At 50.0% G+C, this 140667-nt stretch overlaps 4 protein-coding genes across 9 annotated transcripts; 1 reads left to right on the top strand and 3 right to left on the bottom strand.

The window, feature by feature from the left end:
- Positions 1–8121: 8121 nt before the first annotated feature.
- Cd40 (CD40 molecule) lies at positions 8122–20195 on the bottom strand. 2 transcript variants are annotated; one of them, XM_090352452.1, is made up of 9 exons: positions 20118–20195; positions 17022–17100; positions 16592–16717; positions 16147–16293; positions 15693–15786; positions 12783–12844; positions 11119–11205; positions 10992–11020; positions 8122–10494 (listed from the first exon to the last, which is right to left on the bottom strand). In XM_090352452.1, exons 1-9 carry the CDS (start codon positions 20184–20186, stop codon positions 10336–10338), a joined length of 852 nt encoding a protein of 283 aa, XP_090208578.1. In that variant the 5' UTR covers positions 20187–20195; the 3' UTR covers positions 8122–10335. The 2 variants fall into 2 exon arrangements, with proteins under 2 accessions (XP_090208578.1, XP_090208579.1); XM_090352453.1 differs by lacking the exon at positions 11119–11205.
- Positions 20196–33320: 13125 nt separating this feature from the next.
- On the top strand, positions 33321–64564 carry Ncoa5 (nuclear receptor coactivator 5). 4 transcript variants are annotated; one of them, XM_090352450.1, is made up of 8 exons: positions 33321–33461; positions 44936–45002; positions 55204–55518; positions 57721–57857; positions 59764–59890; positions 61685–61884; positions 63145–63465; positions 63945–64564. In XM_090352450.1, exons 2-8 carry the CDS (start codon positions 44965–44967, stop codon positions 64532–64534), a joined length of 1728 nt encoding a protein of 575 aa, XP_090208576.1. In that variant the 5' UTR covers positions 33321–33461; positions 44936–44964; the 3' UTR covers positions 64535–64564. The 4 variants fall into 4 exon arrangements, with proteins under 4 accessions (XP_090208576.1, XP_090208574.1, XP_090208577.1 ...); XM_090352448.1 differs by lacking the exon at positions 33321–33461 and adding an exon at positions 41625–41716; XM_090352451.1 differs by lacking the exon at positions 33321–33461 and adding an exon at positions 41627–41716 and having other exon boundaries at positions 63145–63488; positions 63945–64082.
- A 1786-nt stretch (positions 64565–66350) lies between these two features.
- Slc12a5 (solute carrier family 12 member 5) lies at positions 66351–107173 on the bottom strand. Of its 2 annotated transcripts, none has more exons than XM_090352447.1 (26): positions 107021–107173; positions 93429–93523; positions 93000–93131; positions 92619–92765; positions 91744–91798; positions 90921–91051; positions 87016–87257; positions 85402–85613; positions 83288–83458; positions 82961–83059; positions 82741–82798; positions 80220–80394; positions 79387–79505; positions 78743–78841; positions 77808–77927; positions 77566–77670; positions 76349–76517; positions 73976–74171; positions 72988–73157; positions 72270–72401; positions 70844–70951; positions 69581–69703; positions 69265–69464; positions 69092–69106; positions 68797–68930; positions 66351–68682 (listed from the first exon to the last, which is right to left on the bottom strand). In XM_090352447.1, the coding sequence occupies exons 1-26, from the start codon at positions 107139–107141 to the stop codon at positions 68591–68593; spliced, it is 3420 nt and encodes a 1139-aa protein (XP_090208573.1). In that variant the 5' UTR covers positions 107142–107173; the 3' UTR covers positions 66351–68590. The 2 variants fall into 2 exon arrangements, with proteins under 2 accessions (XP_090208573.1, XP_090208572.1); XM_090352446.1 differs by lacking the exon at positions 107021–107173 and adding an exon at positions 99576–99642.
- Positions 107174–113413: 6240 nt separating this feature from the next.
- On the bottom strand, positions 113414–121895 carry Mmp9 (matrix metallopeptidase 9). The gene is made up of 13 exons (XM_090352726.1): positions 121713–121895; positions 121130–121362; positions 120508–120656; positions 120293–120421; positions 119863–120036; positions 119498–119671; positions 118714–118890; positions 118438–118593; positions 116477–116750; positions 116256–116395; positions 116027–116177; positions 115834–115937; positions 113414–113723 (listed from the first exon to the last, which is right to left on the bottom strand). Exons 1-13 carry the CDS (start codon positions 121893–121895, stop codon positions 113605–113607), a joined length of 2163 nt encoding a protein of 720 aa, XP_090208852.1. The 3' UTR covers positions 113414–113604.
- Positions 121896–140667: the final 18772 nt, after the last annotated feature.

Raw genomic sequence — 140667 nt, 5'->3', positions numbered from 1 at the left:
TCTCAGTTCCCACAGTGAGAGCCAGATGCCATTTCCTGTTTGCACAGCATTCCCAGTTCTGGAGAAAAGGAAAGCCAAAGGGAAAAGAATTATGCTCCACAGAGAGCTAGAAAGAGGAGATGGGGGCCAGCACACTACCAGGCAATTAGGGAGGACATCTCAGTAAAGGTGGCCTTTTAGGTGGCCTTCAAACCACATCTAGAGGAACACCAAGCTTGCCAAGGAATAAGGTGGGGCTGAGTCTATGCTCCAGCATAAAGGGGACAAGGTGACAAGAATGTTGTGGACTAGGGAGTCACACAAGACAGAATAGAAAAGTCCCAACAAGGCCTTATAAACCAGAGCAAAGGGCCAGGATCGGTGGTAAACGCCAGTGAGGGTTTGAAGTGGTGGAGTGACAGAACCTAAGGAATGCTTTTAAAGCCCCTGGGGAGAAGAAGGTGGGACAGAAGACAGCAGGGCAGCTGCACTGGCAGAGAGAAGGTGCTGCCTCTGCTTCTTCATGAAGAAATGAGGGGACAGGTCTGAGATTCAAACCTAGGGGCTCTGACCCAAGCCCCTATGACAAGGATGAAGACCATGCCTTCAAACCTCCCAGCAGGCAAGACCCCTGTATCAGGGAGCTACGGTGGCTGCCTGCCTCCCTCCAGGTAGGCGTTTCCCCTTCTGCCAGGTTCAGGCTGGGTTTGTTTTCTTTCTGTACCAGCAATCAGGTAACTTCTCACTGGCCATGCAATAGGCCTGAGAAGTCAAGTGACCTGGATTCCTAGAGATGTGACCTTGATCAAGTCGCCTCTTCTCTGGACCCTCCCTTGAGAGCCAGGCAGAGGACACAATGGATCAGAGTCCACCTCCAGATCACAGCAGGCATTGGGCCCATGGGATGTGTAAACAGCCTGAACTCCGCACCCCCTTTCCAGCAGCCTGCCCGCCTCCCTCCCTGTTCCATCATTCCTGGGCTTCCTCCCTCAGCCCTCCCCAGCTCCCCGCCCTCTTGTAACCCAGGTAAGCCCACTGCACCTGCTCAGCTCCAATCAGAACACCAGCCCCCACCCCCTGCAGGGCCCCATGAGGCTCCGCTCTAATTCCTCTTCCTCAATCAGATGCTCTTGTGGCCTCTCCACTGATTACCCTTTGTTCCCTGCCAGGCTGTGCCTCTAGAACATGCTCAGACCCACCTACTGCCAGGGCTTGGCCCCACCTAGACCATCCTGGGCCTGTGCCCAGCTTGCCCACCCCTCCCTGCCCATCTGGCCCAAGCCATCAGATGTTCAGATGGGTCCAGACCCACAAACCCATCAGGAGCATATGGGTACGCACACACACACACACACACACACACACACACACACACAAGTTCAGATGGTGCTAATTCTAGCCACTCACATGCACAGGAGAGAAATATCAGCCAGCTTTGAGCAAAAAAGCCAAGAGAGAGCTGAAAGCCCTGAGTTTAAGCCCCAGTATTGGTGCAAGTGCATGTGTACATACACACACACACACACACACACACACAGCCAAGGTGGTTCATAGGGTGGCCTACCAGCTTATTGTGTGATAAGTGATCTTTCAGGAAGTTTCTTTCCCCGGATAGACTGAAAGCCATACTGTGGGTATTAGAGGGGTCCAGACAGATGAACAGAAGCAAGGTTTTCAGGAAGGACTGGTACACTGCCCAGGAGACACCACATGTACACACATGTACACACATGTACACACATGCACACACATGTACACACATGCACATGCACACGCACATGCACACGTTCAGCAGGAGCTCAACCCGGCCAGCATGGGCTCCGTTCCCAACGCCCTCTCCCCACTCCCAGCTCCTTGGATACACTGGGCCTGAACAAGATAACAAGGCAAATCTCATTTCCAGAGCCTCCTTGCCTGATGTCTGGCTCCCACCCCACCCCACTTGCTCACTGCCCCTTCCCAGGCCCACAGCAGCAGTGGGTGCTGATGGCCTGACTGTCAGGTCTCTTCAGTCCCTGAAGCTACCATGCCCTTCCTAGGAAGGGAGGAGAGGAGGAGTCAGTCCTCCCTCCAAGCTCCCACTGCCCTGGCCGCCTCACCTCCCCTATGGCTAAAGCTGGCCTTGCAGGGAAAGCCTTAAGATCCCATCCCATCAAGCTGGCTATGTCCACTCCCAATGCAGTGCCCAGGGTGGGTGGAGGGGCCCCTGGAGGAGAAGCAGGCATGGTCTGGACTCCGGATCCTTCAGTTCCCACATCTCTACAGGAGTCACCCTCGGAGGTTGTCAGAGTCCCTGAGCTTGGAGAGGAGTCAGAAAGACTGTTGCCCAGCCTTTACCATCCACAAGACTGGCATCCATGTGCCAGCCCTGGCCCTCAGAGGCCCTTAAAATGCCCAACTGCCTCCTGACCTGAGGGTAAGCAGGGTGCCACCTCCAGGCCCTCTGAGCAGCCCCATCCTGGTCCAGTCCTGGAGATTAGTGAGTTAATACTTTGCACAGCAGGGATTCTTCGAGGACCCTGGCCTCTGAGGCACATTGATTGGTTGCTGGCCTTGATTAGAAGCCAGTAATTAAAGACAAAAGCCTCACTCTTGGTCCTGAATCCTCCCCCACCCCATCACATACTTGTTTCCCTGGATCAGCCTCACCCATGCCCTCCCCTGGCCTGGTACTCTCTAACCTGGGAGCCTGGAGTCCTTCCTCCAGTTGTGGAGATAAGTGGTCCTGTTTGAACCAGGGGCTCTGAGAGCCTCCCATCACCCCAGCCCTGGGAGAGAGAAAGCAGTCCAGCCGCACCTTTGGCCTCAGTGTGGGTTGGGGAAGGGCTGGCAGCGGCTTTCTCACCCTCAGTCATCCATACAAACTTATCCCACTATGATTTCACTTCAACCCTGGCTCCAGGAAGATGCATAGGCCAGTGAGAAGGCTGTGGGGTCAGCAAGGGCTCAGGCACCTGCTGCTTCCCATGATACTCCCATGTTTCTACACTGGAGGGGTCAGCAGCGGAGCAGGGAGGTGACTGGACCCCTGTCTGTCTCTCCCCACTACTTCTACTGGGGAAGGGGGTAGATTGAAAGCTTAGAAAAGGGAGGGTCTGCTCCAGAGGTGGGGGCTCCCATCACCTTGGTTACAAACAACACTACTTTATCACTTGGCCAGTTGACTGGCAAGGATGACCCACCATTTCTCCCCACCTCACCCCATCTCAGCCCCCAGCCTCAAGGCTAACCAGCCATCCACTGAGTGGTCACTGGAGAGGGCTGAGGGGACAGGGGCAGGAGGAAAGGCCCTCCTCCCTGCTCTGATTGGTCAGCAGGGGATTTACGGACAGCGAACTCCTCCAATAAGGAGAACACACATATGCATATGCACACACAAGCCAACTAGTAGCCTGAAACCCCTGCTAGGGAAGAGATCACAAATACAACAGGGGAAGAAAAACAATATAGCAAAAAGGAGCATAGGGTTTGGAATGGAAGCAAGCCAGAAATTGGATTTGAGCTCTGCAGTGTGGCTTTGGACCACTCATTCGGCTTCTCTGAGCCAACTTTGCTCAGCTGGCAGGTTAACCATACTCTCCACGAAGGCTCAACAGACATGGATGTTCCTGGCATGGACATGGCATCTCGAATCAGACTGTAACTACACCTGCCATACCTACCCCTGCACCCTCCATTATCCTTCCACTATACTCGTGTGAGCACGCACGCACGCACACACACCTGGTTCACCCCTCTTTTTGTATCCCCACAATCTCTCACTGACCTCTCACTTCTGACCTGGTTCACAGAATGGTGAACCAGCTCAGAGGCCCCTGCTCTGCCCCCACACAGTCTGTTTGGACATCCTCGCTTCCCTTACCCGGTCCCTTCCCTCAGGCTGTTCCTGAGGGGAAGGCCTTAGGTAGGATCAGAGCTTCCATCACAAGGGGTGTCTTGAATGTCACTGGAACAGACAACACAAACCAGTATAGGGCACCAAAGTCTTGAGCTGGTGATTCCTGGTCCTGAGGGATATCAGAAGCACAAGGGAGCCCATGAGAACACGCCAACGCCTATAGCCCCATCCTCACACCCTGCTCCCAGGGAAATGGTAGTTCCAGGGCTTGGGGTAAGGTCCTGGCGTGGGTCTGGATCATAGCTCTGTCTAGACAGGAGGCAGCCCTGGAGGTACTGCCTCCCTGACTCCTCTGCGCCTCACTTTCAGGCTTAAGCTAAGTGGTGGGGTGTCCATGTGGTCTTTAGTGCAGGACCCAGCCCCAGCCTTAGGGGCTTAGAACAAGAGAGGCTTCCTCCTAAGCTGAGCCAGCTCCCCTGCTCCTTGGTTGGCTCCTCCCCCTGTCCCTCCCACCTCTGTCCCCAGAGAACATCAACCCAGGCTGGCCTCCAGCTCCAGCTGCAGGCCCAGCAAGCTATTCCCTACCCCCACCCCCTCCTTATTACCACGTCCAGAGATCCTCCAGTTAGGTTTACACACACACACACACACACACACACACACACACACACACACACACACCCCAGGAACCCCAACATTCAGGATGAGGCCAGGCCAGGAGAGGCTGTCCTGCCTGACTGTATCCCTTCACTTCAGCCCTAATTAGTATTCCAAAGAGAGCTGTCTCCAGCAGGCCCCAGGATTTGTTTGCCAGCCGGCCAGTTCTTGGTCTCCCCAGCTCAGAGTGAGTAATTCTGTCCCTCCCAGGCCCATTTAAGGGAGTGAATAATTAGTTACATTCAATTAGGCCTCTTGCTGCTACTGTGGTTCCTGCCTGCCTCACTTGGGGGGACAGGCTGGCTAATGAGACAGCACGTCTGATACAGAGGGGAGCAAGTTAAACACAGCCAACCCTCACCCCTCTACAGGGTACCGGCTTGAAGGGGAGCAGAGAGGGCCCCGGAGGGCCTTGCCTTTCCATAAGGGCCTTTAAAAAGAGAAACAAGGTGGGGGGTGAAGGTAGAAGAGGATGGAAGACAAGGAGAGGAAACAGGGTAGGCCCAGTGACTCATGCCTGTAATCTTAGCTACTCAGGAGACTGAGACCCAGAGGGTCACCATTCAAAGCCACCCCAGGCAGGGGGAAAAACAATCCATGAGACTCCATGTCCAAAATAAGCATGGCTCAAGTGGTAGAGCATTAGCTGAGGAAGCAAAGTGAGTGAATACAAAGCCTTAAGTTCAAACCCAGTACAGGCAGGAAGGAGAGAAATGTGGTCGCAGGAGGAAAAGCAGAGACAGCATCCAAGAAAAGCTCTGAAAGAAAAAACGGAGAAACGGCCTGCAAGTCCAGCAATATGGGAGTCCTCACATAAATCAAAATCCTGCCATACAAAGGAATCTATGCAGCGATTAAGAAACATGTTGTCGATCTATATTTATTGGCAAGGAGAGACAGAGATGTCTGCTGTACACTGCTAAGCGAAGAAGGCTGCTTACCAAACAGTGAATGTAATAATATCCTAAGTTAAAAAAAATATTTTTTTGGCACCAACAGCAAGTCTGAACGGACCATAACTTGTGATTGGCACGATTGTGGGAGGCCTGGGGGAGGGTCTTATTTTCCTGTTCCTGTTTATTGCTTTTGATGGGGAGTGTCTGATGCATGAGTCTGACTTTTGTAATTAGCCAAAACAATAACACTTGTTCCAAAGAGAACACAAGTGAGGTGGAGGAGCTGGAGAGAGGAAGGAGGTGGGCACAAGGCTAGAAGCAGGGGGGGAGAAGAGGAAGAAAAGGAGGGAGGGAGGGAGGAAGGGGGATGAAGACCAGGCTGCCAATGAAGGGTGGAGTGTTGGGGCCTGGAGAAGGCTGGGAAATAGCTGGGTACCAAGGCCCAGTGGGATGTGCCAGTCAACCCAAAGAGAAAGAGGGCACCAGAATAAAGGATAGATCCGTCAAATCTACAGCTAACCTTGTTGAACCCTAACCTGGACACACACACACACACACACACACACACACACACACACACACACGCACGCACGCACGCACGGGTTGTCTGCTAATCTCAGAGGGCCCCTTCTGAAATCCCCCACCCCCAACCACAACATGGGATTTTCTAGCTTTTCTTTTCTTCTTCTTTTTTTTTTCTTTAAACAAATTAAAACTGCATGGCCGCACCCGTGCAGCTGGTTTGTAATTTCCTGAGAGTCACCCTGGGGGACAGAGGTCCTAGGGGCATTGTCTCTAATAACTTCTGCTGCCCAAGGAATCCGAGGAGCTGCCGCCAGGACCTGCAGGATGCAGGAGAGCGGGTTGCCTGGGCGCACATGGGGCTGCAGCTTCAGGCAGTGGCTATGGAATTAGGGATGCAAGTGCACCCAGCTGGTCACCCTGTATGGGGTGCAGGCTGCGTTCCCAGAGCAATCTGCTGCCTCCTGAATGGTTGTGGAGGAAAGAAATAACCTGCCTAGGACAGTGTCTGAGCTGGCTGCAGACCCACTGAGGGCTTCCATTTCCCCAGATCTAAAATGAAAGGGCTGCACATAATGAAATTCCAAGTCTTCTGAGCTCAACCATCTCTCAGGTGCTCACGGAGAGGCTTTCATTTTTGTTTTGTTTTGTTAACTGTGGGATTAATGGTGTTTGTGTTGGAAGATTTCACAGGAAAAAAAAAAATCTGAATTCCCAGCCACATCTTTCTTCTTCTGGGAAATCACGGAACAGAGCTGATAGATGTTCACCCCCAAAGCCAGCCGAAGCCTCTGCTGTCAGGACTCTGGACCCTGCTGGCCTCCCTCTCCACGCCCTGGGCCAGTGTGGGTCCCTGATCTCCACCTCCTCTCGAGGCTAGCTGCCTCCCTCCAATCGTGAGAAGCTACGCTTTCTTTCAAATGTCTTGGTTTTGGAGTACTGGTGGTGGAGCCACAGACTGCAAATGCTCGACCATGGAAACCATCCCCCCAGCCTTTTTGATTTGGGCTTTGAGATAGGATCTTACTAACTTTGCCTGGAGTCCACCTCCAACTTGACCTCCACCTCCAGAGTAGCTCGGATTACTATCATGTGCCTCCGACCTGGCCTAGTCACATGGCCTTGATAGCCTATCAGGCTACTGGGTGAATCTCACTGGGTCCACAGCCCAGCTCTGCTTCCTGAGACCTGTGCCAAGTCACTCAACCTCAGAGCCTTATCTGTGACGTGAAACCACACCTCCTGTGGGTTGTCGTGGCAACTAAAGCATCACCCAGAAAGTTCTTGGGGCTGTGTCTGGCACACAGTAAGCTTTTAGCTTGTCAGACGGGACATACAGTTCAGGTGTGCTAAGGAATGTCGTTCAGAAAGGCTGCGGGAGGCTCCACTGAAAAGGTGGGAAGGCCTTATCTCCAGGGAGGCAGCTCAGCAATGCCAACCTCACACACGACTGCCAAATTGGTCCAGTCAGGGTCTTTGGATGCAACTTTGGTGCCACCTCCTGGCAGCTCTATGCCTCACACTACTTCCCAATCAGCATCAGGCAAAACAATCAGATTCCCTCTATTTTCAGGCCCATAGGATGCATAGGGCACTGCCCCTTCGTGGCCCATCTGGGACCAAAGTCCAACCCAGAAAATAACCTTCCCGAGTCTATAGAAAGCTCCTGGCCCAGCTGCATTAGAATCAGAATTTGCTCTGAGTTACCAATATCCCCTTCTTCCCCGTGAGACACACTAAGAGACACAAAATGATGCCATCTTGGACACAGGCTCCGCAAAACCCAAAAGGAAGAGGAGGGACTGGAGAGACAGGAAAGGACATGAACTGAAGATAGGCAGTGGACTGGGAAGTTGAACCCAGGAAGTAGCAATGGAGATAAATCAGAGCAGAAGGCCCATGGTGGCAGGGCAGGGGGTGGGCTTCCAAGGGCTTCTCCCTGCCCTTGGGTACTGAGGGCATATCGTTACCAGATCGTTACAAAAAGAAAGTCGAGAGGCCAGGAGTTTGGCCTAGTCGTAAAGTGCTTGCCTAGCATGCATGAAGACCCGGGTTCGATTCCTCAGTACCACATATATATAAAAAAGCTGGAAGTGGTACAGAGGCTCAAATGGTAGAGCTCTAGCCTTGAGAAAGTCCAAGGACAGTGCTCAGGCCCTGAGCTCAAGCCCAGAACTGGCAAAAAAAAAAAAAAACAAATAAACAAATAAAGTCGAGGACACATGGAGGTAGAAGCCAGGAGAATTTACTAGTAAAACGAATATAAAAAGGTACAACATACAGGTGGGCCCAGAAATGCCCCCCATACACATACACACACCCCAATTTGTCCCTCCAGCAGACACAGAGCCTGGGGTGTTTATCCTGCACCCCTGGTTGGCTAAGAACATGTTCCCAGGACCATACCAGGCCTACATCCTCACCAAGCATGTCTTTCAGACCAGGGCAGCTCCAAGCCCAGCCAGCAACAGACGTAATAATGCTGCTGACACCTGGAAGCTCCAAGTGTGATCCCAGCAGCTTCAGTCACACTCAGGGAACTCGCTAGCAATGCCATCCTTCATCCCTGTCCCACACTTACTGAGCTAAAGCACTGGAGGTGGGGCCAGCAAGCCAACCCCTAAGCTGATTCTGCTCCTGTTTAAGGCCATGCACCCCCGGAGGAGGAAACACAGCAGTGGCCGACAACATCCACAAGACTAGCAGCCATTTGCCAGCTAAGGAAACTGGGAAGCAGAGTGGCAGTGATTACAGGATCTACGATGTTGGGGATGAGGCGCCTGGGACCTGGGCAGACAAGGGTCCGGTGCCTCTCACAGATCTTGAGCTCCCCTGGCCTGGGGTCTAGGTGGCAGAAGGTGGCTGTGTCCCAAAGTTGCCCTCCCCGTTCTTCTACCTTGCACCTGCTGTCTCCACACGGCCCTCAAAGCTCTTCTGGGAAGCCTGCCAAGTGGGTGCCCATCTCTCAGCTCCCAGCTGCTCTTACCCTCCCCACTGGGAAAGTTCTCCTCACCCCCTGTCTCCAGTTAGCATGGCCCGGGGAGCAATCTAAAGCATCAAGGCACTGGGAAAGGCTGGGAGCACTGCGCGAACGCCCCCTTCCCCACCTTTGTGTCTGGCCAGTGGATGGCACTTTCCATGGCTCCCCCTCCAGCCCTTGTCCTCTGGCCCTCCTCCCCTCCCCTCTGCTCCCACTCCATCTGCCGCTCCTCTTGACTAGGCTCCCCCTCAGTTGGCACAGTGGGAAGAGAGAACAGGACGGTCTATTTTTATCCCCGGGTATTGCTGGGGGGTGGGGAAGGGGCACCATCTGACAAAGCAGCAGCGGCTGGAGGAGCAGGGGGAGGCTGGAAGGCACTGGAAGTCCCAGCATCTTCCTGTAAGGAGCTAGACACATGGGCTCCCGAGGGTCAGCCCAGGTCCTGGGGCTCGAACGCGGGGACTAGGTGCTGTCCTTCAGCTTTTTCTCTGACAAGCCACAACTCTACTTCAGGTGTTTTGAGAAGTCAATTAGGGATAAAAGTCTCAAGGACTTTCCTGCCCTGGCTGCCTTGGAATGGTGATTCTCAGATCTCAGCTCCGGAGGACGGGAGTCAAATGGAGAGAAGGCCATTTTTTTTTTTTTTTAAGCTGATAGGAGATGTGAGCACACAAAAAAACTACCCCCATTCTGAGAAGCTGACAACAAATTAAACAGCTCATGTCACCCAGCACGTCCACCCCCAGTTTGCTTTATACATGTTTGATGATTTTTTAATTACACAAGCGTTATGCCAATTTACTCTCCTTTGGAAAAATATATATACATATGGGAAAGCTATGTCTTCCCTGGCCTAGACACTACCACCCTCAAGTTGGGAGTTTTCAGTGCATCCTTCCACAGCCCTTGTTTTGCCTACATAAATTATATATAAATATATAGAATATCCATACCTATACACACAGCTATCCTTCCATACCTATGCAGCAGTGTACACATAACACGTTTTATTGCATACGCTTTGTGGTAACACTACATATACCCTAATATAGTGTATATATGGTGTCTTTAAGCTTCTGTACTTACAACCTGCCTTATTGACAATGGGTTTAACCCATATCCTGACTTCCGGTGCCACATCCAGTGCTGCAGTGACACTGGGACCTTGTCTCTGGGCACTGAATGGCTGGGCTGGGTTGGAAGGTTTGGTGGGTATTACTCTGTGCCCCCTCCCCACATCCTTCAAGTTTCTCCTCCACCTTCAAGAGCAAGGGACGAGATGGGACGGCTCCAGGACAGGTTTGAAAGTTCTAAAAGGGGTTGCTGTAGTCTCCTTTTAAACCTTAGGGGTTCAGGCAGGGGCGTGGCCCCAGCAGTGCCAGCCCCTCATGCTCAGTAGTCCTGAGCTCTCCAGGCACGTGCTCTGTGCCTGCGTGGATGTCCTGTCCATGGCACACACAGCCTCACTGTCTCTCCTGCACGGAGATGCGGCTTTCTTTGCCTTCCTCCTGGGTAATGGGCTGGCATCCATGCAAGGTCTCCTGCACAGGGGTTGCGGGGTTGTGGCCGGAGAAGTCTTCCATCTCCACGGGGTCCTGCCATACGTCCTGAGGAGGGAGGGCCTGGGGAGCGCAGGAGTGAGGTTAGCCCACACCCGGGAAGTGGATCCCACCACCTACATGGCAGGGTGAATTCCTTAGGTGCTTCCTGCCCCCTGCTGGCCACAGAGAAGGTAAGAAGAAGCTTCTAGAATAGGAGCCAATGGCTCTGCCTCTCTGGTCCCCCACACTGGACCCCAAATCCAAGATCCAACCCCTGCCCCTCCCCCCTACACACACACCGCCGCCACCACCACCACCACCATGGCAAACGCCAGGGAAAGAATAAAGAAGCGCTAGTGCTAGACTTGGCCAGTGGTGACAAGGTTAGCTCCATGGGGATGTGTGTGAGTGGCGTGAAGGTTGCCAGGCTGGACCACGGGGGAGGGGGAGCAGTAGCCTGTTTTGTTGCCATCCCACTGGCCACAGGGACAGACCCTGAACCAATTCTCCTGTTCTGCAGACAAAAAGTATCTTCCCAGGCTGTCAACATCCCACCCAGGGTACCAGAGCTGACCTACCTTAGCCTTGGGCTTTCTGGCTGCCTTGCCTAGAGGGTAAAGGAAGAGACGAAGCATTAGGAAGGCCCAACTGGCCTCTAAAGTACACCCTCCTCCCTCCTCATCTTCTCCCCACGGGAAGACTCACTGATACAGATAGAGGCCACAAAGACGGCGCCCAGGATAACTATCATGACGGGAATTGCCACCAGGACTCTCCTCCGCGACTGGGGACCTGGAGAAATGGAGACCTGAGTACAACCCACCCCTAACTGCTCCGGCCTCCACTGCAACGCTGTGCTCCCTTGTCGACCTCAAACACCCTCCAGGGAATGAGCTCATCTATGCCATCTCCCTCCCTCATCTACGTCATCTGGCCCTTGGGCAGGTAAGTATTGGTTGACACCATTTCGAGACAGCTTTGAGGTAGCTACCCATATTTTTAGCTGGGGGGATAGGAAAGTTCATATTTTAAGAATCTGGACATTAGTTTCTTTTCACTTCGGGAGAAGCCAGCATCCATAGTTAGAACGAAGCAGTGGTGGTTGACTTGCACACTTCCTAGCATTCCCCTCTCTGACATAGGAGAGAGCTTCCTTTGTGTCTGCTCTGTTCCATTTGTTATGGAACAATTGAGGTGGGCAGAGAGCATTTTTTTCCATCCAAGCAATAAACAATCGTTCACAGGTGCCCCCTCCTCGTTTTTTAAATAAAATTTTACTGGATCAGGATGGAGTGAATGAGGCAGAGTCATGCAAATGCAAGGTAGGAACTATTTCAAATTCTGTTGTTTATTATGATTATTTTACTTCTTTGGGTTTTTTTTTAAACACTGCATCAAAATCTTAGTTATCACATTTTTAAAGCACGATCTTAAAGATCGTACCCCAACTGCCTCTCACATCTCACCCCAGCCCCAGCTCTACAGAAGAATGTCCATCCCAATAAGAAGCAAAAAGAACATTCTGTCTCACCCATGACCTTTCCCACTCACTAAATGACTTGTCCAGCCACCTGTAATGAATAGTTCGTGATCTGTACTCAAGCCAACGTTCCTCATTCTCCATTCAAAATTGACTAGCTACTTCTGGAGGCTAAGATCTGAGGATTGTGATTTCAAAGCCAGCCCAGGCACAAAAGTCTGTGAGACTCATCTCCAATTTGCTACCAGAAAACCAGAAGTAGTGCTATGCCTCAAGTGGTAGAGCATTAGCCTTGAGCTGAAGAGCTCAGGGAAAGCACCCAGGCCCAGAGTTCAAGCCCCTGACTGCCAAAAAAAGAAAACTGAATCCAGGCTGGGTGGCTCACGCCTGTAATCCTAGCTACTCAGGATGCTGAGATCTGAGGATTGCAGTTCAACACCAGCCCCAGCACTAAAGTCTGCGACACTCTTATCTCCAGTTAACCACTAGAAAACCAAAAGTGGTACTGTGGCTTACGAGGTAGGGCGATAGCCTAGAGCTGAAGAGCTAAGGCACGACACCCAGAGTTCAAGCCCCACAACCCACGGGCCTGCTAGAGACAATGTCACAGCCTACTGCTATCTACTGAAGCTTGGTTAGCAGGTGGCAGCCGTGGAAGGCCTCCAGACTGCAAGAATCCACACTAGACATCTGCATCACCAACCTGCCGGAGACACTGCACTCATCCCATTTCATCGATGAAGAAATGAAGCTCAACACAGGAGTGAGTTGTCCAGACTCTCAAGTAACAGAGCAGAGCTGGCATGCCCCGCCACAACCTGCTTCCTCTTTCCACTTTGCTGACAACCCCCAATCTGTGTGTCTCAGTCTCCCCTTCTCCCAGACTTACCACAGACAACATCGGACTGCTTAGTTCCATGCTGCAGCATCACCAGGTCTTCAGCTTCACAGCTGGGCATAAACATACGTGTTACATATGTTTGCACACGTATACACACACGTATACACACACACACACACACACACACACACGCACACACGCACACACACACAGAAATAGTACAGCTTCTAACCATAAGAGAGAGGCAGCTAAGCTGGGCTCAGTGGCTCACACCCGTAATCCTAGCTACTCAGGAAGCTGAGATCTGAGGATCAAGGGTTAAAGCCAACCTCAGACACAAAAGGACCTGAGACTCATCTCCAATTAATCACTAGAAAGCAGGAAGTGGAGTTTGGCTCAAGGGTAGGGCAGTAGCCCTGAGAGAGAGAGGCAGCAAATTATCAGCAAGTCCAGGTCCACAGAGCAAATGTGCATTTTAGGCAGCATCCCATGCTGGTTATTAAGGGAATGCCAGGAACTCATAAGTACAAAAGAAAGGTTAGTACGCATCTTAAAGAACAGTAAATAGGAGAGTGGATAATGAATGCTAGCTTCGGAATGCAGGCTGAAATTCACCTGACAAAGGCTGGAAGGGGGAGGCCATGAGCTATGGCAGCAGTGGGCAATTCTGTGTCTAGGGCAAGGGGAGGCTCTTCAGAGCTTGGTGGGATGCATTCCTGGCCTCCTCCCCAGTGGAGAACTGAAATGGCCACAGCTGGAAATATTCCTCAGGGAGCAAGAGTTGATTTAGGGATCTTCGGGGAAGATTTGTTTGGGAAGCTGAGCACAGAGTCCCACAGAATGTCAAGTGGGACAGCAGTGCACTACAGCTAAGCAGGACAGCATGTGGAGAGGGAGGGCATGCACGTGGTATTAAGAATCTACGGGAAACCAGGGCCCATCTCCAGCCAGATGACCTATCTAGGGAGTCAGTGGCCAGCAAGCTCAAGGAAGGAGAAATTGAAGAATGCCCAGCTAGGAGCTGCCACATGAAATGAGGGGACTTGGAAGGATGAGGGGACAGAGACAATTCTAGCAAAGGAATTTGAAGCTTTGAAGTACAAACTTCAGCCTTACGTAAGGGCCTATAAAAGTTTATAAAACATGCTGTGCATACAATAGTGGTGCTTGAACTAAGGGCTTTACATGCTTGCTTAGCTTTTTTTTGGTTTGGTTTTGTTTTTAGCAGTCCTAGAGCTTGAACTCAGCGCCTGGGCACTGTCCTTGGGCTTTCTCAAGGCTAGAGCCCTTCCACTTGTGTGCCACAGCAGCATTTCTGGCCTTTTCTATGTATGTGGTAATGGAGAATTGAACCCTGGGTCTTCGTGCATACTAGGAAAGCACTCCTGGTCCCTTGCTTGGCTTTTTTTTTTTTTTTTTTTGCTCAAAGCTGGCACACTACTACTGAAGCCATAGCTCTTTAGGTGATTAATTGAAGGTAAGAGTCTCATGGACTTTTCTGCCTGGGCTGGCTTCAAACCATGACCTTCAGATCCCAGCCTCCTGAGTAACTAGGATTACAGGTGTGGGCTGCAGCACCCAGCTCACACACTTTGATATGTCTTCATTGTCAAGCTGTGTGAGAAATCCATTCTCACCTTCCAGATAAGGATGTCCGGGCTCAGAGGGCAATGGTTGCTGCCAGAGCCTGAAGGTCAGTGCACATGGATCTGACTTGGGTACAGGAGCCTCCAGTTACCAAGTGACTCTCCCCAGTAAAGACTCACCATGTACTTGCCATACATGGCACTGGTGCAGATAGAGGGGATGGATCAGAGGAAGAAAAGAAAAGGCTCTATCTCAGACCAGGTACAATTCTAGCTACTCAAAAGGTAGAGATGGGAGGATCCAGGTTCAAGTTAACATGGCCTGTCTCAGAGTTAGTAAGAGTCACAGCCAGGTGTTGGTGACTCACACCTGAAATCCTAGCTCCTCAGGAAGCTGAGATCTGAGGATCATGATTTAAGCCAGCCCGAGCAAGAAAGTTCATGAGACTCTTATCTCCAAATAAGCACCCAAAAAAGCCAGAAGTGGAGCTGTGGCTCAGTGGTAGGAGCACTAGCCTTGCGTACAACAGCTCAGGGACAGCACCCAGACTCTGAGTTCAAACCCCAGGGCAGGCACAGGCATACACACGCACACACGCACACACGCACACACACACACAGGCCCGGCTGCTGTGGCTCAGGCCTGTAATCCTAATTACTCAAGAGGCTGAGATCTGAGGATCACAGTTCAAAGCCAGTCCAGGCATTAAAGTCCAATTAACCACTAGAAAAAAAATAGGAAGTGGTGGCGCTGAGGGTCAGTGGGCAGGGAGGTAACCTTGAGCTGAAGAGCTCAGGGACAACGCCCAGGCCCAGAGTCCAAAGTCCAAGCTCCACAACCTATCCCCTTCCCCCCCAAAAACCCCAAGTCATGTGGTAGTGACTGTAATCTTAACTATGAGAGAATTGGCAATAGGAGAATCATAATATAAAGCTGGATGGGTTCATGGGAAGCACGAGACGCTATCTAAAAGATAAAACAAAACCGCCTCAATGTGTGGCTGGATGGTAGGGTGCCCGAGATGGAGGAGGTAGATAGGGACCATGCCAGGGAAATGTGACCAGAGAGGTGGGTGACCTGGTCCAGGGAGAGTGAGCAAAGTGATCAGAGAGGAAAGCACAGAAGGAAGTGGAAGACTGGGGAAGGGAAGCAGGAGCAGGAGAGTAGTCATGCTACCTGAGAACAGAAGCTGCAAGAAGAATGGGAGATCAGCAATGTCAACTACACCAAGAGTAGACAAAGGGTCGCACACAAGGTCACCCTGCAGACAGTTCACAAGTGGGTGAGTGTGTGCAGCCACGGAGGAACAGGGCAGGAGGCTGGAGAGGTTAAGGCAGGACCCACGCCAGTCTCAGGAGCCAGTACCCGTACCTTGTCCAGGGGCGACACGCTTCAGAAGCAGATGAGTCATTGGAGAAGAAGCCAAAGGGACAGGGTTCACAGACAGTGTCCTCAGTCTCTGTAGCTGGGAACAGGGTGGGAGAGGACATCAACCATGTGGACCACAGGAAGCTCTCAAGAGAACCAGTGGACAGGTAGGGCAGGAAGAGCTCCTGCCTGGAGCTCCAGACCCCCTCAGGGTTATAGCTCCACAGGAATTCTCCCCTCCCCTCGGCAGGCACAAACCCCTGGCTGGAGGCAGAAGGCAGAAGATCCCATTTTCTGCTCACACTAGCTAGGATGCCAACCCAGGAAGGAGCCTCCAACCCCTCCCCCACCTCTGGGGCCATATGCCAACTGTGCCAACTACCCAGATCACCTTCAGGTAAGATCCCCTGGCTCTCATCCTCCACCACTACAGCTGATTCCTAGATGGGCCACTTACCCATCTGCTTGACTCCGAAGCCAGGGCCACACAGGTTGTTCAGGGCACAGCTCTCACAAGGACGGCCTATACAGTGCCAGCCCTCCGCACATGTACAGACTGTGTCTGTCTCTGCTGTGCCGGTTTTCAGGATCTCGAGCCCTAAATCTGAGTAGAAAGGAAAGGATGGAAACCCCCTTGCTGGGCTAGGCTCGTTTAGCTCTTCACCAATGCCTTAGATCCCTTTCAAGTACAGATACCAAGTAAAGAAAAGTCCTGCCGAGCAAGTACTAGGTCCTGCGTTCAAACTCTAGTGTGAAAAAAAAGGAAGTCAATCAAGCCAAACTCCCATTGACCAATCAGAACAGACTGGCTACTATGATCTGAATGGCTATGCAGTCAGGAGTATTAGCTGAAATCCTCCCCTAGTTGCCCTCCCCAGGAGCCCAGCCCACAGCCCACGTACGGGGGTCGCAGTATCTGTGCTGGTGACAGTGGGTCTCTCTGCTCCAGGCATCTGAGAATTCACCTTTGCCGCATTGTAGGCATTGTGTCTGGGTGAATTCAGTGCAGTCACTGGCCAACTTCTTTCCTGGAAAACATCAGGAATGATAGCATCTCCGGCCAACAGTGAATCAGATCTTCCATGGAGAAGAGGGGACTCAGATGAATGACTCGGACTCTTTGTGGTTTGGTTAGGGAAGATAGAAGAGATAATATTCCAGAGGAGAGAAGGCAGAGGTTTACCTGGCAGGGAGGGAGCCTCGAACATTATGCCAGCTGGGCAGAAGTGGGGGAAGAAAATAGGTTATCTCAGACCTGAGTTCACAGTGTGTCTTCATCTGCCAGCAAACCAAGAGGGATCCCATTGTGGGACTAGAGAGTTGGCATCTCACCTGGCGGGCATAAGTCACAACACTGACTCCTCAGTGGGTACTGATTCTCTCTGCATTCAGTGGTTGGTTCTGCATAGACCTGGAAACACAATTGTGCAGGTGGTAAGGATTTTGAAGTCTCTGCCGTTGCCTCCTTGGCAGGTCAATCAGGAGAAGTGCCACCACCAATGTAAAATGTCCAAAGCTAAAAATGGAGCCTCGCAGAGCACTGGGTTTGTTTGCTGTTATCTAAACTGGAATCTTTAGTATCTCTGGTGGAGTCTTCTTCACTTCCTTCCCTCTCCAAGCTTGTCTACATCTCCACATCATCCGTTCACTCAGCCCCTCCCTTAAAATGCTAAGTAAGATTGTAAAGCAACAAAGATGAACCCACAGCTCTTTTGTTTTACCCGAGAGGGCCAAGAGTTCCCCAGGAACAGAAGGCAAAGATTTTAACATCCCCTCTTTTCTCCATCAACTTAGTTTAGACATCATTTCAATGACAGCTGGGTAGTAACCATGCTATTAGTTGATTCTTGCTAATTTAATTACATTTCTTCATAATGAAAACCTTATATCTCTGCTAGCATCAATTCCCATAAATAAAAGGAAACTCTAACAATAAATCCAGCAGAAACAAAACACTGACATTAAACCCCAGTTGGTTGTTTGGCTGGTTGAAAGCTGGCCCTCCCTCCACCTCAGCCCACTCTTTATTTTTGTTTTAAAAAGGATTCACAAGCCTTTGAGAGGCATTAACTCTATTCTAGTTCCAGACTTCCTACTTTAAAAAATAAGAAGGAACTAGGCACCAGTGGCCCATGCCTTAATACTAGCTACTAAGGAGGCTAGATCTGAGAATCGAGGTTTGAAGCCTGCTTGGAAGGAAAATCCGTTGAGACTCTTGTCTTCAATTAACCAGCAAAAGCAAGAGGTGGGGGTGTGTAGAAAGGATCAACCTTGAGAGCAGGCATAGTGGCTCACGCCTGTAATCAATCCTAGCTACTCAGGAGGCTAAAATCTGAGGATCAAGGTTCACAGCCAGCCCAGGCACAAAAGAACCTGAGACTCTTATCTCCAATTAATAGCTAGGAAACAGGAGGTGGGGCTTGGCTCAAGGGTAGGGTGGTAGTCTTGAGCTGAAGAGCTCAGGGACAGTGCCCAAGCTGAGTTCAAGCACCAAGACCCACAAATAAATAAATAAATAAATAAATGCACCAACATCAACCTGGAGAACAGCCAAGAGACAACACTTCACCTCAGTTCAAGCCCCAGTACCAGTACACATGTGCATGCACACAAAGAAGGATTTTTAGAAAGAACTACACAATGAGTTTTGTGTTTTAGTTCTATATCCATGTCTGTCTAAGATCATCCTACACTCTGAGAACAGTCAAGGAAAAGAGCAGAGAATCAGGCATTAGGTTCCAAACTTTGTAATACATACTAATTGCTTTTATGTCTCTTATCCTCACTTTCTATCTGCTCTGCAGGGAGGCCTGGCACAGAGCCTAGCCATAGTGTGTGCTCATTCACTGGCAGTTTGACTTACACCTACACTAATATCTGCTGGGATGCCCAGCATCCTGGTTAACTAGCTGACCACTAAGAATCCAGCTAATTGGTAGCTCTCACTCAAGTTAGGTTTCTGAGCACATTACTCCATGAAAGGCATCTCACCCCAAATAGGGAAAGTGCCTTGGAGGGGACATCCCAAGGTACCATCCTACGAACCAGAACTTGCCAACACACCCTCAATCTCAACACACCCTCAGAGCAATCAAGTGTTTGGTGCTAGCTTCGATCACATGAGAAAAAAAACAGCAAGTTCCCCAGCAGCTTGTCATTTTCCACTCCTTATAGTTGCCCCACTGTTACAAAAGGTCTCAGGAGCAGGGCTTTTGCTGTGGGACAGGAAGAGTCAGGAACCAGACAGACTCAGGTTCAGTCAGGCTGACCACTACCTAGCTAGAATATCTTGGACAAAGCAACTCCCTTTTCTCAGGTTGCTCAGATTGCTCATCTGTATGCAGGAGTTGGGAGAAATCAGATAAATCAGAAAATATATGTAGTGTTTTGCTCAGTCAGATGTACAGGGAGACCTCAATAAATAACACCTGTTACTGCTAACGCAGCAAGCTGGGCTCTCCTGCAGCCTAAATTGGAGGGAGTGAGGTGAGACTCCCCACTTAAGGAGTCCGGACTACCCTTCACCACACCTCCTCCCACAAGCCCCTTGCTGTTTCTCCCCAGCTCCACTTTCTTCCTGCCTCCCTTCTCCCTGAGAGCCACTGCCTGGAGTGAAAATGAAAGTTTGGGACCTTACTTTTGGCTTGCTACCAAACTGACACACCCAGGGTCATTTCTGTCCAGGCCCCAGGCCAGAATCCACAGTCCCTAAAAGCAAGATGAGGCTGGAGGGGGTGGGGGGAGGAATGGGTGGTAGGGCCTGGGATAAGGAGGCCAGGTATATGGGGGATTCCCAGTTCTCAGAATGAGGAACTACAAAAATACATTTAAGCCAAAAGTGAGTCAACTGTGGGCTTCTACAACACCCGGAGACATGCTTGGTTGGAGCCCAGCCACTCTGGTGTGTGGAAAGACCCCTGCGTGTCTCCTAACCAACTTCCTTGGGTCCCAAGGATTCCTGAATCATCCTAAATTCAAGAGTCAGGGGCCTCACCTGAGAGGAGAGGAGGGCAGGTGTGCAAACCACCTGCGGTGTCCGCACCCATTCCTCGTCCTCAGTGCCTGCTCCAGGCCGCCCCAGCTGGCCAGCAAAGAGAGCCAGGGGAGCCCGGCTCCGCGCCCCACGGGGAGCGCGCTGGAAAGGCGCAGGAAACAGGCCGACCCGCCCCTTCCCTTGGTCAGCCTCCCTCCTGCGCTCGGAGACCGCTTCCACGCCGGGCCCCCCGCACGGCCGCGGAGGCCGCCCCAGAACGGGCTGCGGACGGCGCCCGGGCGAAGGCCCCGCGGACACCGAGGAGGCGGCGTCCCGGGGACCCGGCTCCGCTCCCGGACACCTCCAGACCCCCTCCAAAACCACGACGTCCTCGGCCCCGAGCCTCGCTCCTCCTTCCGTCCCACTCCCGACCTCAGCCGCTCCCTGGGACTCACCACAGTCAGCAGGCAGCCCCAGAGGACGGCCAGCAGGGGCGGCGGCGGCGGCGGCGGCCACGGCGGCATCGCGGGGCGGCGGGGCGGCGGGGCGGCGGGAGGGAGCGGCGGCCGGGGCGGGGCCTCTAGTAGCCTGGGAGCCCAGCCCGCGGCCCCGCCCAGGGAAGGGGCGTGGCTCGCGGGGGCCAATCCCGGCCGGCCCCCAGGGACTCACCGCGCCGGGGTTTCCCTGGGACGTTCCTGGGAATCTGATTCCCCCAGCCGGGGAACTCAGGGACGCGCTCCGCCCCGCCCGCTACCGGCCTCGGCCCGGCGAAGGTCAAGTGCAGGCCGGCCGGGAGGCGCAGAGACGGCCGACCTTTCCCAGGGGGCGGGTGGAGGAGAGAGGGGTCCTGTGGGTAACCGGGAGCCACCCGGGGACCCCCCCCCAGCGGCTCCCCCAGCTGCGGGAATCCCTGCAGAACCGAAAGCGTCCTGGCTGGGATTCGAGGGCCCGAGGAAGTCCCCGCCGTACCCCCAGAAGACGGGAAGGCCGCAGCTGGAGCGTGGGGAGGCGTTTCAAGGAAACCTCTGCCCAACTTAGTTTTGTTCTCTTGCAAAGGAAGTCCCCTGGCCAGGACCGAGGACGTAGCTCCAGGCCTCCCGTCCAGCTTCTTCCGTGCCTCTTCCCAGCCCGTGCCTGACCAGCCTCTCCCGGCACCTTGAGAGCCTTGGGAAGTGTTAGAAGACTCGAGCCCCTGCGCGGGCCTCCGTTTCCCCAGGCCCCTGCCCCCTAGGACCCCCAAACCATTCTGTTATTTGCATGCCTGTACGGGGAACTTAACCCTGGCTTTAACCCAGGGCTCTGTCCCTGAGCGTTGTCACGCAAGGCTGGTGTTCTACCCCCTGAGCCACAGCTGCACTTCATTCTGGTGAGGAGTCCTGGGACCGGGAGTTTGGCCTAGTGGTAGAGTGCTTGCCTAGCATGCACGAAGACCCGGGTTCGATTCCTTGGTACCACATACATAGAACAAGCCAGAAGTGATGTATGCTATGGCTCAAGTGGGAGAGCTCTAGCCTTGAGAAAGCCCAAGGATAGTGCTCAGGCCCCGAGTCCAAGCCCCAGGACTGGCCAAAAAAAAAGAAAGATGAGCCAGGCGAGGTGACTCACAGCCTGTAATCCTAGCTACTCAGGAGGCTGAGATCTGAGGATCATGGTTCAAAGTCAGCCGGTGCAGCAAAGTCCCTGAGACTCTTATCTCCATTAACCACTATAAAACTGGAAGTGGTGCAGAGGCTCAAGGGTTAGGGTGGTAGCCTTGAGGTGAAGTGCTCAGGGACAGAGCCCAGGCCCAGAGTCCAAGCCTCATGACACCCCCCCCCCAAAAAAAAAAACGAAGACAAGAGAAGAGGTAGGAAGGAGGGATGGGGGGAGGGAGATGGGGACAAAAACATGAAAAGGGGTATCAGTGTGTGAGATGTACTGTAACCGCAACAATAAAAAATATATGTTAAAAAGAAAAAAGAATAGTCTCACAGACTTTGCTGCCCAGGGGTTTCAAACTGCAATTCTCAGATTTCAGCCTCCTGAGTAGCTGGGATTACAGGCATAAGCACCCAGCCCAAACCATTCATGAACCAGTGCAGCACAGATCACATGGGTCTCGGGTCCTGGCTCTGCCACTGATGGACTGAGCATGAGCAGTTAGTCCTATCCCATCCTCTCCAGAAACCCAAGGAGTCCAAACTAAACAACACATGGGATGCTGATCCTGAACTTCTAGGCCAAGTCAAGAGGCCAGTCTGCACAAACCAGGACATGGGAGAAGGGAAAGGTCCCAAGGAAAGAACCCTTCTCCTTGGAACCTTTGCTGGAAAGGCTATGTTGGTAGCTCTTGTGGAGTCCAGCCCTATCATCTGTCCTAATTCAGGACATCATCTTTCATCTTAATTCGAGACAGCATCTCTCCTGCAGCCTCAGCAGCCTCACTCATTCAGTGAGGAATTGGGTGGATTTATTAATAGCTTCCATCACACAAAGGAATTGGAGGCAGGAGACACAAAGCTCGTGGTTTAATCCAGACTTCAGTGGCCCCTGGATAGAAAGGATATTAAAGGGCCAGAAAAACTTAAATCAGCACCCAGAAACCCTTGTGAAAGCCATCCAGCTAGGCCCAAGATGAAGAGAGAAAAAAAAAAGAAATAAAACAGCACACTTTTCATCCCTTTGGGAGAATTATTATAATCACTTCAGCTATTACTTATTCCTTATTTGCTTGATTCCAAAATTGGGCCCTTCACCAAAATGCCTGGGGAAGCAAGTACACAGAATTAAAACATTAATTATATTATATAAAACATATCATAGCAGCAATTAAGGCATCTTAAATTAATGTGTGAAAGAATAAATAGTAGCCTTCGGGTTGCCCCATGGGGCGCAGACCAGAGAAGATAAAGGAAAGATATTTCTGTACTTGCAGTTCCCCAGGAGACACGCTAGGGGCAAGGCCCAGGAAAACACAAAATCCTGTTGGGCTAAATGTGAGGGAGGAAGGCAGATGAGTTAGGGGGAAATGGAAATAGTCAAGAATCCCATCAAACATCTCCATCAGGGATTCCCCTGAAGGATTAAGCAATATGAGTAGAGCAGAGGATCCAGGATTTTGAGGTCAAATATCCAGAGTCTGGTAACCAAGGATCCTAGCTAATATGCAAACCCCATGTGTTCCCTCCCCTCCCTCTAGTTTGAAGTGGCTTGCAGACTCCTCAGTCTTAATTGCACATGGCTTCCTGGTCTGCATCTCTACCCAGCCATTCGATGCTCCAGCCCTAATCCCTAGAAACATACCATGCCATCACCTCTGACCCATGAGCCTGTCTCCTTACACCTCATCCTTCAAGGCTGCTCAGATACCCCTGCCCTGGGGACTGCTTTCAGCAGGCAATGGGGTGGGCATGCCTAGGCTCTCTCCAAACCCCCATGACTGCCCATCAGAGTGAGACTCCAATTCCACCACACCGTACTTCAATTATTCTGTTTATTTGTGGAACCAGTGTATTGAAGCGACTCAACTCCGTGGGGCATAATAATGAGGCTTTTTCTCGTAATCCCTGCCTTTAGTCTTGCTGTGCTGCATTTCCCGTTTCCAGCCCTTAATGACATGTTGGCAGATTGCATTACTTTTGGATCACTTTCTGTTGTTAAACCTCCATCCTTCCAAACTTTATTCTCAAACTCAATTTAAATCTCATTTTCCCTTCTTCCCCATTCATCTAAGGATTGACTTGACCTGCAGTCTTGTCTTCTAAGAGTAAAATGCAGGGGAGAGGGAGAAGGGCCTGGAGGAAAACTCATGGTAACACACACATCCTCTTTTGTGAATATGGGGGGGTGGGGAGAAAGAAAAGGCAAATAACCCTGCCTGTGTCCAAAGTCCTCCACAAGAATGCTAATTCCCTCTCTCTCTCTCTCTCTCTCTCTCTCTCTCTCTCTCTCTCTCTCTCTCTCTCTCTCTCTCTCTCTCTCTCTCCCCCCCCACCATCTATCTCTCTGTTTCTCTGTCTCCTGTCTCTGTCCCTCTCTGTCTCTCTCCGTTTCTCTCTCCCCACAACCTATCTCTGTTTCTGTATCTCTGTCTCTGTCTGTCTGTCTCTGTCTGTCTGTCTCTCTCTCTGTGACCTTTCTTGTGTGGAGCGGTAAGTGTTCACTTGTGGTTTCTCATGGGGCTGCATGAGTGATTTTCATGGGACTGTCCCACACCCCAGGCCATCAATGCAGGCCTGAGTCCTCCTGCCTTGCCAGCCCATCCCCTGGGCCCTGTCACTGGGGGTCAGCCTCAGGGGTGGAACATCAGAAGGGCGTTCCAGCCTGACTGATGACTGGAGTGTCCTCTGCACAAGCGTCCTCGCTGCTCCAGAACATCCCCATCTTCCCTCCCCTCTTCTCTCCTGCTCAGACAGGCACAGTACATTATCCAGTAGACCCTGTGGGGACCTGCATTCCAGATCCTCTCCCTGCAGTCACTCAGTCTCAGATTTCCCTCAGGAAATCCCCCTTTAATTGGGGAAGGGGATTGCCCCCCACTATACATACTTCTCAATAAATCAAAGACCTCCGTATCCAAAGAATGAAATCAGGATTTAGCTAGCTGATGTTGGGCCAATTCTGCCTCCTTTAGAAAGCCCTGGAGAGACAGGATCTGGTGAGATAGACTACAAGGTACCAGGGCCTCTTGGCTTTAGCTACAGGCCATAGTGCCAATTCCTAAGTAACAGGCAATGCTCGCTCTATATCTTTTGGACTGGCCACTCCTTGTATCTCATTTAATTTATGGAAAGAAGGAATAGTATTGTCTTGATGCCTGCCCAGAGTCCTGGCACATGCCAGAACTACCTACATGTTTGCTGAGAGAATGCAGAATTATAAAGAGCTGGGCACAGTGGCTCACACCTGTAATCCTAGCTACTCTGGAGGCTGAGATGTGAGGATCGTGGTTCAAAGCCAGCTTGGGCACTGCAAAGCCCAGAAACTCTTATCTACAATTAATCACTAGAAAATGGGAAGTGAGGCTGTGGCTCTAGGATAGGACAGTAGCCTTGAGCTGAAGAGCTCAGGGACAGGACCCAAGCCAAGAGTTCAAGCCCTGTGACCCACAAAAAAAAAAAAAAAAAAAAAAAGAAAGAAAGAAAAAGTGATAGAGAAGGGGCCCAACAGGACCTGCCTGCATGCTTCCCCACTGTCCTGGGCTGCTGCCCTTTCTCCCAAATGACCAGGATCTCTAGCTGGAATTCCCAGGCCTAATTGTCAGCAAAAATATTTCCCATTAAGGGCTAGGGATTTAGCTCAGTGGAAGAGCCCTTGCCTGGCAAGTGCAAGGCCCTGAGTTCAGTCATCAGCTCTGTGGGGGGTGGGAGGGGAGCTATAAAAGTGTTGGGCAGGGGGGGGGGAGTTTGGCCTAGCGGTTAAAGTGTTTGCCTAGCATGCATGAAGACCCGGGTTCGATTCCTCGGTACCACATACATAGAAAAAAGCCGGAAGTGGTGCTGAGGCTCAAGTGGTAGAGATCTAGCCTTGAGAAAGTCCAAGGACAGGGCTCAGACCCTGAGCTCAAGCCCAGGACTGGCAAAAAAAAAAAAAAGAGTTGGGCGGGGTGACTCACTCTTGTAATCCTAGCTACTCAGGAGGCTGGGATCTGAAGATTAAGGTTCAAAGCCAGCTCAGGCACAAAAGGACCTGAGACTCTTATCTCCAGTTAACCTCTAGAAAATAGAAAGTGGGGCTTGGGAGGGCTGGGAGTTTGGCCTAGTAGTACAGTGTTTGCCTAGCATGCACAAAGACCCAGGTTCAATTCCTTGGTACCACATACATAGAAAAAAAGCTGGAAGTGGTGCTGAGGCTCAAGTGGTAGAGATCTAACCTTGAGAAAGTCCAAGGACAGTGCTCAGGCCCTGAGCTCAAGCCCAGGACTGGCAAAAAACAAACAAACAAAAAAGTGGGGCTTGGCTCAGAGGTAGGACGGTAGCCTTGAGCTGAAGACCTCAAAGACAGCATCCAGTTCAGCCCCATGACCCAACCCCCCAAAAAAATTCCCTTTAGCTCAGCAGAAGTAGGCTGGGATTTATCAAAAGGAACTAAGAAATTTACAAAAGAACCCAACCAGAAATTTGAAAATCCCAGGAGTCAACAAAATAGATGGGTAAGTATAGAATTCATTTGTAGTAGTCTGGCTAAAACTAGTTAATCCAGGTGCCAGGAGCTCACACCTGTAATCAATCCTACATACTCAGGAGGCTGAGATCTAAGGATTGTGATTCAAAGTCATCCTGGGCAAGCATGTCTTAACCAGTTAACAGCAAGAAGTAGAGCTTTGGGGTAAGGGGTAGAGGGACACCATTGAGAAGAAAAAAAAAAAGGAACAGCACATAGGCCTTAAGTGTAAGTCCCAGTACTGGCATATTCACACTCTCTCTCTCTCTCTCTCTCTCTCTCTCTCTCTCTCTCTCTCTCTCTCTCTCTCTCTCTCTCTCTCTCTCCATATGCTGACATACTTGGCTGATTCTGTTTCCCACACAGGATTCTTAGAACTTGGGTCTCCCCAATTCTGATTTCTAGAAGAGATGGCTTGAGTTGTAAGGGAGAGGACCCAAACTCCTTACTGCGCTTCAGAGTCCTCCATGATTCGCCTTCTGCTGACCTGTCCCTCCACTGCCCATGCCTTTGCTACCTCCAGCCATTCAAACACCCCCAGTTCATACCTCAGAGCTTTGTGCACCCCCTCCCAACTCTTCATCCATTCTCCTCCTCCCCCGTCAGATGTGGGGCAAATGACACCTTCTCGAGGAAGTCTTCCCTGACTATTTCCCATGAAAAAGGACTCCTCCCTTCCACCACGGCCCTACCTTGAGAAAAGACAAAGCTCGTGAACTTATATGGAAGAGACTTATTATTGGGAGGACACTGGGCAGTTCATGGGATTGACAAGAAAGCTAAAGAGCCAAACTCAGGCCAGGACCTCCGGAGGTAAGACATACAACCATCTCTGTGCTGTTTGGCCGCCAAGATCTCTCTCTCTCTCTCACTCTCTCTCTCTCATACACACACACACACACACACACACACGATCCTTACCTCCTTAGTCCCCTCCCTCATTGTACCAGGGTTGGTTTTATAAAACCACAGAAGCGTGCAGGAGTTATGGTAGATCACTCTGAGCTCAGGTATTAAAATCCCAAGTCTCCTTGCTCCTCTTTCTCCCAGCTGCCTACAGCTGTCATAAAGATAGCAGGAAGCTGATGAAGAAGCCCATGTGACAAGATCTGAAGCTGCCAGCCATGAGCCACATTGGAGACCTTGGAAGTGTACCCTCCTCCCTAGGCAACCCCCATGTGACTTCAGTCCCAGCCAGGACCTTTGTTAAGGGGAGCAGGGATTGGCGCCATCCTGAATGTCTAAGAGTTCCTCGCCTCATTGTGGAAGGTCAATGGTAAAGCAGCCCAGCCACTTTTGCCCTTCTAAGGAGGGGCAACCTTATCCCCGCCCCCCATGAGGTGGAATGGGGTATCCGCTTGAAGGGAGAGGGCCTGCTTTGTGTGGAGACCTGCCCAACTCATGGGCCAACTCTAACTAAGGTGACAGGTAAATTCAAGCACTAGGCTGTAACCCTATTGGCTACCTGCGTGTGGGTGGAGCTGGCACCCCACCCTAAGGCCCTCACAATGGCCATTGGGTTCCCTATTTTGAGCCCCAGAGATCTTTTGCCCCGGACCCTTTTATAGTTTAAAGAGTGTGTGTTTAGTCCTCCATAGAGACAGGCCAGGAGTGCCAGAGAAACACCCCTGGCACAGCCTTCTTTCATACCAATAACAAAGGAGGAATTGGTGGATAAACGTCCCAATTCTGCTCTCCTGGGGTGGCTAGGTGTGTACAGTATCCTCTCCCCAGTCAAGAGGAACAAGCAGTTGCCCCCTGTGGGACTCATGAGCCCACCCTGAGTACTCGCTTTGTTTCACTTCCCCCTGCTTCCTTTACAGTTTCCTGGGGTCACCTCACCACAGATTACTGGCACTCAAGTCTTTGTCTCAGTTTCCCTTTCTGGGAAACTGCCGCTAGGACACCTTGATTTGCTGATGGGGAACTAGAAGCCCGAGGCCACGTGGTAAGTCACCGTGTGACCTCTGACTTCAGAGAGTTGGGTCCAAAACCTTGTGCCACTAGCCGAGTGTCCTTGAGCATGCTCCTACCCTCTGGCTGTTGTCTGTGAATCCAAGTATAAGAGCATACATATGGATATTAGGACTAAATGATGTCATTTTCTCATCATGGTTTCTAGTGAAAAAAAATAAGCACTGATGCTAAAAAACTAGTTTCTCTGGGAAATGCACTTATGTTTTCACCATTCCAAGCAGACTCTCCTGTCTCCCACGGGCTAGGGGCTTTCCCTTGTCCTGCACTTTGAGCACTCCTAGACATATTGATGGATTGGGTGTTTTTCAGTGCTGTCCGGTAGAACTTTCTGGGATAATGGAAGTATTCCATATTTACACCATTTAATATGGAAGCCATCAGATTTACATGTGCCTGGAGCGTGGCTAGCACAATCAAAGATGTGGGTTTGTGTTTACTTTTACTTTTAACAAGAAAAAAGAGCCCCAGGAAGCTACTGGACAGCTCAGGGCTAGAGAATGGGAGTTGAGTCATAAGAGAAAGAATCTCCCTTAGTTCTTTTCTTCTTTCCCTATTCATTCTTGCCTCCTATCTCCTCACTCCCTTCCTGCAAGTTCCCTGCCTCCTCTTCCTTTGTATGTGGCTAGGTTTCACCGGAGAAAGCCGTAGGGATGGTGACAACCCGTTGTATTTTCACGCATGCAGCAAGGTGAAACAAGTTCCTTTATAATCCCTGAGCTGAAAGACGAGTACCTGCTATAAATACAGCTGAATAAAGATCTTTCTCCAGATGGCTTCCATTGTTCTCCTCTTCCCTCATAGTATTCATGCTGAGATAATTCCAAGCTTCTCAGCTCCTCCATAGTTATAAAACATACCATTACCTCATTTTCATTTCATTAGATTTACAGGTCACAAGACTACTTTGATTCTTACCAAGTTCATCATTAACAGTTTCAAAATAATGGTTCTGTTTCAGTATGAGCCCCCACACACAACTTCCTACTTATGAATTCTTTTATCTCCTGCTTCCTACTTTTGATTCTGTAGTCTAGACAATGGGGGCTAATGGAGCTTCCCATGCTAGCATGAGTCCCACACCCACAAAGATGCACCCTGCTTCCTTTTCTAACTTCACAGCGAATGCAGTAAGTGTAGTCATTTCTTTCCAAACCAGCTCATCCCAATGGATGGCAGAGAAACAGTTGCCTGAGTCATATATATAATCAACCACTGGCTCCCGCAGAATGTATTTTCATGGTACCTTTATTAACTCTGTAGGGTACAAACGAGTACATGGGTTTGGAGTCCCACAGACATGGCTTCAGATTCTGTACCACTTAACAATAGGGAAACTGAGTCTCAGATTCCTCATCTGTGAGATAAGAGGCCCCTACCTTTGCAGGATAGTACCTTTAAGAAGGCACTCATTAAGAACAAGGAACCTAGCCAGGTGCTAGTGGCTCAGGCCTGTCATCCTCTTACTCAAGGATCTTCAAAGCCAGCTCAGGCAAGAAAGTCTATGAGACTCTTCTTTTCAATTAACCAGCAAAAAGCCAGAAATGGAGTTGTAGTTCAAGAGGTAGTGTGCCAGCCTTGGGCAAACAAGCTAAGGGACAGTGCCCAAGCCTGAATTCAAGCCTTAGTAATAGTCTCCCCTTCCCCTCCAATAAAAAAGAACAAGTTTACCTTGGGTAGACTACCTATGTTTCTGAACTGCAATGTTCTCATATATAAAGTGGGATAACAGTACCTGTGCTTTAGGATATTGGAAGAATTAAGGATATCAAGAAAGTTCGCATCCATTTGCCAGACTCAAAGAATTCACCCTTTCATATGGGCTGAGTGGGCTTCTTACCCTAGCCATCGACTATTTCTTTAGAGCAGTTTAAGTGGTTTATGTGAGGTGGATTCCTCTGATTGTCTGGGGAATTCTATGGACTCTTTAAAAAAAAAAGGGTCTGTAAATGTATGAAATATGATAGTGTTACAAAAGAAACCAAACATATATACATATAATATAAACACACACACTCACACACACACACACACACATATATATATATATATATATATATATATATATATATATATTTCCATGGCCATACTGCCTCTCTTCTTTTGAATGCCAGATCAAACTAAATCATCACCAGTACCATGATTTGGACTGGTTCTTTTAGGTAAGGTCTCTTCTCTCAGAAATCTAAGGCTCTCAGTAAGAATGGCTGCTAAGCTCGGAGTGTAGAGAGATCTCCCAGAGAGACCCTGGAGCTGTGTGGGGAGAGACCCAGCCCCCCCACCCCAAACCTGGCTTCTCCAGCTCCTTACCCATCCCATTGACAGTATTTTCTAGCTTTGAAGTGGAACCAAACCAAACCCTTCCTGAAGTCCTGATTCCCAGAAATTGGGAAAAGAAAAAGAACGGTGGATTTAAATCACTAAGGATAAATCAGAAACACTCGTTCTTCAGATTCAGACTTTTTCTAGCTGTCCAGGTTCCCAATCATAAACTGTACAAGAGAGACATCTTCAGCTTTAGTTCCTGTGAAGGACTCTGAAAATTAGTTACACCTGGGAAATGGCTTTTTGCTGTTATCTCTGCAATTTTAATTACCCAGTCCAGTGGTTTGCAAACCTTAGAGGGCTCTATGGGGAAAAGAAATAGATTATCGTGGTGGTTCATATTTCTAGTACTCAAAAGGCAAAAGCATAAGGATGGTGAGTTGGAGGCTAGTCTGAACTACATAGTAGGATCCCATCTCAAACAAAACAAGCAACAACAGCAAAACCCATTTTCTCCAATTCTGCCGAGGATTCACAGAATCCCAGTCTCCTGAAAATCTACAGCAAACACCAACTTGCTGAGCTGTGTTGCTCTCTAAGGCTATCATTTATTTCTCTGTGTGATTATTTGCTGAAATTCTACTCAGAACACAGAAACAAATTAGAAAATAGATTTGGGGAGAATTTCAAAGGAAAGGGGGCATTGATCAATTTGATCTGGTCATCTGAACAGCATAAACACAAGATAATTTTCTTTATCCTATAATAATAGACCCTTAGAATCCCAGCTTCTCAGGAGGCTGAGGTTTGAGGATCATGTTCAAAGACAGCCAGGTAGATAAATCCAAGTGATTATTCTCTCCAATGAGCCAATAAAAAGCTGGAAGTGAAAGTGTGCCTCAAGTGGTAGAGTACCAGCTATGAATGAAAAAGCCAAGCAAGCTTTCAAGGCCCTGCATTCAAGCCCCAGCATTAGCACACAGAAAAGATAATTTTAAATATTTTCCCAAGTATATTTTACACGATTGTAGAAACAGAATGATAAATATGATATACCAAATGTAATGATTATCAAAGCCCAATGAATTACTTCAAAAAGTGGATGATAGGGGCTGGGAGTTTGGCCTAGTGGTAGAGTGTTTGCCTAACATGCATGGAGACCCAGGTTAGATTCCTCCATACCACATACCTAGAAAAAAAGCCGGAAGTGTTGCTGTGGTTCAAGTGTTAGAGCAGTAGTCTTGAGAAAGTCCAAGGATAGTGCTCAGGCCCTGAGTTCAAGGCAAAAAAAAATATTTGTGAGGATGCAAAGAAAGGGGAGCTTTAATATACTGTTGGTAAGAATATAAAATAGAAAACCTATTATAGAAAACAGTATTTTTAGCTTTTAATTCCTCAAAAGCTAGAAATAGAACTACCGTTATCAGACATAGAAATCCCATTATTAGGCATAATTCAGGAAACTGTAATCAAAGATCCATCTGAAAAGCCATGTTTGAGCACAGAGCTGCAAAGTTTTCATTCTGGGCAGGCAGCATGCTCTCCTTAGGACCAGGAACAAACTAAATGATCTCAGCTTCCACATCTGTAAAATTGGCATCCAATACACAGGACTATTTTGAGACTCAAATGAAATCTGTAAGAGATTTAGTGTAGGGTAGGCATACAATCAGTGTCACCTATTATGTAAGGCAAACGTTTAAATGGAAAAGCACCAAGTCTGAATGATTGTTTCTGTGCAAGACTCTCTCCTTATAGACTTAACTAGCTCCTCTATCATCAAAGATTCATCACATGTTGTGTTATTATGACTTGCTTAGCACTTGTATTCTCTAATGGACGGTGAGCTCTCTGAGGACAAGAATTTATCTGCACAACCAGGCACACAGTAAACACTTTAAATGCTTATCAAGCGGATCAATGGATACATGTTTTAGCTTAAATTCATTATGCAAGTCAAGTGCAAGAAACCAATTACATTTTGAATTAGGCTTGATTATCTTGATAACCTTGTGTGATCTTTCTTAAATTGTCATATTTTAGGACCTATTTTAGAGAGGAAAGAATGAAAACGAATGTATTTGGGGCACTTATTATTTGTCTTTGTAATTTCACAGAATAAACCCCGTAATCTCAATAACCATTTCACCTGTGAGGAAGCTAAGGTTCCATGTCATAGGCTCTGTGGGTTCCTATTCTTTCCATGACAGCACGTCGTTACAATCGGCAGTTAGACACTCGCAGTACTAAAGTTTGAACTCCGTGCTTGCTAGAGAAGCTCTCTATCACTCAGTCTTTTTTTTTGCTTTGGCTGTTTTCAGATAGTCTCCAGTGCACCCCTACAAGCCTTGGACAGCAATCCTCCTCCTTAAGCCTCGCCTGTGGCAAAGATTAGAGGCAGGGTCATCACACGAGGCTGGGTTTTGCTTCCTAAGTTCTCTCTTTCCACTAGACGAATCTCCCAGACAGTAGGGTACAAGGCCTATCGACTGGGTATATGACAGTAAAGTTGTTCAGTGAGTAAACGAGTGAGTCTATGAGCCTCCTGCCGGGTGTCAGGGAAGCTGAGCTCCTGGTCGTTCAGCTCCACCGCCACCGTTCTCGCTCAGCAAGCGCCAGACCCGCCGGGGTCCGAGGGGTTTCCAGGCCCGATCCAGACGGCGGTGGCTGTGGTCCGCAGAGCGCAGGTGGGATGGGCGAGCCAAGGCCGCTCCCGGAGACGCACGGACTCGGCAGGTTTCTGACCCCGAACGACGCTTCCACCCATCGATTAATACCAAGACCACCCTGGGACGTTTCTCCAGCCCCGTGCTGCGTCTCGCCGGGAAGCGAGCGGGGCTCACGACCTACTGAAATGTACATTGAAGCCGAGTCTGGACGCCCCCCGCCCCGCGCCTTGGTTCCTGGGCTTCCCCGCGGCTGCAGGACTGTAAATCCTGTTCTCCAATGCGCCCTTGCCCCGGAGCTTGGGGGTTTGTTTTGCGTTTGTCGCGACCTAAGGATTCTATCTCCAAATTGGAGGAGGGGGAACGCTCAGTGCCCACAGCAGGCTCGGGTCCCTGCAGCGGCGCGCGGGCCCCCGCGACCCACCCGCCACCTGGGACGCCGTTGCCAGGCAACGCCCAGCTTGCCCAACCGCCGCCTGGACCGCCCTCCCCCGCCTTCGTCGCCAAGGAGACCGACGCCTCAACTCCGTCCTGCCGTAAACGCGCGCGCTCTTGCGACACCACCGCGCCGACCGCTGCGTGCGCGCCCTCTGCGCCCCCCCCCCCCCACCGCCACTCTCCGCCTCGGCCGCCATTGCCTCGTGCCCGCGCCGGTCGGTTGGTGGAGCCTTTGTCCTACGGCGGACTGAGGCGCAGGCGACAGCGGCGGGCCTGAGGCGACGGAGCGTCCAGGAGCCCGCCGCGCTGGTAGCGGTGAGTGCCGGGAAGCGGTGGCCGTGCGCCGAGGCGTAGGGTTGACGGACCGGCGGTTGAGGGGAGGCTGAGGCGGGAGGGCCGCTGGACGCGCGGCCGCGGCCTCTCTCCTCCCGGGTGCGCGCGGGGCTGCGCATGCCCGGAGCGGGGCGCGGCCGCCGCCGGCTCCCGTCCGGCCCAGGCCCCGGGCCGCGTCGGGCCTGCGCCGGCAGCCCGCGGTGGGCGGAGGTCGGAGGCCGGCGGTGAAGGGTCGGCGGGACGCCGGCTCTCAGGGTGGAGCCGGGCCGCTGCCCTCCTCGGGGCCCTGCGGACTCGCGCCCGCGGGGCCTCGGCGCGGCCCCGCGGCGCAGGCGGAGCGGAACCCGCGCCGGAGGCTTGCGGGGCTCGGGGGTGTGCGGGGGCACCGTGCGGCGTCCTGGGAGAGCCGTCCCCGACGTGGCCGCCGCGGGGACTCCCCGACCGCCTCCTGGAGCTGCTGGTCGTGCGACGCCCTGCCCACCCCTGCTGGTCGCGGACGCGGGTCGGAGCCGCCGGCTCTCCGGGGCGTCCGCGGCGTCGGCCCTCGCGTCGCCCCTGACGGTGTGCCTCGACACCACTTGGCACGTGTTACCGGGGTTACCTCGGGACGGACGCCCCGTGGCCTTCCTGTTGTCTGGTAGCTCGTAAATAACAAATAAACGCCTCTCCATGAACATGAGCCTCGCGTCCTCGTTCCTCTTGAAGTCCTTCTGCATCCCACACTTTGGGAAGCGCCGCCCTTAGGAGCACCGGGCCCGGTCATTCTCACTCCCCTCTGTGCACCGAGTCCCCACCCCCTGCGGCATAGCGGCCCCGGGCAAGGTCCCGGGATCTTCAGCCAGGGCACTTCGTAGGGTCCGCTTTCTCGCTGTAAACCCGTGATTGCCGACGTGGAAATCTAGTCCGGGGAACTGCAGGAACCATCCAGCACTGGATGTATGGGAGTTGAGCCGATGGTTGATATTTCCGCCAATCTTGACAATTCTAGATTTAATATTCTCTATGTGAGTCTGTCTGGATGTGAAAACTAACTTTGTGTCACTTCTTCCTACCCAGAAAAGGCCCAACCTTGCATTGTGGAAATTGTGAAGATCACTTGACAATTTGTTAGGGTCCGTTTTTTTCCTTCGTTCTGGTTTGTTTGCTTTTCCTTCAGCTCATCTAGATTTTTTTAATGTCTTCTACATGATCTTAACATAAAACATAGAAACGCCAATTTTCCTTTTCATGTGTGCTTGTAAGGCTTGGTTAAGTCTTTCTAGATGCATGCTTCTCAGTGCTTGTGAACACATTTAAAGGAGGCATCGATAATTTGTAAATTAAGTATATGTTCTTAAGCTCTGTTTTTGTGTGGGAGCCTGGACAATGCCCAGGCCCAGGGGTAGGGTAGTAGCCTTGAGCTGAAGAGATCAGGGACAACACCCAGGCCAAGTTCAAGTCCCATGACCCCCCCAAAAAAGAAGGCAAAGGGGAGGGTTGTGTCTCAAGTGGTAGAGTACCTGCCTAACAAGTGTCAGACCCTGAGTTCAAACCCATATACTACCTCCTCTCCCCAAGAAGAATCATATTCTTAAGTTGCTACCTTGGTATGATAACAGAGTAAAATAGAACTTACATAAGAATAAGGTAGGCTGGGAGTTTGGCCTAGTGGTTGAGTGCTTGCCAAGCATGCACGAAGACCTGGGTTCGATTCCTCAGTACCACATTCATAGAAAAAAACCAGAAGTGGTGCTGAGGCTCAAGTCATAGAGCTCTAGCCTTGAGAAAGTCCAAGGACAGTGCTCAGGCCCTGAGCTCAAGCCCAGGACTGGCAAAAAAAAAAAAAAAAAAAGAATAAGGTAGAGGCCAGGAGCATAAGCTAGTGGTAGAGTACTTTCCTGGCATACATGAAACCCTGGATTCGATTCCTGTATATGTACCACATATTCAGAAAAGGCTGGAAATAGCACTGTAGGTCAAGTGGCAGAGTGCTAGCCTTGAGCAAAACGTAACCAGGAACAGTGACCAGGCCCTGAGTTCATGCCCCAGAGCTGGCAAAAAAAAAAAAAGAATAAGATATTTTTCTCCCAAAATTTTAACGGTAGTCTTTGTGTACAGGAGGATTTGATTTTACTGTTAGTCCAGTTCTAAATTTTAACACATGGAGCTTTATCAGTGCTCAAAGGTAAAAAAAATAGAAAGGTTTTAGAAATCTCAGGAAAAAAGGTTTGAGATGAAACTTCATTTTAAATAACCATTGCAAGCATAACATGTCTGTGGCCTGCAGATGGCAGTGCCTTTGTAAGCTTGTTGCTAGAGAAAGGTTGGAATTGAGAGGTGTGTGTGTGTGTGTGTGTGTGTGTGTATGTGTGTGTTTTCTAGTCCTGGGGGCTTGAACTCAGTCAGGGTCTGAGCACTGTCCTTGGGCTTTCTCAAGGCTAGAGCTCTTCTGCTTGAGCCACAGCACCACTTCTGTTTTTTTGTTTTTTGTTTTTTACGAGGTACTGAGGAATTGAACCCTGGTCTTTGTGCATGCTAGGCAAACACTCTACCATTAGGCCAAACTCCCGACCTCTTGAGGAGGAGTTGTTGTTTTGGTGGGTCATGGAGCTTGAACTCGGCCTGGCACTGTTCCTGAGCTCTTCAGCTCAAGGCCATCATCCTACCCTGGACAAGCCCTATTTCCCAGTTTTCTAGAGGTTAATTGGAGGCACAAAAGGACCTGAGACTCTTCTCTCCAATTAACTCTAGAAAATGGGAAGTGGGGCTTGATTGAAGGGTAGGGCATTAATCCTTCTGTACATCACCTCTATAATAACAATAAAGTTAATAATAACAGTAGAGTAAATTAATTAAAATAAGTTTCCCTTCTAAGAACCAAAACTTTTCCTAATCGTAAGATTGAACTCTTGAGCCAGGAGTATGACTTGGTGGTAGTGTGCTCGCCTAGCATGCACGAAGCCCTGGGTTTGACTCCCCGGAACCACATACGTAGAAAAAGCTGGAACTGGTGCTGTGGCTCAAGTAGTAGAGTCTTAGCCTTGAACAACAAAAAAAAAAGATTGAACTCTTGTCATTTAAAAAACACTGTTGGAATGGTTGCTAACGTCTTACATCTTTAGTTTTAGTGGTTCCTAGTTTGCTTCTGGAATAGTTAGTGAAAAGTTGGTACTGCAGCTAGTGAGCAAAATACTAGGAATTTTGAATTACAGGTAATTTTACTTATTTGCATATGCTTAGTTATGCAAATAGACATGGTGATACTAAAAAACACAATTTTATAACATTTGTTTAGGGTGAGAGATGATATAAGAACCTGATTTCCAAAATTTTCATACCAAAAGAAAAAAAAATACATTAGGAATATGGGATCTTAATAAAAACTTTTAAACATATAACTATAAATACATAATCAAATCTCTTGTAGCTTTTGATTTAAACTAACCTTAGAACAAAACTTATCAAAATCTGACCAGTCCCTAGGTTTGGGAATATAACTCAGTGGTAGTGCACGCCTGAGTCCCTAGGTTCATTCTCCAACACTATAGGGAAAAAAGGAGGGAGGGAGAGAGGGGAAGAAGTTGGGGGCTGTGACTATGGGGTAAATGTTTCCAAAAAGATGGGAACTTTTTCCTTCCTGCATGTATTACCTCACCTCACACAACCTGGTCAGGTGCTCTACCACTTGAGTTCTACCTCCAGTTTTCATGATAGTCTTCCTCAGGCCAGCCTAGACTGGGATCTTCTTTTTTTTTTTTTTTTTTTTTTTTTTGCCAGTCCTGGGCTTGAGCTCAGGGCCTGAGCACTGTCCTTGGACTTTCTCAAGGCTAGAGCTCTACCACTTGAGCCTCAGCACCACTTCCGGCTTTTTTCTATGTATGTGGTATGGAGGAATCGAACCTGGGTCTTCATGCATGCTAAGCAAGCACTTTAACCACTAGGCCAAACTCCCGGCCCTAGACTGGAATCTTCTTATTTGTGCTTCCTTCCTGTGTTGCTAGGATGACAGTTATGCCCCATAGTGCCCAGCCATTGTGCTTCCCAGGTAGCTAGGACAACAGGCTGGTTCTACACCACCCAGCCATTGGGTCTGGTGGTAGCTTACACATTTTTTGCTTAGCTGGTCTTGAGCCATGTCCCTCCCAATTTTCACCTCCCAAATAGAAGGATTAAAGGCCACCGTCACCCTCAAGAAGCAAGACTTCAAGCCCAATGAGCTAGACAGTGTTGACAACTAAGCCAGAAGTGGTGCTGTGGCTTAAGCTCTAGCCTTGAAAAAAAACCACGGACAGTGCTCAGTCCCTGAGCCCTAGTTGAGCACTGGCCCAAGAGAGGGGAGGGGAGGGAGGGAGACAAACTCAGAGTTAGTATTATTTCTTCCTTTTTGCAGTTAGGTATTTGGAAGAAGCAGTTAACAAATTGTGTGTGTGTGTGTGTGTGTGTGTGTGTGTGTGTGTGTGTGTGTGTGTCCATCCATCCCCGTATCCTAGGGCTTAAATTCAGAGTCTGGGTACTATGCCTGAGCTGCTTGTGCTCAGTGGTGTATTATTTGAGCCACAACTCTATAATGTATAAGCTAAAGAATAAGTAAATAATAGAGTGATAGTTTCTCCATGGATAACCTAAGAAAAAATTTACAGATTCCTAGGCTTTATATTCAGAGTCTATGAGTTTGAGATAAGGCCTGGAGTTTGATTTTTTTTTTTTAACTGTCTTTCCAGCTGGGCACAGTGGCTCACGTCTGTAATCCTAGCTCCTCAGGAGGTTGAGATTTGAGGATCTAGGTTCAAAACCAGCCCAAGCACAAAAGGACCTGAGACTCTTATCTCCAGTTAACCTCTAGAAAATGGGAAGTGGGGCTTATCTCCAGGGTAGGGTGGTAGCCTTGAACTGAAGAGCTCAAGGACAGTGCCCGGGCTGAGTTCAAGCCCCATGACACACAAAAAAACCAAAAAAATCCCCAAAACTGGTCAGTAGTAGAATATTTAGCATGCCTAAAGCCTGGCTTCTATCTCCAGCTCTACTTCGGGGGTGGGGGGCAGAAAGCGGTGTCGGGGGAGAGCAAGTGATCCTCTTTTCTTTTTTTCGGGGGGGGGGGCAGTTCTGGGCTTGAGCTCAGGGCTTGAGCACTGTCTTTGGGCTTTCTCATGGCTAGCACTTCAACGCTGAGCCACAGCACCACTTCTGGGTACCAAGAAATTCCAGGTCTTGATGCATGCTAGCAAGCACTCTACCATTAAGCCAAACTCGCAGCCCTGTTTTAGTGACTTTAAGAGATCCTGTCCCTTTGAGGGGCATTAACTATTAGTGGGCTAATTCATTCTACCTTTGCCCACACTTATTAAAATAGCCAAGTATTATAGGTATGAGACACAAGCTCCTGATTAAGTGATTTTAATATATTTAACACTCTACTAGAAGTCTGTGGGCTGTATATGTCAATTTTCTTTAAATATTGTGGGAAAAAATTTTTGGGGTTAAAGATTTTTAAGTTTACTACATGCAAAATGACCAGCTCTCTTATATGAAATGAACTTGTACATTAGGAGATGTTTGTTTTGAGCCATTGGCATTATCCCCTCTAAGCTTTGATTTTTGTTAGTGCTGCTGTCCATTATCTCACCTAACCCAAAGATAATTTTACTTCAAAGGTAATACATATCAAGATAACACACACACACACACACACAAGGTAATACACATATATAATATACACATGTAATATATAATACATATATATGTTTGTATATACATATTGGCCATACACAGTGTATCTGTAATAAATACATTGTATTTTGCTTCAAATTCATTTATCCTAAAGGCAAAAATAAATGGGGATTTATGTATAATAAAATAGGTAAAAATATTGTCAATCCTCACACTTAAGAGCCAGGTGCTGTTGGCTCATACCTGAACTACTTAGAAAAATGAGATCTGACCATGCCTGGCCAGTTACAATGAATTTTTTTTTTCTTGCCAGCCCTGGGGCTTGAACTCAGGGCCTGGGCACTGTCCTTGGACATTTTTTTTTTTTTCCTCAAGGTTAGCACTCTGCCACTTGAGCCACAGCTCCACTTCTGGCTTTTTTTTTGTGTGCCAGGACTGGGCTTGAGCTCGGGGCCTGAGCACTGTCCTTGGACTTTCTCAAGGCTAGAACTCTACCACCTGAACCTCAGTACCACTTTCGGCATTTTTCTATGTATGTGGTACTGAGGAATTGAACCCAGAGCTTCGTGCATGCTAGGCGAGCACTCTACCACTAGGCTATGCTCCCGGCCCCAATTATATCAATTCAAGAATAGAATATAGATTAAATAAGAGGAAATGTATGCTATTCAAAGTGGGCTAACTTAAAGGATTGATTTAGAATTAGAGCAAGCATATCCTTATTCCTGATTTATTTCTCATTATGATAGTTCTGATTTTGCAGTGTATCATCATCATTCATGTTCCTGAACATAGCTTGAGTGAGCATCCCTGTCATTTTCCCTCCCGGTTTGGGGAATTTAATTAATATGTGATGTCTGCTGTCTTTGTCAGTATGGTTTTCCATTATTTTTATCTTCATGTAATTCCAATTTAGTTATTCATTCCTGGTTATTAGTTGGTTTTTGGAGAGCTTTATTTCATTTGTAGGCAGTTACTGAAAGCATATAGGCTTCTGGATTCTTTCAACAGCCTACAGTAGTGGTACAATCACTTAAGCATTGTGATTTATACTGCTTCTGTTTCTGTCTCCATTGTTTTCTGTTGCTGTAGCCTGTTTAGTATAGTTTTCAGATTAAAAGATTTGCATTATAATGTTAGAGTTTTTAAAAAAAATTCAGAGCTAGGCACTAGTGGCTTACACCTGTAATTTTTTTTTTCCACAGTCCTCTCTCTGCCTTGAACACTTTTTGCTCAAGGCTAGTGCTCTGCTGTTTGAGCCACAGTGTCACTTCGGCTTTTTCTGAGTATATGGTACCGAGGAATCAAACCCAGGGCTTCATGCATCCTAGGTGAGGACTCTACCACTAGACTATGCTCCTAGCCCCACACGCCTGTAATCTTAACTACTCAGAAGGCTGACATCTGAGGATGGCAGTTCAAAACCAGCTCTGGCAGGAAAGTCTGTGAGACTCATCTCCAATTAGCCACCAGAAAACTGGAAATGGCACTGTGGCTCAAAGTAGTAGAGCACTAGCCTTGAGTGAAAAAGTTCAAACACAGTGCCCAGGCCCTGGGTTAAAGCCTAGGACTGACCCCCTGCCCCCCCCCCAAAAAAAAATCAGGCAAAGCAGAGTTCTTGGTACTATGAATGAAATGTGTATTTTTATTCAAAGACCATTGTGCGAATTCTGTCTGGCATAGTAGTCTAAAATAAAATTGTGAATTAGGTATTATGTCATTCTTTGACAGTTCATCTATTTTATGATTTTAACTTAATCTGTCAATTTCTTTTTTTTTAGGTTATTTTCCTAGTTTCTTTCCTTTTATGTAAATCCTTTAATTTGATGCTAGTTTTGGTTTTTTTTCTAATTTTCTTTATTTAAAAAAAAATCTTTAACTGAAAAGGGCAGTTAACTTGCCACACCAAGGTTATACATCTCTTGGTGATTGTGATGATTTTGAACCAAATTCAACTTTCTAATGTAATTACTGAACTTGGAAGTATCACCTAAAGTGAAGGAGATACTAAGACTGACTGGGGGTCTTTGCCACAGTTGACCATGATATAGTAGAATTAGAAAAAAAATCATCAGTTCCCCATTTCTTTGTGTTTTTGTTTTTGTTTTTGGTGGGTCATGGGACTTGGACAGCACCTAGGCACTGTCTCTGAGCTGTTTAGCCCAAGGCTACCACCCTACCCTTTAGCCAAGCCCATTTCCCTTTTCTAGAGATTAATTGGAGACGAGAGTCCTTTTGTGGGGAGGAGATCTCAGCCTCCTGAGTAGCTAGGATTACAGGAGTGAGCCTCCTGGCTCTGCAGTTCTCCTTTCTGTTTGTAGAAGGCATTCCATTTCTAGTTAGAAAGGTTCTATATTGCCACTACCTTCTTGTTGACTATTTCTCCAATCATACTTCCTGTCTAATGTATAGGAAGTTCCCCAGCTTTTTTTTTTTTTTTTTGCTAGTCCTTCAACTTGAACTCATGACCGTCATGAACACTGTCCTTGGGCTTTCTCAAGGCTAGAGTTCTACCACTGGAGCTACAGCACCACTTCTGGCTTTTTCTGTTTATGTGGTACCAAGGAATCCAGCCGAGGTCTTCATGCATGGTAGGTAAGCACTCTGCCACTAGGCCAGACTCCCAGCCTTGAATATTCTTTAATAACTTTTCAAGTAATTGTAGAAAAAACTTTACCCACATTCAAAGCAAAATACTTTCATTTTTTAATCTTTTTTTAAATTGTCTGGATACTGTATAGAGAGGAGTAATAGTTACATTCATCCGGTAGTAGATGTATTATTTCTTGCACATTGATGGAATATCTTCATTTTTAGAACCAGTTTTGCCTCAAAGATAAACAACCATTTTGGTCTCCTATCTCCAACATGGAACACTCATAGAATCAGAGACCTGTAATACCCCTTTTCATATGCAGAACCTAATTATTGCATTAAATATAAACTTACCAACTAAAATATTACTGGTACTTGGGAGACTGAGACAGGAGTATTCCTAGTTCAAAGCCAACATGGGCTACATAGGGAAGCCATGTCTCTAAAACAACAAAACAAAAAAACAGGAAGGCGATGTATTCTGAGTTCTTACCTAAATGCCTGCTGTGTCTAAGCAATATTTAGATGAAAACCAGGCACTGGTGATTCATGCCTATAATCGTAGCTATTCAGGAGGCTGAGATCTAAGGATCGCAGTTCAAACCAGCCTGGACGATAAAGTCCATGAGACTTTTATCTCCAACTAACCACCAGAAGACTGAAAGTGGAGCTGTGGCTCAAAGTGGTAGAGTACTAACCTTGAGTGAAAAAACTCAAGAGACAGTACCCAGGCCCTTAGTTCAAGCCCTACAACTGACCCCCCCCCCAAAAAAAAAGCTAGGTAGGTAAGGTAGATTCAAGACCATTTGATAATATATAGAATCAAACTGATGAAATACTTATTTAAAATAAATTATTATATATCCAGTGTATTCCATTGGTACTTTGAAAACTACATTAATACAAGATAATATGTTTTGCTTTGAATCATAGCTATTCCATATTAGAAATAAAAGTAGGACAAAGTCAGTGACTTGACTAGACCAGTGAACCCAAACTAGTGTTCTTTACAATTACATATAAAAGAATTAGACCCCAGAGCAGGGCACAGTGGCTCTCGCCTATAATCCTAGCTACTCAAGAGGCTGAAATCTGAGGATCATAGTTCAAAGCCAGTATGAGCACTAAAGTCCATGAGACTCTTATCTCCAATTCACCACCAGAAAACCAGAAATGACACTGTGGCTCAAGGGTAGGGCAGTGGCCTTAAGCTGAAGAGCTCAGGAACAACGCTCAGGCCCAGAGTTTAAGTCGCACAAGACCGAGATGACAACAACAACAACAAAAGAATTAGAGTCCATAATAATTGTCTTCATGTAGTGTGTAATTTAGACATTTGTAAACTTGTAAGAGTTATATATTGAGCCAGGCGCAGTCGCTCACACCTGTAATCCTAGCTTCTCAGAAGACTGAGATTTGGGGATTGCCATTCGAAGCCGGCCCCAGCACTAAAGTCTGTGACACTAGAAAATTAGAAGTGGCGCTGTGGCTCCAGAAGTAGGGCAGTAGCCTTAAGCTGAAGAGCTCAGGGACAGCACCCAGGCCCAGAGTTCAAGCCCCACGAAAGTTATGTAATGTAAAACTACCCTACATAGTACCAAAGCTGTGGTCAGAAATTATTGGCCAGTTTTTATACAGAAATATTTCCTGGCTATTCTACTCTTGTAGAATATTATATCCTTTGTCTGACTAATTGAAGTAAGCAGCAATTTAGGTAGAATACACTTTTCTGACTATTTAGATTTAGGCTAACCTCAGTTTATCAAAACTATCTTTTAGGCGTAATAACAACTTCTGATTTAAAATGGAACTATAGGTCATTCTCAGACAGGAACTCAAAAGTGGCACCATAGCAGGGTACAGTTTATTTCAGACTACTAAGTTGTTATTGCTGTGCCCTTTCACATATTAGGAATCTTGGGGTCCTTGCTTGGGGTCTTTGTTAATACATAATTACTATTTTAAAGCACTCTAATTATTTGAGTGTTGAGTACCATTTGAGTCATTAGATATGCTATTAATTGTTTAACAGAAGAGGAACAAAACTATAGCAGAAAGCATTTTGTTTTGTCATTTGAAATATGGAAGTTTTAATGCATTCATTTATTTGGGTTTTTTTTTGTTGTTTTCTTTGTTGTTGTTGTTTTTTGCCAGTCCTGGGCTTGAGCTCAGGGCCTGAGCACTGTCTTTGGACTTTCTCAAGGCTAGAGCTCTACCACTTGAGCCTCAGCACCACTTCCGGCTTTTTTCTATGTATGTGGTACCGAGGAATCGAACCCGGGTCTTCATGCATGCTAGGCAAGCACTTTAACCACTAGGCCAAACTCCCGGCCCGCACTCATTTATTTGTAAGCCTGTACAAATTATCAGGTTTTATTTTGGGGTATAGATTGGCATATTTAAATACAGCATTGTTTCTTAAAACATGGTGCTTTCCTGTTTTTGTAAAGTAGATATGCTTTGTTTCTTTTAGCAAAGACGCTTTAACCATAAGCTTGTAAGATTCTAATGTCTCTCATCTAATTGTATGTGCTATAATTTTCTCTAATGAAAACTTCTTATGAGGAATGTTTTATTACCTAATACCAACTCTTATTCTTAGGTACTTATCTATGAAGATTATAGATGTTAACAGGTTATATACTTGGATTACACAAAAATTAATTTTCTTCTTTCCTGCATCTCATTTTTGAAGATTCTGTCTCATGGAATGCAATGCAAGACACTAAAAGGAGGTCCTGCTTCATGAAATACTGAAAGTTTTAAGACAATGGATTTTAGCTATTTGTGACATAAAGTAGAAATGTCTTCCCTTGATAATTTTCCCCAAATTCTTTTTTTTCTTTCTCTCCCCCCTCCCAAAAATAAATAACAACAACCAAAGTTTACATGTGACTCTCCGGTACTTTAGAAAACAACCTATTCCTCTCTTTGGATGGGAGATGTTAGGTTTAGAGCTTCGCAAGGTGTTTAAAGCATTGCCATGGTCAATTTTATACAAATTATGTGTTAGCTAGAAAACTGAAGGACATTGTAATGCCTTAACTTAATAATAAAAATTGTTTAAATGTGTCTCTGCTGAATGGATTTTATTACACCATCTGATTGTCATTGTAGTTTTTTTGTTGTTGTTGTTATTGCTGTCATTTAAAATGTGCTGATGGTCTTGTTTTTATTCCATAGCATTGAACAGATGGGTTGATTATTCTTTTCAGATATTAATAAGGCAGCGGAAAGAAGAAATATGAATACGGCTCCATCAAGACCCAGCCCCACACGAAGGTAAAGTACCCTGAAGCAGTGAGTTACCTTGGGAGAGTTGGGCTCTGGGGAGTTAAGCCCAACTTCGTACGTCAAGGGTCTTTCCTGCCCCCCAACAAATCAGAAACGCTCAAGCAAACAATAAGAACATGAACCTGTGTGAAGGGCCTTGCTCAAGCTTTTTTAAAACATACATCAGGAGATGCAGAGGAAGCTTTGTGTTTTCCGTGGCAAGCCCAGCAAGTTCAGCTTGCAACATGAGTCGCAGGCAATGGAAGAGGATAAACCTCTGTCTTTGCCCTATTCACGTGTCATTGGGAGCCTCCAAAGCAGTAGGAATGCCCCCAGGGTCGCTGGTGTGTGCCCTGCTGCATTGCAGCAGGCAGCAGGGATTCGGACTCTTCATTCCAAATGGCTGCCAGTCCAGATGTTAACCCGGGTTTGTTGGAAAGAGCCGCTTGAGAGATTGCTGCCGTGCCTGTCCTGCAAACCCCCTGTGCTTGCATGCTTGGGTTATCTGTTTGAGGTGAAATAAAAAGGGCAAAACATTCCACCTCTTCAAAGTCTCCCTTTTTCTTAGTTTTCCTGGAAATGAGGGGCGTTCCTGGAATGTACCCTTCTTTCAGTACATACGAAAGAGGTAATCTTGATGTGTACCTGCAGCATACAAATTAAATTGGCCCTTTCTTTCACAGAAGAATATTACTAATATTGCCTTTTACACCAAAGAAAAGTATATCCAGATTCTGGTTCATAACAGCAAACAAGTGGACATTTGTGCAGTTGAGTGCAGATGTATATGATGTGTCATGTCTGGCATCTCTTCAAGGCTTAAGGGAATACTCAGTATGGATTTTTGCCTTTGTCTCTCAGTAAATTGCCATTTTCTACAGAAACTACATACCTAAATTATATCCTACAGAAAATCACATTTCGTACAGTGAGCTAAATACTGCAAAACACAGTGAACTGGTACTGTTATCACCACAGGATTGGAGAACTACCCAACTAACTAAGCACATATTCATAATACATAGCTGTTTGCTTTTGATTTAAAAAAAAAAAAAAGTATATATTGGCCGGGAGTTTGGCCTAGTGGTAGAGTGCTTGCCTAGCATGCATGAAGACCCACGTTCAATTCCTCGGTACCACATACGTGGCAAAAAGCCAGAAGTGGTGCTGAGGCTCAAGTGGTAGAGCTCTAGCCTTGAGAAAAATCCAGGGACAGTGCTCAGGCCCTGAGCCCAAGCCCAGGACTGGCGCAAAAAAAAAAAAAAAAAAAAAAAAAGAAAAGAAAAAAGATATATATTTTGTCACCTACTTACACAAAAGAAAGATTTGAACAGTTCATGTCTATATTCATACTTGGATACGAAGGGAGGGTATTTTGTAGTTACCATGAATGCATTATATGTGTGTGCTCTGCAGAGTTTCTTCAAACCCTTAGGACAAGGAAACACTGATTTCAGTTGGATTCTTTGTCATTCTTCTCACTCAGAAGAGTAGAATTAAATGTAGCTACAGTAATGCCACAACTGTCAGGTGGATGCCCTGTGTACTGGTACTGTTTTTATTGCAGAAGTGATCATATACGTTGGTATTCTTTTGAACACCCTAAAGTATACCTGCAGTGTACATCACCATGCTAGTTGATTTGTTGGCATATGTGATTAACGGAGCAGTTCATAGAATGTCTGCCTCCACTAGGCAGCATCTACTTATGCTGCGCATTTAGGGCAGTCCTATCTGTTTTGTTCCTCATTGCCCCAATAAACATGAAATTAGGGAGCTAAGAGTATGCATCTGATGGTCAGAAATACGGGGCTCCTGTTGGAAGCTGCAGTAGCTAAATGAGTTGAAAAGAAGCTTGATGTGTGTCCAATTTCCAAAGAGTACTAATGCGTGAATTTTTCTCAATGAAGCAGGAGTAGTTATGGAATTTCTGACTAACATATGTGACTCCACTAGTGAAGTCTTCCTTTTTATCTCTATAATGCACATAATTTAAATGTAATGTTATTTGTGTTTTTGAAGAAGGAAAAATAAAAGTTCTTTATTTGGAGTGGAGGCCTGGCTAAAGTAGTAGAGTGCCAGCCAGGAGCAAAAAAGTCTTAACATGGGGCCGGGAGTTTGACCTAGTGGTAGAGCACTTACCTAGCATGCATGAAGCCCTGGATGATTCCTTGGTACCACATACAGAGAAACGCTGGAAGTGGTGCTGTGGCTCAAGCGGTAGAGCTCCAGTCTTGAGAAAGCCCAAGGACAGTGCTCAGGCCCTGAGTTCAAGCCCTTATACCAACACATACACCACACATAGCGCTTTAGATGTTTTTTTCTGTTTGAAATTAAAAGGGTGTTTTATTTCATCCTAATGATAATTAACCTGATGCTTTTACATTGATACTTTTTTTTTTTTTTTTTTTTGCCAGTCCTGGGCTTGAGCTCAGGGCCTGAGCACTGTCTTTGGACTTTCTCAAGGCTAGAGCTCTACCACTTGAGCCTCAGCACCACTTCCGGCTTTTTTCTATGTATGTGGTACCAAGGAATCGAACCCGGGTCTTCATGCATGCTAGGCAAGCACTTTAACCACTAAGCCAAACTCCCGGTCCTACATTGCTACTTTTATTGTAAGTACTCAATAAACATTGCAGCTTTAGAAATTCTCTGGTTACTGAGGCATTAAACTGAAAAGATTAGTTTCAGCCCAGTCTAAAGTACAATTCCATAATTTAATCTATAAAAGAATAGCTTTATGCTTTAAAAAAAAGAAAAACAAAAAACAAAGCCTTTCTATAAAAGCATTGGAGAGGACCTTTTCAAATGAGCTTCTTACCAGATATTACAAATATAAATATATACACATCATTTATATACCTTTAAAATGTCACCTTCCTCACAACTAAGTTATAAAAGGAAGTTATTTAGATTTTGATAAAGCAATGGCTTCCTTTTATATTAGCAACCAAAAAAAGGGTAACTAAGCTAATATAATTTGATCAGTAATTAGTGTTTCCTTTGGCAATATGTCTCTGTGTTCCACAGTGTTTTATTTATGAACTTCCATACAACCATGCTTATTTATCCCAGAGAAAGATAGTCACATGTATTAAAATTTGTTCTGAGCAAGGTAAGTCTGCTCAAGTTACTTTCTATGTATATATGTGGACATGTCAAAATGAAATCCCCCTGTAGTGCTAATTGATGTTATTTTTTAATGTAATGAAATAAAGAAGAAGAAAAATAAAAATAATTTGTTCCAAGTACCAGATCTTTGGTTTTTACTATTAAAGAATGTCTAGATTCTGGGCAGGAGGCCGAGATCTGAGGATCATGGTTTGAAGCCAGCCCAGGCAGAAAAGGCTGACACAGTTCAAATGGTAGAGTGAATTAAAAAAAAAAAACAACTTAGGAACGGTGCCCAGGCCCGAGTGCAAGCCCCAGGACTGGTACACACTTACACAACCAGGCTGATAGGTTATTAAACAACTACAACCCCAACTACTTGAGAAGTAGAGATCGGAACATTGTGAAATTGGGCTAGCCCCCCAAAGTTAATGAGGCCCTATATCTCAAAAGCAAAAAGGGCTCAACTGGTAAATGCTTAGCTAACATGTGAGAAGCCCTCATTTCACTCCCCAGTATCACAGTGGGTAAAAGTCCAGACAAATTGAACGTTGTATTCAAAATAAAGCACTGTCTCAACATGATAGCTCAAGCTCCCAAGTACATAGGAGGCAGAGGTGGAGGGTCATCGTTCAGGACCAGCCTGACCATAATTCTTGAGACTGTCTTAACCAAAGACTGGGTGCATTGATACATGCCTGTTATCCCAGCTATTGAGAAGCACGTTTCCTGGAAATGTATCACATGCCTATTGTCCCCATTAATAATGGGAAATGCAAGTAGGAGAATGACTCCATGCATAAAAATGACCATACCTCAAAAGCTTGAGGAGGTTTGTCTCTGGTGATAGAGCACACCTGACTAGTAAATGTGAGGCCCGAGTAAATACTAGCATTTGGTCATTGCTCTGGTCACAGCTTACGTCTTGAAAATACTCAGTACCTCAATAAAAAAGTAGTAAAATGCAACAAATGGGAAAAATGGCTAACCTGGAAGGGGCTAACCACTTATCTGAGGGTTTACTATTTGGATCCTTCTAGCTAAAGCTTTGAAGTGATTACAAATGTCCTAATAACCAAAAATGCCTTCATTTGGCAGCCCTAATGAATCTTGTACTCCCAGCCATAAGGGATGCTTTGTTCATAGGAAGAAAAACAAAAATCACTATCAGTGGCAGGTATTTTTTTAAGGTGTGCCTTTATGCCTCAGTGTTTCCTATTCTTAATAAGAAATTTGTCTTCATATATACTGACAAGACCTTTATAACACCTTGGTTTACTGGACCTTAACGTTGAGTGTCAAAACACATAGATATATCCTTGGGAATTTTCACAAGCTTATCGCCTCTTCACGTGTCTCTGTAAACCACAGTTCTGGCATTGCTCAGTGATGTGCTTCCCTAGTGATTCTAACTGCCAAGGTTTAACTCTGACTGTATTGGCCCAACCAAGCACAGAACTCTGCATGAGGGATCCCTATTGGATCACATTTTAGTCTGAATTCCTAGTCATTTAGCCCTTGGACCACTTGTTGGACTGCTTTGTGTGTACTGCATAGTTACACCGTATCGGTTGTCTTTATTGAATCTTTATTCACTAAATCATAATTCTGGTTATGTTTTGGACATTCTCCGTGGCTATCTTCAGTACAATACTGTGGCAACTCAGTCTTATAACTGTATGCATACTTGAACTCCAATTACTAGAAATAAGAATATATTTCCTAAACCTTCCCATATGACCTACAAAAGAACAAGTTGAATTTACTTGTCCATGTCAAAGCCCTGAAGAGGATTGTGAAAGATGTTAAAACATGGCATCTCTGGTGGAGGTCAGTGGGGATTGGCTCATCAGAAGTAGCCTGGCCACGGACACGTTTCCAGTGTGGCTTCAAGTGCTTTCTGCTTGTCCATCGGGCCTTAACTCAAGAATTCCTTGCTCCTTGGGTGTGAGATAGCCCTAACAATAGATGGGCTTCACTATGTCCCAAGCTGTGATTGATCTACAACAACCCTTGAAGAAACAGCAGTTCTCAGCAAGTACCATCACCAACAGCAGAAACACCATATTTGGACTTGCCTGCTTTCTAGGGAAACGCATAGACACTTACAAATTTGGATCTATGATGTACACCATATGCCACCTGCATCTCATGGCACAGTTCTGCCCAAGTCATCTCTAACTGCATGGAGCCATCATGATGGAGATTCAGCACCATCGAGCATGTAATTAATATTTGTGGACAATAACTGACATGCTGGAAATTCCAAGAAAATATTTTCTCGGAGTCAAAAGGCTTGCCTTCCAAAGGAAAATATTCCAGTGAACAGAAAGGAAGAAAAGACAGCCTGTCCTCAGAAAAGAGAAAAGCATGGAGACCTTTCTCCCTGACCAGTACAGCCAATGCCAGACACCTCCCTGGATCTGAGGTTTCAGAGGCTTGGTGAAGAACAGCTCCACAATCTAAAATGATTGTCAGTTCTTGGTCTATAAGCTCTCAGATGTCTAGTAGTCAACAAGTTCCTTTAGTCCCCAGCAAGAAAAGCGCAGCGCATCTACTAGTCATCAGGCTTTTTTCATTTACCTGTCCCTCCCTTACCTATAAAATGTTTTCCAGTGATATGATTGTATTTTCCTCTAAGTGAAGAACATTTACCTCTTTCCTGCTGAACAGATAGAAACTTGACAGCAAAATTTTACTTGTGATTGCCACCTGCTTCAGTTTTTGTGGACTATAGTGCTGAAATTAACTGCTGTTTGTTTGCTTTTTAGCTTTTAGTTATATGGTACTTGAGGGTATGCTGAATTGGTTTTCCTTAGTAACATATCTCCCGTGATGATACTGTAAACTACTGTGCTCAGAGAGCTGCTTGTAGCCTACTTAACCGAGGTAAACTTCTCATGCTGCAGGCCCTGTCCTCTTAGCATTCAGCATGCTGTACACTGTGGCACCCTTTTCTGAACTGTGTTCTTGTTTGGGGAAAGATGGTAGGGTCAGTAACAAGAACCCTTTTCTTCTGAGGAGTTCTTTGTGTCCCTAAAAATATTCTTGTTTGTTTTGTCTCCAGAACAACAGTATGGAAGACCATTGTCCATATATTGGAAAAAGGAAAAGAGCCTTACCTTCTCATTATAGAGAGTAATTATCTTCATTGTCCCTATTTCTACTGTTCCTTTGGTTCTTTTTCCCTTACAAATATCACCTCTTTCTACAGTTTTACTCTGAAGGCAGTTGAAAGGAAATTAGTGGTTGAGTTGTACATGGACTTAAGATAGATACATTGAGGGTCTTGTTTTGACGTACTAGAAACATGGACCTAGACTTTGTGAAAAGAGGGTATAGACATTCTACAGGTGTAGACTCCTGACAGGTAAGTAAAATTACATGCTCACACCTGTAATCCCTGTTTAGGAGGCAAAGATCTGAGGATCATGGTTCAAAGCAAGCCTAGGCAGTCTGTGAAACTCTTGCCTCCCATTAACCACCCCAAAAAAGGGCCATAAGTGGAGCTATGCTAAAGTGGTAGAACAGCAGCCTAGAAAAAAAGGTAAAAAAGCTAGGGAACAGCAACTTGGCCTCAGTTCAAGCCCTTATCCTGGCACAAGAAAGAACCCTGGGGTTTGTCGTTGCAGCTCAGTAATAGAGCGCTTGCTAACATGTACGAGGCCCTGAGTTCAATTTCCAGAACATAAGATAAAGAGAACAAGCATGGCATTTATAATTGCCTTAAGTCTGAGAACAACACACAGTGATGTGATGTTCTTAGCCATATTTCCAGCAGCCCAAAGCTTTTCGAGTGGTCTGTGGTCTGTCAGGTATATGATATTTCAGCCCTGATTGCCAAGAACACTTGAAATCTGATTCCACCTCTGATGACTACTTCCAACTGTTCCCCAAGGCAGGTTTATCCACTGACCATTAATAATCCAAAAATACTTTCCACTCGCCACTTCTTATTGGATGTTGAATGTTTGCCCATACTGTACACTACATCTTATCTTACATGTTAGGATTAATAAAGAGATTATGTTCTGAGAAATAAGATGTTAGGTGATTCTGTTTTGTGAATGTAATAGGGTAACTTACACAACTACAATGACTACAACATCACTAGATGATCTGAATCTTACTGAAGCTCTTGAACAAAACATAGTGCATGATTGATTACAATAGAGTGTAATAAGTGCAGTATTAGAAGTATGTACAGGAATGAGCTTCATTTAGCATATTTACATAACATCTCCTATGTGTCAGATTGACAGTAACTGTAGCACTTGCAATCTAGTAGGATAGACTACTGAATTAGGGAGTAGATTGTATTTCTGTGCCAAAACCTGGAAAAACTGTAAATTTACTCCTGCTGCTCAAGTGAAGAAAGTGGGAAAGATGTAGGCTATTCATAGAAGAAAGACTCATAAGACAAGAAACTAGTGAGCTTAAGAGAACAAGAAGTTGGAGAAGATGGGAACCAAGATCATGCAGGACCTACCTAGGCATGGTAGAGATTTTAGATTGAATTGTAGATTCTGGGAAAGTAATGAAGAAGTTTATATGTTTAGTTTGAGGGTAAGGTCATTGTGAGTTGACCATCAGTGTTACCAGTGGAAGTAAAATGAGCAGCACTGACCAGTTTTTGAGGGGGGGGGAACAAAAGGAGGACATATAGTTGGAAGAGTGAATAAAGCTTGAAGGTAAGCATGACATGTAGTTTCCTGAGCTTAAGCTACTGAATATGCCATTTACTGGTGTAGGAAGGTCTGAAGGACCCTGTTTGTTAGTGACGGTTAAGATTTAGAGCTAGGTGCCTTTGGCTCATGCCTGTAATTCTAGCTACGCAGGAGGCTGGGATCTGAGGATCATGATTCAAAGCCAGCTCAGGCTGGAAATGGAAAGTCTGAGAGGTTCTTACCTTACAATAAACCACTCAGAAATGTGGCTCAAGTGGTAGAGTACTAGCCTTGAGCACATTGAGGCTTGTGACAGTGCCCAGGCTACAATTAATGAAAAAGTTTAGGATAAGTTTTACGAAGAAGGTATTCTATAAAGTGTGTCAGACATAAGACATTGTAGAAAAGTAAATACCAAATCAAGATGAGTAATAGAGATACAGATTCCCTGAGAATTGAGCAAGGTGAAATCAGCAGTTACTAAAAGTTGGGAAGGTCTCCTGGAAGACATAGAACATAACATTTGCACAGAGGGATTTCATGGCTTTTGGATAGGAAGAATACTCCCAAGTAGAAAAAACATATGAATAAAAATAAAAATACTGAGATTTCGGGGCCAGGAGTTTGGTCTAGTGGTAGAGTGTTTGCCTAGCATGCATGAAGACCTGCGTACGATTCCTTGGTATCACATACATAGAAGAAGCCAGAAGTGGTTCTGTGGCTCAAGTGGTAGAGCTCTAGCCTTGAGAAAACCTAAGGACTGGCAAAAAAAAGTTCGGAGACTTATGTGAAACCATGAGAATACCCTATGTAAAGCTGAGCAGACTGAAACAGGAGGAGGTAATAGAAATAAGCCAGATTTGTTATGATTGTTTCCTAGGGTCAGAAGATCGAAGCTGAGGTTGGTATAGGTGGAAATGGACCTTTTAGGATTTTAAGTAGGTATTTGTATGTTGAATGAGTTGGAATCCAGATTTGTTTTGGATTTGATTGAGTGGTTTTTGGAACTGTGGTGTTAGCCTAAAAATTAGGGCCTGGACTAGGGGATGGAAAGAAAGAAATGAGAACTCAGGTGACTTAATGGGAACAGAGGAGGAGGAATCAATTAACTTCCTAGAACTTAAGCCTTGCAACTGGAAGGATTTTTGGCACAAGTGAGAAAGTTAGACATGAGACTGGTTAAGTTAGAATGGAAAATTTATTAGTCAGGCATAGTGGCTCAAGCCTATAATCTTTGGTACTCAGGAGGCTGAGATCTGAGGATCAAAGTTCAAAGCCAGCCCAAGCACAAGAGGATGTGAGACTTATCTCCAGTTAACCTCTAGAAAGCAGGAAGTGGGGCTTGGCTCAAGGGTAGGGTAGTAGCCTTGAGCTGAAGAGCTCGGGCAGCATGTGGGCCGAATTCAAGCCCCATGACCCACAAAAAATGGGGGGAGGAAGGATTTATTTTAAATGCATTAGGGAAAGTTTCCAGTAGAGTGTCTTCATAAAGAACATTGAACTCAAGCCGGTGCCGGTGGTTCATACCTGTAATTCTAGTTACTCAGGAGGCTGAGATCTGAGGATCATGGTTCAAACTAACCCAGGTACTAAAGTTCATGATACTCTTAACTCTAATTAACTGCCAGAGAACTAGAAGTGGCATTGTGACACAAGTGGTAGCTTTGAGCTGAAGAGCTCAGGGATAGCACCCAGGCCCAGAGTTTAAGCCTCACAAGCAAGAAAACAAGAAAGAACATTGAAGTCAGAGCAGGGCATGCACATCTCTGATTTTCAACACTTTTTTTTTTTTTTTAAAGCTTTGGCAAAAAGAAACTAGGTTCTGTATGACCTTTGATTGAGACTACTACTCGGTGTTCCATGACAAGAAGAATTGTTAATGATCCTTTACTATATAACATATTGTGCTTGGCTTGGTTTCTTTTTCCTTGATTTCTTTGCCAGTTATTTTGAGTGATTCCTTGGATTGCTTTCTGTGAGATTGTGCCTTTTGTTCTTTTTGTTTTCTTCCTTCATGAGTGTTAGCCTTTCCTGTATAAAAAAACTTTGTAAAGTTTTTTCAGGCAAATCTGATGGGCAAAAGCAGATTTTTGGGAAAGACACTTTAATTTTGAAGATATAGTAAAGCATAATAATTTGATGCGTAAATACTGAATGAATTATTCTCTGAACCCTGAACAATACTATGACCTCAGTTAAGTCTTTTGGGATTTGATCATGCACTTTCTTTTTGATGTCAGTCTTTTGAGTCTAGAGTTCTAGACCTTATTTTCTGGCCTGACAAGTTACTGTGTCTAAAGTTTCAGTTACATTCTCACTGCCATGTTTTAGAGAAAAATACTTGGAAGGTAGAGATCTTTCTTCTCTAAAGAGCTGAAAGGTTGGCTACTTTCAGTTTCATTGTCTTAACATCTTCATGTTAATTCCCACAGAGATCCATATGGCTTTGGAGACAGTCGAGATACAAGGCGTGATCGGTCTCCCATTCGGGGAAGTCCAAGAAGAGAGCCCAGGGATGGCAGAAATGGCCGAGATGCCCGGGATAGAGACATTCGAGACTTACGAGACCACAGAGACAGCAGAGACATTCGAGATCACAGAGATAGCAGAAGTATGCGCGATGCTCGGGACATGAGGGATCTCAGAGGTTTTCGGGATCTGAGAGACTCTAGAGATTTTCGAGATCACCGGGACCCCATGTATGACAGATACAGAGACATAAGGGATTCCCGAGACCCCATGTATAGGTATGTATCCCCTCACCAACCCCATACCGCATACTTTTCTGTTCAAAGCTGTGTGTGTGTTGCTGAAGTAATTAAAAGCTCTTTAAGGGCAGTGGCATCAATCAGCCTTGTAGTTCCAGTGTCTGTGAAGTAGTAGACATAGTATTTAATTTTGCTGAATATGAGAATGGTTGATGAATTATACTTAGTGGATAAACCTGGATCTCTGTGACAATATTGTCAAATAAAAACAGAAGTGGAGGAAAAAACAAAACTGATGCACAAGTAGCTAATAAATACATAGAAATTTAACAGCAGTAGTCATCAAGAATGCAAATGTAAGCCACACCTGGTATGGTTATAATTTTTTTTCAAAAAACACAGAAAATAGTATCTAAGCTATGAAGAAACTGGAATCTTCCTACAGTAAAATGTAAATATGGCAGATAGTCACTTGTAGAAAATAGCTTGCCAGAGTTGAAAAGAAAGGGGTCAGGAGTTTGGCCTAGTGGTAGACTGCTTGCCTAGCATGCTTGAAGACCTGGGTTCCAGTCCTTGGTACCACATTTAAAAAAAAAAAAAAACAACAAAAACGGGAGCCGGGAGTTTTGCCTAGTGGTTAAAGTGCTTGCCTAGCATGCACGAAGACCCGGGTTCGATTCCTTGGTACCACATACATACAAAAAAAAAAGCCGGGGGGTGGGGGAGGGTAATGAGTACCAAGACATGTGAAAGGGTATCAATGTATGTGAATGAATTAATGCACCTTCTATCTGGCAAATATCATGTAACCCTTTTATTAATTACAATAAAAAAATTTAAAAAAAAAGCTGGAAGTGGTGCCAAGGCTCAAGTGGTAGAGCTCTAGCCTTGAGAAAGTCCAAGGACAGCGCTCAGGCCCTGAGCTCAAGCCCAGGACTGGCAAAAACAACAAAAAAAAAAACGGAAGTTGTGATGTGGTTCAGTTGGTAGAGTGCTACCCTTGAGAAAGCCCAAGGACAGGGCTCAACCCCTGAGTTCAAGCCCCACAACTAGAAACAAACAAACATTGAAGGACCCGTTTAAACATGAATATACATAGCAGAACCATACATATAAACAAAAAGGTAAAAATAATCTTACCTCTCTGAAAAGTAAAGCAAAAAGGCTTGGAAGTGTGACTCAAGTGGTAGGGCCTCTGCCTAGTAAGCATGAAGTCCTAGTTTCAAATCCCATTACTGTTAAAAAAAAAAAAAAAAGCAGGGGGGGCGGGCAGGAGTTTGGCCTAATGGTAGAGTGCTTGCCTAGCATGCACAAAGACCTGGGTTCAATTCTTTGGTACCACATACAAAGAAAAAGCTGGAAGTGGTGCTGAGGCTCAAGTGGTAGAGCTCTAGCCTTGAGAAAGTCCAAGGACAGTGCTCAGGCCCTGTGCTCAAGCCCAGGACTGGCAAAAAAAAAAAAGTTAGAATGGCAAATTATTGTTATACATTTTACTACAATGTTAAAAAAAAAAATCCTAGCCTTTGAGGCTCACAACTATAATCCTGACTACTCAGGAGGCTGGATTCTGAGGATTAATATTGCAAGCTAGTCCAGACAGATAAATCAAGACTCTTCTCCCTCTACGTGGAAGCAGAGAGGTGCCTTGAGTATTAGAGTGCCAGCCTTGCTCATAAAAGGCCACATGAGAGCACAACACCATGAGTTCAAGCCCCAGTATTGGCACCAAAGAACAAAAAGGGGTCATGAGATGTTCTTCAAAATATCAGTTATTTTGCTTTTACTACTTCTAACCTTTTTTTTTTTTTTTTCCACTCCTGGACTTAGACTCGGTCTGAGCACCGTCCTTGGGTTTTTCTCAAGGCTAGAGCTCTACTACTTGAGCCACAGTACCACTTCTGGCTTTTTTTTTTTTTTTTTTTTTTCTATGTAAGTGGTACCAAGGAATCAAACCTGGGTCTTCCTGCATGCTAGGCAAGCACTCTACCCTAGCCAGACTCCCGGCCCCTATTATAAACTTTTTATACATCCATTCCATTTTTGGGGGGGTGGAGGTGGGGAGAGAGAGTTTAACACTTAATCATAGCCATAGAAATGATAACCAATGAATCCCAGAGACAAGTCTCTTTTGTCTAATCCCAGAATCTTGTGTCTTAGAGGGACCTAGGTCTTCAAGAATTCTCCTGTTTTTATAGAATAGGATAGAGTTCCAACTTTGTGAGAATTTTCTGTATTTTTCAGGAGAGAAGGTTCTTATGATCGATACCTGCGGATGGATGACTATTGCAGGAGAAAGGATGACCCTTACTTTGACCGGTACAGAGACAGCTTTGATGGACGAGGGCCCCCTGGCCCAGAAAGTCAGTCTCGTGTAAAAGGTAAAAGAGAAGAAATATTCTGTTTTTGTTACTGTAGAACAGTTTACAAAAGAAGAGGATATAGCTGGGGCACGGTAGCTCACACCTATAATCCTAGCTACACAGGAGGCTGAGATCTGAGGATCAAGGTTCAAAGCCAGCCCCAGCACAAAAGGGCCTGAGACTTTTATCTCCAATTAACCTCTAGAAAATGGGACATGGGGCTTGGCTTGAGGGTAGGGGGTAGCCTTGAGCTGAAGAGCTCAGGAATAGTGCCCAGGCCAAATTCAAGCCCCATGACTGCCCCCCCCCCCCCAAAAAAAGAAGAGGATGTAAATAACTTAAGTAGTTAATGACTTGGCTAAACAAATTCATTAAAAGAAAAAAAGGGCTGTGCAGTAGTTGTTCACACCTATAATCTTACTCAAGTTTGCCATTTGAAGCCAGCCTTGGAATCCCATCTCCAGCATAAAGCAAGGCTAGAGGCATGGCTCAAGTCGAAGAGCACCAATTAACTGCAAGTCAGGGAAATACAAGTACCTAAGATAACTCTAGTATGGTTAAAAAAAAAAAAGAATGGGGGGCTGGGAGTTTGGCCTAGTGGTTAAAGTGCTTGCCTAGCATGCATGAAGACCCGGGTTCGATTCCTCGGTACCACATACATAGAAAAAAGTCGGAAGTGGTGCTGAGGCTCAAGTGGTAGAGCTCTAACCTTGAGAAAGTCCAAGGACAGTGCTCAGGCCCTGAGCTCAAGCCCAGGACTGGCAAAAAAAAAAAGAATGGAACTGAAGACAGTTACATTTTGCCCATTGTCCAGAAAGCCTTTTCCAAATCCTTTATTATTTTTATGTACTCATAAAAAAATAACATGTTAAGCCTAATTTTTCTTACTATATCTTTAAAGACTTTTTTTTTTTTTTAATGTGTGTGTGCTAGTCATAGAGCTTGAGCTCAGGGCCTGGGCATGGTCGCTGAACTTTGTTGCTTAAAGCTATCACTCTGCACTTGAACCCTAGCTCCATTTCTGGCCTTTTTGATGCTTAATTGAAGATGATTCTCACAAATTTTCCTGCCTAGGCTGGCTTATAACCACAATCCTCACCTGAGATGTCAGCCTCCTGAGTGTAGGATTATAGGCATGGTCTACCAGTACCCAGCATGTCACTTGTTCTGTCTAAATAAAAATGTGTATATTAGAATAATAAATACTATCTGTCAAGTTCACTGAAAATTAAAAGAGTAACAAAGGCATTGATTAACACGTAGAGAAACAGGCACTAGGTCATCCTTTTTTTGTTTTTTGGTCTGAGACAGAGATTGGAACTCCATATTGGATGCTTTCCCTCATTGGCTGGCACTCTTCCACCTGAGCCATTCCTTTAACCTCTGTTATGTTGTATTTTTGCCAGGCTTGAATTCAGGGCCTCACACCCTTGCTTGGCTTTTTTGCATAAGGGTCTACCATTTGTCCAGCACTACCTTGTCTTAATTCGTTTTTAGGTATAAATTCATAATACTGGCTGAGAGTGTAGCCTAGTGGTAGCATGCTCACCTAGCATGCACGAAGCCCTGGGTTCGATTCCCTGGCACACAGAAAAAGCCAGAAGTAGCCCTGTGGCTCAAGTGGCAGAGCGCTAGTCTTGAGCAAAAAGTGTCCAAGGAGAGTGCCTAGGCCCAGTACTGGCAAAAAAAAAAAAAAAAGTCATAGCACTTTCTAGAAGTCAGTTTGGTAGTATGTATCACATAAAGAATAAAAGTTACCTTGATCTTTTATCCAAATAGTCCCTTTCCAGGCACTGGTAGCTCATACCTATAATTCTAGCCACTTAGGAGGCTAAGATCTGAAGATCATGATTCAAAACCAGCCCCGGTTGGGGAGGGGGGCAATATAGTCTTTATTTAAATTTTCTCTGCTGGTACCGTGCAGAGCGTTTGAAACGTGAAGAACGGCGTAGAGAAGAGCTTTATCGTCAATATTTTGAGGAGATTCAGAGACGATTCGATGCTGAGAGACCTGTGGATTGCTCTGTGATTGTGGTCAACAAGCAGACTAAGTAAGAGCCCTTTGCCTATTTCTTGTAAGGGACAGCGTCAACACAGCAAGTCATATTGCTACTTAGCAGCTTTACTGACTACTTGGGCTCATTCTGATATTACTATAAGTATATAGTCAATGTTTTTGTTTTGTTTAGTTTTGTTTTGCCAGTCCTGGGGCTTGAACTCGGGGCCTGGGCACTGTCCTTGAGCTTTCTCAAGGCTAGTATTCTACCACTTGAGCCACAGTACCACTTCCAAGGCAGAGTTTTTTGAGCTGTTGGTGACAAGAAAACTCAATTCAAATTGACTTTAATCTCAAAGGTGAAACTGTATCATCAAGACTTGTTTCTCCTGGTACCTCTGCATGGCATCCTTGATGTTGCCCTCATTCTTATGCAAAAGGGCACTGGAAAGCAGACCAGTACCCACGTAGGCATGTGTTATCTTAGGTCAGCAAACCTACTGGAAAGAGAACTGTTCTTTCCCAGCTCTGTTACTGAAAGTCAACTGTTGTTTTCACTGAACCCCCCTGGCTTACTTTCTTATCTGTCATCCTGTCACTTTGGCCAGTGATAAGTCCTCTGCCCATCCCTAGAGCACAGGAGGGCCTACCCCTGAAGAACCATGCAAGCTGCTGGTGGAAAAGGGAGTAGCCACTAGTCCCGGAAAGCAGGAACTCCCCCTTGGTGGAGCCCCTGAGTTCCCTCGTGCTTTGAAAAGCACAGCTCTACATTTGTCAGCCAGGAATGAAGACTGCTTTTTGACAGGTGCTGGCCTTGCAGAAGTGTTAGGTGACCATGCTAACCAAGCAAGGGTTTATAGCACTGTTCCCTTCCATCTCTTTGCCTTCTGTCCTTGAGAGGACGTGAGGGAGAAGGGGCAGAGCAGCTTGCAGGCTTGATAAGCACTATGCTCTCTTTCCCAGATGGTCAGTAAATAAATTCATGTGTTTTCTTGCAGTTTGGGGTTAAAGAGCTAATTTCAAGGCAGTGACTAGGGAAATAGGTGTTGAGACACCAAGCAGCAGGTGGAGTTCACAGACTCTGGCTTGCCTTGTTCAGAGACAGATGCTGTTTTGAATATAGGTAGCTTCTTCTGGGCATATGACAATAGCTTTTGTTTTCTGAGCACTTTGTACTATACCGTGCTAGGTACTTTTATACAAATTATTTTTAATCTTCACAGTAATTATATTCCATGGTGTTACGTTTGGTATTGGAGCTATAATAGTAATAAGCAGATACACCAGCAGAACTCAGTGTAGTTGAGAAAATGACAAAAATAAGCATATAGACGAATAGTCCTAATGAGAAAAGTATGGTGATCTGATTATTTAGACTGGAGGAAATGTCAAGGAAGTGACAGTTGCTGAGCTACATTATTCCTGTTTCATTAGTTTGAGTCAAGAAGCACATCTGGTGAAAGGTAAAGGGACTTGCTTGAAGCTTCACAGCATTACAAGCAAATGTTAAGGCTGAGATCCAAAGCTGTCTTGGTAGCACTGAAGCCTGCACTTCTTGAGCTGTTCTGTGCTGCCTCCCAAAGCTAGGGAGCTACAGGCAGCAGGTTTGTGTTAGAGAAGGATTGACACTGAATGAGAGGATAAAGAGAAAGAAAGATATTAAGTACTGTGTCACTGGAAATGCCTGGTGAGCTCAGGTGAACCACACAGTTCTAGAATCCTTGGAGCCTCACGAGGGCACTGAAGGGGGGCTGGAGTTTGAGTTCTCTGTAGGACCATATGTACCTGACACAGTAGTATACAGTTTGTTGGTCGGCACTGTTCACCTGGAGCCTGCTTGTTCTTACAGAGATTATGCCGAGTCCGTGGGGAGGAAGGTACGAGACCTAGGCATGGTTGTGGACTTGATCTTCCTAAACACAGAAGTGTCGCTGTCTCAAGCCTTGGAGGATGTTAGCAGGGGAGGGTCTCCCTTTGCTATCGTCATCACTCAGCAGCACCAGATTCACCGTTCGTGTACCGTCAACATCATGTTTGGAACGCCACAAGGTACGTACGAAGGCCCAAGTAGGTCAGAATGCTAGAAGTAGTTGCTAGCACAATTAGTTCTGGGCCATGTTCATAAAAAGTAGTTTGTTTTGGCAAATAATGTGTGTATTTCACTTGGAACGTGGTACGGTCCTTCTCTGTGTGTACTTTGAGGTACTCATATAGTCGACTGGCCTCATGTTCTCTGTGATGCAGCGCTGGGCCTGCTGTGCTTGCACTCATTAGCAGTGCGCAGTAAGTATGCTGGGAGAATGTCATAACCAGTTCCTGTGTACAGTGAAAGTTGTAGCGCTTGCCCTTTTCTGTGGTGTAAGTATTCCTACTGTGTCCCATTTTAAGCTACAGCATGAAGTCTCTGAAGGGAGAATTGGAAAGAAATGCACACAGTTGGCTTCCCTGTGATACCCAGCTCTGGCATGCCTATGGCACATACTGCACTGCACACATGGAATCCTTGTTTTCACAGTGTACTGGAGAGGTGAACAGAGGAGCTGGGAGAATAGCTTCTGGGCTCTTTTAAGGTACAAAACCAGGCCAAGTCCTCCAAAGTAGCTTCTAATGTTTTGGTCCCCAAACAATGAGACGCAATCATCTCGTACACTCTCAGGGCTCCTCCAGCCCAGATGTGCCCTTTCACCTCATCACTGGGCTCTTGTTTTGGCCTGACCATTGTACCCTATGTGTAGCCAGAGGACACATAGTGATCTCTAGGGCGTTGTTTGCTCTAGGTGTGTGAGAGCAGCCATGGAAGTCCCTTGACCACTGATGGGAAAGGGAGGTTATTTAGGGCCCCAAGTGTATTTTAATCCATGACTTTGGAACTGATGAATTAAAAAACAGTAGGGCAGATCTCTCCTGAGGAGCACAGTGGAGAGCCAGGCTTTACAGAGGGCTTTTTGGCCTCCCGCTGCTAGTCTAGAGACTGCTGGGCCTGCCTCCCGCAGCTACACCACACATGGTCTGTTTGAATCTGTGGGAGCCTGTCATGTTTCTTTGGTTTTTACTACAAGTCTGTGATCTAGGAATCTCCCCCCAAAGAAATAGCTCTCTACAAAGACTTAAGTGCTCCCCACCAAAGATTCCAACTCACCTCTGAGCTCCTTCCCAGCCCCCCTCACATCCCACCTCACATGGCTGTGGTCACTGAAATAGTTTCCTTTCTGGTCTAAGGAGGTTAGGAAGGGCTTGGCAGAAGGCAGCATGTGGGCACTCTTATTTCCTGTCATAGGAGAAAATCATTTGTGTCATTCCTTCCCACAGAGCATCGCAACATGCCCCAGGCAGATGCCATGGTGCTAGTGGCCAGAAATTATGAGCGCTACAAGAATGAGTGCCGGGAGAAGGAACGTGAAGAGATTGCCAGACAGGCAGCCAAGATGGCTGATGAAGCCATCCTACAGGAAAGAGAGAGAGGCGGCCCTGAGGAGGGCGTGCGTGGGGGGCACCCTCCAGCCATCCAGAGCCTCATCAACCTGCTGGCAGATAACAGGTACCTCACTGCCGAAGAAACAGACAAGATCATCAACTACCTGCGAGAGAGAAAGGAGCGGCTTATGAGGAGCAGCACCGACTCTCTGCCTGGTGAGCTACGTGGCAGGGCCGAGGTGAAGTTCTGACTCTGCATTTCTCTAATCCCCAGGCTCTGTTGGGAGGGTGCCAGGCCCAGGGCTGTTTGGGTGGGTAAGGGAAGGGAGCCCATCTTTTGGGTTTTCCCACGGGCCACCAATGCTGACACAATTACTGTAATGATAGTAATTTTAGATTTGGGTCCTGAATTCTTGTCCCTATATAGTTTTTCTGGCAGTGGGGTAGATTGATGTTGCCGGCTCCTTGGTAGCCAAGAGGGATTATGTATCTGTTCGTATTTATGTAAGTTCTCCCAGGGTACAAGGCTGCTTTCTGTAAACAAGTATGTACCATAAAGTGGCCAGTTTTGGAAATTGCTGTTACTGTCTGTATTGTGTGATTGATGTGACTCTTGATTGTTGTTCTTCCCTTGGCTACTAGGCCTCCTGCCCTTGGAGGTGCTTTCAACCAGATGCCTCCCTTCTGTCTTCCAGGCCCGATTTCCCGCCAATCACTCGGGGCGACCTCGAGTGCCTCGCTGAAGACACAACCAAGCTCCCAGCCGCTCCAGAGCGGCCAAGTGCACCCCTCTGCTACACCCACTCCAGCTGCACCCCCCACCTCCCAGCAAGAGCTTCAGGCCAAAATCCTCAGCCTCTTCAATAGTGGCACAGTTGTGGCCAGCAGCAGCTCCACATCCTCCTCAGTTGTTGCCGGAAATACCCAGAACCAGAATTTTTCCACAGCCGGAAACAGCCAGCCTCAGCCAAGACCACAGGCCTCTGGCAGTCAGCCTCCAAACATTTTGGGACAGGCGGGATCTGCGCGGAACATGGGCCCCAGGCCTGGGGCTCCTTCCCAAGGGCTCTTTGGCCAGCCTTCTAGTCGCCTGACACCTGCTAGCAGCATGGCTAGCCAGAGGTCCGTGTCCTCCACAGGTATTAACTTTGACAATCCAAGTGTACAGAAGGCTCTGGACACTCTGATTCAGAGTGGCCCTGCTCTCTCCCACCTGGTTAGCCAAACTGCAGCACAGGTCGGGAGGCCCCAGGTCCCCATGGGATCTTACCAGAGGCATTACTGAGGCTAAACAGCTCCACTACTCCAGTCCCTTGGCCACCGCCCACTTCATTCTAAGTAGAGTTGTTTGGAGGATCTTCTTTGCTCTCTCCAGGTCTACATCAAATGTCATAAGTTGCTACCACCTGCTTCTTCTGCCCAGGGCTGCGATGCTTACTACTTACAGAATCAGAATTTATACTGCAATCGGGGTATATTGTTTTTGGTTTTAGCAGAAAATAAATATCTCCGGGGTTGCTTGGGCAGTACGGATGTGTGCACTCAGTTTCTATGAGAGCGGTTTCTCTGGTCCCTGTCTGCTGGCTTTGAGAGAAGAAAGGAAGAAGCAGGCTGCATTTGGAATGCCATGTGTTGTGTTGGTAGCCACTATCTTTGTTCACTTGGAACCTACCAAAGCTTTCTCTCCTCGCACATCCACCAGAGCTGTGATGCCCACACTTGGAGAGGAGCTGTCGTCTCGGCAAGCAAGGGGCACTGTGCCCTACTCCTGGGGGCCTGTGCTCCACAACTCAGACCACCTGCCTGGAGGCCACAGAAGGAACTCTTCTGTCTGTGTCAGGGCCGTGATTGCTTCAAAGTTGTTTTGAGTCTTTGTTTTTTGTTTTGTTTTGTTCTTTTTATTTTGTTTCCATTTCTTTGGATAATCTCCAAAGGATTGAACAGCTCCATTCACCAACAGTTAAATAGGAATCGTGAATCTGGGTCCACCATACTTGCTTGTAACATTTCTGTCGGTACCTGGAAGAGTTGGGCTGAGAAGGCTCTTCTGGCTTCTGGCAGTGAACACCCAACATTTCAGTGATTGGAGCTTATGGCTCAAAAACTCAGGTGGGGGGTGGTGGTGGGGTTTCTTACATTGTTCTTTGAGCAGCAGGGAAGAGGGACCATTTTGATGTCAGACTTGGGTACTCGGACATGTTCTTGATAAAGATGGTGTCCGTAACTTCTGAGCCAGAATGAGATTGTTAGAGAGAGGATGGCTGATTGCTGCTCTGAATGGAGCCAAAGGAAGCTGCTCTGTGCCTGGGGACTGCTGTGCTCACCAGAGCCCTGTGGATCCAATCTTGAGGGCCGTGGCAGGGTGAGGAGAGCTGTGGCTGTACTGCTCAAACCAGTGGCTGGGTAAACAATAGTTTTTAAATTCAAGATCCCCTGATGGCAGCAGTTAATGTTCTGATCTGTTCATGTTATATAATATAGTGGGTTACTCCGCCCCTCTTTGGAACTCGTGTTATTTTAAAAGAAATGAAATGATCACTTTTTAATTAAAATGAAAATGTCAAAGCTGTGTTCATCTTTCTTTCCTCCTTACAAGGTTCTTTTCCCAGGGTATGCCCCTTGCCTCAGCCTACTTGAGCCAGGGGCAGCCACCTGGCACAGAGTGGGAATGAATAGTTGACAGCAAAGGCCTGAGGCCCACAGTAGCGCTGGCTAAACATACAGCATCTCGCCGCAGGTCCTCTTGTTCTGAAAGGGGAAGACAGTTGTGAGAATCTTGCGTGTTTCTGGTTGCTCCTGTCTTAGCCACTGTACAGGAAGAGCCTAAAAGACCCTTTATAATAAAGTTGGGGTAGATGGCACAAACCTCCCTGGGTTAGGAGCCAGTGTTGATAGCCAAGACTGGGCTTCCCGTAGAAATGGCTCACTGCCTCCCAGGCGATGACGCAATATGGCTTGGCACCTAGGAAGGGCCGCTAGCCTAGGAGCTGCTCCAAGTTGGGGCTCAGCCCAGCCCTAGGGATGGCCACACACCCACAGTCAGCAGGGCCTGGGCTTCTACAGCCCCTGTGGGGTATTCAAATAGCACACCTCAGGCCATGAAGGGTATCATAAAATTATTTTTATTGCATTTTGTGCAGACGGGAGTCTAAAAAATTAATACAGTAAAAGCCTCAAAGCATTAAATGGGAGCATTCAACAATAAAGGAAAGAAGTGAGCCTCTCCTTTTCATATTGGCACAAAGAACACAAGATCAATACTGAGGCAGGATGCAGAATACTGAAACACCGAAAATTAAAGGCAGGCCTAATAATAGTAATAATTGTAATAAGTATTCTTGATTTGGCTTGCAATCTCTCCTATTTACAAGGGTTTTCAACTTCATTGCATTGCCCTGCACATAGATCATCTAAAACAAAAGCAACACTAGTTATCACTACAAGGCTATTGAAGTATTGCACTCAGAATAAAAGTCACTTGAATGGACATGAAACATCTAGCTACAGTGATTAGAAAGATAATTTGATGAGTGACGTGATAACATTCATAACAAATATTGCACATGTAGCACAGAGAACTTGGGTGTTGTGGGATGTTTTTGTCATCAACAGAAATTTTGCTTTTGGCAGCCAGTCTGGGCCCAGATAGTGCAACTTTGGTACCCTAATTGGTGTTGATAACAGCCGCCTCTGCCTAGCCCACCACTTCAGCCTGGAAGGCACGCCCCCTGCTGTGTCTGTGTGGGGGGGGAGCAGGGGCAGAGGAAGTAGCCTTTAGAGAATACAGGAGGCTGTCATACTTTCCACCCAGTACCTGGACTAGTCAGGTCTTGGGCCTGCACTAAGCAGCTGACCGCCACACCTGACCTGTCTAGGTGGCCCCCAGCTGCAGTGCCTCTGCCTTGGGCTCAAAGGAAAGGTGGTGAGGTCAGGAGCAGCCAGTGGCCCCAGCTCTTGAAAGTGGGCAGGATGTCTAACTAGGTGCGTGGGTCAGGGCCCTGGGGCTGGAGGTATTGTACCCAGTCCCAGAGGGCGCTGGAACGAGCATGCAGTGCCTGTCCCCCTTAGAAACCGTGCCCTGGGGGGAAGGGAACAGGCCAAAAACCTCTAAATTGGGCAGAAGACACCTCCGACAGACCCGGGCGGTGCGGAAGCATCAAGCACTCGAGTTGGCAGGAGCCAAAGGCCTTGGGTCCTAGTTTCGATGAAGGTAGAGCCACGCTGAGAACCAAGCCAAGGGTCTGCAGCCTCCCCGGCCCGTGCCTGGCGCCTGGGCTCCACCACACCCAGATGAGCTGCAGCTGGGGGGCGAGTGGCGGTGAGAGGGCCTGGGGGGGCGGCCCTTCTACTAGAATTGACCCCCTTCCTCTGCGGTCCCAGGGAGTGTCCTGGGGAGAGGACGCAGTCCAGCTCCGCGATCTCAGTCTTTGGCGAGGAGCCACGGGGTAGGTAGGGGGAGCAGGCGACCAGCTACCCCAGGAGAGACGCCTGCTCCCCCGCGAAGGCACCAGGGCGGGGCTTCCTCGGCGGCCGCGGGCGTCTCTCGGTCCCCCCGCCTCTCCCCGGGTCCCAACTTGCAGGAGAGCCGACGGGGTGCGGGAGAGGCAGCGCGTCCATCGGCTGGAGGCGAACCCTGGAAACCCGGGCTCCCTCGCCTCCTCTCTTCCCCCCTCGCCTCCGCCGGAAAGTGGAGGGGAAGGAGAGAAGCGGAGGGCGCGCTGGGGACAGGGAGGAGTGCCAGCGAGCCGGCCGGGGCCGGGACCCCGGCTTCCCGGCTCTCCGCCTCCCGGAGCGCCCGCGGCAGGGAACCCGGGCGAAAAGGGTGGAGTCTGTTGCGCCTCTGGTTACATAAATGTGGGGGGCGTTAAAAACACACGCGATGTCTCCTGTACACTATGTACAGGCCCCGTCGGGCCGCGCCCGCGCCCGGGCGCCGAGGGGCGCAGCCGAATGTGGGCGGGCGGGCGGACGCGCGCCGGGAGCGGGGCCGCGGGCCGGGCCGCGTGGACGCTGCGGGGTCCTGCGGGGCCCCGGCTCCTCTCCACGCCTCTCCCGCCCCGACCTTTATTGCAACGCCTCCTGCGGGCGGGCCAAGGCCGGGCTCAGAAAAAGGGCAGCGTGCAGCCTCGGCCCCACAGACCCGCGGGTCACCGGGGCGCGCTCGGGGCTCCGATCCGAATCAGCCCCCGAGGAGCGTGGCCTCCAGGCTTCCGGCAGCGGGGAAAGGGGCGAGGGCACGGGCGCGGGGTCTGGATGTAAACGGTGACGGCGGCGGGGGGCGCGGCGAGGGCTCCTGGGCCGCGGGCCGGGCGCGCTCGGCCCGGGTGGCAGGTCCTGGCCCTCAGGAGTAGATGGTGATGACCTCGCGGCCGCCGCCGCGGACCAACATCACCCGGTCCAGGTGCTCGGTGAGGACCTCGAGGAATTCCATGTCTGCGCTCCGGTCAAGGACAAACACCCGCCCCGAGGGAGGAGGACGCGCGCGCCCCGCCCGCCCCGGCTTTCCCGACGGCTGCCTCCCCGTTCCCACCCGGAGATCCAGGATACAGTTTTCGTCACCGTTGCGGTTGCGGGGAGGCCCGGGCATGTTGAGCAACACGAGCTTGGCGTCCCGGGATTTCTCCACGATGACCTCGTTCAGCCGCACCGCCGTGTGCATGCGCCGCACGTTCGACTGGTTCCTGCGGGGGCGAGGGGGGGCGCGTGAGCGCCGGGCACGAGGGGGGCTGGGGACCCCGGGACCGCCGACCCCAGCCTTGCCAAGCCGGCCTCTTTAGAGGCTGCGCGGGCCAGACGCGGGCGTTCACGAGAGCAGAGATGTGAAGAATTCTGAGACACTTACAAGTTCTCCCATTCCCTTCAGGAGCCACAGAGAAGCAGAGAGGAGGGAAAAAGCGGGGGTCAGACGCCGGGCCCGGAGCCGCCCTCCTCCGCCCCCCCAACCCACCCCATCTCCTCTCCAGCCGCCCGCCCACCCGCGCAGGGCCCCAGACCTCCGACTTCGGGGGCCCTTACGGCTTCATGCTGAAGAAGTCCTTGATGCCCTCGGAGGAGACCGGGCTCGGCCCTTTATTCTTCTCGGCCACCGACTTGTCCTTGGTCCAGGTGAGATGCACTTTCTCGGGATCCGCCTCGCCCTCCCCGTCCGGCCCCTCCCCCGGGGACGGCGAGCCGCTCGGGCAGCTGGGCGCGCTCTGGTCGTGGATCAGCTGCACCTGCGGGGGGAAGGCGGCCGCGGCGGTGGGCGGGTGACGCCCGGGCCGGCCGAGGGCTCCGCGCCCGCGCCGCGCCGCCCCGCGCCGAGAACGCCCGCCCCAGCCGCGCTGCGCACCTCCTCCTCCGGCTTCTCCTGGCCGTCTCCAGCCGGCTCTTCTGGGACGTTGAGGCGGAGCCGAGTGTTGGCGGGGTTCTTCCTCCGGATGGAGCCTCGAGACTCGTCTGTGATGCTCTGGATCTGAGGAGCGACAGAGGTTGGGAGGAGACCTGCAGCCAGAGCCGGGGGCCAGCCGGGAGGCGCAGTCCACAACTGGAAGCCCGGCGGGAAGACCTGGCCATGCCTCCAGCGCCCGGCCCGGCAAGGCTCTGCATAGCCCTGTGGCCAGAGTGCTGTATCACAACTGTTATCCATTCTGGCTGCTCCGATTTCTCTCTTTATCCTTTATTTTTATTTTTTTTTCAATTTGGCAGTACTGGGGTTTCAAACTCCATCTTCTACTTGAGCTCCTTCTCACTTTCGTTATTCTTTGGATAAGGTCTTTTTGCTCATGTGTTGCTCAAGATGGCCAGGAACCCAGTCCTCGGAACCACCTGAGCAGCTGGGATTGAACTCACTGTAGGGGGTTCACATACCACTCACTTCTTATCATTTTCTACTGAACCTGAGATGGACAGCCCTGTCTTCAGAACACCCTCATCCTTTCCCAGCTCAAAGGGGCCCCTGTCACTTCCTCCCCTGAGAGTCCATCGGCCACATTCTGAGAAATACGTATCCACGCTTGGGAGATCATGGGGTCTGCCCCCTCATTCCCCAAGCACCCAAGTCCTGGAGCTCTTCGGTCCCCAAGCTTGGGGGACCATCTTTCATTTCCCCCAAGGACTCCGCTCCCTGGGGTAGATCTTTCATGCATACTCCAGGCACCAGTGCCTGACACCAGAAAGAGCTTACCACAGAGCAGGGCACCATCATTAGCCCTGCAGGCTCCTCAATCACACCCCAGGAGGTTTGCCCCGCACTCTTACCCATCAGCTATGACTTTAAGTAGCCATCTGTTACCCTCTGAGACGATTACAGGAGCCCTTGCCGCCCGCACCCATAGGGGCTCATCACCCACACATTTAGCATCCACTGTTCTCTCTCGGGCCTCAGAGGGCACGGAGACTAAACTTGGTGGCACATACCAAAGTCTCACTGTCACGGTTAGGGGACTTGGCAGGGGCCAGGGCTGTGTCCAAGGGATGTGGGGGGTTAAGGGCTACTTAAGGAGACAGACCTGCTGATGGTCAGGGGTGCCCCAGTCCTGAGCCATTCTGCACTTGTGCAGACCCCAAGCTGACAGCAGCTTGAGCTCTGGCAGCCATGCCAGTGTGGCCTCACCTCCCGCTCCCGCTCATTCTTGGTTAAGTGCATCTGTTTGAGGATCTGGGAACGCTGCTCCATCACCAGTGTCTTCTCATAGGTGTAGGCTGAGATGTCGCTCTCGTGCTGTGGCGGGGGAGGGGGGGGGCAAAAAGGAGGGTATCAACCTGGAATGCAGGCAACTCATTCCCTACTCTCCCAGCACAGGACCAGGGGGTGTGAATGATGAACTACTGAAGGAGTGCATTCATTTATCTGAGTGAATGGGGGGGAGGTTTGTTTGTTTTGGGGTCATGGGGCCTGAACTCTGCGTCTGGGTGTTGTCCCTGAGCTCTTCAGCTCAAGGCTACTGCCCTACTTCCTGTTTTCTAGTGATTGATTAGAGATAAGAGTCTCACAGCTTTGTAGTGCCTGGGCTGGCTTTGAACCAAGATTCTCAGATCTCAGTCTCCTGAGTAGCTAGGCTCACAGGACTAAGACACTGCCCCACTAAGGTTGGTTTGTTTGATTTCAAAAAAGAACAAAAGGATGAATGAACATGTACGAAGATGAATGGAATGAATGGAGCAGTAGCTGAATGAACAGAGCGATGAATATACAGGCAGGTTAATCAATTCACAGAGAGACGCTGGATGGAGAAGCTCTATGGTGTAGCTGCCAGGATTGCAAACCCCAGAGCCAACCAGTCTGGGTCTGAATCCTGGCTCTACCACTTACCGTGTGCTGTGCAGCCAGTTATTTAACCTCTCTATACCTTAACATTGTAATCTATAAACAGAAATTCTGATAATTATATCTGTCTCATTGTTGGTTGTGTAAATTACTATTTATAAGGAACATAGAACCATTATTGGTGTAGAATGAGCACAATCAGACATGGCTATTGTGTTTTCTTTTTCACATTTGTTCTTCTTTTTAGTTTTTTTGAGACAGGAGCTGGATTCGTAGCCTGGGCAGGCCTTAAATTCACTTTCTGGCCTTGGTGAGCCTTTACCTCTCTTCCAGCCTCTGCCTCTCATGTGACACCACACTTGGCTACAAACTGCTATTCTTGTTTTTGTTTAATCTGTGCCGGTACTTCGGCTTGAGCTCAGGGCCTGGTTGCTGTCAGTTAGCTGTTTGCCCAGGGCCGGTGCTCCATCACTTGAGCTACACTGCCACTTCCAACATTTTACTGGTTAATTGGAGAGAAAAGTCTCATGGACCTTTCTGCCTACGCCAGCTTTGAACTGCAGTCCTCAGATCTCAGCCTCCTGAGAAGCTGGGATTCCAGGCGTAAACCACTGGTGCCAAGGTCATATAGGTATTTATATGAAAGAGAACGGGATGAGTGGCTGAAATATGAGCGGTGGCTGGGGGCAGGGAGCTGGATATTGGGGCTGCCCAACAAGGGTCGGGGCCAGGAGGAAAAGCTTCAGGGAGCAGTTGGGGGTGGGGCGCTCACCATTTCCACCACTTCCACCTCGGCAGTAATACGTAAGTGGTACAGAAATGTGGTCAGGTCTTTCTTCATCTGGATGCTGTTGTCGTCCATCTGGGCCACGGTGAAGATACGCATCTTGCACTTCCGCCACACCTGCCAAGATGGAAGGCGTTCAGGCAAGCTGAGCCGCAGGCAATGGTGAGACCCTTGGGGTCTGGCATCAGTGACCCAGACCTGTAATCCCAGCTACTCAGGGGGCTGAGATCTGAGGATCATGGTTCAAAGGCAGCCCAGGAAAGTCTGTAAGACTCTCATCTCCAATTAACTATCAAAAAGCCAAAGTGGAGTTGTGGGCCGTGATAGAGTTGCCAGCCTTGAGTTGAAAAAGCTGAGGGACAGCGCCCAGAAGCCCTGAGTTCAAGTCCTAGTGCCATTTCAAAAACAAAGGCAAAGGGCCCTGTCCCCTTGCCTCTCCCGCATACACACTGACCCGAACCCCTCTCTTGCAGGAGTCCTGCCCCACAGACTCCCCTGCCCAGGCCTGAGGGTCCCCATCAAAGTTTCATTGTATATTTGCTCAGGTGGAGCCTTGCCCTGGCCTTGCAATGCACCTCTTGGGTTAACGCAGCAGTTCCTGACCTCCTGAATGAAGGGGGTGGTCAGATTCATCTTGTCTGGAGCCCCAGGCCCGGAGCCCTGCCCCAGGCCCGCGCATGCGCAATCGCGCAGGTGCGCCCACCTTGTGATGGCGCAGCAGGAAGGGCAGCAGCATGAGCATGCCGCCATCGTGCACGATCCACCAGACGTCGATGCTGCCCTCAGAGAAGCGCTCGGGGTTCCCAGGGAACATGGACACGTTCTTGGTGACCAGCAGGGCCAGATGGCCGGCTGTGGTTTCTCGGACCAGTTCTGGGGACGTCAAGAAGGCAAGAGAGCATGGTGACTCTGGGTCCCCTTGGCTCGCAGCAACAGCCACTCGGTCTCCTGGCCCCCGTTCCTGAGCCGCCCCGCCTGGCCTAGGCCTCGGGCTGAGTGGTCAGCATTTACCTGGGCTCCTCAAGTAGTTGTCTGGATGTAGAAAACCCTATCAACCTCTCTGAGCCTCAGTTTCCCCCCTGTCAAAGGGCAATAACACCACCTGGTTATTGGTTGCTAAGAGCCCCTCATGTGTCAGCTTGCAGAATCCTTCCTTAAAAGAGAAGAATTGCTTGGATTTGCCAGTGCTGCCTCTTGTCCATGTGATCTAGACAAATCCCTTCATCTCTGTGCCTGTGTCACTCTGATAAAATGGAGATAGCAGTGTCTGGCTCTCAGATGGCTAATGGGAAAATTAGAGAAAGCCTTGACTTGTCTGGTGCACAGAATCCATTCTGTCAGTGTCTATTGGATTGCTCTTCTGTGTTGTATTCTATTGTTAGAGAGTCTGGTGACTCACAGGGATGCAGTCCACTGCTGAGATGGGCCACAGCTGAGACAGCAACCCTGACCATGAGTCTCAAGCTGTGTCTTTCCTATGCTCTGCCCTGTCCTCCTCTCAGGGCCCAGGGGCCATGCTGGAACCAAGACTGTCCTGTTCACAGCTGCGTTCCAGCACCAGACACATGTGGCCTGCTTTCATGGCCTCATGTACACATGCTGAATCTACCCCTGTGCTGGGATTGGGGAAATCCTCGGGCCCAAAGAAGCCCACCACCAGCCTGCTCCCTCCGCAGCGCACAGGGACTCACCAATGAAGTTTCTCCAGGTCTGATGATCTTCTTTCTGCCGCCAGTTGCGGGGCCAGCCAACCAGCACCGTGTTGTGCTGCAGCCCCCCAAGGCCCCCAGACTGGATGAGATGGGACACGCCATCACGCAGGTTGGAGGAGATTACCACCTGGCAGAAACCCTTTACCTTCTCTGCCTCCATCAGGCGCCGGATAGACTGGGGGGGGGGGGGGATAGGGAGACAGGCCCCGCCTCAGCATCCTCACAATCTGCTCATCTTCTGCCCTCCATGCACCCCTGTCTTCCTGAAGCTCAGTTCTGGCTCCAGAATGAGGCATGGCTCCCCGTCAACTCTGATCCCCATTTCTGCCAGTGAATCATGACTCTTCCCTCCCTTCCTTCAAACCTGCTGTGGCTCCCAGAGCCCCCTTGCCTGACACATCTGCACCTGACACCTTCTGTCCCCACTGGACATTAGATCCTGCCTCATCTTACCCAAATGCCACCAACCTCCATCTAGATGAGAATTAAACTGGGTTTCTCTGCATGGCCAGACAATTCAACCATTTTTTTGTGCATGTGCCATTAGTGGGGCTTGAACTCAAGGACTGGGTCGTGTCCTTTAGCTCAAAGCTCGTGCTCTACCACTTGAGCCACAGGTCCATTGCTGGCTTTTTTTTTTAATAACTAGGATTAGCATTTGACCAAAACCATTTTGACAATAATAATAATCTCTTGAAGGTAATGTTTAATCTACACTAGGAGAAAAGTGTTTTTTCTTGTTCCCATCTCATCAATGAGAAAATTGAGGCTTACAGAAATTAAGACTCAAGAGGCTGAGATCTGAGGATCATGGTTCAAAGCCAGCCCAGGCACTAAAGACTGTGAGAATCACTAGAAAATGGGAAGTGGGGCTGTAGCTCAAGGAGTAGGGTGGTATCCTTGAGCTGAAAAACTCTGCCCACACCCAGAGTTCCAGCCCCACAATGGAAAAAAAAAGAAAGAAAGAAATTAAGACTTGCTTAAAGACAGATGACTAATGCTATTGTGAGGATTCTGGCCCAGGAAATCACATTCACCCCACCTCTCTCAACCAGAGCCTGGATGTCAAACAGAGAGAGGTTAATTTCCATCTCTGTGACCTCCTGGCTGTGACCTTGATCAAGTCATCTAACCTCTATCCTTATCTGCCACATGGGGGTCATGACAACCACCCCTCTTAGGAACAGGAGGAATGATAGGCCACAATGTGTGTGAGGGCTTGCTGTGTCACCTGCCATGTCATCACACTAAAACATTGCCTTGCTCCACTGCTAGGAGGCCTGTCTCAGCACTCATCCACAGTCCACCGGGTTGAAGCCTTCTGCAACCGTGCTGTCTGCCCCACCGGTGACAGCTTTGGTGGTTGGCACTGAAGCTTTGAACTTGGGGCCTCACATTTTCCCTTAGGTTTTTCACTCAAGACTGGCACCCAAGACTTGAGCTACAGCTCCATTTCCAGCTTTTTTGCTAGTGAGTTAGAGATAAGAGAATCACAGGCTTTCCTGCCTGAGCTGGCTTCAAACTGTAATCCTCCGATCTCAGCCTCCTGAGTAGATTACAGGTATAAGCCACCAGTGCCACGCTGGCACTTGCTCTTAAACATCTCTGTCTCCCTGGTGCCTTGCCCACAGCACACTCAGTCAATGCATGTTGAGCTGTACTGACCAGTCGGGGTTGGCAACTCTGGGCCCTGACAGATTGGTGTGAACGGCTCAGTGAGGCAGAAGCAGCAACTGTCATAAGCCATTAGAGGTGCCCCTCCCCTGTCTCCCTTGGTGTCCCTCAGGCCCTATTTTCTCGTTCTACTCCTCATCACAGCCCTGAGGGGAGTAAGGCCTGAGGAGCAGGCTAGAACCCACCAGGTCCCAATTACGCCTCAGTGCACTGTCTGCAGACATATGCTGTCCCAGCCCACAGCAGCCACACGTGATGGGCACGTGGGCACAGATAAGAGCAGGTAACACGGAGCCAGGGGCCTGGTTCAACTCCTCACTAGGCTTCCACCAGGCTTTGTAGTTTTTGCCCCTCTCTGGACCTGTATCTTCCTGGACACATGACTCTTCACCCAGCTGACACCATTCGAAGTAGGGATTAAAAGACACAAAGACTGGGAAAACACACCAGAAGAGTAATCCTAGGGGGAGTCTCTGGTTTCTGTCCTTAGATGGCCTAAGTTTCTAAGCCTCCATTTCCTTATACATAAAATGGGTCCTTCTGGCACCCAAGGTCTTTGGTCCTGAGCCCTTGGCTCCTCTTGTAAAGTGTGACCTGCTTTGAAGGAAGGCAAGTTTAGACAGGCAGACTTTCCCTGAGTATCCTGGCCTCCCCAACCCCCCCCTCAGCCCTGCTTACCTCCTCTGCCCGCTGGGCCTGGGGATGGTTGTCCAGAAATGTGCCCTCGAGGACTGAGCCCACGATGGTCAGGCCCTTCCCTGCCTTGAGCTGGGAAGTCAGCGAGAGCAGCTGCGGGTGCACCACATTCTGCTCCTGGTCCACGCGCACCAGCACCAACAGCTGGGGCCTGAGAGGTTGAAGTCACGTGACTCGCCGGCCGGCCACCTCCCACACCCCTCACCAGCTCACCTGACCATTGTGCTCTGTGTCCATCACCCACCCAAACACCTGAACATCCTGCATCCATTTTCCTGAGCGACAAGCCAGCCATCTTTCCCACGTATCCATCCATCCTCCCTTGCCATCTCTCCATCCACCATCCTCGTCTATCCATTCAGCCACCACTCATCCGTTTTATCCTTCGATCATTCACTCAAATCCTTATTAATTTACCTTCAATGTGCTATTCTTTCAGTCACCCGCACATCCACCACCCACCATGCATTCACACATCTATCTATCCCAGCCAGCTACCCTCACATCTGCACTGTATTCACTTAACCATCACCATCCTCCAACCCCTCCATTAGTCTAATAACCTTCTCCAAGAACACGTTCCAGGCTAGACCTATGCTGATGGTTGGGGAATGGGAACCCATAATGTAAAGCCCAAATATCTGGAAGTCCAAGTTTGGCCCAACCAGGTCCTAGGTAGAATGCAGAGTTCTGTCATTCTTCTGGGGAGATGGATGGAGGGCCGGGCATGCAGAGCAGCCAGTTAGGCAAGGTTGCAGGGGAAACTTCTGGTCCTCTCTGGCCTCTGATCTCCAGGGATAGAATCTCTTAGGAAAAAAACACTTCCTCTACCCAATTAACTCTCAAAGCAAGAAAGCAAATTCTACATGCTCTGTACTGGTCACTGGAGGCACCTTTTGCACAGATCTGATGCTCACTACATCCCCAAGACAGGAAGGGGCTTGCTATAGATCCCGTATTCACAGACTTTCTGAACAAAGGATGGAATGAATGAAGAGGTGAGCACGGGGTCAGGAGGCTGGCATGGTGAGTCGATTTGGAGAGTCAAAAGGGGGATCTAGAAGTCAGTTCAGCCTTGACATGCCTGGGAGAGGCCAGCGTGGTATGACGTCACTCAGCTGAACAAGTGGGATAAGTGCAGCCTTTGTTCCCAGCCTGTCTCTGTCTAGATCCTCTGCTCACATCCTCTCACCACGTACCTCCAGTTCTTGGTGTGGGGGGGCCCTTCTTCCAGGCGGAGGAGAGCATAGCGAGCAGCACTGAGAGACAGACCTCGGATCCCATCGCCCCACTCCTTCTCTGCTCTGGAGACCAGAGAGGAGGAGATCACTCGAGGCCAGAAGACCGGGCAGTGGGGGTGGGGGTGGGGATACCCAACATTCCAACCACTGCTCTTTCCTCCTCCTCCTCCTCCTCCCTTTAGCCACATCCCCACACCTACCCGCGGTACTCGATGTATTTGTAGATGAGGCCAGCAATGAGCATGGCCACAAGGGCATAATACCAGGAGCAGATGAACATGAGGGCCAGGCAGAGGCTCATGCCCAGGAACGAGAGGGTCCTGGGTAAAGAGAGACCAGACACTGAGCCTTGGCAGGGCTGGGGCTGGAGCTGGATGTGACTAACAACAGGTAGGAGCAGTTACTGTCAAAGACCTGGACGACCACAGTCAGATCTAGGGGATCTCACACTTCTGCCACACAGAGAAAACCGCTTCCCCCTACTCCTGAGTCACCGTGGTTCTCTGCCCCATGTCTTAACTCCAACAGAGAGCCCCAGCCAGGTGGGCTCTGAGATGGGCTCTAGAGACACTAGGGAAGCCCCAGGAAGAAGCCACCAGCAAAGCAGAAGCACCGCGGCTGCCTTGTCATCCCCCAGTCTCCCTAGGTGACCTTGGATCAGTTCCATCCCCCATTTCAGTTCTGCTTTCTTTTTGTGGGATGCTTAGAATCATTCTTGCAGTCCAAGTACTAGAAGCCATTAAGCAAGACTTTCAGTTCCTTGGGATAAGCATCTTGCTGGGGTGCTCAGCAGGACCCCAGAAAATCAGTACAGTGACCACTTCACAGACAACACAGGAAACAGCGTTGGCGGTGCTACAGCGCCAGCCTATTTCCTCACAGACAGGAAGTGGAAGTCGTGTTTTGAATTCAGGTCAGGCTGCCAAGGTCCTGAGCAACAGCGACAGGGATGGCTGTTTCTGATTGTGTTGTGTTATTGTTTAGAATGATAAGATCCTCTCTGGGGTCTTTTTCATGCTAGTTGGCCACAAATGCTGGAGAAAATGGGATGCCACATTTCGGTCTGGAGTCCTCGGGGACTGGCTGGAGGTAAGAAACGATTCTGGGGGTGGGAGCGGGGGATAGAGGCACCCACCAGTGGTAATATCGAAAGCGTGGCCTCCAGTTGGGTGTCCGAAGCAGCGTCTGCACAGCACAGGCCAAGTTCACAAACATGTAGCACATGAGGAAGAACCTAGAATGCAGGAAACCCTCAGAAGACAGTAACGGAAACAGAAATAGAGATGTGAAAGGAGAGGGGGGCAAGGGGAGGGGAATAAACTGGAAGGTGGCTAATCACATGCTGGTGTGTAATAAGGGGGTTCACAGGTCATGTCTCTTTATAATGCACTCTGGGAGGGCCCCCTATAGGGGGAAGGATGGGCTTCTATGAGCAGCCAGAGACTTCCTGGGTTTTTTGTTTGTTTGTTTTTTGATTTTTTTTTTGCCAGTCCTGGGCTTGAGCTCAGGGCCTGAGCACTGTCCTTGGACTTTCTCAAGGCTAGAGCTCTACCACTTGAGCCTCAGCATCACTTCTGGCTTTTTTCTATATGTGGTACCAAGGATTCGAACCTGGGTCTTCATGCATGCTAGGCAAGCACTTTAACCACTAGGCCAAACTCCCGGCCCACTTTCTGGGGTTTTTAAGGCATTTGAGTGAGCACTGGTGAGTCATGGTTGGAGGGTCTAGGTGGAGAGACACAGGGAGCCCCTGCAGTGGACGTGAGGACAGGCACGCACATGGAGAGGATGGGGGCCACCTCGTCGAGAGAGGCAATGAGGATGCCGATCTCACAGATGCAGGCGGTCAGCAGCAGGGCCCAGGTTGGCTCTCCATTGGCTTTGCCATGGCCGAAGACCTGGGGGCAGAGCAACCATCACAAAAGGGCTACAGCCTTAAGAAACTTTTGTCTGTCTCTCCTAGGCTTGAGAATCAGGGAGCCAAGAGAGAAGGCTTCTGTGGTGCCTGGCCCACTGTGACACGAACGCCCTGGGGCACCGACGTTCAGATGACCCCTGAGGGGGACAGATGCCTCAAGCAGACACATGGAAGAGGAGCCGTCAAGAGTTCAGCCAGTGGCCAGGACTGTGTGCTCGTAAATCATTTATTCTTGTCCTCCTACTCGGGCTTGAACTCAGGGTCTCTCAGTCGCCCTTGGCATTTTCACACCTTCCACTACTAGCTTTTTGCTGGCTAACTGGAGATAAGAGTCCTTCAGATTTGTCTGCTCACACTGACTTCAAACCAGCCTAAGATTATAGGTGTGGTCTACCCATAGCAAGCTATAAATCTTTTTTTTTTTTTTTTTTTAAGCATCACCCGTTGACTGCTTCTTAGTCCCTGATTAATGCTGGGGCTAAAGGAGGCATATTCATTTTCCTCCCAAGAGCAAAAAATGCTCGAAGAGAAGGCTTTGACCACTGGCCAAAATCCCACGGTCTATACATCCATCTGTCTTAGTGCAGTGCTGAGCAGAAGTGCCCAGGACGGGACTGGAGGCCAGTTGTCGTCCCAGTTTGAGTAGGGTTCTAGCTGGGTTGACCGGGGAACCACTGTTCCTACCCACACTGACCTGCAGGAAGGGCACAATGCCATCCCTGGAGATGGCCTGCAGCAGGCGTGGGGCCCCTGTGAGGCTCTGCAGCCCAGCCCCACAGGTGGAGAAGAATGAGCCGATGACAATGACCCAGGGAGACGGCCAGGCCAGGGTGCCAACCACCAGGTTTCCATTCACAGCTTCACCAAACCTGGAATACAGCAGCAAAGGACAGGGGACGCAGAGTGAGACATGCCACCCAAATGTCCAGGTCGGATCTCCCCATCTAGTGGCAGGACCAACAATATGCCAACCACAGGGCAATTCCTGTCTGTGGGGCTCCTGCCTGTAATCCTCGCTAATCAGGAGGCTGAGATCTAAGGATCTCGGTTCAAAGCCAGCCCAGGCACTAAAAAGTATGTGAGACTCTTATCTCTAATTAACCACTAGAAAAGCGGGAGTGGCACTGTGGCTCAAAGGCAAGGTGATAGCCTTGAGCTGAAGAGCTCAGGGACAGCGTCCAGGCCCAGAGGTCAAGTCCCACAACTAACCAGAAACAATAAAATAAATAAAACAAAATGATTATAAATGTATCATATAATTCGTGTGAAAATAAAGGAGGTATGGTATGTAAAACCTTAGTACTGCGTCTACAACCAGGGACTGTGACTATAGTAAATATGTGTTGTTGTTGTTGTTTTTCTGCTTCTTTTATTGTGCCAATCATGGGGCTTGAATTCAGGACCTGATCTTCTTTTGCTCAATCCTATTGCTCTGCCATTCGAGTCATAGTGCCACTTCTGGCTTTTTCTGGGTAGATAAGAATCTCATATCTGATGAGATAAGAATCTCATGGTCTTTCCTGCCTGGGCGGGCTTCGAACTGCAATCCTCAGATCTCAGCCTTCTAAGAAGCTAGGATTACAGACATGAACCACCAGCACCCAGCTACTAAATGGTTATTGTTAATGTTGTGTTATTTATCCTGGGCAAATCTCAGGCTTAGGAGCAGGTGAAAAGTGGGGGTTCTGGATACCACATCTCCTGATGGTGTAAGAAAAAAACAATGGTACTACCTCAAAAAGGAAAGTGTAGGATGAGGGCAGGGGAGTTTGGCCTAGTGGTAAAATGCTTGCCTAGCAGGCACGAAGACCCAGGTTCGATTCCTTGATACCACATACATAGAAAAAAAAAAAGCTGAGGCTCAAGTGGTAGAGCTCTGGCCTTGAGAAAGTCCAAGGCCAGTGCTCAGGTCCTGAGCTCAAGCCCAGGACTGGGAGAAAGAAAGGAAGAAAGAGAGAGAGAGAGAGAGAGAGAGAGAGAGAGAGAGAGAGAGAGAGAGAGAGAGAGAGAGTAGAGTGTAGGATGAGTGGATGAGTATGACCAGGTCCCAGTGGTTCACACCTATAACCATAGCTACTCAGGAGGCTGAGATCTGTCAACTGCGGTTCGAAGCCAGCCCAGGCAGGAAAGCCCATGAGACTCTTATCTCCAATTAGCTACTAAAAAGCCAGAACGGAGCTGGGGCTCAAGTTACAGAGCACTGGCCTTGAGCACAAAAACTAAGGAATAGCACCCAGGCCCTAAGTTCAAGCCCCAGTATCAGTACACAAGAACAGAAACAGTATTTTTCCATAACCAGTACAATTCTCCTGTACAGTTGAAGTATTTCTCTAGCTTCCATGTAACACTTAATTCAGTATAAGTGCTATATAAATAGTTGTTATGCTGTGTTCTTTAGGAAATAAAGCAAGGAAGAGAGTCTGTACATGTTCAATACAGATGTTATTTTGTCGTGTATTTTTCATGGGGTGGTGGAGGAAGACTGTAACGCAGCCAGCCCACTTCTTCTCAGAAGCTTCCCCAGGCCCCTAACAAAGGGAAATGTGCCCGACGCCAGTGGCTCATGCCTGTAAAGCTAGACACTCAAGAGGGTGAGAGCTGAGGATCACGGTTCAAAGGCAGTCCATGACACTCTTATCTCCAATAAACTACTCAGAAAAAGGTGCTGTGGCTCAAGGGGTAGAGCCTTGAGCACAAAAATGCTGAGGCACAGTGCCCAAGCCCTGAGTCCAAGCCCAAGGACTGACAAAAAAAAAATGGAGAATGTAAGATAGGGTGGTGTGGGACGGGACAGGCCTGTACTCCCCTGGTGCCTCAGCACCCCGGGTTCTCCTTTGGGGTCACTCCTATTGCTCTGCACTGAAAGTCTGCTTACAAATGTGCTTACAACTCCCCAAAGACTTTTTTTTTTAGGACAAAAACTGTATTATTTATCTCCCTCCTGCCCTTGACTCCTGGACAGTGACAAACCCAGACACATCCAGCAATTGTTCAATAAATTAATAAAGTAATAGTGCTCAAGCTTAAGCAAAATGTTATTATCTAAATAAAACTGAGACATCATTCGAGCAACCTCAAACCAGAGTGACAGAAAAAGAGCGCATGTAATAAGAAGAAAATGAACCTCCTGGAAATCCCCCAGGCCCCTTCCCCTCCCGACATTGTTTATGTGCACCCATCCCCCCCAAACAGGGTGGACCCTGAAATTGTCTTACTTGTCCCGTAGGACGACGCCTTCAATGCAGGCTCCAAACAGAACCACGGAGCTGATGTCTGCAGCAGAGGATGAAGGAGAATCCCCCAAAGTGGACGTCCCCCCTCACCCCGCACCCCGCCACACGCCCCCCTCCTGAAACCAGCCAGGTAAGTGAGGCAGCAGTCCTAGAATCCTGTGCCTAACACCCAGGCTGGCCTCAGCCCAGCAGTGCAGGATACAGACGGCAGAGGTGGTGGCGATGGCCAAAATGGTGCCGGTGGGGATGGATTTCTGTGCGTCCCGCAGGTCCCCAGAGCGGTTAGAGCCAGCCATGATCCCTACAAGCAGAGTGACAGCTCAGACAAGGGCCGAGGCCATGGGATACCAGACAAGGATCCTGACTCATGGAAGGCCTTGGTTTCTTCTGGACTTGAATCTCCCATCTAGCCGAAGGGACTGCATTGTTGACTGGCATTTGCCTGGTCCAGTTTCAAACTAAGACTTCCAGACTCTCCCCTGGCCGTCCACTCCCAAGCAGGAGCCCTCCCTCCCTGAGCTCCCCTCACCTGTGACGGAGGGGAAGTAGATGCCAACCAGCAGGGTGAAGTAGGAGGTCATATCGCTGAAGACGTAGGGGTGGTCCAGGTCAACAGGGGTGCCATCTGCCAGGCCCACGGAGGGCATCCCACGCCTCTCCACAATGACCCCTTTGGTCAGGTAGGAGCTCCAGAGGTTCTCTGTGTGTGGAAAGGAGGCTCGGGAGAAAGGTGGGAGACCGGGGCTTTGGGACCCAGGGGAAGTGATGGGAAAAAGTAAAACTCCAGACCAACGAAATCTCACTCTTCCTTGGCCTTAGTTCTATTTTCTTTGCAACATTTCTTATGCTCCTGCTTTGAGGCAGGCCATGTATAAAGATTTCATAGATGAACAGTTTGATCAATAATGGATACATGATGATCAACTATGTTCCCATTAAGATCATCACTCCTCCCTTCCCATGCAAAAAATACTCTGTGTCTCTTTTCTCAGAAATGACATCTGCAGCAATTCAGATGCCTGATGCTGTCCTCAACTTCAGAATATCTCTACTGCCAGACACCTGTGAATCACACCTGTAACCCTAGCTACTCAGGAGGCTGAGATATGAGGCTCCCAGTTCAAAGCCAGCCTGGGCAGGAAAGTCCGTGAAACTCTTAACTCCAATTTGCCACCAGAAAACCAGAAGTGATGCCGTGGCTCAAAGTGATAGAACACTAGCCTTGAGCAGAAGAGCTCAGGGACAGCACCCAGGCCCAGAGTTCAAGCCCCACAATCAACCGTACGTACCTTCTTCCCATTACCATCCCTTAATGTTTATACACATGTTCCATTTCTTCAATCCAGGATCTCTCTTCCTTGCCCCGAGGGCCATATTGGACCCCATGACTCTTTGCTATGGTGGACTATCCAATGGCTCTTTGACACTAAGTGTCATAACATCCCTTCAGGTTGTTGTTTATTTGTTCAGTAGTCTGCTTATGCTAGTACTAGGGCTGGAACCCAGAGCCTCAGACTCTCAGCTTTCTTGCTCATGGCTGGTACTCTACTATTTGAGCCATACCTCCAGACTGGTTTTTGGTGGGTTAATTGAAGATAAGACTCTCATGGACTTTTCTACCCAGGCTGGCTTTGAACCTTGATCCTGAGATCTCAGCTCCTTGAATAAGTGGGATTGTAGGTTTACAATCAGGGGCCTGAGAGATCGTCGTAGAATCTTGGCTCATGGAAGACCTTAGACATGCTACTTGACTTCTAGACTTAATTTTTCCCATGCTTCTAAACAAGAACCAAATTTCTGGGGTGTACACCATCAGGCACAGCCACCTCTCCCAGTGTACCAAGTGCCTGCTGGGTAGGAAACAAGCCCTGACCGAGAACGCCTTCTCCATTTCCACTGAAACCCTCCATCACTCAGGCTCAGCCCATCTCTCCTGTGTGCACAACACCAGTGTCTTAGCTCCCACTGCCTTACACAAACACCCTAAACTCAACATGGCTGCCAGAGTCAGTCACAGTCTGGCTTGTGCCAGCCTCTCCAGCAGCGCCCTTGCCCTCCTTCTTTGTACTTTCTGCCCCAGTCATACCAAATTACTTGTGGTTGGGAAGACACAACATGCTCTTCTGTATGCGCGTGTGTTATGCCAGCTGTTCTTCAGTTTTCAGCACCCCCATTTCTTTAGTATTACCACCAATCTCTGATTTGTTCTTCAAAGCCCCCCCTACCAGGTGTGCACAAAAAGCCCAATCTCGTCACCTCGTAAGCATGAACGCTCCCTCCTCCCCTGAGACATCTCTGTTCATTGACTCCATCCGCGTGAACCAGAATTCATTTCCTAACGCATCTATCTCTGTCACTCCTTGATGCCCAGGACTGTGTCATATATTTTACATTCATAGTACTTGGCACACTGTTGGTCCGTAGTAGATACCCAGGGGAAGATACATTAATTTGGTGGTTTTCTTTACTACCAGCAGTGAAATTCTTGTCATCTCCACCCCCTATAAGGAGGACAGAACATGGCAGAGTAGGTGTTCAATTAAAACTAATTGAATTCAACAGAGTCCCAAAGAGCCCCCCCCCCAATCTGGCCTACAATCCCTGTGCTGCTCCCTGGTTACCAGCCTCTTCCCTCCCCCAGACCTTTGATGAGGCCACTGGCAGCACCAGGAATGCCTTGGATCTCCGTGACATTGTTTCGGGTGAAATATTCATCACAGGTGGCGTTGAGGAGGCGGGAGGAGCAGAAAAGGCCCCAGAGCCGTGTGGTCACTGTCTCATTTCCTTCCCAAGCCAGCTTGGCACAGACATCAAAGCCATGGCGAGACAGAGTGCGATTTCCCAGGAGGCAGATCCTGGAGAGAAGTGAGTGAGAAGACGGGAGACATGACCTTGTTCTGCCTTCACCAGAACCACCAGGGAGCTCGAGAAAAACAACCACCACAGACACCAAGGCCCCACAGCCGGAGGTTCTGGTTCGATTTGGAGGGAGCCTGAACGCCAGCACGGCAGGGGGGGGTAATGTTGTTGTTCCGTTTCATTTTTGTGGCAGCACTAGGGCTTGAACTCATGGGGAAGTACTCAAGCCTGGCACTTGACCAATTGAGCCATAGTTCCACTGCTGTTTTGTGCTGGTTAATTGGAGATAAGAGACTCACAGACTATTCTGCCTCAACTGGTTTTAATCTATGATCCTCAGCTCTGAGTCTCCCGAGTAGCTAGGATTATAGGAGCGAGCCACCAACACTGTCTATGTCATTCTTTTTTTTTTTTTTTTGCCAGTCCTGGGCTTGAGCTCAGGGCCTGAGCACTGTTCTTGGACTTTCTCAAGGCTAGAGCTCCACCACTTGAGCCTCAGCACCATTTCCGGCTTTTTTCTATGTATGTGGTACCAAGGAATTGAACCCGGGTCTTCGTGCATGCTAGGCAAGCACTTTAACCACTAGGCCAAACTCCCGGCCCCTGTCTATGTCATTCTTTTGTGCCAGTCCTGGGACTAAAACTTGGGATCCAGGCACCCTCCCTGAGCTTTTTGCTCAAAGCTAGCACTCTACTATGTAAGTCACAGTGCTATGTCAAGCTATTTTTGAGTAGTTTATTGGACATACATGTGGCACAGACTCTCCTGTTCGTTCAGGTTGTTTTGAACCATGATCTTCATATCTCAGCCTCACAAGTAGCTAGGATTATAAGCATGAGCCAGCGACACCCAGCCAATCAATGCCATTCTAACATGCTGATGGAGGAGAATCAGCCCTCAGTGCTTTAGTGTGTTTCTGTTGACACCAGTATCCCTGGGTGCCGTCCTCAGGGCCAGTGGGACTCAGAGAACTCTTGTCTTAGGAAGAGCAGCAAAAACCACAGGATTCTGAGCCCTGGGCCTTTGTCTCTGTGTTCTCTCCCACCCCCGAGATGTGCCATAGTAAGGGTTCCCCACATTCCAGGAAGTTGCTCCATCTAGGGAAGTCTGGGAGACTACCCAGTGCCCGTCCCTTCAAAAGCCCTTGCCAGTTACTTCTCCTCAGTCCACCCCCACGAGCAAGTGGCTCCAGAAAGGACATCCTGCCCTGACGACATCACTCCCAAACCAGGAGAGATGTTTCCCTCTGGGGAGAGGTTGCTTCTAACCCAAACCGTGGCAGTTATGAGGGCTGGGGAAGGGAGACATAGCTAAAGACTGATGTAGGAACCCTAAAAATAAGGCGGGGGGGCAGAGGGGAGGTAGCAGGGCCTTAGGCTCAGGGAGCCAGCACTCACGGGAAGTTGGGTGGGTCAAAGGCCGACTTGATGACCCCGGCGTAGATGGCCAGGATAGAGAGGATGACACAACCCAGGAAGACCAGGGCAAACTTGTTGACATACTTGACACCCACAAACACCACGGTGGCCATGCAAGTGAGTACACAGGTGCCATAGACACGCATGTTGTTTAACATGGCAGCTGCCTCTCCACTGGCATCTTCTGCCTTGAAGATGGCCATAGCTGGGAAGAGATAAGCCTGCAGGAAAGAGCAAAGGAGGTCAGAAGAGCAAGTGTGCCAGTGAAGACCTGCTGAGAATCACCCCCGGGAAATAACCAGAAGTACAGGCAGGGACTGGGGGGATGGGTGAAGGGGGCCAAGGTTATAGGAGTTTTAGACAGGAAGCAGCATTATTCGGTATTGGAAAAATGGCTAAGGAAGGAGGCACAATCTAGCTTGCAAAAACAAATGGCAGCTAGGACTCAGTGGCTCATACTTGTAATCCTAGCAACTCAGGAGGCTGAGATATGAGGATCTCAGTTCAAAGCCAGCCCAGGCACTAAAGACCATGAGACTCTCCAATTGACCACCAGAAAACTGGAAGTGGAGCTGTGGTTCAAAGTGATAGAGTGCTAGCCTTAAGCAAAAGAGCTTAGGGACAGTACCCAAACCCTGAGTTAAAGCTCCACAACTGAAAAACAACAACAACAACACACAGCACTTTACAGATGTTGGGAACAATTAGTTATATCTATTACCATTGCTATTAGTTATATATATATATATATATATTTTTTTTTTTTTTTTTCTGTGCTGGTACCTGGGTTTGAACCCAGGGCCTGGACACTGTTCTTAGCTTTTCACTCAATGCTGGTATTTTACTTCTTGAGTCACACCTCCTCTAATTCTGGCTTTTTGGTGGTTAACTAGAGATAAGAGCCTCACAGACTATCCTGCCCAGCAGGACTTTGAACTGCCATCCTCATTATCTCAGCCTCTTGAGTAGTTAGGATCATAGGTGTGAGCCACCAGAATTTGACGCTGTAAATTATATTAGTGACTATCGTGTTTTATTGTTTCTTGTAGGAAAGTGGGAAGAAATTAGATGTTGATCACTACAGCCTGTATATAAGTCATGCTATTCCCACCAAAACTACAGAGCTGTTACCAAATGGCATTATGGAATGGCGATACAGTTCAGTCATAGAATGTGTGCCTAGCATGTACAAAGAAATTTCTAGCACCAAGAAAAAAAATGCATGTAATTAACTTGAATGACTTAAAACCTACCCATGTTATATTAGATGAACACAGCAAATGTTTTTTAAAAATAACGTTTCTTGGCTAGAGCATGGCCTAATGGTAGAGTGCTCACTTAGCAAGCATGAAGCCCTGGGTTTGATTCCTGGGTACCACATACACAGAAAAAGCCAAAAGTGCTGCTGTGGCTCAGGGGTAGAGCACTAGCCTTGAGCAAAAAGTGTCCAAAGACAGTGCCCAGGCTTGAGTTCAAGCCCCACGACTGGCAAAAATAATAATAATAATGTGTACTAGCCAGGCATGGTGGCTCATGCCTGTAATCCTAGCTACTCAGGAGGCTGAGATCTGAGGACCACAGTTCAAAGCTAGCATGGGCACTAAAGAACATGAGACTCTTATCTCCAATTAATCACTAGAAAATGGGAAGGGGGCCATGGCTCAAGGGGTAGGATGGTAGCCTTGAGCTGAAGAGCTCAGGGACAGTGCCCAGGCCTAGAGTTCAAGCTCATGACCCACACACACAAAAAAATAATAATGTGTCTTATGACATTTCTTTTGATGGTACTGGCGTTTAAAATCAGAGCCTAGTGCTTGAGTCACACCTCCAGCCCTATGATCTCATTTTTATAAATTTATATATATATGTATATATAATGTACATATATGTGATTATTTACATATGAGTATATGTGTGTCTTTACAAGTACATCAAAATGTCAATAGTAGTTTTCTCTGAATTATTAAAATATGGATAACATTTATTCTATTATTCAAATAGAATAACATGTTTTTAGAAAATGAGTCTTTATTTTTTTATTTATTACTTATTCATTCATTTCTTTCTGTTCACAGTGCTGGGGACCTAATTCAGAACCTTACACATGCGAGGCAAGAATTCTATCACTGATTTATACCCCAGCACAAAATGTGGCTAGGATTATCTTCTTTACACATCTGCATTTTCTAAAATTTTTATAATGAACTTAACATGTTTACAGTGACGTTGCTTTTCCTTATAAATTATTTCTGTAAAGGAAGTGCTTAGTTATTCAACAAAATGTTTATGACATGGAGTTATATTTTACAAAGACAGAATGCATCGTGTAGAAAAACAAAACTGGGGGCCAGGAGTTTGGCCTAGTGGTAGGGTGCTTGCCTAGCATGCATGAAGACCAGGGTTCATGCTGAGGCTCAAGTGGTAGACCTCTAGCCTTGAGAAAGTCCAACAAGAGTGCTCAGGCCCTGAGCTCAAGCCCAGGATTGGCAAAAAAAAAAAAACAAAACAAAAACTGTGAGAAGAAATTTGCTAAACTGTTTATGGTGATTTTATTGTTTTTTTTTTTTGTCTACTTTGATTTTTTTCCCCAATTTTAGGCAGTGACCAGGATTGCTTTTCTACTACATTTACAATTTTGTGTGTGTGCTTGTGTGCCAGTACTTGGGTTTGAACTCGGGGCCTAGGTGCTACCTTTTAGCTTTTTATGCTCAAGGCTAGCACTCTACCACTTGAGCCACCGCTCCACTTCAGCTTTTTAGAGGTTAATTGGCGGTCATAGTCTTAGAAACTTCCCTGCCTGTGCTGGCTTTAAACTACAGTCCTCAGATCTCAGTCTCCTGAGCAGCGAGGATCACAGCTATGCTCCACTGACACCTGGATTAAATATTATTTTTAAATCACAGAGGCATATTATTCTCCTTTCATTATCTGTCTCCTTGTGCTTTCTATCCTCCATTCATCTTCTCCATCCTGATTTATTGCAAGCTACCCCGAACTAGAAGTTCCAGCATCCTGACCCCAAGGCTATGTATGCAGTGTAGTAGACAAATACAGGCTTTCAAAGTCAGAATGAGCGAGGTTCCCCTCCCCCTAACATGCTCCTTCAATTCTCTGAGCCTTGCTTTTCTCATCTGCTAAGGGGCTGTCTTCTAACTCCTGAGAAACTCATCAGGATAAAATAGAGTGCAAGCCTTGAGGCCTGCAGAGGGTAGGGGCAGGGGACCCCACAGGAAGAGCAGAGACCTACGTCAGCAGCCCTCCCTTCAAATAGTCCAGTGACCTGCTTTCTTCTCATGAGTTCCGTGGATGAGGTCTAGCGGAGCCCGATACAGGCTCGTTGTGTGGTTCTTCTATCTTGCGATTGTGGAGCCATCAAGGCCTCTACAACTGACATTCACCAAGCACTCAGCACAGTCCCTGATGTGTGCTAAGCAATCGTGAAATGGTAGCTATTGTGTGGCAGTGCTCTCCTTCTTCCTACCATTAGTTTAACTGCGATCAACCCACCTCTGCCACCTCCTGGGCAGCTGAGTGACCTTGAGCAAGCGATCTCACCTCTCTGAGCTTCTCATTTGTAAAATGGGCATCAAGACACTTAAACCTCTAAGGATTCAAGATAATGACTGTAAAGCACTTGGAACTGCGCTGAGAGCTCAGTGGGTGCCTGATAAACCACAGCTGTTTGTGTTACATAATTATTGTATCTTGTCTCCCCAACTAGACTGGGAACTCGTTCAAGACAGACCACACTGGATTCTGCTTTGGCCCCCTGGGAGGTTATCTAGGGATCATGGGTGAACTGGCCCACAACCTGGGACCTACCCACTCCTTCCCTCCCCGTCCCCCTCCCGCCCCGGCCATGCCTTCTCCCCAGCCCCTCTCACCAGCAGGATCTCGATGGTACCCAGGATATACATGGCCCCAGCAAACGTTGTACCCAGGTAGAAGCAGAGGCCCACAGCGCCCCCAAACTCTGGGCCCAGAGACCTGGAAATCATGTAGTAGGAGCCACCAGCTGCAAAGAAAACCAGAGAGTGGAAGCCAGGCGACAGTGGCTCATACCTGACAACCTAGCTCCTCCAGGAGGCTGGGATGTGAGGATCACAGTTTAAAGCCAGCCTGGGCAGGAAAATCCATGAGTCTTGGGGCTGGGATGTAGCTCAGTGGCAAAGCGCTTGCCTAGCAAGTGCAACTTCCTGGGTCTGATCCCCAGTACCAAAAAAAAAAAAAAAAAAAAAAAAATACATGAGGCACTTTGCTCTAGTTAACCACCAGAAAACTGGAAGTGGTGCGCGCTACTGTTGCTCTAAGTGGTAGAACACTAGCCTTGAATGAAAAAGCTCAGGGACAACTCCTAAGTGACGAGTTCAAGCCCCATGACCAAAAAAGATAAAAAAAACAGTGGAGGGGGGGCCTTGCTGCTCCAGGGGGTGAGACTGAGGGCAGAACAGGGCTGTTCTGGACCGTAGGCTGCAGCCCCAGAAGGGGACTGCAGGAGACCCAGCCAACCAGTCTGGTAAAATTTTCAGTACTTAGCTATCAGGTTTCAGCACTTATTGCCATGCTCCTTGGATGGTGGAGAAGAAGGTCTTAGACTGAGCCACTCTCTGCCGCTCTCTGCTGCTCCTATCTCTCTCATAAGTGGCCCAGCTTCCCACCAGTCTACGAGACGCCCTGCCCCTCCCTGGGTGACCCTCTCACACCTACCAGGCACAACACCATTGGTGGCGATCGCACTCATCGAGATGGCTGTGAGCATGGTCTGTGAGGAAAGAGCATCAGAGTGGTGGCTGCTGGGGGCCACAGTGGTCTGGGCCAAGGCCAAGCCAGATACCCCAGAAACGCCAGCCAAACCCACAAGTTTTCTCCTGCTCAGCTTCTCCCTGGGCGGGTTCCAAGTTCTACTTGTGCCAACTCCTTCTCAAGAAAGCCTCTTACTCACTGTGTGATGGGAAGAACAGGGCTACTCCCACCTGAGGACTCTGCACGCGCCAGCCTGGCCGCCCCCTCCCTGCCCCCCTCCCCGCCCCCCTCCCAGGTGGGACCGCAGGCAATTCACATGGCTTCCCTTCTCAAAGCCCAGCTTGAGGTGAGTGGCCCAGCACCCTGGCACACGGAGCTGCCTCTGAGTTTTATCCCAAGAGCACAGAAGAGATGAGAAGAACCCACTTTCAATGCTTTAGGTGACATCATCTCAGTTTATTCTGCAAGTGGGGACCTTCCAGAACATTAACTATTATTGAAGGACAGGTGATTTTTCCTTTCTTCTCTGCACCGATCATTGTCATCAATGAATCTACATTCCTTGTGTGAACACACAACACACACACACACACACACACACACACACACACACACACACACACACACACAGAGTCCTAGGTGAAATCTGGTTTGTAGCCATCAGGGACAAGCTTACGCCAAGCAGGAAGACCAAGTCAGACCTAATTTTCTCCCCAACATCATAAGCCGTGGTTCCTATAAAAAGCTCAGGTCTCATGCTTCCACCCTCCCCACCTCCCACCCCCAGGGCTCTGCCAAGACCCAGCTGCCAGGCCGGGCAGGGGAGGGGCATCACTCACGCAGGAGCAGCAGATGAAGACCATGCAGAAGGACTCCATGATGCCTGCAATGCCCACCACCCAGGTGAGCCGCAGGAAGAGAATGACGCCAAAGATGTTCTGCAGGCACGGGAGGTACACGCCCATGAAGGTGCCCATGCGCGGGGCCTGCCAAGAAGGCCTGCATCAGCTTCCACTCATTCCCAGCCTACTCTCCCTCCATTCTGCCCCCTCCCCACCCTTTCCCCCGGCTTCCCTCCTCCAGCTCCCCACCCCACCCTGCTTCCTCCATCATTCAGGGCCTCCCTCCTCCTCTTCGTCTCCATCCTCACCCCCCACACCACCCCTCCCCCCTCCCCTGTCATCCCTCCCTCCTCCACCTCTTCTCCCCCAAGGCCCCACCTGCACCGGCTTCTTTTTTCCACCCTCATTGTTTTCTGCCTCTTCGTGCTCCCTGCTTCCCTGAGGCAGGTTGGTGTAGTTGGCCAGGCCACTGAGCAGGGAGGACACCATGGGGCTGGTGTCCATCTCCTCCTAAGGAGGAAAGAGGTCCATGTGAAGAAGGTGGGGGACCAGATTTGGGGGTGGGGGGAGCTGAAGAGGAGCATAAACTGGATGGCTGCAGAAAGATGGAGGCCAAGCCATTGAGGTTGGGATATGAGGGGAAAGGGAGAGGAATGGATGAGGGAAACAGGCCACGAGGTAATCCAAGCAGAGGGGAGGAGGGAGGGAGGAGGGAGGGAGAGGGGGCTACTATTGTGGGGGGAGGGGGCAGCTGATGAGCCAGAGAGCCGCTCTACAGGTGGGGGTCCAGCAGCCTGGGCAGCCCACCTCAAACAAGGCCATGTTCTTGCCATCGTACTCCTTGCCCTTCTCCGTGTCGGTGCTGTTGATGAAGGGACTGCTTTCCTTGGGGTTGCCGTCACCTGAGAAAGCATACGAGTCAGGGGGCCTGACACTCACCAACCGCCCCTAACCACCCAGGCAGCTGTGTGGCTTCTGGAACCCTGGACCTAGTTGGGTTGTACCCTGGAGAAATGGGACCCTTTCTTTGTAGCTTACAGCACATCCATGGAGCCCACACCCTGTCCGGTATGTTTGGGATTTAGTGAACAGGTGAACGTTTTCCTGCTCTCTGGGTTCCATGTCATCAGTCTATCAGACTCTTCAGAGTTCTCTTCTTGAACATAACTGGTATTTGGGGGGCAGACACGTTCTTTTCTGGGGAGGGAGGCAGAAGACACTGCAGCATGAAGCCCCAAGGACAGGCACTCCACCTCTTAGAGGTATGACCTCTTCTGGCACCTCCATGTCCCTCTTTGTCAGTCATCTAGATTTCTACAATGCACCAACCCAGGAATGGAGAGGGAACAAAAATACAGGGGAAAAAAGAGATTGTCTCTGCCCTTAGGAAATCAGACCAAGGCCCAGGAGCCAAGCAGGAACCAGGAATTCCCAACCCAAAGTCCATGCAGAAAGATGAATAAGGCACTGTGAGAACACAGGAGGGCACTCAGCCCAAGCTGGGAGGTCACCAAAGGCTTCCTGGAGGAAGTGACGCGTCAGCTGTGAACTGAAGGATGAGTAAGAACGAGACTGGGAGGGAGACGGGAGAGTGTTCCAAGCAGACGGAACAACAGAACAGCATGTTCAATGGCTCAGAGGTGAGTTAGAGACGCTGAATGAAGTAGGATCTGGCTGAGTCTGGCAAAAGGGATTGAATGTATGGGGAAGAGAAAGCGGCTAAAGTATGGCCAACAGATTAGCAAAAGACCTGCCTGAGAAGGTAAGGTGGAGAGCAGCCTTAAGGAATGAGCAGGCCTTGTTAAAGAATCTAGGCCTCATGTGTGGATGGACAATCATGGAACTGGCCAGAGGTGCCATTAGCTAAGATGTGGTTTAGAGCAATACAGAAACAGAAAGGAATACAGAGAAGAGTTGCAGTAATCCAGACAAGGACGGGGTAAGATCCTGACCACAAGCAATACAGGACAATGGATGAGCAGACTCAAGAATCACTGGCACATTGCTTTGCCACATGTCTGGGAAGAAAAGAAAGAATGGAAGGTAATGCCTAGAGTTTCTACCACGGGTTAATGGGTGGGCAATAGTGGTCCTTACTAACCTGAAAGTATAGAAGCCAGGGTGAGGAAGACACCAAATTCAGTTGAGGATAAGACACTATAAGATCTTGAGTGTCCAGAAGTCACTGGGTATATGGATGGGGTCTGCCTAGGCTGGAGTGTGCAGAAGGTAAGGGCAGGGGATAAACCACTTTCAAGGAGAAAGTCTCTATAACAAGGAAAGGGTCTTTCAGAAAGATCTGAGGCCTCCTTCGAATATATCCCCATCAACTTCCCTCAACCCCAGGGCTGAATCTCTGCAACGCTCTGGAAAGATTCCTCAAGGACCAATCCCAAGAGAGATGGAGGCCTTATGGGACTTTGCATCTTTTATCTCTTGGCATTCCTGCCCCATCCCTTTTCAAATTCTCTGCATCCTTCTCCCTGCCTCCTGGAGACCTGCCTTAGCCAGCTTGGACCCATCTCCACAGCATGACCCATCCACCCTGACTGAAAAATAACCAGAAATAAAGCTGCATGGATTCCAGGGAAACTCACTGCCACCCAGCCTCCTGTCACCATCTCACCCAGCTAGGCAGACATGCCTGCTTGCCTACTAGGGGATCACTACCGGCGCTTTCTTCACATGGGAAGTCACATGGGTAACTTCCAGGAAATATGATTATTTCCTGGGAAATAGTCTTTAGATGTGAATTCTAAGGTCTTCCTTTACACTCCAGGGTCTCCAAACAGCTGTATGTTGACAATCAACAGAGTGTTGAATAGGTATATAGATAAGTTCCTCCCCCCCCCCCCCTCTCTCTCTCTCCAGTGCTGGGGCTTGAACTCAAGGTGTAGGTGCTGTCCCTGAGCTGTTTTGAGCCACAGCTTCACTTGTAGGGTTTTGTTTTGTTTTGTTTTTTGGTGGGTCATGAGGCTTGAACTTGGCCTGGCCACTGTCTCTGAGCTCTTCAGCTCAAGGCTACCACCCTACCCTGGAGCCAAGCCCCACTTCCCATTTTCTAGAGGTTAATTGGAGATAAGAGTCTCAGGTCCTTTTGTGTCCAGGCTGGCTTTGAACTTTGATCCTCAGATCTCAGCCTCCTGAGTAGCTAGGATTACAGGCGTGAGCCACTGCCTGGCTTCACTTGAGTTTTTAGGTGGTTTATTGGAGGTAAAAAATCTTGTGGACTATCCTGCTCAGGATGGCTTTGAACTACAATCCTCAGACCTCAGTCTTCTGAGTCACTGGGATTACAGGCATGAGCCACCAATGCCTGGTTTTTGTTTGGTTGGTTGGTTTGCTTTGGGTCAGTACTGTGGCTTGGATTCAAGGCCTAGGTGCTGTCTCAGCTTTTTTGTTCAAGGGTGGCACTCTGTCGCTTAAGCCACAGTCCTACTCTCAAGGACTTTCCTTGCTTGGCTTTGAACCCTGCTTCTCAGATCTCAGCCTCCTGAGTAGCTAGAATTATAGCTGTGTGCCGCCCAGCTTCTCTCTCCTTTTAAAATCCCAGACAAGGTTTCTCCTTTTCTCTCTCTCTCTCTCTCTCTCTCTCTCTCTCTCTCTCTCTCTCTCTCTCTCTCTCTCTCTCTCTCTCTTTTGCCAGTCCTGGGCTTGAGCTCAGGGCCTGAGCACTGTCCTTGGACTTTCTCAAGGCTACAGCTCTACCACTTGAGCCTCAGCACCACTTCCGGCTTTTTTTCTATGTATGTGGTACGGAGGAATCGAACCCGGGTCTTCATGCATGCTAAGCAAGCACTTTAACCACTAGGCCAAACTCCCGGCCCCATAGGTTTCTCCTATTCTTGACACACCATGTAAGAACTAGAGAAGGTGCAAGGACATGAGATGAGGGGAAGTTTCCTAATAGCTAAGGGAAAGGGCAGGAAATCTGGGTTCCACATCCTGCTTGGTTGCTGTGTCTTCAGGTCAGGCCCGTCAGTCTTCCTGGCAATGGGTGCCAGTTGGGCTTACCACTCAGGGTGAGTGGTTAGTGGTTCACTGATGCACATTGGATGTCCCCACCCCTGCATCACAGTGTCTGGTGCGCCTCCCCCACCCCGGCCGTTTCCTCTTGGTTGAGGCCCCCTCGGGGTTAAGGGCCGCCTTCAAACCTTTACCCAAACCCTTCTCTTTCTGCGGGGCGGGGGGACAGGGGCCGGAGGTGACTCGTGTCGAGAAGAAGGGCATCCTGGCCCGAGACCCCGTGGCCAGGCAGCCGACTCCGGTCTCCATGGTGACCGCGCGGGCCGGGAGCGCCGCGCCGCGCGCGGAGTCAGCCACGCGCCCGCAGCCGCTTATGTAACGCGGCGCGCGCGCAGCGCAGAGCCAGACGACAGGCCCGACCCCAGCCGAGGGGAGAGGGCGGGGAAGGGGGGCGGCCCAGCCGGGGGGAGAGGGCGGGGAAGGGGGCGGCTCGGTAAGCTGCTCCTGGGTCCCGCCTTTCCATCCGCCGTCTGGGCGGGACGCCAGGCTCCGGGCCCGGGCACAGCCGAGGGCTGGTTTCGTCCTCAACCTGGACCGGGGAGGGGAGGGGGAGGGGGAACGGGACAGCGAAGGGGAGCCTCGTCCTGACTCCCCAGACCAGAGGCAGGGTGGCGGGGGAGAGCCGAGCGCCCGCCCGCCCGCCCGGAGAGGGGCAGGGCCAGGCTGAGGCTGAGCCCTGCCCCCCCTCCCCTCCCCTCCCTTCTCCTCCCCTCCCCTCCCGCCCCCTGGGAGCTCTCAGCCCGATCGGCTTTCAATTAAGCTGTGGCGGCCCAGGCTCCCGGGGAGGAAGCCGGGGCGAAGGAGCCTCCCCTGGGGCGGCGGAGGGCCGGACCCGGGGAATCCCTAGGTCAGCCCGGGGAGGCAGAGGGGGCTCAGACCTCGTGGGAGAAAGGAGGAGTGGACGCCTAGGACAAGGTCCTTAGGCTCTTCTCCGGCCAGAGAAGACCCCTGAACTTCCTGAGGTCAGCATCCAGGTCCTTCCTCCCCACTCCGGGAACCGTCATTCCCAGTCCAGGGGCTTCCAGATTCGCTCCTCAAACTCGGGGAGTCTCTAGCAACTCCTACCGCTCCAACTGCTCCGGGGTCCCTGGAGGCCCTGGCCCTCGGGGACCCCGAATGCCTGCCGCACATTCTGGTCACTCCAGTTCCAAGCCCTGGACCCTCTACATAGAAAGTCCCCAGATGGGCCCCGGCTGCCGTGTTTAGAAACTACTAGGGAAGGATGAAAACCAAAGAGTTCTTCTCCAGACTCCTGCTGCAAGCCCATAGAGGCCTCTTTGCTAGGCCCCCAGAGACCCCCGGGGAGGCCCACTGAAGCCTTGGTAGAAGAAGCAGGGGCTAGGTAGGAGATCGGACTCTATGGGGGGAGAATGGAGATGGCCTCCCAAGCTTTGCCCCCGTCCCAGAATGGAGGCATCGGAAGGGGATTCCAGAAGGAAATGGCACCTCCTTGCTCCCTGGGCACTGCGTTTGGAACTTCTGGAGCTTCTGCAGACAGGATTTTGGCAAACACCCTCCCCTTACAGCTGAAGCCCGCGGGTGGAGACCGCTATCCCGTGAGGTGACCTCAGGGTCACTGGAGAGAGATGGATGAGCCGGTCAGCAGAACAGTTCTGGCTCCTGCACAGGACCCAGCCCCAGGGATAAAGAGGAGGGGTTCGCAGGCAAAGGATTTGGGAACCCTGACGTCCTAGCCTTTCCAAAGCCTCCATTTGGCCCGGACTTGGGATCCAGGATCCTGGCTCCCAGACTCAAATCTGCCGGTGTCGGAAAGATCACGCTTTCTGTGGCCCTGGGGACCGCTTCAGCCATGGCCCGCACCCGGAGGTCTGCGGGGGTCTCGGCCCAGAGGGTCAGGCAATGCCCCGGGGAGCGTTGGAAGGCGCAGAGCGCAGACGGCAGGCTCGGGAGGCGCGCTACTGCGCCAGGGACGCAGCGCCGCTGGAGGGTGGGGGCTGGGGGCGGTGACAGCCGTGATGGATGGCTGAGACCGCTGGGGGGCGGCGGGGGACCCGGGAACCCGAGGGGATGGCTGGCCCCAAGACCTCGGCACAGGGAAGCCGCGCAGGAGGGGGTCGGGGAGAGCAGGAGCAGCGAGGCACTTTTTCAGACCCCCTTAGCTCCTGACAAACCTCTGCACCCACCGGGGCGCAGTGACCGCAGTGTGGGTGCCGCGGAGCCGGCGTGGGTCGCTGGGAGGCCGCGTCTGAGGCCTCCCACCACGAAGGCTGGGCTCGCTACCTAGAAAGACTCCTCCCCACCCCGCCCTGGAAGCCGCACTGCTGGCCCCAGGGGAGCAAGAGAAGGGGTGAGAGGGAAGAAAGGAGGGGTGCCGGAGCTTTGGGTCCTGCATGGGAACCCACGGGAAACGACCAGGAGAGGAGATTGCGCAAAGTAGGGCTGGACATCTAGAGGAGGTGGCCCCAGCCTGAGCCTCGGGGGACGCTCCAGCCCGGACGGGGGGCTGTAGTCACATGCTCCCAAGCCTCATAGCCGCCTTTCCCCCACCTTCCAGCTGGAAGGCTCGGAGCGAGGGACTGCAGCAGACTGCGCCCCCAGGCGCCGCCGGTCCCCGCTCTGCGCCAGGACGCCCCGGTCCCCAGCCGGGGAAAGAGGAGCCATCCCCCTACCCCACCCGCGTCGGGCTGCGTGTCAGCCCGTTCTAGATTCTCCATCCCCTTCCTGCCGCTTCCTCGGCTCAGTTAACACAAGTCCGCCCCCCTCCCCCCCGCCCAGGCCGCTCATCACGACCACCCTCCGGCCCGGCTCTGCCCCCGCCCCGCGCGGCGCATTCCAGCACCTCGGACAGCGCCTAGCGCATTCCAATGGAGCGAGGCTGGGGCGCCGCGGCCGCTGCCCCCGGCTTTCCCGCAGGCGGCGGCCCCCGCTCCGCCTCTCCCCCGGAGCCGCCCCCGGACCCCTGCTTACCGGGGTTGGCTCCCCCATCGCCGTCGTCGCAGTCCGTCAGGTTGTTTAGCATGGTGGCGGCGCGGCTCCAGGCCGGGGATGGCTGCGCCGCGGCGCCCGCACCCCTCTGCCCGCCTTCGCCGCGCTCCCTCGCTCGCTCTCCTGCTCGCTCGCTCTCGCTCTCGCTCGCTCTCCGCTCCACGGAGGAAGAGGCTGCAGTGCCCGCCCGCCCGGCGCACACACACTCGCGCGGACACACGCTCACACCCGCGCGCGCCCCCTCGCAGCCGCGGCGCGGCTCACCTCATCCCGTATGCAGGAGGCGTGAGCCACTGGCGGGCTGGGGAGCCGGGGAGGGGAGCACGGGGGCGGGCCCACCGGCCGGGCGGCCCCCGCGGGTGGGCTGCGGGGGGCGCGGCCCGCGTCTCCCCCAGCAGACGCAGCCCCCCCACTCCCCGGCGCAGGCGGGGCCCGGCACGTGGGCAGGTGCCATCCCGCGCCCTAAAAATAACGGCAGGGAACTAGGTCGCGGCCGCGGGGAGGCGGCCCCGCAGCGGCTGCCTGAGTCGGGGGGTCTGGGGTGACCCCCAGGGGGCAGATCAGGGGGACTGAGGCGGGGAGGGGCGCTGCCATGGAATCTGGGGCCCTCGGGAGAGGCCTATCCTGCAGGGGAGAGCACCAGGAGGCTGGAGCGGGAGGAATGCAGAGCTCGAGGCCTACATGTGAAGCGCTGGGCCGAGCCCCGAGGGGCTCGGGTCACTGGGCTGTCTGGCTGGCCCCTCCTGGTTTTAAATGGGTGAGTTACAGAGAACTCTGTCATTATGCTTAGACAGACAGGAGTTTCGTGTCTCTGGACTTTCAGACAGGGGAGAGTGGTGCTGTGGTGGGAGAGGAGACAGCAAGAGGGTGTGGGGAGTGTTTACTTTCCACCCAGGATGGTGCAGCCTCTGGGGAGGACGTGCTGGCCCCAGGCTTGCTAAGAACCGGGTGGGGGAGGGAGAATTGGGCCTCCTGTCTGTTGGGGACCAGATTTTTCTCCTGGGGCGGGAGTGTCTAATCCCCTAATCCAGGATTGCTTTCTGAGGCTTCCAGAGCTGACATGCTCTCTGTGTGCCTCCCTCCTCTGCTAAAACCAGTCCCCCACCGTCCCCTCCATACACAGAGTTTTGATCATCCTCAGATCTTTGGCACCCCTAGAATCCAGGCCGGAGCCAGTGGTGGAGACTTCTCAGGAAAGGGGCTTCAGGGCGACTCTGGAAGCTAAATATGTGGGGGAAGAAGGAAATCAAGGGGAAATGTCTTCACAGTCAGCCTTGTTTCCAGATATAGGAAAGAGATATAGGATTGGGTGAAGATGGGTCATCTTACTCAACACATAGCTCACCTTTTACCTTTCACTAAGAATGAAAGAGGAGAGATGTTTTCCTATGGACAGAATGCCAGTGAATGATGGAATTCAGCCTACAACCCCACTCCTTTACTCCTTTACTTAGGACCTCTGACAGGACCCCCTTTTAAATTAGTTTTGCCCTCAATTAAAAGGAGTCAAGTACAGTAATATATCCCTGTAATACCAGCATTTAAGAGGTTGGAGAAAAAGGATCCTGAACTTGAGGTCAACCTGGGACTATATGGCAAAACCTGTCTCAAAACAGGAAAAGGAGGGAAGGGGGGACAGAAAAAAGAAACCAGAAGGAAGGGAGTTAGGGAGAGCAGGAAGGGAGAGAGAAGAGGGTCACAGTTAAGCTGCTCAGTAGCCTCTAATTCTCCAGCTCCTAAAAAGAAAGGATCATGGATCGAGTCTAAGATGAATTTTGTCCCTTTGATGCCCAGGCTTCAGAGCTGCAGGGTTAGAGTGGCCTCTTGCCTTGCAACTGAAGACCTTCAACAGTCCCCAAGAGTCATTCACAGCCACCGAAACCTTGATAAGGCAGGATAGTTCAGGACCCTGGACAGCACCCATCATTTCTTTTTTTTTTTTTTTTTTTTTTTCTTCACACAAATTTGCAAATGGTCTCAGGTTGGGTCAGCCGTGGAGTCTTCTGCAGCTGGTTCAAAGGTGTCTCTGAGGGGCCCATCCATGCAACTGTGTGGGCACCCTGCCAACCCTTTAGACTCTCCCAGAGAGAAACACACACACACACACACACACACACACACACACACACACACACACACACACATCTGTGAGATGGTTTGGAATGATGACGAAAGGATAACAAACAGTGGAAAGACCATTTTCCAAGAATTTCTCAACACTCCATCACCAGCAGGAGCAGAAGCAGCAATATAGTCTTCCATTACTCTGCAAAGGTGTTTGCTTGAGAAACATTGCGGGGAAAGGTCGTTTTGCAGCGATCCCAGGTCTGAGATGTTCCTCTTGGAAGTATTTTCCTCCATGTATGTTCTGGAGCTGGTGAAGCACTGGGGCACTCAGGGAATGATCCACCACCAGGAAAATCTGGCTTTCATGGGGTTGGAGTGAAGGCTGAGTGATTTCTCTTGCCTTTCAGGCACTATCCATCCTCTTTCACTGGAGTTTTGACCCTTGAACTATGTAGGATCCACACATTATGGTTCTATCCTGGGATTCCCCTGGAAGTCTGTGTACCCCTGGACAAAATGAAAGTTCTCGCTCTGGGCCTGAGTATCCCCATTCACAAACGGAAAGGGTTAGGCTGCATAATCCTATGCTTTCCGACAATGAGTCTCAGATTCAAGTTGCCAAGTTCTTCCTTTGGATCCCAAATCCAGTATGATACAATCCCAGAGGAAGGGCCCTGCCCTTCAACTAATACACCTCACTTCTCAAGGAGACTGAGTCCCGTTCTAGGCTGATGCCAGTCCTCTGTGGTGAAGCTATAAGAAAATTCATGGCAAGTACCTTCTACACTGCCAGTGTGGCTTTGGTCAGTAAGAAATGGCCCTCAGCTCCAAGACCCAGGTACTCACTCTGTATCTTCTCCACCCGCTCCATATCTTCTCTGGGTCCAGAGCCCTCAGGAGATGCAATGCTAACTAAATCCTCTCATTAAAGCAACACAAACTGCAGAGCTGGGCAGGGTCCTATTTTTGAACTCTGAATCTCTACAATTTATACCCCCTCCCACCTCATGCTTCTCAGAGAGGAAAAAAAGCCCAGAGAAGCTGTTTTGCCTTTATCAGGATTTGAGAACTAAAGGAGACTTTATACATTATTTTTTCCCCACTCACCACTTCTAGTGACATTGAAGTCTGGAAATGGAAATGGAACAGAAGGAATTTTTCTTCGTGGGGTAAACTTGTGACCCTAGAGACTAGAATCCAGCTCTCCAACCTTTAGCCCAAGGTTTCATCCACTGAATCAGAAGGCAGGAGGGGGGGTGGGGAGTGGAATCCAGAGAAAACTGCAGTCAGCTGACGTCTTTTTTTTTTCCAGCAAAACGTGTATGTTCTCTCTGATGGTTCAATCCCTACCCACCCTTCTCTCCATGGCACTACCCCACAACCTGCCCACTTACCCTCACCGGTGGTCTCTTGGAGCAAAGGCCCTGAGCTCTCCCTTTCTTCCAACTTCCCCTATCAGCATGCCCCATCTTCCAGATCCCAAAGCCTAGCAATGAATTGATGAGTCCAGCACATAGCAAACCCCCCCCCACACACACACATAGGGCTCACTGTGAGCACGTCAACCACCACCGTCTCCGTGGCAACCGGGGGCTTAATTAACAGGCTGCAGCCCTGTCACCATGGCAACAGAACCCCAACAGCCCCCTTATTCCCTTGCAGACTCGGCCTATCTTTCCCCTTTTCCCAATCCAGACCCCCTCTCACTGACCCCAGCCCCACCCCCATCCCACCTGGAGAGCTAAGGCCTGCAGATCACTCTGGTTCATTGAGAAACAAGGAGCAGAGAGGAGGGGGATGAGAGGAAGGGAGAGAAAGAGACTTGTCACCATGGCAACTGCAGCCCGTTCATAACCAGTTTGTTGCCATGGAGAAACCTAGGGCTCACCTTGGGCTGAGGTATTGGGCAGCAAGGTGCTGAGTCCTGTGAAACTGAGGCTACAGCAACTAGAAAACTACTTGGACAGAGATCTCTAGAGTGTGTGTGTGTGTGTGTGTGTGTGTGTGTGTGTGTGTGTATGAGAGAGAGAGAGATAGAGACAGAGACAGAGACAGAGAGACAGAGAATGACAACAGCATCCTTCCTTCCCAATTTACAGACTGAGAGACTGAGATATGATGCAGACAGCTCCACCTGTCTAGGTCATCAGAAACTCTGTGTGTGCATGTGTACTCTTGTGTGCATGCACACATGTGCACATACACACCTGCACTGGCACTGGGGCTTGTGCTCTGGGCCTGAACACTGTCCCTGAGCTCTTTTCCTCAAGGCAAGTGCTCTACCACTTAAGGCACAGCTCTACTTCCCACTTTTCCTTTGGCTAACTAGAGACAAGAGTCTCACAGACTTCCCTGCCTAGGCTGGCCTTGAATCTTGATCCTCAGATCTCAGCTTCCTGAGTGGCTAGGATTGTAAGTGTAAGCCATGTACACCTGGCAACTCTTGGTATTTCTATGGCTACAAGGACCATTCCTGTCGCTTCCTTTTTACTACATGTGGTTAAACTGAAGCCTGGGAAGAGAAGCAATGTGCCCGAGGGGGGAGGGGGAAACCACCATAGGGTCTGAGCTACAGCACCATGGCTTTCTTAGGTCCTGTTCCATCCCCCTAGCCTAAAATATATCACCCTCCCTCGATGTTAGTCCTGTTTGTCCTATGGCTCTTTCCAGTTTCCTACCTCCTCTCTGAGAAACTGAGGCACAGTGTGGGATGAATGGGGAAATATTTCAGCATTGTAACAGTTGGTCCCGAGGTCCACTGGTATCCAACCCAGGTCACCACCAGTCTTCCCATGGTACCGGTGAGGCAGCTGAGACATGGGGTGGGCTGCAGCTCGGGATTAATGGTGGGTCTGACCAGGGCTCAGCCTCTAATTGGCCTCTTCCATCCTCTGTGGGTCACCTTGTCCCTGAGAGCTGCTATTTTAGCAGCAGAGAGTGTCCCAAGAGGCAAGTTCCAGTCCCCAGCCCCAGAGGAAAAGTCAATGCTCACACACCTGTGCCCTGCGAAGTCTTCCCCAGTCCCTGTCAGTCTAATGTGCACTGCCATTCCTCCCTTGAGGCCTGGTACAAGAGGTGAGAGAGTATCTCTCAGAGACCTCTGGTCTGTTCTGGCTGCCACCAGAACAGCTGTGGGAAGGGCACCACCAGACGCTGCAATCCCCTGGAGGCCCTTGTCTGATTCTCCACATGGTGACCTTTAGGGAGAGATGCTTGAGGACTTCAGAGGTTAAAAGTCACTCAAACCATTCCCAAGATGGAACTTCAAGTGCAAGCTCGTGCAGAGGTGCTCATCCCACCGATAGACACAGAAATATAACCACTGCATGCCCATCAACACACTGGCAATATACCCACTGTATGCCCATCAACACACTAGCAATACAGTGAGCCACGGAGGTGCTCACACAATACACAGCCACAAGCACATGGTAGTGTACACATACATATCCATTTTGCACACACCTTTGCACACTTGAAGCCTGGCAGAAACTTGACAGTACAAATGGAAAGAATGAACAATCACCTTGGGACGTGACACATGGCCTTCTTGTTCCCAGAAGCAGAACCACTTTCTGACCTACAGAGCTCTAAATATCTACTAAACGCCAGGCTCTGGGCCTGGATCTCAGAACAAAAGGCTAGGGTCCCTGACCTTGAGATGTCCTAATGAAGAGACACACAAGCGAATAACAGCCATCCACTGGGATATGTGCTCCCATGAATGGGCTGAGAAGGAATGGTCCTCTGGGAAGGAGGGACGGTAGGAAGGACTTTTGGAAGGCGTGAAATGAGCTATAACTCATAAGAGGAGGAGGGGTTTTCCTGGCTTGTGGAGATGGTAAATGGACAGAGATCTACGGGGAGCAGAAAAGGAAAGATTTTGAATGACAGACTGAAGGGTTGGCCTTTACGGTGTGGGCACCTTGGGTGGGGATGATTAGAGCAGGCCTGGAGGTAGGGAGAGCAGTGAGGAGGCTGGAATCATAGCCCTGTGAGAAATGGAAGAAGTCTTGGGCCAGGAGGACAGTGACAGGAGAGAAATGCAGACAGATTCTGGATCAGTTTGGGAGGTCAGCGGCCAAGTCATGAGGACCAATTATATTTGGTGAGAGAAGAAGAGGCGGGGAGGAGGCCTCCAGATCGCTGACTTTTAAATCTGGAAGGCTGATAGGCCATTTGCGAAAAATGCAAAAAGGAACAAGACAAATTCCAGGACAGATAGGCAGGAAAAGCACCACACATACACACATTTAAAAACAACAGTGTCTGCATCCAGGAAGGGGTCAGTTCAAGGGCTGGGCCGTGCGGACGCCCGGGCCGCGAACCCCTGGAGACCCCCCTGGGTCTGGGCGCTCGGCCGGCTCCGCTCGCCGGCGGCTCCGCAGCGGCCCCTGGCGGCCCGGGAGGCGCCTTCCCCTCCCCGCGCCGCCCCGTTCCTCCCGGTCTCGGCGCAGAGCTAGGGACAGGGCCCCATCCTAAGTGTCCTCGGCTGGAGAGTCTCCGCGCAGCCGGCCTGACGCTTCTTCAGAGGTGGTCGGAGGATCCCCGTCCCCCGACCGCGGCGTGTAACTTCCAGGACCACTGCTGGGGCTGGTGAGGAAGACGCCCCCACCCCGCCTGAGCGGGCCTCTCCCTTCCGACCCTCGCGGGAGCTACGAGAGACAGCGAGCCCCCCCAAATCAGGACTTGGGGGTGACCCCACACGATTCCAACTAACTCCCCGTCCACCCTTCCCCCAGGCGTCGGAGACACCTCGAGAAAGGCAGAGAGCGAGGATCCACCGGACGTCCAGGGCGCGCCCACCCGGCCCACCCCTCGCCCCGGTCCCCAGCGCCACCCTGGCCCGCCCCCAGCCTCCTGGCCCAACCCCTTCCCGCGGGTCGCCGCTCGGGGTCCCCGACGCGCTCAGCCCCGCCTCCGCCCCTCGGATCTGGACCCACCCCTAAGTCTCATAGTCCCCCTTTCCCCCGATCCCGCCCTCCTCCCTCTAATGTCTCCAACCCGCCACTTTTCGGTCCTCTGGGCCTATTCCCCTCCGAGACCCCAGCCCCTCCATGTCAGAATCGTCCCTCCCTCCCCCTGCGCCCCAACGCTCCGGAGCCCCGCTCCGCAGTGGAGCCCCGCCCACATCGGGCCCGGCCACGCCCCCTCACACTTCCCGCTCGAGCGCCCCTCGTCCTTCGGTGGGTCCCCGGGGCTCAATCTTCTCCGGGGGACCCTCACCCCGGTCCAGCCCCTCCGCCCCCGGCAGCAGGCCCGCCCCGCCCCCGCGGCCCCGCCCCCGCGGCCCCGCCCACCGCGGGCCCGCCCCTGCGGTAGCCCCGCCCCTGCGGTAGCCCCGCCCCTGCGGCCTCTACCTTTGACGTCTTCCCCCGGGAGCTGGCGGGGGTCCGCGACTGAATGTCTGCGAGACTCCGGATCAGGGGTGCGGGCGGGCGCCGCGGCGGGCAGCGAGGTGACGGTGAACCTGCGGCTCATGGCGCGGAGCGAGGCCGGCCGGCGGTGCGGCCTGGATCGCACAAGTGGCCGCAGCCGAGCTCCCGGAGCTAGACAGAGCGGCTCCCGCCCGCCCGCCCGCCCGCCGGCCGCCCCCCGCCCCCCGCCCCGCGCCCCGCGCCCGCCCCGCGCCCGCCCCGCGCCCGCTCCGCGCCGGGTCCTAGTGCCCGCTGCGCGGGGCCTCCCAGAATCCTGGCCACCGGTCTCCGAGGCCCTGGGCGCTCGGACCCACCTGGGGAGCCCACCCGCCTGCGGGTCATTTCTCTCGGGGAGGCCCAGCCTGCGGCCCCCGCCGCCCGGGCCCACTTCTGCTGGGAACTCCAGACACCTGGTCCCTCGACTCACCCATTCATCCCGCAGGCTGACGGCCCTGAAGCCGGGCTGGGCCCCTGAGATGAACCGGCTTCTGGTCTTCCAGGGGCCTCATGAGGAGGGGGAGGAGGAGTGCGAGTGAGCAGACGCACGATCACATACATCTGTGAAGGAAATTAACAGGGTCGTGGAAGGTGGCAGAGCTGGGGGGCGGGCGGAGAGCTGCTTTCATGGGTGGCCTGGGAAGGGCCACAGGAGAGGAGCCAGCTGCAAACACCTAAGGGAGAAGTAGCAAATGCAGAGGCCTAGGGGGTGAGAGCCAGCCTGCACTGATCAGGCAGCAGCAAGATGGCCATTGTGTCTGGAACAGAGTGGAGAAGAGACTGATAGTAGCTGAGGGAGGTGGGGGAGGCAGATCAGTTTTTTTTTTTAAGTCTTTGGGGAGGAGCCTGGAAAAGGGATACTACTGGAAGTTTTAGTCTGGGTAATGACATGAAGTAATTTAAATTTATTTTGTGGTGTGTGTGTGTGTAAGAGAGAGAGAAGCAGGGGAGGAGAATGTGTATAAGTGATGATCCTAGGGCTTGAACTCAGACCCTGGGTACTGACCCTGAGCTGCTTTTTTCTCATGGCTAACACTCTACCACTTGAGCCACAGGTCCACTTCCAGCTTTGAATAGTTAATTGAAGCTAGGAGAATCATGGGTTCTTTCCCTGTGTAGACTTTGAACTGGGATCCTCAAAACTCAGCCTCATGAGTAGCTAGGATTGCAGGTGTGAGCCACCAGTGCCTAGTGTGGCAATTTCTATTTTAACAAGACTGCTCCCTCTGGCACTGAAATCTGATTAAAGAGGACAGTAGAAGTCTAGTGAAGAGCCCCCTGCAGGCCCCCAGAAGACAGTGGCCAGACTAGAGAGATGGCAGCCACTTGGTCCCAGGGAAGTTATGGAAGGGGGGACAGCAGAACCTGCATGGCATATGAGTGGAATCCAAGAGAGCCACTGGAAGCTCTAACTGGTAGAGTGTAGGGCAGGCAAAACCGCGTTAGGAAACAGTTCAGTCGTGGTAGTGCTGAATGTGGGGATACACTCAGCCCAGAGATTTCATTCCTTGGTGCATACCTAGGAATGTGGCTGTCCTGTGCTCTGAAAGCGCCCATGTTTATTTATTTTTGCCAATCCTGGGCTTGAGCTCAGGGCTTGAGCACTGTCCTTGGACTTTTTCAAGACTAGAGCTCTACCGCTTGAGCCACAGCACCACTTATGGCTTTTTTCTATGTATGTGGTACCGAGTAATCAAACCTGGGTCTTCATGCCTGCTAGGCAAGCATTCTACCCCTAGGCCAAACTCCCGGCCCCAACTCATGTGTTTATATGTGTATTGTATTTAAGAGAACCCTCATAGTGGCATTATTCACAATGAACCTTAAACTGAAATCTACCCAAATATCTACCAATAAAAATTAGATCATTTTTGGTATGTTTCACACAAAATATCTCCTAGCACTAAGAATAAACAATCATCATTTATAGAAAAATATGGATGAATGGCTCAAATATAACATTGAACAAAAGAATCCAAAGCTAGGCCCTGGTGGCTCATGCCTATAATCCTAGCTACTCAAGAGATTGAGATCTGAGAATCCTGATTTGAAGCCAGCCCAGACGAGAAAGCCTATGAGACTCATATCCCAATTAACTACCACAAAAGCTGGGAGAAGAGTTGTGGCTCACATGATAGAGCACTAGTCTGGAGCAAAAGAGCTCAGAGACAGCACCTAGGCCCTGAGTTCAAGCACAAACACACACACAAAGATGGCTAGTGATAATGAGTTAGGGGCCAGTTTCTCACACCTATAATCCTAACTACTGGGGAGGCTGAGATCTAAGAAGTTTGGTTTGACACCAGCCTGGGCAGACAAATCCAATAGACTCACTTTTTAGTTAACCAGCAAAAAGCTGGAAATAGAGGTGTGGATCAAGTGGTAGAATACCAGTCTAATGAGAGCAGGAGGCCTTGAGTTCAAACCAGTACCAACACACACCACACCACATACACATGATGGTGGCAAGCAGGCTTGAAAAGTAGAGCCAGAGGCTGAGCACCAGTGGCTTATGCCTGCAATCCTAGCTACTTTGGGGGTTGAGATCTGAGGATAACAGTTCGAAGTCAGCCTGGGCAGAATAGTCCCCATGAGACTCATATCTCCAATTAACCACTCAAAACCTGAAAGTGGAGCTATGGCTCAAAGTGGTAGAGTACTAGCCTTCAGCAAAAGAGCTCAGAAACAGTGCCCAGGCCCTGAATTCAAGCCCCATGTGGAAAAATAAAAATAAAAAAGTGGAGCCTAAGAGTTGGTTTTGGACCTGTTAGGTAGAAATATTTAGCAGGCATCAAAGTAGTGAGTGAAGAAGCAGCTGAGCAGAGTCTGGAGCTTAGGGGAGTGGCTATGGCTAAGGTGTTGACTTTGGAGTCTCTAGGAGAGATGCTTCTCATAGCTGGGAGGGGTGAGGGGAAGAGGATGTAGGTGAGATCACAAAGACCAGTGAACACAGAGCACAGAAGGATGCAAGGATAGTGCATAAGAATGTGCTGCCGGGACAGGAGTTTGGCCTAGTGGTAGAGTGCTTGCCTAGCATGCACAAAGACCCAGGTTCAATTCCTGGATACCACAGACATAGAAAAAGAAGCTGGAAGTGATGCTGAGACTCAAGTGGTAGAGCTCTAGCCTTGAGAAAGCCCAAGGACAGTGCTCAGGCCCTGAGTTAAAGGTCCAGGACTGGCAAGAAAAAAAAAAAAAGGAAAAGAGTGTGCTGCCATTCAGAGGTAGGAAAGGGGAACCAGTGAAGAGAACCAGGAGGTGGTAATGTTGCAGAGGCTAAGTGAGGAAAGAATTTCCAAAGAGCAGGGTGGACTGTGTCCCACGTGCTCATGGGGGATGTACAGAGGTCATAGTGGCTTGGAAGACACTGATTCAGGCATGGTTGGGGAGACAGAGTGGGTGGTCATGGAGAGAACAGGAACTGAGGAAGTGGAGGCTGTGAGGAAAGATCACAAAGTTGGTGAATGGGGGTGGGGCGAGGGTGGGGAGTAGAATAGAATCTAGGGGGAAGTTGTTGAGAAGGATTTTTTTTTTTGCTAGTCCTGGGGCTTGGGCACTGCCCCTGAGCTTCTTTTGCTCAAGGCTAGTACTCTACCATTTGAGCTTTTTCTGTTTATGTGGCACTGAGGAATGGAACCCAGGGCTTCATGCATACTGGGCAAGCATTCTACCACTAAGCCACATTCCCAGCCCAATGGAGGCAAGTCTGTCCTCCTCAGCCTAGCTTTGTCACCCTCTCTCGTCTTGCCCTGGCCTCCTGTCTTGACCACCCCAAGAATTCCCTCTGCTCCCCTCTTACCCACCTGCTCCCTTCAGACACATGCGCAAGTTGTGAGCCAGCCACAGCTCCCCAAACACTCTTGATTTTTTAATTCTCCCACGTCAGGCCCCACCATCACCACTCACCCACTGTGAGATGCTATCTGACAAATTGGCATGCTTATAATAATAGTGCAGCAGACATGGTGACTCATACCTGTAATCCCAACTACTCCAGAAGCAGAAATCAAGAGGATCACAGGGGCCAAGAAGCTGGGGCACAAAAAGCTAGTAAGATCCCCACTCAACAAATGAGCTAGGAGCCAGGCATCAGTAGCTCATGCCTCTAATCTTTGCTACTCAGGAGGCTGAGATCTGAGGATCATAATTGGAAGCCAGCCCAAGCAGACAAATCCCTGAGACTCACATGGACAGCAAAATGCTAGAAGAGGAAGTGAAGCTCAAATGATAGAATGCCTGCCTTGAGTGAGTGTGAGGTCCCTGGTTCAAGCCCTAGCACTGGCCCAAAGGGGAAAAATGTACTCATTTGTTTAGCCAATCCTGGGGCTTGAACTTTGGGCCTTTTTGTGGGGGGGGGGGTCAGGGCTTGAACTTGACCTGGGTGCTCTCCCTGAGCTCTTCAGCTCAAGGCTACCACCCTAACCTTGAGCCAGCTCCTATTCCCATTTTCTAGAAGGTAATTAGAGATAAGAGCTCAGGTCCTTTTGTGCCTGGGGCTGGCTTTTGAACCTTCATCCTCAGATCTCAGCCTCCTGAGTAGCTAGGATTGCAGGCCTGAGCCACTGCACCCGGCAGGGCTGCTTCTTTTGCTCGAGGAGCGTAGTGTACTCCAACACTTGAGCCACAGCTCCACTTGTGACTTTTTTGCATAGTTTATTGGAGGTGAGCGTCTCACAGAGTTTCATTTCTGGGCTGACTTTGAACCCTGATCCTCATGTCTGAGCCTCCTGAATAGCTAGGATTATAGGCGTGAGCCACCAGTACCCAACTAAGAAAAAAAAATATTTTTTAAATAAGCTAAGTATGTTGTGCCTATAGCTCCAACCACTGGAAGACATAGGCAGATGAATCACAGTTCAAGCTGGCCCAAGCAAAAACAAGAGGTACTATCTAAAACCCAAAGTGGCCTAGAAGCTAGAACTAAGTGTATGGCTCCTGTACCTCAACACTTATCTAGCAAACTCAAGGCCCTTCATTCAAACCCCAATACTTCCATTAAAAAAAAGAAAAAAAATTAACAATAGTACCTGTGAGCCAAGCATGACAATGTACAATTATAATCCCAGAACAAGAGAGGCTGCGGCAGGAGGACTGAAAATTTGAGACCAGCCTCAGCTCCATAGGGAGAATCTGTTTTAGAAAACCTAATCACAAAAATGCACTTCTGAGGGAGTTGTAGTGTCATTTCTCACTGGGTTGTTTGAACAAAGCACATGGAGCAGGCCTGGCTGTACAGGAGCTTAGGAGCATGCTCCAACCTCAAACACTGCTTAATTTCTCTGCCTCCCTCTGTGTCTCTCTCTGTCCCTTTTTTTCCTCTCTCTTATACATACACACACACACACACACACACACACACACACACACACACATTATATATATATATATATATATATATATATATCCCACTTTTGAAGAATCAATGACTCTCAGCTGGGCACAGTGGCTCATGTCTAATCCTAGCTACTTAAGAGGCTGAGATCTGAGGATTGCAGGTTGAAAGTCCATGAGACTCTTAATTTTCCAATTAACCAGCAAAAAGCCAGAAGTGGAGCTGTCGCTCAAGTGGTAAAGTGCTAACCTTGAGCATAAAAGGTCAGGGTTAGTACCCAAAGCCTGAGTTCAAGCACCAGGACCAGTGTAGACACAGACACAGACACAGACACAGACACACACACACACACACACACACACACACACACACACCAAGGACTCTCCAAGCACAAAGCCATTGCCTCCAGCCATAGAATCACACCCTCTATTTAAGCTGTATTCTCAGGACTGGAGCAGGGGTCTGTGTTGGTTACCCTGTGACAAGCTCTAGCATCTGAGGACCACTAAGAGGTTGGTGAAGGCACATCAGAACTCCTCCAGTGTGTACTCCAGAGTCTGTTCTACATGGGCTCAGTGAAGGGCTGATGAAGGAATAGCTTAGCCATTTCCTCAGCTGTGCAAGAGCAAGAAGCACACGATACCTTCCCAATAGGAAATAATTACAGGACATCAGCAGGAAGGACTGTGTATGCCAATATTGAAGAAAAGCCTAGCCGGCCAGGTGGCTCAGGCCTGTAATCCTAGCTAAACAGGAGGCAGAGATCTGCCAACCCCAACACAAAAGGACCTGAGGCTCTTATCTCCAATTAACCTCTAGAAAAAATGGGAAGTGGCTCAAGGGTAGTAGCCTTGAGCTGAAGAGCTCAGGGACAGCTCCCAGGCCTAGTTCAAGCCCCGTGACCCACCAAAAAAAAAAAAGAGCCTAGAGCAGTGCCTGGGCTGTAGTATCAATGAAATATATATACACCTATGAACATGTGTACACACATAAACACAAACTACCCCTAAAGGTTACACCATCTAAGTTTATTAGAAACAGACCAATGAAAAAGGGAGGGGTGAAGAGAGGGTCCAGCCCACCTCTACTCCTCCTGGCCCCCAGAACACACCACCAGTTTGTATCCAGCAAACTGGCTCATCCCTCCCCACGAGAACTGGCCCAGTGGAGGCCCAGTGAAGCTGAAGCAGGAGGAAGGCTAGTCCTCAGGGCACTGCAGGATGTCAAAGGTCACGTAGCCCACTTGATCCACCTGGTTCACCTCGTTCCGGGAACTCACACGCCAGAAGAAGCGGTCCTGACAGAAGTAGGCTTTCTCTACAGGGAACGGGCAGACATCATTACAGAGGCCACTCCAGCCCGCCCGAGGACACCCACTAGAGACAGGAGCAAGAACTCTACCACCACCCCCTCTTGCACTTTCTAGATCTTTCCAAGGTTTTTACCTCACATTCCTATCTCCACCACCTACCTGGGCAGTGTGGAGGGCACAGACTTTGTTGCTCAGAAGCCAGGCTGAGCCTGGCACCAAGTAGGTGCTCAATACCCATTTTGTGAATGAACTAGCAGATGAATGAATGGATGGCCTATTTTAGAGCTCAGGACCATTCATTCAGCATTCATTCACTGAATAAACCCATTCACTTTCAACCAATATTTACTGAGTACCTACTATGTGTCCAGCACTGCTGGCTAGGGATACAGCAAAGAAAAACACAGTTTCAACTCAAACTCAATTCCTTGGATGCTCACCGTTGAATGGGACAAGAAAGAAATTAACACACATATGTGAAAAAAATGAGATTGGTATGACAACACAGAAAGTTATGGAGGCAACAGAAACAAATAAATAGATAATGAGTATCAGAGACAACCTATGAGATGGTAGCATTGTGACCTGAAAGATAAGGGAGAGAGAGAGAAAGGGAGAGAAAGAGAGAGACAAAGGAGAAGAAAGAGATAGAGGGAGGGGAGAAAGAGAGAAAGAGGGAAAGGGAGAGGAGGAGAGAGAGACCTGTGAGAATTATGGAGAAAGCTTTCCAGAGAGAACTGGCAGAGGCACTAATCTACAAATGACCTTGATCTATTCAAAGGGCAGCCAGCGTAGGTATAGCAGAGTGAAGGCAGGAGTATGAAGAGAACAACAAAACCAAGGTTCGCAGTGGAAGGGGATGTCAGATTTCCCCTCCCTCGCACACTGAGGCTTGAACTCAGCCTTGTGCTCTCACTTGGCATTTTTGCTTAAGCCATACATAGTTATACTTCTGGCTTTTTGCTGATTAATTGGGCTTTTCGGTCCAGGCTGACTTTGAGCCACCGTCCGCAGATTTCAGCCTCCTAAGTAGCTAGGATACAGGCATGAGCCACCAACACCCAGCTTAGATCCTGGTTGTCTCTTTGATCACAGAATGGGCTTGGGTACACCTGAGTACTAAAACCCTCCACTCCAAACACCTCCCTGGGTTCAGAGAATCTACTAAAGGGTATGGACAACCAATATGGGCTGGGATGTTTACGAAGGCAATAATGGAAAATGATGGATTAAGAAAAGACTAGAAGCTGGGTGCTGTGGCTCACGCCTGTCATCCTAGCTACTCAGGAGGCTGAGGATCTCAGTTCAAAGCCAGCCCGGGCACTAAAGTCCATGAGACTGTCAACTCCAAATAACCTCTAGAAAACTGAAAGTGGCCCTGTGGCTCAAGGAGTAGGATGGTAGCCTTGAGCTGAAGAGCTCAGGGACAGAGCCCAGACCCAGAGTTCAAGCCCCACAACTGACCAAAAAAAAAAAAAAAAGAAAGAAAAGAAAAAAGAAAGAAAGAAAGGGAAAAAAAAAGAAAGAAAGATGGACTAGAATCAATAGACCTTCTCAAGTGATGGGTTTGGCCAGTGCGAAAAGGAAAATTACATAACTGTGGCTGTCATCTCCAATGTGTAAATAGGGAGACAGAATAGCGGGTGACTTGCCTAGAGACGCACAGCTATGAATTTCCCCACCTCTCACCGTATTCCTAGAGGCGGCCCAGCACCTGGCACACGATGTGCATTTGGTCACTATGGTCTAGTACAGGAACCGAGCACTGCTCACCGTCCCGCGCACACCGGTCATCCTAGCTACTCAGGAGACTGAGATCTGAGGTTCACAGTTCAAACCCAGCCAGGTCAGAAAAAGCCCCGGGACTCTTTATCTCCAAGCAGCCACCCACAAGCTGCACGTGAAGCTGTATGTGGCTCAAGTCGCAGAGCACTAGCTTTGCCTTTCAAAGCTGAAGGACGGCGCCCAGGCTCTGAGTTCAAGCTGTCAGCTGCTGGGATCAGGGGGAGCAGGAAGTGGGGTCCTGGCCCTGCGCCCCTGGCCCTGCGCCCCTGGCCCTGCGCCCCTGGCTGAACACCCTCCCTCGGGCCGGGGCTCCCCAGCGGGCAGCCTCACCTCGGAGCTGGAAGACGCCGTGCGCGTTCCGGGGCACCCCGGGGAACAGTGTGTCCACGTCCGTAGCGCTCTGGGGGTCCACCTTCTGCCTCTTCAGGTCCAGCCTGCGGGGAGGGAGCGCAGGGGTGGCGGCGGGCCGGCCCGGCGGGCGGGCGGGCGGGCGGCGGGCTCGGGCTCCCCCTGCCGGCCTCACCTCCAGAAGCGCTGGCCCGAGAAGAGCAGCGCCTTGCCGGCTCCGCGCGGGAGGACCCCGGCCACGCGCGGCACCTCGGGGCCCAGGCCCAGCTTGTCCAGGCGCCGCGGGCCCAGCGCCGACGCGCCCGCGTACACCCACACGTGGCGGCCTGCGGGGGGAAGGCGGCATGGGTCGGGGGCGCGGGGGAGGCGGCGGCGCCCCCACCCCGCCGGGGAGGGACACTGACCCGAGAAGAAGAAGACCCTCTTGGTCAGCGGATCCTCGAACGCCGCGTCCAGCCTGGCGGGCAGCGCCGGCCAGGTGTCGGCGACCTGGAAGGGACCCTGCAGCCGGCGCCCACCGGCCCCCGACAGCCGCCAGTACCGCCTGGGGACACGGAGCGGAGAGGGGCGCTGAGCCCAGGCCCCAGAGCCCGCGAGCTCGAGGCGCGACCCCTCCCCTCCTCACCCCTCCTTGAAGACGTGCAGGGAGGCGCCGATCTCCGCGATGGCATCAAACACCTGCACCTGGCAGGGGTCGTCCGCAGGGTCCCAAGACGCTGTCGGAGCCTGGGAAGGGCCGGCCGTGGGGCGCCCTGTGGGGCCGGCCGAGGGGGGCCCTGTGGGGCCGGAGGTGGGGTGGGCAGTGGGGGGGACCGTCGGGCAGACTGTTGAGGGCGCCGTGGGCTGTGGCTGGGGTGCCGCGGTGGTTGGAGGCCTTGGGCCCGGAGCAGGGCCAGGACCTAAAGAGAGACGGTGGCTCAGACACCTCTGCTCTGTGTGTCTCTGCCCCTGCCCCTGCCTGGAAGGAGCTGGTGCTGGTGGACTCTCTTCACTCACAGGCTGGAGCCTGCCCTGCTCTCCCCCTCCACACACACACACACACACACACACACACACACACACACACACACACACACACTGTTTCCCATACCCTAAGTCTTGATCCGTTTCTGGGCTGTGTCAGACTTAGGCCTTGTGGACACAAGACAGGCAGAACCCCTTGCAGGCCAGGACAGAGAATGTGTGTCTTTTGAATGCACATCATGTCATACAGTGCTGACAGCTTTATAAACTCACAGACTCGTTCCTTTCATCTTCAAAGAAAGTCTGAATGAGATGCTTCCATCGCCCCACTTTGTAAAAAATGAGGCTAATACCAGGTCACGACAGTGCTAACAGCAAAAGTACCAAGCATGTGATGCCTGCTGAGCAGCTACGATCACAGGTGTGAGCCAATGGGATGCCTCCTGTATGCCAGGCAGAGTGATCTCTAATCAAGACCCTGTGAGACCAGACTATTTATTATCCATTCTTAACTACACTCTGTAAGTTAGCAAATCAAGGGGCAAACTGAAATACCCAAGATCTCCTATGTTGGAGTAGCTGAACTCTTTGGGATTGGGGCAGGGTGGTTAGTTTTGGTGGTGGGGGTAGAACTCAGGGCCTCCTGCATGCTAGACAAGTGCTGAACTAACCCCTCAAACCTAGGTCTAACTTTTCCTAGAATCTAGAGGTTTGTTTGGTTACAGATACTGGGACTTGAACTCAGAGCCTCAAGCTTGCTGGAACTGTTTCCTTACTGCTGGCATTCTACCACTTGAGCTACATCTACAACTCAGTTTTTCTTTGGGGGGGGAGGGAAGAGTGTCAGTCATGGCCTAGAACTCAGGGCTTGGATGTTTTCTCTGAGCTGTTTGCTCAAGGATCTACCACTTTGAGCCACAGCTCTCTAATGCTCATTTTCTGAGGTTAATTAGAGATAAGAGTCTCACAGACTTTCCTGCTTGGCTGGCTTTGAACTGTGATCCTCAGATCTCAGTCTCCTGAGTAGCCAGGATTATAGGTGTGAGCCACCAATGCCCGCCTTCCAACTTAAATTTATTCTCCCCCCCCCCCCCCCGGTGGTGGGGCTTGAACTCTGGTTCTGGGCATTGTCCCTGAGCTCTTCATCTCAAGGCTATCACCCTATTCCTTGAGCCACAGTGCCACTTCTTGTGTTGTAGTGGTCAATTGGAGTCTCATAGTCTTTGGTACCCAGGCTGGCTTTGAACCGAGATCCTCAGATCTCAGCCTCCTGAGAAGCTAGGATTACAGGCATGAGCCACCACACCCAGCTCCAACTTAAGATTTTTGCTGTTACTTGGAAAAGGGAGTCTGGAAAACTCTTCTGCCTGGGCTGGCTTCTAATCTTGATCCTCCTGTCTTTAGCCTTCTGAGTAGCTAGAATTATAAGCATGAGCTACCAATACCTGGCTAGGCCTGAGTTCTTTAGCCAGTGCAATCTCCAAGTACTCACCACTCAGAGACTGCACCTAGGCCTTAACCCACAAACATGATCCAACGCACCCCTCCCTTCTCTTCCCCACTCTCACCCTCCAGTTCTGCACCTTTTTCTCAGCTCCTTCCATCAAGATCCCACAGCCTCACCATAGAGATGCTGGATGCCCTTTACATCATCCTCGTGCAGCGGGGAGCCCTCGAGGAAACGGTACATGGGGTACATGAGCGCCTCTGGCACAGACGAGTGATCTAAGCCCAGCGCGTGTCCAAACTCATGCGCTGCCACTAGGAACAAGCTGTACCCTGGAAGGAAGAGGGAGCCCGAGGCTTGAGCTGTGCAGGGCAGATCCATCACCACCACCACCACCACGGTGGGAAGAGGGGCTGCAGTCTCCAACCACCAAGCCTCAGAACCTCACCCACCTTGATCAGGGCAGAAGCCCCACTTCTTGTGGCTGTCAAAGTTTGAGGTGGTGGCACACCAGAGGCGCCCATCGCTGCGCCCCTCGCTGGTACAGGTAGAATATTCCTTGCCCAGGAAGGTGAAGGGAAAGACACACAGCTCCCCTGCCGAGTTGCCTCCGATAACGGTGGAGTCAGCTAGAGAGAAGCAGGGGCTTGGGTAAGCCAGGTGGGTTGATCCAACAGTGTCAGGCAAGGCAAACTAAGAGCTAGAGAATTCTGGCGACACCTGTGTGGGTGCGTGTGCACACGCCTGCACGGAGTACACAAAGCCTCTTGGCCTCACTTGGCTCTTTTGCTCCAGGCTGGAGTTTAACCACGTGGAGCCACAGCGCCTGGCTTTTTTTTTGTTTTTTGGTAGTTTAACTGAAGATAAGAGTCTCACAGACTTTTCTGTCCAGGCTGGCTTCAAACCATGAACCTCAGCTTTCCGCCTCCTGAGTAGCGAGGATTACAAGAGCCGCGTCTGGCTCTGTGGTCTGTTTTTGTTTATATATTAATTTCTGAAAACATGGAGTGGTTTATTTTTAAAGCCCCAGGGGACACTGCGGAGCATGGCTGAGACCAGGAACTACTCGAGAGCAGGGCCTGGAAGTGGACAGCAAGGAAGAGGCCACAGGCTAAGCAAAACTGGCCACGGGGCCGGGAGTCGGGTGTTGGTGTGGGAATGTGGTCAGACACGAAAGGAGGAAGGGAAGGGTCGCTTTGGGGAGCCCCGTGGAGCGTGGTAGGAGGGCCGGGGTACCTCGGGTGGGGCAGAAGCCATACAGCTGGTCCTGGTCGTAGTTGGCCGTGGTGGCGCACCAGCGGTAGCCGTCGGAGCGGCCCTCGGTGGTGCAGGCGGAGTAGGAGCGGCCCTCGAAGGTGAAGGGGAACACGCAGGGCTTGCCATCCCCGTTGCCGTGCTGGGTGTAGAGCCCTGAGGAGACCCCAGCACTGACCCCAGGCCCGCCGTGCCATCCCTCCCGCCCCCTTCACGGGCGAGCGGACTGGGCCCAGAGGGAGAGGGGGAGGCTGGGCTCCGGCCCTCGAGGGCCCCTGAGATGAGGGTGCCCGCGGGTCAGCGCTGGGGTCCGGCGCCGGCTCCCTCCACCCCGCACCCGCACTCACGCTCGCTGGGGCAGAAGCCGAACTTGCGGTCGGCGTCGTAGTCGGCCGTGGTGCTGCACCACGGGGCGCCGTCCGTGCGGCCGTCGGTGGTGCAGGCCTGGTAGGAGCGGCCCTCGAAGGTGAAGGGGAAGTGACAGGGGGCGCCATTCGCGTTTCCAAAATAGGTGGGAACCACTGCGGGAGGAAGGGAGGGCGGGGAAGGGACTGGCGCGGGGTCGGAGGCGCGGGGCCGGGGGCGTGGGGCCGGGGGCGCGGGGCGCCGGGGCGGGGGGCGCAGGGCCGGGGGCGCGGGGTGCTGGGGCGGGGGGGGCAGGGCCGGGGGCGTCGGGGCCGGGGCCGGGGGCGCGGGGTGCTGGGGCGGGGGGCGCGGGGCGCAGGGCCGGGGGCGTCGGGGCCGGGGCCGGGGGCGCGGGGCGGCTCTACATCTCACCGACGCCCTTGCCCAGGGTCCACAGCTCCTCGTCATCGAAGTGGGCGTCTCCCTGGATGCCCGGGCCGGGAGGGAAGGCGTGCGCCAGGAGCCCGTCCTTCCCGTCGAAGGGGTACCCGTCCCCGTGCTCTGAAGAGGCGGGTGGGGTCAGCCGCGGGCCGCCGGCTTGGCTGGTCCCACCCCCACCCTCGACGGCGGCCCCGCCCGGTCCTCACCCGCCACGCCGAACTGGATGACGATGTCGGCTTCGCGGCCGTACACGCGGGTGAAGCGGAGCGGGGTCACCGCGCTCCACACGGCGAAGGCCCGCGCGAAGGCGTCGTCGATCACCTCCCGCGGCAGGTCTTCCGAGTAGCTCTGGATCCTGAGCCGGGGAAGGAGAAGCCGCAGCCGGCTGCTCACGAGGCTGGGGCCCGGGGCGGCGGTGAAGCCGGCCCGGCCCCACACCCGCCACGCCAGCGCCGCAAAGGCAGTGCGGGGCTGTGGCCCAGCGGGCAGAGCACTGGCCTTTAGCAGAAAGCTCGAGGCATTATTGGAGGGGAGGGAGGGAGGGGAGGGGAGGAAGGGAAAGAAGGGAGGGGAGAAAGGAAGGGGCAGGGGGGAAGGAGGGCGGAAGGGAGGGACTGGGACTGCACAGCCATGTGTTTGCCTTCTACCCAGTGTCACTGTAACTTGCTGTCGGGTGATTTTTATCTCCCTGCTTGGCCTCTCACAACAGTGAGACAGGATGACTTGTGTTGCCATTTCCCCTAAAGGGGAAACTGAGGCTCCGAGGTGCCGCCCTTCACTTACCCTCCACACCTCCCCAGCCCCCCTCCCAGCCCCACCACCGCTCACCAGTATGTGATGTTGCGGTGGTGCCACTTGAGGTCGCCCTCGAAGGTCTGGAATTTGCCCACGTCTGGGACTCCACAGCGCGGGGCCCGAATGGCCTCCAGGGTTTTGCTGTCCAACTCTCCCGTCTGGGGCAAGGACAGCTGCTTCTGGAGCATCAGCAGCGCGGGTCGCAGGGACTGCTTCTCCCCTTGCATCTCAGCCACCCGAGTGTAGCCATAGCGGTACAGGTATTCCTGGATATGGAGAGGCAGAGCCATCCTAGACCACGCATCCCTTCCTCTACCTGAGGCCAACTCTCCCCGTCCAGGTGCTTAGGGACTGCCAAAAAGGGCTAACCTAAGACACCAATGTGCATCCAAGAGTGTTGCCTTCTGCATGCACCCTCATTTCCTTCCCTCCTGAAAGATCTGGATCATGCCAACCCCAAAGAGCTCCTAGATTTATTCCTGTCACTACCAAACCCTGCGTCTTCCAGAACCCACCTTTTCCCACTGTTTCTTCCTGGCCATGTCTGCCCAGACCATCCAACATGTCCCTAAAGCATCTCAAAGGGAGACTGGCCAGCTTGCATGGCCAGCCCTACCTGACTCCCCACGGTGGGGGGATGTTTGTCTACCTGTGCCAGCTGGGTGTCAGTGAGATTGGTAGTCCGCAGATCTCTGGGGAAGACCACAACCGTTGGCTGGCGCTGGCGTGGGGCAGCGTGAGCAGCTGAGCAGCAGCCTAGGACCAGTAGCAGCAGGACCAGGGGCTGCGAGGGGCCCATAGTGAAGGTGGAAGTATCTGGTGGCAACTCCTCTGGCCCAGGGGCTTTAAAGAGGCACTGGGACTGAATCAGAGACCCCGCCCCTCCCCAGTGGGTGGCTGCTGACTCAGTGTAGAGTGTGTGTGTGTGTGATGGGTATTGGGTACCTCCAGCATGAGAAGGCAAAGAGAAGGCTTACATCACCTCCTCTGCTCTCCCCTGCCCACAGTCAGTCCTCACTGCCAAAGTCAAGAAAGACCCCAGGCCTGCAGGAAACCACAGCACTTTGGGAAGAGGCTGGTTTTTGCAAATTGCAGAGCTTGTCAGTAAGGGAAGGAAAGGTCCCCTGCCAGCTCAGGGAAAGACTCACCCTTGTAATTCTGCAGCACCCAATCTAGCCAGAGCTCTACCTCAAGCCCCTCCCCACACTGCAGGCTCTGCCATTCTCTCTCCTCTCCTGGAAAGCCTTCCTGACTCAGCTTCCTCTCTCAGATCCAAGAGGGAGGGGGATGGGCTCTGCCAGGCAGGGATTGGGGAATTCCACCGGGCAAGCCCTGGTCTTGGGCAGGGTGACTCTTTGAGAGAGTGGTAAAGGGAAGAGTTGGGATCTGTAAATTAGCAGATGAGCTTGTTCAGGCCTCAGGCAAATGTCCTTGCCATCCTAGATTTGGTTCCTCAGATGTACCAAGAAAAAGCTTTGTCCCTAAAATAAGATCAAAGACGCAAAATGTTTACCACAGCGTATGTAAATCCCCAATTGATGGGGGTCACTGCTGCCAGCCATGTAGTTGAAGACAGGGATGAGGATGACAGCCTGGGACCAGGAGACTGTATGATGTGTGTGCCAGACCTGGGGTTTGAATTCAGGGCCTGAGTGCTGTCCCTGAGTTTTTTCACTCTAGGCTAATACACTACCAGTTGAGTCACAGCTCCAGTTCTGGGTTTTGGTAGATGATTGAAGTTGAGAGTCTCACTGGCTTTCCTGCCTGGACTGGCTTTGAACTTTGATCGTCAATCTCAGCCTCCAGAGTAGCTAGGATTACAGGCGTTAGCACTGTGCCCTGCTAGACTTTAGATTCTTTACTAACCCTTCTTCTCCGCCCCTGCTCTGTCTACACCAATTTTTTTTTCTCAATCCTGGTGACTGAACTCAGAGCCTGAGTACTGTCCTTGGGCTTTCCTCAAAGCTAGAGTTCTACCACTTCAGCCACAACACCACTTCCAGCCTTTCTATGTATGTGGTACTGAGGACTCGAACCCAAGTCTTTGTGCATGCTGAACAAGCACTCTTACCACTAGGCCAAACTCCTGGCCCTACACCAATTCTTGCCATTTCTCCCAATAGCTGTAGGCTGGTCCCTCTTACCAACTTGTCTAGAGAGTATGAGCAGGGCCCCCTTTTGCCTTCTGCAGCAGGTTAATTGGAAAACAGATTAAAGCTGTATCCACCAGGTGCACTGTGTGTCAGGCACTTTACAACAGCTACCTAGAAAGTGAGACTGGGAGGTAGGATGTAGGATAGAAGAGGGAAATGGAGGCTCGGAGGCTCCCTAAGTTGGTATCTGCTTAAGAGTCACAGAGTCCTGTGTTCAATCCCAGCTCTGCCATTTCCCAGCCATGTGACTTTGAGCAACCACTCCCCTTTCAAGCCCTAGTAATAATATGTCTTTTTTTTTTTTGAGATTTACTGTGTTGAGCACTGTAATAAGCTTCTCTATCAGCTACCCATTTGCCCCATTTTAATGCTTATTGGTGTGTGGGTGGGTGTGTTTCAGAAGATCAAACCCAGGGCCATGTACATGCTAGGCAAGTGCAAGTGGTTGATTTTTGTGACAGTCTTACTATGTAGCCTGGACTGGCTTCAAACTGTGTGTGTGTGGTGGGGGCGGGGAGGGTCATGGGGCTTGAACTCTGGGGCTGGGTGCTGTCCCTAAGCTCTTCAGCTCAAGGCTACCGACCTATCATTCAGCCACAGCCCCACTTCCCATTTTCTAGAGGTTAATTGGAGATAAGAGTCTCAGGTCTATGGCCGGGAGTTTGGCCTAGTGGTTAAAGTGCTTGCCTAGCATGCATGAAGACCCGGGTTCGATTCCTCGGTACCACATACATAGAAAAAAGCCGGAAGTGGTGCTGAGGCTCAAGTGGTAGAGCTCTAGCCTTGAGAAAGTCCAAGGATAGGAGCTCAAGCCCAGGACTGGCAAAAAAAAAAAAAAAAAAAAAAAAGTCTCAGGTCCTTTTGTGCCTGGGCTGGCTTTGAACCTTCATCCTCAGATCTCAGCCTCCTGAGTAGCTAGGATTACAGGTGTGAACAACTGCACCTGGCTGGCTTCAAACTCATGATCCTCCTCCCTCTGCTGCCTCTCTAGTGCTGAGATTACAGGCACGTGACTGGCTTATAGGATGGCCAACCCTCCTTTTTCAGAGAAATAAAATGAGTCTCAAAGCACTTAAAAGACACTTGCTCGGGACCCAGGATTCAAGACTTGGGTTGCCTGGTTCTGAGTCTGTTCATTTTTGTTACCACTTCTAGGGAATTGAAAGGACCAGGGTGTAAAGTTGAAAGGGGATTTGATAGGGAGATCCTTATAGCTTGAATGCACTTCCTCTGATCCTCTGCTGCCCACCTAAGAGAAGAGAGGGGACTCAGTCCTTTGGAGGATGGCATGCTAAGCCAGAGCACCTAGGGGAGACACTATCCATACATGGGGGTGTGCAGCCACAGAGCAGTATACATATATGTGTGTATACATGTATATGTGTGTGTGTGCGCGCGCTTGCGTGTGTGTGCCAGCCCTTGAACTCTGGGTTTAGGTTCTGTCGCTGAGTTTTTTTGCTCAAGGCTGGTGCTCTACTACTTGAGCCACACCTCCACTGCCAGCTTGTTGGTGGTTAATTGGAGATGAGAGTCTCCTGGAGAAACTAGGATGCAGGCACGAGCCACTGATGTCTGGTTCAAGAGCAGCACATGCTTTTGAAAATGGAGAGCCCTTCCAGGCCCGGGTTCTTTCTTTGGGAGGAAGCTTGGTACTGACAGTTTGGAAGGTGTCCCAGCTCTGCGTGCACACCCTGTTTCTGAAACTTCACACTTTTGATATTTGGGGCTGGCTCCTTCCTTGTTTTGAAACACTGTCCTGGACAGCGTCCTCAGCCACTCTGCCCAGGAGATGCCAGGAGCACCTCCCCCTGCCAGTTGTGACAACCAGAAATGTTGCCAAACATTGCCAAATGTCCCCTCGGTGAACGGGAGGGGCAGAACCACAGGTACATGGTCCATTTCTTTCTTTTTAATTTTGTAAAGATTCCAAAACTTTCATCAGATACCCACACTAGTGGTGATGATCTTCTAAACATTTAAAGACCATTCACTCGACAAATACTTGTTGATTTGTAGGGACTCAGGCTCTGTGCTTAGTAGTAGGCCTACAGCAGGGCCTACGATAGTCCTGGTTCCCTTACTCATGGAGCCAAGCTCAGTAAGGGTGACACTGGATGAGCAGATATTTACCAGAAAGAAACACCACAGAGAGATGCTTTATCTTCTCCAGTCACCTCCATTGTACAGATGAGGAAACAGAGCCCCCAGTGGCCACACAGCAATCTGTGGACAATAAGGAACAGTGGTCAAGAGCTCCCATTCTTGAACCAGGCCATCTACGTTCAAATCTCAGCTCTGCCAGTCACTTGCCTGGGCAATTAACCCACCAGTGCCTCAGTTTCCCTCTCTGTGAAGTGGGAGCAATAGCAGTACTTCCCTCATCTGCCTCTATCCTAAAGGCAAAGGTGAAGTTACTTGGCCCATGGCCCTGGTCCAAGTGGCTATTCAGGACTGCTGATTTTATGAGATCAGAGAGAGAACACCTGCCAGGGACCCTGGCATTGATTCAAGGGCGAACCCTCCTTTCCACACTTCCTCCTTCCCCCTCCCATCCCCCAGACCTCATCAAGGGGGAACTTGGGGGAGCTTAGCTTTCAACACTCAGGTGGCAGGAAGTGGTGCTCCTTACCACATCCCCTTCCCCACTTCCCCACCCCCTCCCTCCAATACCACAGAGAGTTCAGCCAAGAAGGGAAGCCAAGAGCAAGCTGTGGCTCTGGGGGTGGGGGTTGGGGGGGATCGTAACCCCAATGCCTTGCCTGAAGTTGTAGTGTGGACTCTAAACCCTTGGCAGGTGGAGAGCACGGCCTAGCCTTGAATCCCTGAGTCACCAGCTGGGTGACACAGCCCTGCAGGCTGCTATTAATAACGCTAGGCCCCCAGACCGGCAGCCTCGGGGGTTGAGGAATGGCTCCTGCTGCCTAGAATGGGGGAACTCCAAGCCTGCTGGGCCCAAACCTGGGCTAGAGGGCAGGGGCTCCTGGGCCTCGGAGGCTCTGACAGGATATAGAGGAGACACTCCCCAAGTCCAGGAAGAAGCAGAAAGGTGTGTAGACAAGACACTGCCTCAGGTGCAAGATCACTCAGTACCCATTTCCAACCACAAGCACGCCTCCTGTCCCTAGCCCGGGGTGCTGGCAATCCCCACAGTGACTCTTACAGGCCAGATGCTACTAAGTCATGCCTGCTGCTCCCCTGGGTGGGTACCTTCCATAGGGACGTCACTACCCACTATGAAAGCCCAGTTCATCGGTTCAAATCCCAGCTTCTACCACTTACGGCCTGGGGGCCTTACGAAAGTCACTTTGTCTCTCTGGGCCTCCATTTCCTTATCTGTAAAATGGGGGGAAAGCTGTGTTGTGGCATGTGTGCCTAGCGTCCTCTGGCTCTGGTTCCATCCCCAGAAGCACCACTGCCACACCAATTAATTAGCTAATTAACTTAAAGCGGGGCCCTCATGTCTCAAGGCTGGAGATTTTTTTTTTTTTTTGCAGTATTGGAGATTGAACCCAGAACCTTCTACCTCTTTTTCCTTTTTCCTCTCTGTCTCTCTCTACCTCTGCCTCTCTCTCCCCACCTCCCCTGCCTCGCTCTCTCTCTCACGTGCACATGCTCTCTCTTATGCCATTCCCAGGGTTTATACTCAGGGCTTGGGTGCTGTCCCTAAGCTTTTGTGCTCATCTAGTGCTCTGTCACTTGAGCCACAGCTCTACTTCCAGCTTTTGGGTAGTTTATTGGAGATAAGAGTCTCACAGACTTTCCTGCCTGGACTGGCTTTGAACTGCGATCCTCAGATCTCAGCCTCCTGAAGCTAAGATTACAGGCCTGAGCCACTGGCACCCATCATTCTCTCTTCTCTCTCTCTCTCTCTCTCTCTCTCTCTCTCTCTCTCTCTCTCTCTCTCTCTCTCTCTCTCTCTTTCTCTCCCTCATGTTAATTGTACAAAGGTGTTTCATTGTGGTATTTCCAAGTGCATAAAATTCACTTCGGTCAAATTCATTCCTTCTATTATTCTTTCTTATTCCCCCAGATCCATTAAAAAACAAAACAAAAACAAAACGAAATGAAAAAAACAATTTTAGCCAGGCGTGGTGGCTAGGATCACACCTGTCATACTAGCTACTCAGGAGGCTGAGATGTGAGGATGACGGTTCAAAGCCAGCCCAGGCACTAAAAAGTTTGTGAGACTCTTATCAGTTAATCACCAGGAAACCAGAAGTGGCACTGTGGCTCAAGGGGTAGAGCCGTAGCCTTGAGCTGAAGAGCTCAAGGACAATGCCTAGGCCCAGAGTTCAAGTGCCACAACCAACAAAAAAAAATATTTTAATGGGTTTCATTATTCTATTTTGCACATTCAAATGAAGTAGTTCAGTCATATTCATCCCCTACCCCCCTCCTTTTACCCCTCTCCCCCTAGCCCCCAGCCCGAGGACAGTCCATGTTTTACACTCATCAGTTTTTTTCTTTTAAGTAGGAAAGGATTTTTAACAGGATATTAATACTTTAGTATTTCCTATTTGAAACAAATATTTTCCCTTCTCAGTGAACTCTGTTTTTTCTTCTAATACAAATATCCAATCACCTTCTCCTCCCACGTCCTGTCATCCCCTCCCCCGTCCCACCAACACATGTAGTCTGGTCTCAGGATGCCGTGGTGACATGAAACTGATACCAAGGGACCCCCCACACAGTGGGTGTTATAGGAGCGGGCCTCTCTTTCTCGCTGCTGTGGAGAGCTGGGGCTTTTCATGGGCATTCTCCCTGATTCTCATTAACGCTGGTGATGGAGTCAGAAAGAGGGGTCAAGACCCCTTCCCCATGAATGTCACAGGCATTGGCCAATGAACACAACAAGACAAACAGAGGGGGCCATGCGTGCTGGACAAATGGATGCCCAGGTGCCCACAGGCACAGGTGACCTTGACGGATACCTGGAGAGGTGTCAGGGGAGTGGATGGAGGACAGGTATGAGGCACCGCGCCCAGCTTGTTTTTGGTTTTGGATATAGGATCTCACCATATAGTTCAGGCTCACCTAGCACTTGAGATTCTCCTGTCTCTGCCTCCCAATCGCTGGGATTTCAGGTATATGCCACCATACCTGGCTCAGCGAAGTCTTTAAGTTGCTCAAGGTCACACAGTGGATGAGTGACAAGAGCTCCTGGCTAGGCCTGCTGACTCCAGATCCCGTGCTAAGCTCAAGTCACTGGCTGCAGCCAGAAGGAAGTCGGTGAGGGAAGCCATCTGGGGCAGGGAGGGGTCACTGCCCAGGAGCCAGGCTGGACGGGGCCAAGCCCTGTGGGACATTTGGTAGGCCCTACAGTAGAAACACAAAAATGTATAGGAGGGAGATTAAACAGGAAAATGAGGTAAGAGATAGGAAACCACCAGGGAGTATCCTTCAAGACCAGAGGGTCTGGTCTCCTAGAAAGGTACAGAGTGGAAGTGGGGCCCAGGCTCAAGGAACAGGGCAGTAGCCTTGAGCTGACTAGTTCAGGGACAATGCCGAGGCCCAGAGTTCAAGTCCCACGAACGACAAAAAAAAAAAAAAAAGGAAAAAAGGAAGGAAGGAAGGAAGGAAGGTATAGAGTTGAGGCTCAGGAATAAGGGAGGACGAGGGTGGATGTCATGGTAAGAATGGGCTTGAGGCTTCAGCCAAACAGGTACATCCCAAAATATATCCTCAAAAGACTGCCTTTGAAGCAGGGCACAGTGGCTCACGCCTGTGATCCTAGCTGCTCAGGAGGCTATCTGAGGATCGCAGTGGCAGCCCAGGAGGCTCCTATCCCCAATTAACCACCACTGGGTCTCAAGAAGTAGGGCCGTAGCTTTGAGGAACAGCATCCAGGCCCAGAGTCCAAGTCTCATGACCGACAAAAAAAGAAAAAAGACTGTCTTTGATATCTGGGGGGAACTCCTCACTAGGCTCACAGCTGTAATCCTAACTAACCAGGAGGCTGGGATCTGAGGCTCCAGGTTCAAAACCAGCCCAGGCAGAAAAGTCCATGAGACTCTTATTTCCACACAATCACCAAAAAGCCAGAAGTGGAGCTGTGGCTCAAATGGTAGAGTACCAGCCTTGAGTAAAAAAGCTAAAGGAGATTATCCAAGCTATACACACACACACACACACACACACACACACACACACACACACACCCTCAAAGTGACCAGCATTTGAAAAGTCAGCCTCCAGTTGTACTTCCTTATATGGTCAGTTAAGAGTCCAGTGTTGTTCTACTCTGATGTATGAGGCCAGGCTGTCATTGGTCCCTGTGCCTGAAGGCCTAAATCGGACCCTGTTCTCAGGGAGCTGGGTGGGGAGGCCTTAATTCTTGAAATACCCAAAGCCGACTATTCCAGGGGACTCAGTACTCAGAGAGCAACTGGCACACAGGGCAACAGGAAGCAGATTTTGCTTCATCTCCACGCCTGCATTGAGCTCTCACTCTGAGCTGGACATGCTTCCTCACCTGGGTACTCCTCGAGGCCACTCTAGACCCTAAAAGCAGCACCTAAGAACTTTCTAGGTGCTTTGCTTGCACTGCCCCTCCCGCACACCCAGCTGCATGAGATTTCTGCTCTAATGGGCCTTTGTCCCTGCACTGAGACCAAGAGCTTTGCTCCTCTTCTGGACTCCATTTCCAAATGAAGAAAACTGAGGCTCAGACAGATAAAAGCCTCTTACCCAAAGCCACACGGCTAGTACCCAAATCTGTTGAAAATCATAGCCTTTCTGACTGTAAAGCCGACACTCCTCACCACAGTATTACCTAGCTGGGTGTCAAGTGTTTCGCATTCAGGACTTAAGGAGCCCTGACAGGTCAGAACTGACTTCTTTAGGTCCAGGAGTCTGAGAGTGACGTGAGGTGCACTGCAATGCAGTACCCATGACAAACAGGTAAAAGAGTAATTCAGTGTTTTTACAGTGCTGCTGTTGTGTACTAGAACAGGCTGGCTGTACACTGATTGCGGCTACAGAGGACCTGTGGGGGCTGCACTGGGCTTGGGTAAATAGAACCCCCCCAAAAACTCAGGTATAATAGCAGGTGTCTAGCAGTGATTCTCAAATTCGGCTACCTATTGAAATTATTTGGGATTTCCTTTCTTTTCCTGGTAGTGCTGGGGTTGGAAATCAGGGCCACGCATATGCGAGACACGTGCTCTCCCACTGAGCTGCACCTAAGGCCCCTGCCCAGGATTTTTTTCTTGTATCCAGGGATGACTGCATCTCACCCCCACCACCCTGGCTTTGCAGCCTAAACATCGTATATATTTTAAAATGACTCTAACATGCAGTTGGGGGTGAGAATATTGCTATGTACACACATACACATTCACACACACACACACACTCAAAAAGAGTCCAGAATAAAATCCCCTGATTTACATCAGCATTTGCCAAAGTTGGAGGCTTTAAAAAAAAATAATAGAAGAGATTCTGATTCAGTAATCAGTGGGGGCCAGAAGTAGGTGTTAGTTAGCAAGATCCCCTGGTTTAGAAATCACCATAGGACAGCCTCCCCCGGTCCTCCCCCCACTAGCTAACTGAGGTAACTAGGAGAGGTTTGGAGACTTTACCACCCCAACACAGCTGAAGCAATTGAGAACCCTTGGCCAGGAAATATCCAGAACCAATTTCCGCAGCTCTTCCTTCCCCTGTGCCCACGACACATTGCTTCAAAGAACAGGCTCAGAGAGAGAGCCTTCCCCCTGTGCTGCTGCAAAGCTCTAGGCCGGGCTGGACCTGCTCTGATTGCCTGTCGTGCCCATTAATCCTGGGACACCCTCATTTAGATGCCATCTGCATGCATTTGCATAGTGAGTTCCAGCGCCCCCTCACCCCCTCCTGTAGCATGGGAAGGGAAAATAAGATGCTCACCAAGCCTGCTGAGATTTGATGGAGCCTGAGCTGAACTTCCCGCAGGGCTGGAACACACACACACACACACACACACACACACACACACACACACACACACACACACACACACACACACACACACACACACCTGAAGCCAGGGCGCCACGGTGAAGAAAAGATGGCGCAGCTCCCTGTAGATAGGTGGGAAGGCCCATGGAGCAGAGGCTCAGGGAGCTTCCTTCCCAGGGTCTGGCAGCGCCCGTTTCAGGCCTGCTTCTGTGAAGGGGTCCATGGGAAAGTGCTCCAGTGGGAAAACAGTGGTGAGGGCACATAGGAGAGAGGCTCAGAGACCACCCGCAGGCCCTCCAGCTCCACCTGGAGCTCCAGATTTAGGCCAGTCAGGAGACAGCTCAGGGGAGGAGGAAGGGCTAGCCTGAGATCTGAGATCTGGCACATGTGGACTTGAACTGTGTGACCTTGGGTCGGTGACTTTCCTTCTACAAATCTGTTTCTTTTCTTTCTTTCCCCGGTACCCCCCCCCCCCCCGCCTCCCCCAACTGGGGCTTAAACTCATGACCTGAGCTCTGTCCTTAAGCTTTTTTTCCTCAAGGCTAACCCTCTACCACTTGAGCCACAGCCCCACCTCTGGTTTTGGTGGTGGTTTGTTGGAGATAAGACTTTTCCTCCCCAGCTGGCCTCAAACCTTGATCCTCAGATCTCAGCCTCCATTAGTAATTAGGGTTGCAGGTGTGTGCCACTGGCACATGAGTCACTACCGCAGTCTCACAAGATTCCAAGCTCTCGGTAGGAGCATCCTCTAGCCCCAACCTGGAGTCATGTGCCTGCATCCCCTTGGGAGGGGTCCAGTAGGAGGTCACTCTTCCTTCTTGAAAGGTTAAAGATGTCTGGGCTCTGGAATGTTCCTTTCTATGGAGAGTTGGCTTTACTTCCCTCCTGTTGCCTATTACTGTGGTGACAGTGACGCTATGCCAGCTCCAGGCCTAGACTTAAAGAGAACCAAATGCTTTGGTCTTAGTTTGGGAGCTCAGAGTCTCTCTGCAAGTTGGCTACCTGGAGAGAACCCTCCCCTCCCCTCTAGAGGGCCTGAAGGAGCCAGGCCCAAGTGAGCGCCCAGTGTCTGAAATTACACCAGGGTGGCTGGGCCCGGTGGCTCACGCCTATAACCCTAGTTACTCAGGAGGCTGAGATCTGAGGATCGAGGTTCAAAGCCAGCCCAGGCACTAAAGACTGAGAGACTCTTATCTCCAATTAATCACTAGAAAATGGGAAGTGAGACTGTGGCTCAAGGGGTAGGGCTGTAGCCTTGAGCTGAAGAGCTAAGGGACAGCGCCCAGGCCCAGAGTTCAAGTCCCATGATCCAGAAAGAAAGAAAGAAAGAAAGAAAGAAAGAAAGAAAGAAAGAAAGAAAGAAAGAAAGAAAGAAAGAAAAAGAAAGACAGACAGACAAGACAGTTGTTAGCCAGTTGCTGGTAGCCTGTTCTTGTAATCCTACTCAGGAGGCTAAGATCTGAGGATCATGATTCAAAGCCAGCCTAGGCAGAAAAGTCTGTGAGACTCTTACCTCCAATAAACTACCCAGAAAAGGCTGGAAAGAGCACTGTGACTCCAGTGGTAGAATGTTACCCTTGAGCCAATGAAGCACAAGGAGAGTGCTCAGGCCCTGAGTTCAAACCCCCAGAACCAGTAAGGGGGAGAGGGGAGAAGAGGGGAAGAGAGGAGAGGAGGGGAGGGGAGGGGAGGGGAGGAGAGTGGAGGAGAGTGGAGGAGAGGGGAGGGGAGGGGAGGAGAGGGGAGGAGAGTGGAGGAGAGGGGAGGGGAGGGGAGGGGAGGAGAGTGGAGGAGAGGGGAGGGGAGGGGAGGGGAGGGGAGGAGAGTGGAGGAGAGGGGAGGGGAGGGGAGGAGAGTGGAGGAGAGGGGAGGGGAGGAGAGCTGTTATTCACAGTTCTCAAAAGGGAATGGGGTTTGGTGCTTTGTGGTGATTAATTGGAGATAAAAAGCTCTCACAGATTTTCCTCCTGGACTGGCTTGGATCCCCAGTCCTCCAAGTCTTAATCTTGTGTAGCTCGGATTACAGGCATGAGCCTAGCACCCCGCTGAAACCAGTTTTGATTATTGCAACCAAGGGCCCCACGGTTCGCAGGTCCATTCTTTTCCTTCTGTTTCTGTTGCAGATAGCACCAGCCTCCAGGAAAACATCTTCCATCCACTCCTGCCTGGCCCTGGTCCTCCCCTGGCTTCCTATTTATGGTGCCTTCTCATCCTAGGTCTTTGCAAACCAGCTGTGTGTAATCCCGCAGTCCCTGTGACATCCCAGGAATTGATAACCCAGACAATCCTCTTAAGTTCATCCCTTTCAAATGGTAACCTTTGCAGGGATGCTTTGACAAAGAACCAAAGCCTGGGCGACAGAAACAGCGCAGTTCTAAAAGCCAAGTCCAAGATCAAGGTGCTGGCTGGCGGGCTGTTTCTGATCAAGCCGTCTTGTTTTGTTTGTGGATGGCCGTCTTCTCCCTGGGTCTTCACGCAGCCTTCCCTTCTTACATCTGCGTTCCGATTTCCTCTTGAGGACATCACGCAGTCATTCCAGGACTATCTAATGGTCTTACTTCAACTTCACTGCCTCTTTAGTTGTTGCTTTGTTCGTTTTATGAAGGTCCTGCAGCTTGAACTCGGAGCCTGAGCCATCCTGGGCTTCTTTTGCTTAAGGTTAGCCCTCTAGCTCCAGAACCCCTGCTCCCCATCTGCCCTTTTGGGGTAGTTTATTGGAGATAGGAGTCTCACAGACTTTCCTGTCCATGCTGGCTTCAAACTGCGATCCTCAGATCTCGAGTCTCCTGAGTAGTACCCTGCTTTTGACTGTTTCTTTAAAGACCCCCTTCTTCAAATGCAGTTCCATTTGGAGGGGTTGGGGATTGTCACTGACATAAAGGGCACCTAGTTTTTTTTTTTTTTTTTTTTTTTGGCCAGTCCTGGGCTTATGCTCAGGGCCTGAGCACTGTCCTTGGATTTTTCTCAAGGCTAGAGCTCTACCACTTGAGCCTTAGCACCACTTCCGGCCTTTTCTAAGTATGTGGTACCGAGGAATCGAACCCGGGTCTTCGTGCATGCTAGGCAAGCACTCTACCACTAGGCCAAACTCCCGGCCCCATAATGAAAGCTATTTTTTTTTTTTTTGCCAGTCCTGGGCTTGAGCTCAGGGCCTGAGCCCTGTCCTTGGACTTTCTCAAGGTTAGAGCTCTACCACTTTGAGCCTCAGCACCACTTCCGGCTTTTTTTCTATATGTGGTACCAAGGAATCGAACCCGGGTTTTCATGCATGCTAGGCAAGCACTTTAACCACTAGGCCAAACTCCTGGCCCCGGGCACCTAGTTTTATGCCATGACTCCCCCCAGCTTTCCTCTGCCTGAGCTTCATTCCTGCCCTTCTCTTCTGTCATTGCACTAGCTCAGCCTCTCGAGCACACAGCACCTGTACTCCTTGGTCAGCATTCCCTGCCCATGCTCTGAGAGCTTTCCCCACTCCTCCATGCTTCCAGAACACTGTCCGGCCAGCCAAGGCCCTTCAGAACCTGGCTCCAACCTACAATTATCATTGCTGGCAGGGCCTGGGAAAGGCAGTGTTGTCCAAAGTGTCTAATTCATGGGCCAGTAACATCAGTAACTCCTGGGAAATGGTTGGGAATGCAGAACCCTATGTCATTACCAGCCCTGCTGAGCCCTTCTGTACCAGTAGCACACAATTTAGGATAGACTCTAAACCCAATGATGAGTAGTCCTTATTTAAATACAAAATAAAGGGCAGGGGGAGGGAGGTTTAAGACAGAGGTCAAGCCTGGGGTTTGCTTTCTTTTCTTGGTAGTGCTGGGGTTAAAACTCAGGGCCACACAAGTGCAAGTGTGAGCACTTGAAGGGGGCTGAGGAATGGCCCAGGGGCTCCATCCCTAACACCACTAAATGAATGAATGAATATGTTAAAAACTAAAGCCGGGGCCGGGAGTTTGGCCTAGTGGTAGAGTGCTTGCCTAGCATGCATGAAGACCTGGGTTCGATTCCTCGGTACCACATACATAGAAAAAAGCCAGAAGTGGTGCTGAGGCTCAAGTGGTAGAGCTCTAGCCTTGAGAAAGTCCAAGGACAGTGCTCAGACTCTGAGCCCAAGCCCAGGACTGGCAAAAAAAAACAACAAACTAAAGCAATATTTGCAGTGGCCCAGTGAGAAACTCTTAGGAGTAGGCCTCACCTAGCTGGACCAAGAACTTGACTTTTCCCTACAGGAACTAGTGATTCTCAGGAATCAACAATGCTCAGCAAGTAACAATGAACTTGATTCCCCCAGCTCTAAGAACTCCAGCTCACAGGGGACTAGCTAAAGCAAACATGGTGGGTGTTAGCTCCCTAAGGGGACCGGCAGGAGCCCTGTGGAAAGCCAGGCTGGGTGCTACTGGGTAGAATGGGGCGGGGCAGGGGAGCCTGGTCTTGTAGAGAGATCACCACCAGGAAAGGACTCCCTCCTCTCCCCTGGGCACCAGGCCACTGGCTACCCAGTATGGAAGTCCTTCCCACGCCTCTCCTCTCTGCCACCCCCTCCCTTTGCCCAGCTGAATCTTATTTATTCATCTTTTCAATTTCAGCTGAGGCATCATTTTTTTCCAGGAAAATCCCGCTGACTACCCACCCTGACCTGGGAAGGGGGCCTCTTCCTTACTCTCATGACTCCTCAGCCCACCACTTCCCTTATTGTGGCATTTTCTTCATAATTCAGAGTGAATTTCCTGTTTGTCTATCTTACCCCCAGGCTAAGAACATCACCCAGGCAGGAACCTTGTCTGCTGAGTTCACTGTAATCCCAGGTATTTTCTTTACTAAAGAGACATAATAGGCATTGTACTCAGCTGTTTTTGAGCTCATACTATGCGTATGGCACCATCCTAAGAAGTTATCCATAATAACTTATTTAATCCTCATAAGTAGCCAGCAAGATGAGTACTGTGTGATAGAGGCACTGAGAAGTTAAGTAACTTGCCCAAGGTCACACAGCTAGAAAATGGCACGGCAGGGATTCACAGGAAGCCTGGCTCCAAAGTACATGGTGGAAGAGGACGTGATCCGTTCCATAGAGGGAGATGTCGGAGGTCAGGGAAGGTTTCTACAGGAACAAAACACCTGAGCCAGATAGCCAGGCATTTGCCATGTGGCCCAGGTCTATAATCCTAACTGCTCAGGAGACTGAGATCAGAGTATGGAGGATCAAAGCCAAGCTGGGCAGAAAAATCCATGAGACTTATCATCTCCAATTAACCAGCAAAATGCTGGCTATAGAGCTATGGCTCAAGTAGTCAAGTGCCAGCCTTGAGAGAAAAAGCTAAGGAACAACTCCCAGGCCCTGAATTCAAGCCCCAGGACCATCACAAAAGAAAAAGCGAGCAGAAGAAGGAGAAGGAAAGGGAGAGGGAGAGGGAGAGGGGGTAAGGAGAGGGGGGAGGAGCAGAGGTTTATTAATTTAACAATCTCCAATCTGGGCTCCACCTGTCAGTGCCATAGCACTGAAGGACAAATGGAAGGCAATTGGCAATGATCCAGACGTTGGCAGACGAGGCTTAGACAGGGTGAATGCCAGGTCCTGCTTCACCTTGAGTCACGCATGGTGGGGCAGGGCAGGGCAGGGCACACACACCCTGGGGTAAGAGTACCCAATCCTCAAGCCTTGCCCCGAGGTTCAGGCTCTCTCCCTCCTGGCAGGCTGTCACCCTCTCAAAGGCACACCTCCAAGAAGGCTGAGCTCACAGCTGCCTGAAGGCCGGAAGGAGAGTCACAGTGCCCTCTCTGCCCTTGGTCTGACCATACAGAAGCAGCAGCCGGACATGAAGGGGGCCTCAAACTGTGCACAACAGTACTCAGCCCCTGAAAGAACCAGAGCAGGGACTGGTAGCTCCCAGAGGTGGATTTCCAGGACCAGAACACTGTGGAAAGAGTTTAGGAATCCACTAACTTCAGCCTAATGAGAGACTATTCGTTCTTCTGGGGGAACAATATTTTTAGTTTGTTCATTTTTGAGACAAGTTCTCATTATGTAATCAGTCCCTCAATCCTTCTGCCTCAGCCTTTGGAGTGCTGTGATTACATACATGTAATCTCAGGAAATGCCTGGGGGTCAGGAATTTTTTGTTCTGCCACTCTTGGGGCTTGAACTCGGGGCCTGGGCACTGTCCTTGAGCTTTCTCAAGGCTAGAGCTCTACCACTTGAGCCACAGCACCACTTCTGGCTTTTTCTGTGTATGTGGTACCAAGGAATCAACCCCAGGGCTTCATGCATGCTAGGTAAGCACTCTACCACTAGGCCATGCTCATGGCTCCCTGGACATTTTTTTTCATATATTTTTATTGAAATTAATAGAAGGGTTACATTATATTCACCAAAGAGAAGGTGCATTACTTCACAAACCCCTGGACATTTTTTTTATTGTAATTAGTAAAAGGGTTACATGATATTTGCCAGATAGAAGGTGCATTAATTCACATACATTGATACCCTTTCACATGTCTTGGTATCCGTTTCCCTCCCCCCCCCACCCCTGGACATTTTTAAGAAGTAAAAATAACCTAAGAGGAAGAGGCGCTGTGGCTCAAGGGGTAGGGCGGTAGCCTTGAGCTAAAGAGCCAAGGAACAACGTCCAGGCCCAGAGTTCAAGTCCCACAACCAACAAAATAAATAAATAAATAAATGAAATAAAAATAACCCAAGAAAGAGCCTGGCACTAGTAGTTCACTCTATAATCCTGGCTATTCAAGAGCCTGAGATCTGGAGGATCATGGTTCAAAGCTAGCCTGGGGGGGGAAAGTACACAAAATGTAATTTCCAATTAATCAGAGTAAAGTCAGAAGTGGAGGTATGGCTAAAGTAGTAGGAAACTTGAGGTTCTGAGTTCAAACTCTAGCACTATCAAAAAAAAAAAAAGAAGTGTGGGGAGAGGTATATAAAGATGGAACTCAGCCAGCGCAGTGGCTCGCGCCTGTCATCCTAGCTACTCAGGAGGCTGAGATCTGAGGATCAAAGTTCAAAGTCAGCCCAGGCACAAAAGAACCTGAGACTCTTATCTCCAGTTAACCTCTAGAAAATGGGAAGTGGGGCTTGGCTCAAGGGTAGGGTGGTAGCCTTGAGTTGAAGAGCTCAGGGACAGCACCCAGACTGAGTTCAAACCCCATGACCCCCCCCCCCAAAAAAAGGTGGAACTCTGGACCTCACTTATTCCAGGCAAACAGTGTACAACTGAGCCCCACCCCAGCCCAATATGAAACTTTTCCCTGGGCTCTGAGTTTAAAATATAGTCCTATACAGTACTGGCCCAGGGAGTCAGGGAGGGGGCGTTAGTGTGGCTACAGGAAAAAAAGTGAAGGAGGCTTGAGGGCTGAAAAGAGAGAATGTCTACAACCAAACCCCTGTGCTCAGAACCAGGCACTGCTGGATCAGGCCTGTCTTCCAAGCAACTCAGGAGGCTGATTTCTGAGGATCCAGGTTCAAAGCTGGACTGGCAGTAAAGTTCATGAGACTCTTACCTCCAATTTAACAAAAACAAAACAAAAAGCCAGAAGCGGAGCTGTGACTCGAAGTGGTAGAGTGCTTGTCTTAAGCACAACAGCTCAGACAGTGAGTTCAAGCCCCAAGACCAGCATGAAAATGAAAATGTTTACATTTTTTAAATGTATGTATATATCTGAACACATAGGGAAGCAGACCCCCCCATCTGTGTTCACCCTGCTTGTCCCTGCCACTTCTCAGAATGTTAGAGGCATCTTTAGTTGAAGGAAAATGAGAAGTCAGGTAAGGGGCGACACGGGGAATCTTCTGGGGCCATATAACACCCTAGATCTTCCTGTGGGATGGGATACTAGGAGATGAGGTCCATTAAGTTGGGCCGGCTGTACGTACCATATTTACAAATCCTTAAGAATGAGATGAGAATTAGAATGAATTCAAATTCAATGACTGGTAGTCCTTATTTCAATAAAAACACATAGGCTGGGAGTTTGGCCTAGTGGTAGAGTGATTGCCTAGCATGCAGCAAGACCCGGTTTGATTCCTAGGTACCACATACATAGAAAAAAGCCAGAAGTGGTGGTGTGGCTCAAGTAGTAGAGCTCGAGCCTTGAGAAAGTCCAAGGACAGTGCTCAGGCCCTGAGCTCAAGCCCAGGACTGGCAAATTAATTAATTAATTAACTAATTAATTAATTAATAAAAATAATAATAAAGGGCAGGGGAAAGAGGATGGTCTGAGAACACAGGAAGGAAAGGCCAGGTGCTGCTGGCCACAGAGAAGCTGACACTCCCCTGCCACATTTATGGACACTGGTTGCAGCAGCTGAAGGAAATTAGTGCAGGTATTGAATTAGTAACAATCCATTGAGCTGAGCACATGTTCTCGGTTTTTCTCCTATAAAAAAAGCATTCAAAAGAAGCTAGAATGACCCTCCCCTATTACCATTAATTTACCTAGAATTCTTAAACCAAAAGTGTAGCCAGTACATAATCTCAGAAGGAAAAGATGCACCTGGCAGTGAAATGTAACTTTATGGTCCTCTTTTCTTTTTTCCTCCAGTGCTAAGAATCTGCAAAAATATCTCATCATAGACGAACACCATCTGCAGACTGACTACATGAGAGTCACCTGGGAGCTCTAAAAAGTCCCGAATCCCAGACAGAGAGCTCACCGGGACAGGACAGGACAGGACAGGGAGTCCAGAAATAGACCTGAACACCCCTGGGGATTTGGTAATGCTAAAGGTGGGGTTTGGAGTCTGTCTAGGGAGGACAGATTGTTCGATATCATGTTGATTCAACTGGCCAGCTGCTTAGAGAAATAAAACTGTATCTCTCCTTCATTTAAATCACCAAAATAAATTCCACCGGGATGAAATATCCAACTAATGGAGGAAAAAGAAAAGAAAGAAATCACTCCAGAGATCAGCAAGAACCAGGCACTGGCGGCCCAGACTTGTAATCCTAGCTACTCAGGAGGCTATTTGAGGATCACAGTTCAAAGCTAGCCCGGGCAAAAATAATCTGTGAGACTCTTATGTACAATTAGCCAGCAAAAGTCACAAGTGGAGGAGTGGCTCAAGTAGTAGAGCACCAGCCTTGAACAAAAAAGCCAAGTGAGAACATGAGACACGAGGCCTGAGTTCAAGTACCAGTACCAGTTCCAAAAGAAGGGAGGGGGAAAAAAGGGTTTTTTCTTTCCTCCAACCCCACCAGCCTTGAACTCAGGGGCTTGAACTCAAGGCCTAGGCATTGTCCCCGAGCTTCTATTTTGCTAAGGCTAGCACTCTACCACTTGAGCCATAGCACCACTTCTGGCTTTTTCTGTGTATGTGGTACTGAGGAATCAAACTCTGGGCTTCATGCATGCTAGGCAGGCACTCTACTGCTAGGCCATGTTCCTGCTCCCCCCCCAAAAAAAAAGGTTTTCTTTCAGAATCTCGAGTCTGGAACTGCTTGTGAGCAATGTTCCCTGAATACTTATTCTCTCACTTTGTGC

Source organism: Megascapheus bottae, chromosome 18 (assembly GCF_031878675.1).
Source record: "Megascapheus bottae isolate mThoBot1 chromosome 18, mThoBot2.hap1, whole genome shotgun sequence".
Taxonomy (NCBI): Eukaryota; Metazoa; Chordata; class Mammalia; order Rodentia; family Geomyidae; genus Megascapheus; species Megascapheus bottae.
This window is presented reverse-complemented; position numbering and strand designations above follow the sequence as displayed.

Excerpts from the sequence above, each read along its gene's own strand:
- Cd40 (XM_090352452.1), bottom strand. The coding sequence starts at position 20,186 with ATGCCGCCGTGGCCGCCGCCGCCGCCGCCGCCCCTGCTGGCCGTCCTC. Across the intron at positions 16,718-17,021 it reads TTGTGACTTATGCCCGCCAG|GAAAGAAGTTGGCCAGTGAC; the intron begins GTGAGATGCCAA and ends GATGTTTTCCAG. Across the intron at positions 11,206-12,782 it reads GCAGTCCGATGTTGTCTGTG|GTCCCCAGTCGCGGAGGAGA; the intron begins GTAAGTCTGGGA and ends CCATTTCTCCAG.
- Ncoa5 (XM_090352448.1), top strand. Across the intron at positions 61,885-63,144 it reads CATGTTTGGAACGCCACAAG|AGCATCGCAACATGCCCCAG; the intron begins GTACGTACGAAG and ends TCCTTCCCACAG. Across the intron at positions 63,466-63,944 it reads CAGCACCGACTCTCTGCCTG|GCCCGATTTCCCGCCAATCA; the intron begins GTGAGCTACGTG and ends TCTGTCTTCCAG.
- Slc12a5 (XM_090352447.1), bottom strand. The coding sequence starts at position 107,141 with ATGAGCCGCAGGTTCACCGTCACCTCGCTGCCCGCCGCGGCGCCCGCC. Across the intron at positions 77,928-78,742 it reads CGCTTTCGATATTACCACTG|GACCCTCTCGTTCCTGGGCA; the intron begins GTGGGTGCCTCT and ends CTCTTTACCCAG. Across the intron at positions 74,172-76,348 it reads AGGCCCAGCGGGCAGAGGAG|TCTATCCGGCGCCTGATGGA; the intron begins GTAAGCAGGGCT and ends CCCCCCCCCCAG.
- Mmp9 (XM_090352726.1), bottom strand. The coding sequence starts at position 121,895 with ATGGGCCCCTCGCAGCCCCTGGTCCTGCTGCTACTGGTCCTAGGCTGC. Across the intron at positions 120,037-120,292 it reads GACCCTGGGCAAGGGCGTCG|TGGTTCCCACCTATTTTGGA; the intron begins GTGAGATGTAGA and ends TTCCTCCCGCAG. Across the intron at positions 118,594-118,713 it reads GGGCTTCTGCCCTGATCAAG|GGTACAGCTTGTTCCTAGTG; the intron begins GTGGGTGAGGTT and ends TCTTCCTTCCAG.